The 130,359-nt window shown below is 42.1% G+C and overlaps 1 protein-coding gene across 1 annotated transcript; it reads right to left on the bottom strand.

Annotated features, from left to right (window-relative positions):
* Positions 1-26,091: 26,091 nt before the first annotated feature.
* RBBP8 (RB binding protein 8, endonuclease) lies at positions 26,092-59,922 on the bottom strand. Its single transcript, XM_086472503.1, has 18 exons — positions 59,777-59,922; positions 54,850-54,892; positions 49,773-49,868; positions 47,732-47,844; positions 45,876-45,951; positions 42,644-42,813; positions 41,059-41,160; positions 39,877-39,974; positions 39,090-39,217; positions 37,261-38,146; positions 37,050-37,176; positions 35,859-35,959; positions 34,930-35,044; positions 33,857-34,027; positions 33,170-33,239; positions 32,076-32,172; positions 27,532-27,673; positions 26,092-26,215 (listed from the first exon to the last, which is right to left on the bottom strand). Exons 1-18 carry the CDS (start codon positions 59,886-59,888, stop codon positions 26,118-26,120), a joined length of 2,745 nt encoding a protein of 914 aa, XP_086328629.1. The 5' UTR covers positions 59,889-59,922; the 3' UTR covers positions 26,092-26,117.
* Positions 59,923-130,359: the final 70,437 nt, after the last annotated feature.

The following is a 130,359-nucleotide window of genomic DNA, read 5'->3' as shown; positions in this document are numbered from 1 at the left end:
TTTAAATGAATGTGCACATCCTAAGGTGAATGCTTTTTTGCAGTTACTTACGTCCTTTTGATCTGTGCTTAGCAAAACTATAGATGATTACATGTGCCATAGCAGTCCTGTCTGCTGGAGGATATGTGGAAATGTTAAACAAATTGACTCTGCTGGTTGAAACTTTTCTTTGATGGGGAACCAGTGGTTGACTAGAGGAAATAGCAAAGTTGCAGGGAAAATCAAAAAGACATATTCTGGAAGCATACTTCTGTGACTGTTTTTTCAATCATTTCCCTCTCCGAGTTCTCTTCCAACCAAACAGCTCTACCCAAGTGCAAGCAAATGTTTTTATTTCAGAGGTCACAGGCTTATGTAAGCGGCTGGATGACAAGTGGTAATAGGAGTGGTAGAGCATGATGGCTTTTTCACCCAGTGCACCAAGAGCTGGAAGGGAGACTCATCAGTTGTGGGTGCTTGGAGACAATGTGGGATTTGGGGGGACCGTTAACACAGATGAGTGGAAGGGCTGGTTTTAAAGAGATTGAAGAGCGTGGAGGGAGTTTGGACAAAAACGAAAGCTCGGCAATTTACCAGTCTGAGAAATTAGATTGGAGAAGCGGTGCCTTTGCGTAACTGCCTTCAGAGGAAAGTTAATCCAAGTGTGGAAGCCTCATGTTGTCCTGGGTTTACTTTAACTATCGTGAGGGCAGTCCTGCTGCAATGCCACGTGCGGCTGGCAAGACGTGAAGAGCCGGTCTGAAAGGCCACAGACCTTGAGCTAAAGCTGGGCTCCTGAGCGGCTTGCCAAGTCAAGCTTAAAAATATCTTTGCAGGTGAATCGAAAACTTCACCTGGAATTTGAGTTAGAGGCAAGATTTGTATTATGCTGAGAGTTAACTCTGCAGGAATAACCGGTCCTGAGTCACCAGCGTTGAGTCACCAGGCCAGTTCCTGAGTAGCCTCAGCACAGTCTTTGCCTGCCTTAGTGGCAAAACCAAGTTTCTTATTGTCACTTATACTTGTTAGAGCTGCAGGCCGGAGGCAGCTAGGGAAAGAAAAAGCAAATGCAATTGTCTCTTGTAATTCTGACAGGCTTTTTTTTCTGACTGTCAGGATCCATCAGGTAACGCTGTTATGCAAAGCTCAGCAAAGACATAGTCTGCTTCTGTAGGTGCAGCTGCTGCACTCCTGTAGTTGACGACAGATCATTATTACCGGTGGTCATGGATGTCACTATCAGATCCCAACAGTCAGGCAGATTTCCTGTAGCCTGTGAGCACTCTTGCTGTGCAAAACTTTGGAGAAACAAGAAATACGCGATCTTTATAAAAGCTTTTTTCTTTCCTTCCCAGAGTCCCTTTTCAGAAGAGAATTGCAATTCAAAAGAGGAAAGCAGTTGTAACGTTGGAGAAAGACTCGGAATATGAATTTAATAAACCTTCTGCTTAGAAGGAGTGTCTGGCAGGGAGTTTGAACACATTTCACTGAGAGCCATAGTTAAGAATGGAAATTGGATAAAGACAGTACAAATTCTTTACAAAAGACTAATACTGGATCTGGATAGCAAGGCCTGTTTTGGTGCCAGGCCCTAACCTTCAGTCTGTTGTAAATTTAGCCTGATTCTCAGAAATGCTAAGTACTTGTGCTTCCCATTGGTGATTTTTCAGGAGCCTGAGGTTTTTACTTGTTGAGGGCCACCGTCACTAATTGAAATGTAAAAGCTTGGCACTAACATGAGTGTCATCTTGTTTGAAGAGCAGCGTTCCCTGGGTAGGTGTAGGTCCACACTTGCCTCTCTGTGAGGAACCTAACTTTCTTTGCTTGCATCGTTTCAGGGTAGGTGCCAACACTACCAAGTTAACATAAACTGAATTCATATATGGCGGTGGTGAAGTGGGAGAGATTTGTGGCTGGCTACCATCGTGCTTGGAGTGGTGCGTGTGACTGCAGGGCAAGACATGCAGAAGCAGGTGCCCTCAGCAAAGACGAAATGGTGCCTCTGCAGATCGGCTGAGGTGTGGACAGTCAGGGCGTGCACACTGCCAGTTATTCTGGATGTCAGAGGTGCAGCATGCGTGGTGTTTGTGTGTGCGTTGAAAGAGTCCTGAGCTCTTCAGTAAGCTCGTAGTGCACATACGGGCGATAGAGCGAATTGGATAGTCGTTTGTCTCTTGGAGAACTTAGGGCAGACTAGTTAAGTCAAAACTGGAATGTGTATCATTACTCCAACTTACAGTACCTTTAGGTGAGGCTGGTGGCAACGGCCATTTGTTAAGAATACTTAACATTTTCCATTGCTAGATCCAATTCGGGCCAAACATTTCTTGGAAAACTTTGGTCAAAATGGTTATGCCGGCTCCAAGGGCAAGACCAAGAAAAACACATCGCTTCGCCCACATTAGAAATTCTTGTGACCTTTCCTTTGAAATACCCCAGCATCCCCACACCAGGACAAGAATTCAGGAGGTGGGCTTCTGTCTCTGAGGTGGGGCCGCAGAAGGAGGAGGGGGTGCCCTTCCTGTCAAAATCCACCTGCCTCTGTCCAATTTTAAGCCTTTGAATCATAGCTTGCGTGAGCTAGCTAGGGCCTTAGTCCTGCCTAGCAGCCAAAACTGCCGGTGAGGATATAGATCCTTCATGGAGCAAACTTCAGCCGTACGCATTTGTTGAATGGGCCGAGCACATGCAGTCCCCAGACCTACAGGAGCGCTGGGAGGGATGTTCCCAGCCGCTCTGGGGCACGGCGGAGGCAGCTGCCGGACCACGGTGCAGAGCAGGCAAGCGGAGCGGAGGAGGGAGCAGCCGCTTTGGGTGTGGAGAGGGAAGGAGGTGCAGGAGGAGAAGATACCATCCTCGGGTCTGATGCGTACGCACGGGGAGGGGGGCTGAGGGCTTGCACAGCCAACATGAATTCCTCCTCACGTTTTTTTTTGCGTGCTTGAATTTTTAAAGTTCCTCATTCAACTTAAGCTGGCTTTGAGGATTTTTGTTGTTGTGCTGCTGCTGTTTTTTCACTCTACATGCCATTAGATCCCTTAAAGACCCACACTAAACTGGGAGCTCTGTTTTACTGGGTGCTGCTGAAGTGCTCTCCCATGCCTCAGTGAGCTTGCGGGATAACTAGACAAAACAAGGAAGGTCGCCATGTCGGAACTGCAACTGGAATGTGGCCGTTGCTGGCTCCTACTGGAGTGATTAAATGGGAACAGGGCCACATAGCTCCTCCCTCCCTTGAAAAACAAAAACTGTGGGCACTTGTACAGAAAACAACCCCTGTCTCTGTTTGTCCTTGTCTTGCTGCAGTTTTCTTCTGTGAAATCAGAATTTTTTTTTTCAGTATCATAATAAGTTACTGTAGGCATGAGGTTCAAAATGGAGTAGTCTGTATTGAAACGAGGAGCGGGCAAATGTCCTGTCTGCCTGGAAATCTCCTTAAGCAGCGGCATAAATAAAAAGCAACTTGTAACTGCAGTAGAACAGAACCACTGGTCGGTAAAGAGCTTTTTTAAGGTTTTCATTAAGTGACAGCTGTGATTTATCCTGTTCTTTACCATTATGAGACAATTTGGAATCAAGTACAGAGTCACTGGACATTAAGATTTCAGTGCGAAGCCTGGAAGAACATCCGTCTTCATCATGGCATCTGTTAATTTTTAATCGCCTCGGGATAATTTTAAAACAGGCTGCAGGCTTCTGAAACATTCATGTGAGCAAGTCCTTCAGTTTGCTGGCTGCCGAGGGTAGGAAAATCCTCCAATTCACGGGACAGTCAGACTGAGGAGCTGGGTGAGAGCGAAAACGCTGTTGACACCTTCTCAGACACGGTCTTCAATGAGTAAAAACGTTAAATAAATAGCATCTGAAGTTCCCGAAGGGACGTCCTGGTGGAATGTTTCACTTTGGAGACTCTCCTGTGAGTTCAGCTTGACTGGAAATGTTTAATATCCAAGAAAAAGAAAAAAAAAAAAAAAAAAAGAGTTCAAAGGATTTTTTTTTTCTCCTCTTGGAAATATTAAATTCAGGGAGTGTGACTCTAAGGGGAATGCAGGAGGCAAATGGAAAAATTTTTGGCGGCAGGAGCTGGAGTTTTGCATTCAGCTCAACGGCGTTTTTCGTTCTGTGTGCAACATGATATTGCGTGAGTGCCGTGCTTGCTTCACTCTGAAATTTCAGAGAAGATTTTAGACCCCTTTTAACTTGAGGAGAACCTCAGCAGGTAGTGCTCATCGCAGGCTTGTGTGGAGAGCAGGCAACCAGAGGGGAGAAATAAAACCTGTGCCGTACCCTTGTGTCCAGTCACCTTGGGCCACCTGCATGGGGCTCCGGGGTGTCTGCAGCCACTTCTCCTTGCCCCCCAGGAAGGGGCATGGGTCCTGCCTGGATCCTCCGAGCAATATGCCCAGGTAAATATTTGCCACCAGCAAATTTCGAGCATAATAAAACCTGTTCGGGTCAGCTCTGCCTCCGTCCCAGGGTGGCCAGAAAAACTGGCACAAGTGGCTGGGCTGCTGAGAAGGAAGGTGAAATCATAGAGTCATAGAATAGTTTGGATTGGAAGGGACCTTTAGAGGTAATCTAGTCCTCACACCCCTCTACAGTGAGCAGGGACATCTCTAGCTAGGTCAGGTTGCTCAGAGCCCCATCCAACCTCTCCTTGAGTGTTTCCAGGGATGGGGCTTCTACCACCTCTCTGGGCAGCCTGTGCCAGTGTTTCACCACCCTCACTGTAAAAAATGTCTTCCTTATATCTAGCCTAAATCTGCCCTCTTTTAGCTTAAAACCATTACTCCTCGCCCTAAAGTGGCGGCAGCCTTGGTGGCAGGGGGATACAGGCCAGCCTCAGTTGTGGACTGGGTGGGAGCAGGATGGCGGGCAGCTCCTCTCCCCAAAAACCTCTGAGCTGCCAAAGGCTGCGCATCTCCGATGCTGGTATGTGCCTGGCTGGGGGGGGTCTCATCGCGGGCTTCCCACCACAGCTCTCCGGAGGTCTTTCACGGCTCCCTGCAGCCCTGGGCTTCCGCCATGGTGCTCATGTGGGGCTGCCGCCTGCGCTTCCCAAGTCCTCCTGCTTGCCTTCATGTTGGGAGGGGAAGGAGTCCAGCCCCCTGCTCGAGGAACAGCAAATTCACCTGCAGAGGGATGGCCACGGGTGCCCCAGCTCTGCGCTGGGGCCTGCTGGGGCAGCTGGCTGCCCATGGCGGGGAGTCTTGCTGCCACTGGGGGGGAAACCAGCAGCTCAGCCCTATCCCGAATCACTGTAACATGCCACATGCATGTTTTATGTAATCCGATAGAAATTAAAGCTGCTAAAAATTGGTCTAAACAGCATACATTTCTCCTCTGAATGTTTTGGCAGGAAAGTTTTGTAAGCGGCAAATGGAAATGACAAATGGGATGGTGATCCCCTGGCAGGACAGATCCAAAGTCTTCTGCTGTCTCTGCTCAAATTGAATAGCACCTCCTTGTAATAATCTTCATGTTGAGATCAATCAGGCTGTTTAAATAAATGAAGCATTCGAGTACAGAAGAAAGTAAGGGAAGAGAGATGGCATTCAAATCAAAAGACTAAAATTCAAGCCTTCTTGAGCCCCAAGGAAAGGATAAATCCATTAAGCTGTGAAGAAGGAAGAGCTGGAAAGAGTCTGTCAGATCCATTCTAAAATATATTACAAAATAAAACTTACTTAGGGGCCAGAAAGCGATGTGAAAGGAATGGCAATCTAGCAGGAGGGTACAGCGCTCCTAGCATGGCATTGGGTACATATTGAGTGCATCTGCAGCTCTCTCTGTTGTGAAGTTTAACACACTGGTAATTTCTTCTTCCAAAGTAAAAATGAACGGTTTAGTTCTAATTGACTGCAGTCTTTGGAGGTGGCTGGGTTTTGTGCCAGCCTCTCAGGGAAAAAAAGAAAAAAAAAAAAAAAGGACATCATTCAAATACACACCAAAAAGAATTCACAAGATTTTGGCCCTCTCTCTACATGTGAATGTGTGTGGCTGTGTATTTATTTATTTATTTATTACTTTGCCCTGCAGGGTTGTAATTCCAACTAGATACAGTAGGAATAATACATACGCTCAAACTAGAGAAGCAGAAGTAATATGTAGCAGAATTATTCTGCTGGCTGTTTTTGGAAATGTTTTAGCCATCTCCATGATGCCAGCGTGACTGTGTTCCTATGGGAACAAGCTGCCTCAAAGCAAGAGGCTTCTATAGCAGGAGTAGGTGAATCCTGGCTAAAAACTTGGGGTTTAGCACAAAAGTAAATATTCTGTAAATATCAAGTATTCTGCACTATTCTGATTGAATGCACTCATTTTCTAAACAAATTGAAAGAGTTCTTTTCTACTCTGCCAATGAGGCAAGATGCAATCAGCCACATTCAAACCATCCTTCCCACCCTCCTTGCAACCATGGTGTTACTTCCCAGAGCTGCACCCTAATGGTGATACCGTTTTGAAAAGCACCACACTGCAGGAGTAATCCCAAAGGCTTTAATGGGACTGCTACTGGATTAAAGTACTATTCTTCGTGAGGGAGCATATTAGGATCTGGCTTTATGTTAACATTTGCCTTAAGTGTGAACTCCTCTGAAAAACAAGGTCTTGCCTTGCATATTGTAAGAGTTTTATGTTGCCTTAATGCTGACTTGCAGCAGGAGCAATGCTTACAGGAGAAAACCCAGGAACTTCAAAGCTCTCTCGAATACACCTTGAAAAGAAGGGATTCTGGGGAAGAAAAGCGTCGATCTGACCAGTCAGTCAGAGACCAGAGCAATTGCTACAGCGAGCGGAATGCTTCTTTGAATCAATATGCTGAGTGTTCATTCCCTGAACTGAAGCTGATCAAATGTATCTGTGCTTTATTTTTAACTCCAAGCTGTTAAAATTGCCAGCAAAGCAGCCATTATGCCCATATAAAGGAGTCAGAACTTAACCTGCAGTTCTTTGCTAGCGGGTAATGAATGAACAGACTGGGAGTTATGGGGGACTTGAATTTCAAGGCAAGATTGTAAGTTGAGGGAAATAGGCAGTTAAATGGGGTCAGGTGTGCTGCACATCAGGGGTACAGATGTGAACGAAACCTCAAGTGTGGTCCCATCATGTCCCATCTGGTATTACAAGACCAGAAGTACCAATTTTCTAGTGGAAAGAAATGAAACAAGGATGCCAGAGTTGTGTCTTCCAGTCCCAGTCTTATCCCTCCTGTAACCACTGCTCAAATACCTTCTCTAGCTCTGCTCTCAGTGGAGCTTCATCTGTATCTCGTCCCTGCTGGCATAGTCCTGGCTTCCCTCGCTGCTGCTCTAACATCAGCGCAACTCCCCTTGCACCTCGCTTGAGGTGCAGAGGGTGGCCAGGGTGAGACATCCACACGCTAAAGGCATAGGGACCATTTGTGTGCACCGCTTCCCCTGTCGTCCTTAGGGCAGATGATGGTGAGATGGCCCTAAGAAGAAATCCTAAAGGTGCCTAAGACACCTTTAGATTTAAGGCACTGGTAGAAACCTCCAAGAAAGGGTCTTGGTGGTGGTATGATGGGATTGACACGATGTTGAGAGACTTGAAGCACATTTCAGGAGAGAGCTGCTGCCTGCAGTGGTTTATGCAGTGCTGGTGTTATGGGCCACCTCAGCAGTTCACAAGGGGCCACGAGGTCCCACCTCCCTGTACAGTTTCACCTGAGTGATTGTTTATTTTTAGGGGTAGAAAGCATGTTTGTGACAAAAAGAGGTGAAGAGGAACAGGCTGTAGAGAAAGGTTTAAAAATTGCAGAACTTCAGTTCTTTCTAATCTCAAGAAATCTCCTGGTTTAAATTTTGTGCTGCTCTAAACAGCAATGACATGTTATCATCTCTCCCTATTTTTGTTCTCAAGAAGGTATAGGAATTTTAAACTGACTGACACCTAATCAGCATTTCAGCGGACCAAATATAGTATCTGATAGGATATCATGAGGCATACTGTGCCCTTGGAAACAACTGTTGGCAGTGTCTGTCTTTAGAACAACCCTTACAGCTCACAGGAGAACCACACAGTGAAAACACGGGTGTGTTAATCCTTTGTAGGCTCGATAAGACATGAATTTGTCTGAATAGCCATCTGCTGGTCTTGAGCCTTTAGTATTTGCTTGCCAGCCAGAACAAGATAGGTGAGGGATGTGTTGCTTTTATTGCTCTGTGTGAAGCATACCCGGACTGCAGAGAGAAGCAGGAGGATGGTGGCTCATAAACGCAGGAGGATGACAAACGCAGGTAAGGTCACAAATGCTCAAATTCAGTATGAAATTGTTTCCAAAGTGGCTATTTTTAAAGGGTATCTAGGTGAGTGTTTTTAGAGATGAGGAGCTGCGCAGGTGGAAGAGAAATAAATGGTTTGCAAGAGAAGCAGGACTGACTTGTCCCGTGAATGCAGCAGGATGCTGCTATGCCGCACACCCTTGGCGTGGGGTTTGCTGGCTTTCCACCCGGCAGGTGGACAAAGAGCCTTTCCCTTGGACATGGATGTGGTCCCTGACCTGGGCAGTGCTCCCCGCTCAGCCCTCTGCCCTCCTGCAGCATCCCCTCTGGAAGCAGCGTGACCCTGCGTGCGCAGCGGATGATCTCAGCAGGCTGTGGGAAGTCCATCAAAGCGATCTTTAACACAGTGTGACCGATTTAAAGGCTTTTTTTTTTTTTTTTTCCTTTTGCATTAGCCGCACAAGGAATAAAGCACATCTGATGCGAGCTGTGCCAATGGTTTGTCTTGTGCTGGAGCACGGGGGCTTCACCGGGACAGACTGCCAGAGGAACATAATCTCTGCCCTCACTCTTCCTGCCCAGGGCTGATGGAGCTGTTTTTCCAGTGACTTTCCAGCTAGGCTATTAAAATAAACTTCTCTCTGAAAGCGTCTGCCTTGAAGCAGCCACCCTGCCTCTGTATTTGCCTTCTTTCTCTAAATGTCTGTGCTTTATGGAGCTCTCCTCTCCCAGGCTTTCCCCTGTGCAGCTCAAATTACCCCCCTATGCAATCTCGGAGGGCGCTAGTATCTCACTTTAGTCACACAAAACTGCTATTTTAAGGACTTAGAGGTGTCCTGCCCCTGTGATAGTTACCTGAATGCCACCCATCAGCTTTATCACAACCTGAAGTCAACTGGATGTTGTGCTTGCGCGTATGTTGTCATTAAGTCACTAAGCAAGAGGTTTGGGTTTTGTCCATTTTTATTTTGTTTTCTTTGTGTTTTAATCGTCATTATTTGCAGCCAAATTCTAAAGTCCATGGTTAGGGCCTCTACGGTCAAATTTCCTTTAACTCTTGCTAGAGGGGGAAAAATTGAGTCATGACTTTATGATCTGAACATAAGCAAATAAACTGTTGCGGCAAACTCGCAGGGGGGGGCTAGAAAAATATGATGATTCAAGGCAACAACATCCTCAACCTGAGATCATCATTTTCACAAAGGCAGGGGGTAACAGCTGTCTCTTCATCAGAGGATTATATCTTCCCACTGTTACTGCCCTGACCCTAAATAAAACCTCTAAAGCCAGTGCAGCAGCATGGCCAGGGAACGCAGCAATGGCAGGAGTAAACCCCTCCCTTCTGATTTGGGAAGGTTTCAGTGGAAAGGGTTGTCTTTCTGGAGCCTTAACTAAGTTATTTTTCCCATTAGGTCCAGAACTTGGAGATTCAAATAATTGCCCTCCTACCACAGATCCCCTTCTAAAATCATAGGTGAGGGGTCCCTGTCCTGCTGAAGATGTCATTGAAAGGCATATGCAAACAGTGTTTAATTCCAAGATTTTCCTGTATTTTGGTTAAAAACCTGCTGGATTCTGAAGCTTAGGTTGTGCTAGATTTAAAAACACTTGTCCATCCAAGAGCACAACGTGAATGAACACGAGCACTAAATTCTGCTGACCATTCACTTGCAAATTTTTCCGTCGCATGTGATTCCAGGACAAATACTGATTGAATAACCTCCGTGTGTGTGAAGTGTGGCCTGACACCCAGGGCGACCTTTCTCTTCCGTGTCTAATCACCAGAGATAGCTGTAAGCTTCCTTTTGTGTCAAAACTCTTGTTTCGTAACCCAGCTCCCCTGCTCTTTGGAACCTGAGTTTCTCTGTTTGTTCAGCCAGTTGAGGTCTGCTGGGATATTTCTCTGTTTGATTTGCTTGTTAGCTTTGTCGCTGGCTGAAATGGTCCCGGGCTGGATTGTTCAGGGCTTTTTTTTTTTTTTTTCTGGAAGAGTTGGTGGAAGGTTTTGTTCTCCACAAGTCAGCCAGCATCACTGCACGAGAGGTTTGCCTCGCTGCCCGCTGCTCGTCTGCCTGGGCGGGCGGCACGGTGTGCGTGCCCACGCGTGGGCACCGAGCATCTGCCGGGTCTCCGATGGGGTTTATTCGATGGCCGCCCTTTTTTATTTATAAAAGCACCAGCTACTATTTTTAGGCGCTGATTTTTTGGGATGCAAGGCGATGACAGCTTTTCTTACAGAGGCGCTGAGCCCTCGGGGCAGATGGAGAGGAGAGGGGTTCGGGGCTGGTGTTGACCTGGGGTGGCTCAGCCGAAGCTGGGGAAATGGAGGATGCAGCAGAGTGAAGGGATTTGGATGAGACACTCTTTCTTAGGGATGCTCTTTGTTACAGGGAAAGAAGAAAAATAATATAATTGACCATATAATTGCTTTTCACAGATGCAGAGTGCAGCATATAAGGCTCCTGTAGAGCCCACAGCCTCCCACAGGAAAACTGGGGGAGTGCTGGGCCCCCGCGCACACTCGCTGTACCCAGCCGCCCTCCGTGTCCTGCGCTAGGACATACGTGTGCTAGCAGCTATGGTGGTGGGAGCTGGCGCCTGGGTGTATTTGTCTGTCGTTCGTGCCCTCACCAAAACTGCTGGTGTTCCAGGCCTCCAAATCCCAGCAAGGACGTGTGCATTCGGGGCGCACACATTGCTCCCTTCTAGCCTGAGAAACAGTATTATTTCTTCTCACATTAACTAAAAATATTTATATTGGTTTCTCCTGAGATTATGATTCCTACTTCTATATATAACTTCTATATATAAATATATATATATATGAAAATAAACACAGAAACACACACTATAGATATCTATCTCAATAAATAAATAAATAAATATGTATCCCTGCCCTCCCCTTTCCTTCTCTTCTCACAGACTGAGCAGTCCCGGTGAGAGGACAGTAACTTTCCATCACAAATGCTTTTCCTGTGACTGTTTTTTATTTTCTAAGCCTGCCACATGAAAACAGACAATATTTTAATTTTGGTAGTCTATAAATAAACAGAAATTTGACTTCCAGAATATGTTACTAGAGCAAATCAAGTTGTTCTAGGACTACTACCTTTTTAAAAAATACTGTTATGATTTAGATGCAGTTAACCCCTACTTTAATGATGAATTCTCTGTTACACAGTGGTTAATTATAGCAGCTTTAGTTGGTGTTTGCTCCATTAGGCGTTCATACCTTAAACCCATAGGCTCACATCTTTTTGGTGCATTCTCTTAAAGACATGATTAAAACCAAACCTTAGTCTTCATATATCCAAGCCTGTGTCTGAAGCACGTGCTGAACAGAGGGGATGAAGAGCTGTAGGAAGCCCTCTTCCTCCCCTGCCTGGCCTAACCCGGCCAGTAAAGGCTGGTGCGCAGACTTCAGCTGCCAGCAGAGCTTCCCTGGGGACTGCATCCTCCTCCCTCTCGACATAATGGTAGAAGATCACTTTCCCTGAGGATTTTTCATGGAGACAGTCTATGCTTTTAACAAGACCTCAGCTGGCAGAAAGCAGCAGTGCCCCAAGCGTAGCATTGGCAGTGTAGTCTGCAGGGAGAAAAGCACCTCTCTTCTCTACTGCTGAACCCCATTGTGCCTCCTGAGATCATTTTGGGACCTCCAGGTGGGTCACAAGTCAACGTGGACAACATCAACTTCTGCTGGCCTGCTCCTTGGCTTCAAGTTGCTGCTGGGTGTACAGCTCATTCCCTCTGCTTGACGAAGATGGGACCTAAAGCAAGACCTAGGAGGGACTTAACATCACCTGAGACTTGGATTTTGCCTGCCGTGAGCAAGCTTTGCTAAGGCAGCCCCACAGCACAGAGGCAATCTCATCGCAGTCTGAAAGGAAAATACGGAAATATTTCCTTTAATGCCCAGCACAGGGATACCATTGCTGACTTGGAGCTTTAGCCGCCCCGAGCTGGCACCCTTTGGCAGGGTGGCAAGACGCTCCCAACCCTCGGTGTTGGGGCATGTGAGACAGCGCTGTCGCACAGAAGTGTTTTGCTCATTAGTACTTCCACTGGGAGAGCTGCTTATTTCACGTGGGAACGAGCCTCCCCCCTCCATGGAGGGTGTGAGTAAGCTGCACGTCCAGGCGATGGTCCAGACATAACCTCTGATGCAGGAAATCTCCCAACTGCGGGAAGCTGGGGTGCTGTGCCATGGGAAGAATGGCTCTCTATACTTTACCTGTGCCTTTTTCTGTACTCTTTCTTTAAGTCACAGCCGTGGCTTAGTGGACTTCTGCTCCTGCCAGATGTGCTGCTCCTCTCATGGTGACCTTTTAGATATATAGACCAAGCCTTGAAGCTGCCTTTCAGTTTTAAACTTTCAGTAAGGGGGAAAGGGGAGCTTCATCAGGATCTGACCCTTGGAGAGGAGATCGGTCCATATACCATGCCTGAATGCTTGGGGTGCTGATGTGAGACAGATCATGCCAGACCATTTTGCATTTGGGTGACTGTATTGATCGCTCACTTTGAGCGGCACGTACCACTGTTCATTTCCCTTGTACATGCTTTGGAAATCCCTGCTCCAGAAATGTCTACCTGCTGAGTGAGCAGGCTGAATATTAGGTGGAGGCTAGAGAAACCTTTGCTCCTTTTCTTAAGGCATGCACAGTGTCTTGCGCCAGGTGCCCACCAAAGCCACTCTGTCACTCCCCTCCTCAGCTGGACAGGGGAGAGAAAATACAATGAAAGGCTTGTGGCTTGAGATAAGGACAGGGAGATCACTCAGCAATTACCATCACAGGTAAAACAGACTTAACTTGGGGAAGTTAACTTAATTTATTGCCAACCAAAATCAGAGTAGGGTAATGAGAAATTAAACCAAATCTAAAACCACCTTCCCCCCACCCATCCCTTCTTCCTGGGCTCAACTTCACTCCTGATTTCTCTCCCTCCTTCCCTGCCAGCAGCACAGGGGGACAGGGAATGGGCGTTGGGGTCAGTTCATCACACGTTGTCTCTGCTGCTCCTTCCTCCTCAGGGGGGAGGACTCCTCACACTCTTCCCCTGCTCCAGCGTGGGGTCCCTCCCACGGCAGACAGTCCCCCATGAACTTCTCCAACATGAGTCCTTCTCATGAGCCGCAGCTCTTCACAAACTGCTCCATCATGGGTCCCTTCCCCGGGGTGCAGTCCTTCAGGAACAGACTGCTCCAGCGTGGATCCCCGCGGGGTCACAAGTCCTGCCAGCAAACCTGCTCCAGCCTGGGCTCCTCTCTCCACGGGGCCACAGGTCCTGCCAGGAGCCTGCTCCAGCACGGGCTTCCCATGGGGTCACAGCCTCCTTCAGGCACATCCACCCCCTCCAGTGTGGGGTCCTCCTTGGGCTGCAGGTGGATATCTGCTGTACCGTTAACTTCCATGGGCTGCAGGGGCACAGCCTGCCTCACCGTGGTCTTCATCACAGGCTGCAGGGGAATCTCTGCTCCAGCGCCTGGAGCATCTCCTCCCCCTCCTTCTTCACTGACCTGGCTGTCTGCAGGGTTGGTTCTCTCACATATCCTCACCCCTCTCTTCAGCTGCAGTTGCCCAGGTTTTTCTCCCCCTTCTTAAATCTGTTGTCGCAGAGGCACTACCACAGTCACTGATGGGCTCGGCCTTGGGCAGCGGCGGGTCCGTCTGGTAGCTGGCTGAAAATGTCAGCGGGGGCTGAAGAGTGGTCTCTGCTGAGGCACCACCGTGTGGAGATGTGCTGCGCGCTCCTGCTGGTGCAGCTCTCTGAGGCTGAGGATGTCCCTGCTTTGTGGCAGCAAAGGCCACACCTGCTGGTGGCTGGTGGGTGTCAGTACGGTGATGCAGGCAGGGACGGACGCCTGTCTCCATCCCACAGGCTGGACTCTGGCTGAGTGAGCTTTCTGCCTATCGAAGCATCTGCAGGAGCACAGCTCGGACAGAAGCAAACAGGAGGTGACAGCGCACAGAAAAAGAGGAGGCTCGATGACGTTGGCTTGCAAACATCACCCAGTAAACCCAAGCTTGTCCCCAAGGACACCTCCAAAAGCAGCTCTCTGGAACTGACATGTTTATTGCCTTTTTTTGTTTGTTTGGTTTTTGTGCCATCACCTCTTTCATGGTAAGCGCGTGGAATCAGGAAGGATTTTTTTTTCCTTACCTTTCAACCTAGGGCTGCAGCCGAAGCCTTCAGCACAGAAGCGTGTCACAGCCCCGGCTGTGGGTGCATCTCACGTGGCAGGACTGCCTCAGATCAACACGTGGCGTCAAAAAAGTTACGTAAAAAAGCTACTTTGCAGGGGAAAGTGAGAGTGTGGACCAGCTATTCACACTCAGCAATGCTTGCAAAGTGAAACCGTCTCGCTTGGGACCAAAAGGCAGACAAATGAATAAGGCTGACCTGCTTCCACTGTGCCTTTTGTTTTCCTGGTGGGAGATCACAAGGCATCACCTGAGAAGTTTGCCGTCTCTGCTCAGCCAGGCAGTGGATCAGTTGTTCCAAGTTGTCACAGCCAGCCCAGCCAGTCATCCCGGCGTGTGCTGAGGTGACGTTTCCGCTTGATACCCCGTCTCAGGAATTTTAAAGGGTTTGAAACCTTTCTACTGCTCTGCTTTCGCGAGGTTTTTCCTGGGCTTGTTTATGGTTTTGATGCTCAGAGCAAACAGATGCTCGTTTAGAAAAAGCTCAGAATTCCCAGACTCATAGGAAATACTCTCTGCTTTATTTTGCACTGTTTAGTACCCAAAGCTAAGCACACAAACTGTCCCCATGAATAACCTGAGCCATTCGCCCATTCAGGGCACTTCTTGCTCACGCCGAGAGCGCTCTCGCAGCCTAAGCAGGAGGAAACCATCTGTGCATGAGCTGGAGAAACTTAGGTAAATATTGCTGCTTGGGGGCTGTTATTTAGAAGGTGCTGGGCTAAATGAGTTATTAGTGTGCTCAGGGCTGGTGCTAAGAGGGTGCTTCGCAGGGTGGCTTTTATCACTGACACCTCCTTATGGGGTCTCACTTACTGGAAAATTCCTCGTAACTGGATAGCAGAGGGACCTGCAGCCCCAGGTCATGTAATTGATGATCTTGTGCTTGAAGCTGTGTAATCCCTTCCAGCGAGAGAGAGAGAACGGATCCCGCAGGCACGGCCATCCTGGAAGGATGGCCCTGCACTAGTGAAAGCTGGTGGGAGAAGCTGCAGACTCTGCACTCAAAGTTTCTCTCTCTTTAATTTCTTTCTCTTGTTTTTGCATAGAGGCTGAGTTAGAGGTGTCCGTGCAGCAGTCAGAAACTACTTCCCCCTGTACAAATCCCTGAGCAGAGACTGAGTGGACCCCATGTGTCTGTCAGCCTTCTCTGTTTAAGGGAAATCCTTCATTTAGAAACCCCAATAGTCTAAACCTCATTTAACATCAGACTTTAGGTCACTTATTCATCCCAACGGCTTTCAGCAGAGCAGAGGCCTGGACATGGGAATTCTCTTCGATGATTGTGAAGCTTTACTTGTCGGGGGTTGCTGGATCCAGCAGCCCAACTGGTGAGGAAAGCCCGTAGCCAGCCTGAGCACGCATTCCCAACCGGCACACACGAGCCCCCGAGGGCCCCGGCCCCGCTCCAGTTGCGGGCGCACAGACCCCCTTGCACGTACACGCGCGCACAGGGGACCCCTCCGGGAACCAGCCGTGGGCAGGCAGTCCGCCTGCCGCCTGCCCCTGGGTGCTCGCATCTCCCTTTGCACAGCCACCCACGCACACCCGTGGGCAGACAGGTCTGGTAGGGAGCCCGGACTGCACAGTCGCCCACTGGTTGGCCTGGACCCCCTGGCCCTGCCAGTAGCCCACACCTCCAGCTGTCTCACAGGCAGGGACACACATGCATCTGGCCTGGGCTTATCTTACTCCATACCTGGCTCCCAAGCCACCTACCCAGCAACAGCAGGAACCCCCCTACCCAGAGAAATAGCTAGAAACAGAGTTTAATGAGCAGACAGGACAGACGGCAGCGAAGGCACGCAGGGCATGGCCAGACAAGCGTACTGACCAGCCGCTGTTGACACGCGCTGGCCTGTTTTATCCCGTAATTTTCCCGCACTCGTTATTCCCCAAACCACCATGACCCCTCCCTTTTGCCGCTTTTGGTTCCTTCCCACAACATCCTGGAAGTCTGTGCAATCCAAGATACTGTTTCCCTGCACCCCACGATGTCCCACCCCCCTTCAGCCTGTGAGGCGCCCGGGAGAGCCTCCCCTGGTGTGTCACCCTGACGGATGTCACCCCTGGTCCATGGGGCTGAGGGTGCCCTGGGACAGCCCCGCAAGGGGACAGGGAGGGATTCATGTCCCCAGTGAGGTTATTAGGGTCTCCCCACTTGCTGTCATGCCGCCACGTTCCTCTTGTGCAGGGGGGGGGGGGGCGGGGGGGAGCCTTTTGTCACATAAAAACACTAGGTCTGACACACGGAAAATTTTTTGCCCTCCCAGGTTATTTTGAAAGCTTCGCTTAAATAAAAGCAGAAGTTCATACAATCATTTGATTATAGGGCTGGAGCTTTAGCGATGCATGAACTGTGGGCTTGGTGGTGAGATCATGACCCTCAAAAGCATCACAAGAGTGAAAATGTGAAAGTGGAATGGTCTGGAAACACAGCCAAACGCACACACGTGAGTAGCAAAAGAGAAGAATGCTCAGAAGGGCTGTCGGTAGGCCAGGAAAATCCTGGAATTTCATGTATTGAATATTCATCAAACCTCCTTGATATAAAGTTACATGCAGGCCACTTCTGAGCAATAAACGAGTCTCTATTATACCAAAGCCTTAAAAATTTGAACGGGCAGTTCAGAAATCCTCCCTGGAAAATTCTCCCCTTCGGCATCAGCCATGGCCAAAGAACATCAGGTCTTTTAAGCTGTAGCTTTTTTTTACCTTTCAAAAGAATGAGAGATATGCAGAGCAGCAGCTATTCTGCTTGAGGTCTGCGGGGACAGCAGCCACAGACATAATCATATTATTTTATTTTTCTATGCTCTGTTCCTGATATTCTTCCACTTGCATGATTTATTGTTGCTTAGTATATAGCATAAACACATAAAAAAGATGCAGTTCCCCCTGCCTCAGTGGTAAAAAATACAGAAAAAAGAGGCAACTAAGATTTACCATACAGTAAGCCAATTTGAAGTATTTGATTCAACCGCCACTGGTTGTACAATGGCTCAAGGAAAGCCACCAGAGTAGGTTAATCCAGATTGGTGAGTTTTGAAAGTGGCTGTAGAATAGTCCAGGATCTGACAAAAGGGTCTTGGCCATCCTTATGTCAACAGGCTTCTCAAACTCTTGGGGAAACAGAATCTTTTCACACAAAATTCCCCCCACATGGGTTGCCCTCTGCCAGTGCCCCAACCTACAGCCAAGCTTTTTGCGATGGGATGTGAACGACAGCACCTTGCTTTCTAACTGCTGGAGTCCATCACATTTCAGAGCATCTTGAGTCTCTTGCCCTTTGAAACAAGATCCCCTTTTGAAAATATTTCAAGTTAGTCTGAACCAAAAGCCTGACTCCAGAATTGTGAGAGAGATGGGAAATTGCTGAGGAAAATATTTTACCACGGGGAATGCAGATGATGGCCCTTGGCAGGGAAGCATCAGTTTTGGTCCTAAAAAGGTACATACATCTAGGACATGGAAGAGTTGAGCAGATTAAAGCAGGGTGCTACCTCCAGGTAACTAATTAGAGCGGCAGAAAGAAAAAGTGTTTGGTTTTGGGAGACTCCTGTGAATCTCGTAACTCTGTTGAAGGCTGTTCCCTCTAGGAGAATGGTTCAGTGCTTACTACAGCTTGTGGGTGTCTTTGCCTGGTGTAAAAAAGAGCTACCACGGGTTATGGGGACACGGGTGAGGGCCTCTAGAGTAGGTCATGTCGAGTTTACATACCCATTTGGAATAATCATTTGTAGTCTCTTGGTAATAAATGCCTTAATTCTTACTGTTCATATTCTGATATCCTTCCCAGTGCAGTTCTAGGATAAACAGATGCTGCAGAGGTTTTCTTCTGAGAAAGCCCATGAGATCCATTTTTATATATACTGAATTGGAAATAGTTTTCATCACAAAGGGAAAATACATTTTTCAAAAAGCTGTTTCAGTGCTAGTTCACGTTTGCTTTAAGGAACATAAATGCCTTTATAAATGAACCCCTTTCTGGGAGGAGATCATACGTGCAGTAGCTTTAAACAGCTGGCACAGCCTGGAGACCACCAGTCTCCACAGCACACACCTGCCTTTTTTAAAAAGTGCTGACCACATTTAATGACTCAGGAAATCCTGGTTTCCGTAACGCTACGTTAGGACTGTTTGGCCATCTAACGTCTTGACAGAATCTTCACAAAAGCCTGCTTTGCTTATTCTCAGCATGGGGAAGAGCTGTAACAAAGTCTTGATGAGTGCGGCTGTGGAGTGGCTTACCAGTGAGCACCACTAAGCCAAGACGCCCCCGGCTCCAGGCTCTCCCTTAACTAAGGCAGAAGATGGAGCAGATGAGACATACAAGCAATTCTCTTCTCAGGAAGGCGTAATACCTTTCAAGAGTCACTAAGAAAATACTCTGTGGTAATTGTAAGAGGTTAAGGAATAAAAAGGGCTTTTTGACACCACCCCCACACCTTAAACTGTTAACTCTTTCAGTACGGGCTTGAGAAGAACGGAGTCGTATTTCCAATTCTTTCACACACTTATCTATTATAGACCAAGGGAGAAGTTGAGGGAAGTATGGCTAAAACCACGTTCTTTGTAACTTTTTGTATTTCCTTTTTCCTTGCTTAAGTGTCAAATTATTAGGACTAAACTTCAGAAGTCCCATTGGTTTGTCTGAATGATTTGCCAAGCATTTAACAACGTATTAGCAATTAATAGAGTGAATTTGGCAGGCGGGCAAACAGAGGAGTACTCAGCTGATACTCAGCACGCTAAACACTGTAGAAAAGTGTATAAAGAGCACAGCGATTTCAGAGAGGCTTGTCATGAGTTTGAGTTTCTTGCCTTCTTCTATTAATTTGACAGTAATGATATAAACTGAATTGCATTAGGACAGAGTGAAATACGTCAAAAAGCCTAATATTTCACAACCAATTCTTTTAAATGTAATTTTGTGGAAAACTTTGGCTTTTTGTTCCAAGTGGACTGCTACTACAATTTAAGATACTGTATGTTTCCATGGAATAAAATATGAAATCAGCTTTTCTGATTTGCAACTATTAGTGTCTTGGTTCTAATTATAATTATATTCATCCTTACACTTGTGTGATAGAGTACCTGTATTTTTTGCAAACTGGCTTAAGTAAAAGAGAATTTGAATTAAAATAATTGCTTCTTCTAGGACACCTATTCAACATTAAAAGGATATCAACTCATTATCTGATACACATTATCCAAGACAATGTTAGCATTTTTTGTTTCATTTTATGCTTCTTTTCAATTGCAGTTTAAATTCCCAAGCTCTCTGAAATGGTGAGTCATTAGGAATGTAATTTCAAAGACTGTATTTAATCTCTTTATCTTTTCCCACAACTGATTTACCCAAGGGCATGAGTAAAGCACATGTAACAGCTTCCCAAAGGCCCCCAAATTGTTATTTCTTTCTTATCTAGCCTTATTTTATTCTCACTTTATTTAAAACTGTTCTAAAAAGACTCATTGAGTTGGTAATTTTGACTGTAAGGGAATTGGGTGGCTTTTATCACCACATGGATTTGAGCTGATGACGGGGGTCTGAATTTTGTCTCCTCTGCTTCTTCTTTCACATGCATCTGATCCACAGCACAGACTCCTCTATTTCTACTGCCTTTGGAGTATGGGCATGTAAAGGTCTTTTCTATCACTATGGAGCTTTCTTAAAGCCTTCTCCACATGCAACTGTTGGCTAAGTATACAGGACATCAGGTAAGCTATTAAGTAAGTGAAAATGAATTCATTCAAAACAGTTATTAAAGTTGTGAGTATCAAACATAAAACATCAAAGACCTAACTGATCTCTACTCCGAAGTTTAAAGTCCTAGGTAAGAACATCAAGGATGTTCTATGAAACTACTCAGAAATAAGAAGGAAAAGAAGAAAAGAGAGATCTTCTGTATTTCCAAATTGTGGTTAAAATTATATTTATTCTGGGACAGCAGTTGAAATGTGTTGATATGTGCCATCACCACACGGAAGTGGCATCTTCAGAGAAGAAATGGGTGGGATGGAGGTAGACATCGGGCCCTTCCTACCATTATTTCTGGGGATATTTTCCTCACTTGTCTGACCATCTCACGTGTGTCACCAGATCGTATTTAAAACTTCGCTTGTGCATTGGCTACTTCCAAGTGCAGCCACTCACCCGTGTGGAAAGCGCGTACCAAATGTCACTGTTCTGATCTGGGAACATATTCTAGTTTGAGGATGCTTTCCCAATAAATACACACTTGTAGCTTAAATCAGCTTCCCCGTCTGTAATGAAAAACTTTTCTCCATGCTGACCTTAAGCTCCAACTAATTTTCGTAACAAGACGCTAAAAAGGAGCCTTGGCTGTAAATGACGCTCTGATTAGCCTTCTTCATGGCTGCAGCTGGAACGCAGGCAAAAACCACCCAAGGGCAAGCAGTCTCCAAAGTTCCTGGCAGGGTTACTTCCCGCCATTGCCAAGGGTGGGAGATAAACTACGTGGTCCTTGACTGGAGGCTCCCAGTGCCTCTCTTCACAATGAACGTGACACAGCTGCTCCTCCCAGCCACCTGGGAGTCCGTGTGGCTCTGCTGTGGTGATGCTTGCGCCTCGACCACTGTGCCCAGGATGCCAAATGTCTCGTCACACGTGTATCCTAAAAGTATTCTAAAGAGGAGAAGCAGATTTAAAAAGAGTGGGAGACAGAAGGCAATGGTAACCCAGGAAAAATCTCATATTCGTTTGACCATCAAGGGGAGAAGAGATTTATCTGTATTCACAGCACTCGTCATTTCAAACTTGATGGTCAGCATGCACTGTGTATTTTTATAGCACATCCTTGTTCTAAGACACAGCAACCCAACCTGTGCTGACCCACCACTTTGTAATCTGTAAAATAATTCACAAAAGACAACGCTGTTCATACGATCTACAGCACGTAGTTTTTCCATGTGCTGACATAGAGGAACACAAATTGCCCTCCAAGACTACATGCAAAGCGCAGGCTAAAGAAGGAAGAGGAATTCTGAGGAAAATGCTTTACATTTCAGTTTTTATCCAATGAAACTGTCCTACACGGGCACGAAGCAAGCTTGGCCCACCTTCCATTACGTCAAACTTTGGGCTTATTTCTGCCCTGTCTCGCTCCCTCCCTTGGTAGTCAGTTGTTCACACTTGAACACAGAGAACGTTCCTGGAAATTTTATACTCACTTTGTGCAGGAACAAAGCAAAGATTGAATCTGCTCAGACTGAGCAGTCTTTCTGCACTAAGACAGGCAAGAGAAAGGTATCCTCAGCTTGTTCTTCCAAGTTCTCCACTGCTGATCTATTTGAATACAGCAAAGCCCTGTCTTTGAGGATCAAGGCTGACAAGGCCAGGCTGATTTTAATGTTGACGATTTCTAAAAATAATTAAAAAAAGAGTCCACTGATACCCCAGGATGTATCAACAACTAGCACCTCACCACTCTCTTCCCATCCCTCCTCTTCTTCCTCTGCCCTACCCCCACCTACAATTTTGTTCTCTGGTATTGGGTTTTTTTTGACAGGAGTTTCCATTAATCAGCAGACAGACATTGTTTTCCTCCTGCTTCATTAGGGACAAGCCATTCATCCTTTCTGTGTGAGAAAGGCAAAGTTCAAAAGCGCAACTAATTAAAAGCAACTAATGACCAAGCTGGCGTCACAGGCAGTGCAGGAAACAGCTTGGCTGTGGACGTTTTAACCACAATCTGTCTGACTTCTGTGCTCCAAGCAGCCCAAGAAATGGTTTATAATCGACGGTTTGTTTCCCAGGCTGAGATCTGTTTGATCTGGACAGAGAGCACCCTGGATGTGCTGAAGCCATCAACTTGCCAGCTTTATGGTTTTGGGAACGACACTAGGCCACCGCCTTGAAGGCTGTACAATCGTTCGGCCCATGCCAGCCTCTGAACAGCACAAACTTGAATCTACGCTAAGAATCAGTAGGAATACAGGGCGATGCTCTGTGCTCCAGTAGTCCAGAAGAAGCTCTGCTGTAGCCCTGAGCGCTACCTTGGAGCTGAGCCAAGAAAGCTGACTTCAACCCATCCCAACGGGGGTTGTTCTTGGTGATGTCAAACGGATGAGGTTTGAGATATCGCTGTCTCTTTGGGGGTTGTTAACATGCAAACGTCAAGTCTTTAAGTTCTCCCAGTCAGTTATGGCCAATGTAGCATCATTATACCTCTACATTGCTGTTAAAAGATGCACAAATCTTAGCATGGACCACGCCACGTTTTCTCGTATTTCATAAAATGAGAAGAGGCAGCATGTGGACACAGATGAGTCCTAAAGCACTGTCACAGACAAGGAGATGGCTATGGCTGTCCTGGCAGGAGAGCCAGATGGTGGAGGTATGACCCAACAGGCACTGCTGTTCAGAGACTCCCATTTGGATCCTCACAGCTGAATACACGTGAAGAAATGTCCCCCTCTCTCTCAGCTCTCTCATTGGCTTTTGTCTAAGAAAGTATACGAATACTTGGCTCATAAACATTGGTTTTAGTCAATATCCCAACCTCCTCCGAAGACATGAACCTACTTCAGGTTATGTTTTTCATCCGAAATTCCCTTTCTTCTTCACTGTTCCAGATATAGAAAAACCCCAGCTCATCAAAGACCTCAGCCCACTGCCCTGACAGCACAGCTGACCGCAATTGCAACGTGCTGCCATGCCATAAAGAGGGCAAAGATGGCTAATTCTGAATGTAACAATATTTAAAGTTATTTTTTTAGCAGACTCTCCTTACGGGGTTTGACTGGCTCCCTTTTTCCCTTCCATTTCCTCTGGGCAAAAGAATACACATTGTTGCAAGAGTTTGCCCAAATATGGGTAAGCCATAACTAGAAATTGCAATTAGAAATTACTGTAAACAGAAATCTTTAACTGAATTTCTAAACCTTACAAATTTCAGTCTTCTCTTTTGGTACACAAAAGTTGCTCAGACTCCTGGTATTTCTTTGGGAATTTCTCTTGCTGGAAATGAAATCAGGGTCTGTTTCTAGATTTTTAAAACTCATCTTTTACTTGTCAAGATGGAAATCTGGTTCTCAATAGTGAAGTGTTTTTTCTGGTATTTGAACAGCTAGGCAAGAGATCTAAAATTTTAAAGGCAACTGATGTCTTAAAAAATTGGCCAACTAAAGAGGAAAGGGTAGTTCTTACATTGTTTTAAGCGTAAAAGCAGTTCCTTACTGTCCTCTAGTGGAGCAGTAATATCCCCACGCACACCAACCGCTCCTTTCTGCTTGTAACTAAACCTGCTGCCCCTTAGCGAGCAACCCAGTTACTGCTTCCACACGTCATGACTTCATTGGCAGCTATCACACCCCTTCTTCTGTGTCTCCTTTTCAGATTGAGTCTTACCTTCTGCTTTGTGAATTCTCCCCTTCTTTTCTACGTTCCAGTTCTACTTGCACAGTGAATAATTTGACCAACTTTCTCCTTTGCCCTCCACCCTTTCTCAAAACACGAACAGGCTGAATGAAAAGGCTGCTAGCAGAACTGCACCGTCATTTCCTCCTGCTGGGGTGATTTATGTACCTTTAAACAGGCACGGTCCAGGACTGAACTTTTCCTTTTACACCATGACAGGTTGGTTCTACTACGAGCTGTCAGACGAGTCATGCTTTGACACCTTCAAAGAGCCTAGAAGACCATCAGAATGACTTGCCTTTAAAAAGTGTCGACTTTTCACATCGTATTTATCCATAGGTCTGAAGTCTTGTTCATTGTAGTCTTATCAATTAGCCCACTGTTTCAAATACTCCATAAAACTCATCAGGCTGCAGCTCCACTGATCTCCTTGGAGTCATTTTAAAGTCCGATGGCAGAATTGTTGCTCTGCACTCCTTGACCACCAAAGCTGCTCTAGGTGCCAAGTTCCACGCTGCAGTCGGGGTTAGCAGCTGCTTCTCTCACTTTCGAATCCACAGGGGCAGGCTCCAGTCCTGGCAGCTTGCGGACACTCAGTTCATTGACCTTTCCTGGCATTTCGGTTTACAGCCGCTCCACCCACCCACCCTGCAAAGAAAGGTTCTTAGGCGCTTCCACAATGAACATCGGTGCAAACATCTCAACTTTTCTCCTCACCTTACCTTTAAATGTTCCCATTATTGTTTGATCATTTTCTCTGCCAACTTACTGTGAAGTTTGCTCTTTCTGATAGGTCTTCAAAATAGGATTTATAATGAATTCATTAAGAAACTTTTTCACACAGACTAAGTCATAGCAAATTTTACACTTGATACATTACAATGCGCCTCCACTTTTCTTTTTGTGGACATAACCTCTACTTTGTAAAGCCTCTCCCTAGTTCAAAGCAGCCTCCTACCTCACTGCCTTTGTCAAAAGTTTTTTTTTGATGGATAAATGCTCAGAACATGTAACAGTTGTCTTAAAACAATTTTCAAGATACCTGCAAGAATTCCACCTTTTTGGCAGCACTTGTTAATTTTCTTCAAAGTTTTCTGATTTTCAGGAAACTAGACTTACCTTGGCATGGAACCTTTGACTACCTGCTCCAAGAAATGAACTTTTACAGTGTGTAAACATTTATTGTCAGCATGTGTTAGTATATATGGGAATGACTAAAGATATTCATTATTATTTGGCTTTATGCCTTTGCTGTTCCTTAGGATATACCCCTGTGAAATGCTAAAGCAAATCAATCAACTAAGCAGGTAGGATGGGGACGGGGCCTAACAGACCGCCTTCTGTTTCCCTGCAAGGCCTGTGATTTCAACCTAAGAGAATTGTGTGTTAGGGTTACAGTTAAATTAATAAAAAAGTTTTCCTTTTACACATATGCCATAACGTCTCCAGCAGCAGAACCCACCACCGCTCCTGTATAACTACATCTGGAATTAAATGGCCCTACCCACCAGGTTTTAAAATATCTCTGGAGAATCCTTCATAATCTAGTGGACAGAAATGGTCACCGCCTAGGAGAACTCCATGCATAGCTGTCCAAATTTAGAAATAACGATGCTTATCTCTTTATCAATAAATGAGACATAGACATACAATCAGATCCAAATTAAGAAAAAAAAATATAATGGATATTCTAATTTAAACACTGAGGAAAACGTGGTGCTATACATCTGACACCAAAATTTAAGAAAGACACTTAGACTACATGTTTTTCATACCTCCAAACTATTATCAGGAGATATGTTTCATATTTAATGCAGCTTTATTACAAGTAGATATAACCATTATTGACAGAAGAGAAAGGCTATATAAAAAAAATCCAGTGCAAAATAAAAACACCCTACAAAAATCTGCATTTCTGTTCCCATTGACAGGCGTTTAGACCTTGCAAGAACAACTGATTTCAGTGACTTCAAAGCAGTTACTCACTGACACAAAGTTTAGACAGGATTTGCTGGAATTTTAGCTGGTGACTTCAAAGAAAAAAAAGTGTCAGACTCATTGTCCGGCAGGTGCAAAAATTAATACAAAATGTATTAACACAATATGAAACAAACATACATTAAATAGTTTTGTTTCCTGGTACATCAGATTTTCAAATGAATTTTATAAAATTTACAAATTTAATGAAAAGATTTATCTGTCATTGTGGAAAACACAGTTCTTTATTTCAAGTTTATATTAACTATAAATATCTAAGGACAGGAACGATACTCTTCAAGTTGGCGCACCTTACTTCCCCATCCTTTATGTCTTCTGCTCTTTGCCTTTTGGAGAAAACATGATGGCATAAGGCTGCCGTCTTTTTGGACGCTGACAGGGAGCAAGATCCTCTTTGATATATCCTTAAAAGAATAAGAGCAAATCTGAGGTAAGAAATACAATATAAAAATATGCATAACTTCAGTTTTATTTTTTGTCTGTCCTCAAAAAAAAAAACCCCTTGTGAACTTTTTTCCCTTTTCTGGCAACTTGACAAAAAGTTAGAGATCATAGAACCATAGAATAGTTTGGGTTGAAAGAGACCTTTAAAGGTCATTTCCTTACGGATACCAGGGACAAACTGATGCCAAAAAAAAAAAAAAAAAAAAAAAAGAGAGAGAGAACCATTTTCCTGAAGCCCAACCAAGCCCAAGGAAGCTTAACAGCCTGCAAATTCTGTGACTAGCTTAACCCTTAGCAATGGAAATATGGAAATACAGCTTCAAATTTAAGTGAACTTGACTCAGTGTATCTTGATTAAGCAGTATGATTTGCACTACGGAAGTTATGCAAGTCCCTAAAAACCAAGGCTCCCTGTTCTGGAAGATTGAGGATGTTACTGCAACATCATCACACAAGAACACATTACACATTCCCATCTCCGGCTACATGTTCCTATGCCTGACCTGAAGCTGTTACGAGCACAGATAAAAATAAGGGAAGATTAATGGTTCCCAGCTAGTAACATATGCACAAATAAAGATGGAAGTAACTCAAACAGAGTTGATATAGGGCTCCTTACCTCAGTTTCACCACTTCTGAAGAAATGTACACTAAACTCACTGTGTTTTAAGAGAATTAGTAAAAATACCAAGCTCTAGGATTTAGAAGGCTTATTTAAGAAAGAACAATCATCTGTGTGAAGAGGAGTTAAAAATCCCCAAAAAACCAACAGCTTTTGAGTGTCACTAACAAGCAGGGCATACGTATTAAAAACTACTTACTTTATCACACCCTACCTTCAACATTTCCATTATCATGGGGTATTATGGAGCTCTAAGGATACAGACAGAGGACATCAGCAGTGCTGCCTGTCTCTCCACAGTAAGTACAATCTCGCAGCCTTTGCCTCTGAAAATGTTGACCCAATTCTTGCATTGTTTCAAACACATGTAAGGTTTTAATTAAGTTCTAAGAAAATCCCAATTATTACTGCCTTCACCTAGGCTCTAAGAAAGCTTCCTTATATTCCCTTAGTAGTACAGGAGCTGCTAAAAAAAAAAAAAGTCAATATTTATTCAAAATAATGACTGCTAATAGGTAAACAGACCTCAACAAGACTGGGTGAGAAAGGCTGCTTTAAGAACTAGAGATAATGTCATGTAACCATTTCAGGGAAAAAGGAAAAAAAAAAATAATCTGCTTTAAAAGAGCTTTGTAAGTCTTTTTTTGCACAAACCTCTTTCCACACAAGTTTGGGTGGAAGGAAATCCAACCTCCCAGAAATTTTCAGGAGTATTTGGAGGAATGTAGCGAAACCTGTGTCTTGAGCAGGAAGCTAGTTTCTTTTCCCTCTCTTCTTCTGGAATGTCTGCATAATACTGAATGTTAGGGGGGGAAAAAAAAAATCCAAGTTAAATTCATACATTTAGAGCAACTGGTTTACACAATGACATTGTCAATCACTGTTAATTAACACAGTTATCTAAAAATAATGGTGAGGATAGGCAAGATCAGAGATTTGTTATCCAAACGACAAACACCGAACCATTACTGAATTTACAGATTAAAGTATAACCTTATAGTGGCAAATTTATTAGCTTTGTATCTTTTTAAACACACCACAGGTACAAGGTTTAGGCACGTGGACTACTACTTATGTCAACAGTTTTACCGACTGATTTTACAAAGCAAAGTAGCACAGGAGTTGAAACAGATGGGGATTTTTGAGTAAACTAAGTTTCAGCTCGTGTTTACACATAAAATTGAAAAGTGAAAAAATGCATTACAAAATCCATGCTGCAGAGTTCTTTCCCATGTCTAAATTTACAGCAGTAACAGCAAAGTTAAGTCAAAATGCTTCCTACTTTAGTACCCTTGAATTAGGAGTAAAAAAAGATAGTTTAATTAGCTGACTGACACTGGGACTCCGGAAACTATCTGCCAGCTGGGCATTCTCTAGAGTATATAGTAAACTGGCTAGCTACTCTTTCATCCCTGTCAGCTGTACTGGGGGCTGCAACGAGAAAAGTATATACCCTCTCCAAACTTTTTTGCTGGGTGTTCCCATGAGAAGCATCGTGGATATTTTTTTTTCCATGCAGTTTTCTACTGGTTTAGTTTGCTATTTTTAGAAGATGCTCACTAGAACCGCAATCTGGCACTTACATATCAGAGAGTGCCAAAATATTTTTCAAAGCAAATGTACTGCTCAAGTGGCAAGCCAACAGTCAGTCTGGATTGCACAAGAAACCTGACCCCCACAAAAGTGGTAAAATGATTCTACTGAAACGAGAGTGCTACAATTCAAAAATGCAAACTGAAGTTTAAAACCTCATTCGATCAGCTGGAAAGTGATCTAGACAGGGGAAATCGGGAAAGGAACAGAATACCTCTGGGAATAGAGGTTACTTCCTGCCCCATCTACTGGTAGGATTTCAGAAAACCTACTTGGAATCGTAAAGTACACTAATAAATTCCTTTTTTTCCTACTAAATGGCAGAGAAAGTATAAAATAGGTATAAAAATTCTCCTCCAAAAAATCAGGAGGTATAAATATTGATCATTGTATAGAAAAGAGTAATCACAGCTCTGAAAATAAAGTGACAAAACTTTGCATGAACTAGGAGAAGCAGACTTGTTTCCTTTTGTGATTCTGTAGCCTGTGGGAACTGCAACTCTGCCTGAAACTGAGGGACATTTTCTCTCCCCCCAAATCAATACAGACTTCTTGCCGTTCCCCAGAGCGTGACACCAGAACATATTGTGCTCTCCAAGCCCTTATTAGTACAGGTATCTAATGGGAGGTCTCCTGGTCAAGAACAGAGATTCAGGTTGTTAGCAGGCTGTACACAGAACTCCAGACTACTGATCTGGCTACTACGAAGTCCTGGTGTTCAGGACAGAACAAACTGCCAGTTCCACAGATAATATTCAGGGACGGTTATGAGCCCCTAGTAAAATGTTTTTCAAAACGTACTGTGTATAAGGCCAGGATACTCCCACACTCTTGACAGCAGAAACCCTTTCGGTCACCGATTTTGGAGACACTTAGTTTGAAAATGTTTCCCACTGTCACAGACATCGTTCCCTTAAACAGGAAAAAGCCTACGCCAAGACCAGAACTAAGTGGGCAGCAGTAGCTTGGGGACTGAGTCAGATCGACTAGTGTCACTTATGCAGGCAGATTTCAGACAACCAGCTGGAAAAACGCCTGTATCACTCAGTTAAAGATCTAGAGATTAAGGACAGAAGAGGAACGGGTAATTATCACCTAGTACACATCGATTTTCAGTGATAAAAGTTAAGAAATGACATGGTGTTAAGTCAACAAAATAAATTGCAAGAATTCTACAGTATCTGTGTAAACCAAATAGATTAATAGCTGAGTCTTATTTAGGGATAATTGGCAGTGCACCTTATGTTTGTCCTTCAAGTAGCCTGGAATTTTAGAAATTGGCCTACTAAAAGCTTGCAGTCTGCTGGAATTTTTTTTTTTTAAATTAAAATGTTTACGATTGGTGAGGAATATTTATGGATCAAACAATGAAAAGTACAGCACAGTTTTTCAGGAACAGAAAATAAAAAGACAAATAATCAAGCTAAGTATGTATTCTTCAGAAGAAAGTAGAAAGTAACATTTTTTTTTTGGCTTGTTTACAGATCTATCAGGGTTGACAAAGAATGAGAAAGTTACATGTATATCTGCTAAACAGCAAAAAGAACTCTCAGCTCTTTTCTAGACTGATCTCACTATCCACAGCATTTTCAGCCCACACAAACCATTCCAGCTAGGTTTTTCCATGTGTGAAAAGACAGGCAAAATCTCATCCTGCAGTGTCCTCACTGTGAAAGAATTGTTTACAGAAATCTACAATTTAGTCTCACAAAGAGACAAAACCCTTAAAACCTTCCTCATTAGTTTAGCACAGTTACTTACAATTTCTGTACTCTAAATGTATCTATGAAAACATCTGACTGATTCTCCTGTTTATCTAAAGCGTAGCTAGACTTAATAACCACACTAACAAACGTTATTTTTACAAGATACCACTAACTCCTGCATACAATCTTTCTCTGATTGCACTGCAAGTCATTAAAAAACAAACCAAGACCTGTGAAGTGCATAAGATGCTTCCAAAAGGTTTTAAGATAAGGACTTATAAAGCACACTGATATCAGTCTGCTATGGCATGTGCAGAAGTCGAATCTCGCATCCCCTCAGGATGACAGGTAACTCTCCCCACTCATACTGTTTGCAGCACATGGCCAGAAAAAATTTACTGATTTCTACCCACTCCCTAAATATTTCTGTAGACTTTGGAGACTTTTCAAACCTGTATGACTAATAAGTAAGCCAAGACTTTTTAAAGCATCACAAATGCTTTGTCTAATACTCCCTTCTTCCATTGGCATTCCATTCAAAGCTAGGTTTATTACGGTGCAATGACACAGCCAAGCATTCCACACATTTCAAAATACTCATCTTGAATGGCGTAGACTTAAAAAAAAACCCAAACCAACAACAAACCCAAACTTTTCTGAAGTCTAATGCAGAAACTTAATATTGTAAAATTGGAGCTGTAAATGTTTCCAAACACCATAGTTACCACTCTAACTTGCCAGAAAATAACAAGAACTGGACTTGCTGAGGAGAAGATCTGTAGCTTACAGAGAGAGGAAATTAAAACACTTAACACATGGCTCTTGGGCCAAGAAATAGACTGAAGGTTTGGGGTTTTTGTTTGGTTTGGGTTTTTCCCAACATCTTGTTTTCTTTCAAACTCTTTAAATCAAATACATTTTTGAAAATGGTATTCATAGTTAACTGTAAAACTTAATTATTTGTATTTTATGAGCTCTACCAAAGCTATTTTTCAGGAATGTGTTTTTGTTAAAAATATACTCTAATAAATTTCTTCAGCTCAGTAAATGTGAGTTGAATATAAGGTGAATAGCAGGAGAATCTGTGAAAAATGTTGGTTCTATATAGGTGTGGAAACTAAGTGAAAATATTCCAAAGACTCCATCATTATTCAGTCATTAACCCACAAATCTGGCGAGTCATAACGTATTGGACCAATGTCTAATTAACTCCAGCCTGAAAGTCTATTAATGGCCAAATGAAATATATCCTTATTACACAAGTAATTACTTCAATATTTTACCTCTATACCAAGTATCTGAAAGCAGCTTAGGAATCTGACAGGAAGAAAAATAATGCGTAACGTCAAACCTAAAATTTCCTACTTTTTAACCTGCTCATGTAAACATTTTTGCATGCGTTTTCACATAGATACACATTTGCACCTATGCTGGTGCAATTACCTGAAAATGCAGACACCCCAGAAAACAAACAAAAAACCAAACCTCAAATCAAAATTTATCTATATATACATACATACGTACAACAGGACATAGAACTTACTTATTCCAGGACCTGTAAATTTCAGCACAGCTTTTGAGCTCAAGTTTAGAAACTCACAATCATTCTTTGACTAGCTAATGTGCTTTTTATGAATAAAAATCTTACTGGAACCATGATGTGAGAAGTTTCTATCATAAAGATACAAAAAATGTTAGAATTTCTAAGTTATATGCAGTTACTAAAGTTAAAAACAAACCAACCAACCCCAAACTTGGTAAGAGAGCTTTGGCAAACACTTACTTCTCTGCTACTGTATGTACTGATGATGATGCAACCAGATTCATACTTTCAACAGCACTTTAGCATTTAGATACTAGGAGAATGGAAGACTGACCAAATTTTAAAGCACTACTTACTATTTCACATTCCTTACAAGTATGACCAGGCAATTTTCTTCTTTCTTCTTTTTTTCGAATAACCTCAATATGAGGAAAATCTAACACAGTATTCTTTCTGAAAAACAAAAATGTTTTCACACAATAGTACATTTATTTCTTCGACATGTCTAGAAACTTCCAGGTTTTAGAAAACAATGAAGGAGAGTCTCAAGAAAAGAAAAGATATCAGAAAATGCCTGCAAAAGCCAATCATACTGCATTTCATCACTGAACACGACTACTGTTGTAACTAAAACAGTTCCAGGATTTTTTTAAAGTGTAATATGATCTTTTACATAACACGTAAGATGTGGGTCTCATTATTCTGGCTTTTCCTAGTGTGAATGTAATTATTAGATCAAAATTACCCAAATAGAGATCTCCTGTAGAATATCTATTTTGTCCAAGACACAGTTGTGCTTGCACCCATTTCTCCAAGAGGAACGTATGTTGGGGTTCAAGAACAGAACAGATTCTTTTCAACTGACCTGCTCAGAAAACACTAAAAAGTTTTCCTCTACAAAGAAAACGTATGCTGAGGTAAAAAATAAGCTAACGACTATTTAACTGAAGGGTTTGGTATCATTATGAAATGAAGATGCAGACTAACAATGACGATTATACAGAAAGGCAATAGAGGAAGCACCGAGAGGTACAGTTGTTAAACAATACTCATTTATTGCCTAGAAGAAGGGGCAGAAATGCCAGAGAAAAAAGGGGGTTTATTTGCACTTATAGGCTTTTTGCTCATAAACTCATGCATGACCACAGGCCTATAAGAAAAAACAGGGATTGCAAAATACTGCACTCAATACAATTACAGAAAGCAGACGAGGCAATCCCTTCTCTTCAGCAAATGTGACAGATGAGCATCTCAATGTGTTTTGTTTTTTTTTTTTTCCCCCTACCCCAACCTTTATCTAAGGCTTTTATCTAATTTTGTAGATCTTTTACCTGTACATCTTCAGCCAATAGTATGCTACATGTAAACACGTTCTTTTTATAGAAGAACAAGTTCCCTATAGGGAGGATATAAAGAGCCTCAAAATGTCTACACAGAAAAACTAAATTACCTTTCATCACTTTTGAAATATGGTTCCACAAAAGCTTTCTGCTTGGCTTTATCTTGTTTGTCCTCTTGTTCTGTAAATACACATGCAGAACAAAAAATTACATGTCACATAAGGTTAACAGACTGCCTGGAGAAACATCTGTAAAATTACTAGCCAGCTACTAAGAAATATAAAAATGCCATGTGCACTCAGTCTGAGACAACAGATTCAAACAGATACTAAAAATAATCTAGAATTGATTGAAGCAGTGATCAAAAAGCATTACTGGAATAGAAGGAAAACAGCAGGGAGACAAGTAAAAAAAGACAAGCAGAACAGCAAAGGAAAGGTCGCTTAAAATACAAAATACTGTGAAATCTTTGACAAAACCCAAGACAGGGAGAATAGAGGAAGCAAGTAACCTGCAGCCAAAAACTGGTGTTTTCTGTAAGAGTCACTTTGCTGTACAGCTCCTATGCCAGTTTCCATTACACACCCCATATTTGTGTGGTGGCTCTATAAGTGAACTACCAAAATAGTTTTCATACTGGTTTTGTTATGTCCTTACAATGAATACATTTTCCCACGAATTTATGAAAAATGAACTGATGGTTTATTTGGCATATTCTCCTAGAGAATAGAGCCTGATGTCAAATCAATTTTTGTAGTTTAACCAGCCTATTAAAGGCAAAACAAATTATATCCCACTCTTGAGTTTCTTGCTTGCTGCTGTTATTCCCTTATCCTGCTCTTCACCCTGAAGAACTTCTTTTTCATCACATGCAGAAGGACTATCTTCTGGTAGGCAGGATTCATATTCTTCATGGGTTGTCCGATCAAACATCTCTGTTAAGGTGTCATTAATTTGTTTTTCTCCTCCTATTATAAAAAGCATAATGAGGATCCAAATCAGTCTCTCAACAATTTAAGGCTAAAAAGTGCATTTTGATTGAATGTGTATCAAAAGAACTAACAGTTACTTCCTGCTCCAGTGGTGATTAACTCAACATCAGATACACATTTCTTCTTTCTGCAGCTTCTCTGTCAATCTTTCAAATGCACCAATGCTCATTTATTTTTCATAAAGATACCTTGATCTCATTTCTAAAATTTGACCAATTGCTAAATCACTTTGACGTACCTTTAACCTTTAATACATGAAATTTTTGTTCTTGTACCTATGGAGTTACCCAAACAGAAGGAAATACTTTCTGTGAGTAGGAGATAAACTACAGAAATGTGATCAAGTTGCAACACCTTAAAAAAACAAAACCACACGGTTAAAAGTCACTGCCCTGCAGCCATGATTCACCACATACTATATAACAATTTAATAATGTGATAGAAACACTTCTGGATTTATTTGAAATATACTAGTTCTATTTATATGTCATTAAAATTGAAAATATTCTTCCCAAGAAAGCCTGATATGGTTACATAGCAAACTTTCAAAGCTGTTTGCTGTAAGAGTGATTGTTGCAGGTGAGATCAGAACTATTATATGGGTAAGTATTTAACTCTTTAAGCACTGTGAAAGCATAGCTACTGGCTCTGCCTCAGCACAAACGCTATCATTTTCTTAATCCAAGTTAAAAACCCCTCAACAACATGCACTTACTCTACAAGGAAACAGACTGATGTTTGTAACCTACAAAAATACATCAGTGCTTTTCTACTGCAAACCATTTTCTACTATCTGTTCACACAGGGAAAAAACGTGCCCTTTACTCTTTCCTCCTCCAAAAGAAAAGCAAACCAAAGCGGGTGGGGGGGAGTCTTACTTGGACTGCTTTCTTGGTTTCGCTCCTGATTTTTCATTTTTAATAGCACACTTTCACTAACATACGTATAATCCATATCAACAACTTCTCCTCCGACTCTTGACTGAGAGCCACCCTAAGTAAAAAAAAACAAAAAACACAAACCAGCAAACATGACAATTGCCCTCAGAAGCAACTGGTGTAGTCAGTGTCACTGCTGTATATCTGAAACACTTTGACAACAGTTACTGGCATCTTTTTGGACACTTTCTGTGATTTTTTTTCTGCAGTAATGTCTGCATGATAAAGACGTCCTATCTAGGTAAGAGAATAATAGGTTTTGAAATTCAGATGTGAAGCATTTATCTGGTGGATTACACTACTTAATGGGCAAGAAATGCCTTTAAAGTTTTTGTGTTAAATTCTACAAAGATAAAAAGTAACAATGAAACATACAGAAGTTAAAAAATGGTCAAATTTTAAGACAGCCTTTAAGTAAGGCAAAACAAATAGACTTCAGGAAAATTCTCAAAGATCCTAATAACCAACCTGCTTCAAACTCAAAGAAAGATAATAGTCATTATCTGCACATTTTCTATTACTCAACATAAAGAGATATCCCATTTTCACAGGAAAAATTATGTGATTTAGAACATTATTTTGTTTTGTCTTGAAAGGAACCCAAAGCTGCCCCCAAATGCATCCGTTTCATACAGAGTAGCCACCTGGGTGAGTTTATCAAATACAACCAGACAGTGGAAATGGTTTAGGGTAACTGTAGGGTACTATGCATAAACAAACATTTCCGAAGTGCAAACAAATATCAAATGAGCTGAATTTAGATTTTTGTTAGAAAGTGGTTTTGGTCTGCCCAGAATAAAGTTCATGATACTACTTTTGTAGGCTTTTTTCAGTATCGTAGAACATGCAGACTTGTTATACAGGTTTACCTTTGTATCAATCACAGTAATGTCCATTTTGTACTGTGAAAGGTCAGCTCCTGGGTCTGTGCTCCACTGGAGGTTTTCTAAAGAAGATTTATCTTTCAGATCTGGATGCACAGAATACAAGAAAAAAAAAGGACAAATAATCAGAATCAAATTCAGCCAACAGCATCCTATAGAGCGTAAATTACAAGGCAGCCTTCCTTTTATCAATTCATCTTTGGGTTTAGGGATTTTTCTCAAACAATAATCATGCCCATTTGGTGTAAATCGTATTTTGTCTGAAGAGTTAGAAATAGATCTTTAAGTTTTTTGTCATATTCAGGGAGCACACCACTCCTTTGTGTTTGTATGAGGTATGTAATACATAAAATATACTTGCAGGTAAAATCTCTGTACTGCGTAGTATCAACACCTGATAGAAGGCATCAGATTGATAAGAATACAAAAGTCAGGTCTTCGAATACAAAGAGTACAAAAGTGTCTGGTCATTGTTCCAGAGATGGCTCTTGATTCATCTGTCAAGTAGAGGTTTAGATGCCAAGCTACATGCCCACACCAACTACTGACAGATTTTTGTAAAAATTCGTAATGCAAATATTTCTAAACAAAGCAAATGTAACAGCTCAGCTAAGGAGTACAGAAACAGTGACTGTACAATTCCAGTGCAAAAAACAAGTTTTCGGACTAGGACCACTTAATAGGAAAGAAGACACAACTTGTAGGAAGAGTATTTAGCAGCATCTGTTCATTATTATTAAAGGTACAAATTTCTTTAACAGATGATCAGGAATAATGAAAAATATTAACAAAATGGCTTATCCTTTCACTTAAGTACAGTTTTCAAGCATTTGATATAGATAGTTTAAACTCAAACTTCTTGAGATTTTATCTCAGTATCTGTTATTCACATGCTGCAGTAAACAGCAATGCTAAATAAAAGAGAAAGAACAAGATTCCCAGCCTGTTGAGCTTACAGCTGAATGCCAGTGATATATTTATTATATAGTGACAGAAGAATGCCAGGCAGATACAGATTGAGAACGTGGGGGGTGATCTTGAGAAGTCCTGAATAGAATGAGACTGAGTTAGAAGCAGAACAGAGAAAGTGGGAGAAAAGACGACACAAAAAATTCTATTCAAGCACAGCACAGACTGGGGGAGTAGGGCGGCAACAGAACATTTTCATCAAGTTACCTTGCTCATTTTGCAGTGCTTTATTCTTTGATAGTCTACAAGGGTTTGGCTGAAGTACAGATGCTGGTTCAGACTCTCCATGTCCTGTTCTTGTTTTCTTTCTATTTGGTACATGGCCACTGGCAACCTAACAACATATTGCAATTTCACTATTTCCCAAAACTTAAATATAGTATTTCAAAGGAGAGGAATAAGAGTCAGGAAAGCATACCTCCACATCACCAAAAAGTTGCTGTGTCTCTGCAGAACTTGGCAGTGGTGCAATTTTGAAGGGTGGAACTTCTTCTTTCATTTGCATCTGGTTTTTCTTATCTGGGAATGTTTTTCCCAGCACTGCCTCTTGTACATAGGATTCCTCTTGTAAACCTCTGCCAAACAAACAGCTCTCATTGCTGGCATTTTGAATGGATGAACCTTCAGGAAGGGGCTTCCCTAGCTGTGAAAAAATGTCATGCAGAGTCACCTGTTTCAGTCTATTTTTACAGGTCTCCTCACTTCCTTGTTTTTTCTCTTGACAACGAGCTCCAGAGAAGCGATCAGACAGATCCAGGGGCTTATCAACTGTATGCTCCCCGTTAACATGCTGAATGTCTGATCGAGAAGGCACAGAGTTCTCTTTGTTGAAGGATGTTTTTTCACAGCTAATTGCACGCTCATCTTCAGCTTTCCTTCTCTTAGCACACCTGCCTTCTAGCTGCTTCTGGTGTATGAGAAGGAAATCGCTCTTGATCACCTCATTTTTCGCTGCGCAAGTGCTTCCAACACAGGTTACAGCCTCATTAGTGTTCTTCCTCACAACCATTTGCCTATTGATAGGGGTCTGGCTGATAACCGAGTTGATTTCTGTTCCAAGATTCAGGGGTGCAACAAAAGCAACGTCTTCAGATTTTGCTCTACTTTTATGAGATCTGGAAGTGGAAGGACTGTTGAAGAGGTTGGTTTTGAGATTAGGCTTCAATCCTGAATCTAAAATACAAGGGGCATGACTTGTACTTGAGTTGTTCTTCGTACTGCTAGAAGCTCCAAAAACAGGAGAAGCTACCTGAGAATTCCAGTCAACATGCGGAGGAGTGCTGTTCTGAGATGGATCTGAAAGACTGAATACAACGAGAGATGAGATATTTTTCTGGTGTATACACAGGGGGCTGGGCGAAGAGAAAGGAATATAAAAAAAATGGTAAGTTTCCCATCAGCAATCTGCTTTAAAGCTGTCAGAGTTGCTAGTATTAACTGGAAACAGAAGGAAAAAGAAGAGGGAAATCTTTGGTCTAGGAGTAAGCACTGTTGCACTTAGAGCAAAAGGCAAACAAAACACAGACCTTGTCCTTCATTTTAGTACGGTGTGAAATTCTGTTCCACATTCAACTGAGAACCAAGCACAGAATGAAGCCTACCTAGGAATCTTCTCTACCAAAGAGCTCCCTACCTTTCAATGCAGTGAGATGGAAGAAAGTGAGAATGGTTGCGATAGCAGCCTATCTAGGTATAGATCTTATAACCATGATAACAAATTCTCAAAGCTTCTGCAAATGGAAGAAAAATGTGCAAGCTTTTTCAGGTACTCTTTTTCTTTTTTATTTGTCATGAATAAAACATGCATTTAAGATGACAAATTGGGGCTAAAAAAATTTCAGTTTAGACCACAACATCCTGAGGCGAAAGGGAAAGGCAACAGTCAACCGGTATGATATCTAGTCAGCAGAAAACTTCTACGATCATTTTCCTACCCCAGCTCCAGGCCCCTTATCCCCAGGTTTATGGGCCTCAGAAGATACCTCATAATAACAAGGAGTCAGTGAGGGAGGGACTATGTTAATAGAAAGCCCAAATCACCAGTTTAAGAATGATGTAAGAGTCCACAGTTTTGCATTCTATCAGTTCCTTTGCTTCTAATGTTATTTACTTTAAAGCCCATATAATATGAAAATATTTATTTCCATGTCTGTACCTTTAAATCGAACTGCTGTAAGGTTTTAAATTCTACTGAAGTTCATATAAGCCTGCTTAAAACAATATTATTATAACCAAGTGAAAACACACCCTAAATTGTTGTCATCATTTCTTGATTCAGAAGCTGGATGTTTTCTTGAGTCTTCAGACTGCATGCTCTCTGGGGCCTGGCTCATAACAGTATTAGTGCAGGGAGGACTCAGTACACTCTGGGACTCCTCGCAAGGGCGAAGGAAAACAAAGAAAGGAAGTGTGACAAGCTATTAGAATTAAAAATTAGAAATATGCTAGATTTGCATATAAATACTCTGAAGACCCATTCAAATTGAACCAATCAAAACTCTGAAAAAGAATAAAAGTTACAAGAGAGATGAAATTTTAACCAGCAACTTTAAAGAAATCTTATGGAAATTAGAAATTTTCATTATTCAAATGCACACACACACACACACACACATGTCTGCATGCTATCATTTTCACTGTAGTTATCAATCAAAAATATCAAACAATCTCACCTGGTTCACTGAAGAGTCTCATCACCAAACAACCTTTTTAGTGCCTTACCCTTGACTACTGCCCAAAGGGAGTCTGGCAGACCCAAGGATTTAGTCCACTCCCTTACTCAAGCTTGAAAGTTGTACACACCACAGGAACCACGCCCCTACCCGCCTCCCCAACCCCTCGACAGGTCAGCACCGTTACAGCTCTTACTATAATGGCTACAGTAATCCTGTAACGACTAAGCAAAAGCAAACCGAAGTGAGCTTACTTGAACAGGGAATATTTTTGCAGAATTTTAATGCAAAAGAGAAAAATACTTTTGAAAACCACTGGCTCAAAAAGCTGATTATGTAAGAAATTTGGGAATACTACTTACAGATTCCTCTTGAACAGCAAGTCCAATTGTTTCTGCCACAACTGCAGCCAAGTTAAAAGGTGGCTTTGGAACAGGATAATCCCCCATCCTTGGTTTATCTTTAGGAGCAGAAAAAAGCTCACAATAAGTTACATATATATTATAGTATCTTACTCCACTGACATAGACGGTACAAACACAGAACTACAAAGATCACAAATTAAAATCGGTAATTATGGAAATAGTTTGACGTGTGTCAGATAAAATCTTATCTGGAAGTGGTAAGTGGAGAAGTGGGGCAAAAGAAAAAATTTCTGATGAGAGCAAACTACTGCATCATCTCAAAGAAATATGTTTCCCATTTGAATACAGCTCCTCAAAATTAAAATACGAAGACAACTCAGTGTAAAAGTTGCTTTTCTCAGACTATTCATGCCCTGGACTGGGAGTTTGAAAAGCATGTAGAACAGTGATAACGTATATTTATGGTAAAATGCTTGCGTTGCATATTTCCTATGTGACACTTAACACTTATTTGTCCTGTGTTTTTATTAGGAAAACAAATAGATGAGTTTCCCTTCTTTCAGGGATTTATTAAACTGGGGCAAGGTAATATGACGGGAAGGTACAAGAAGAACTACAACCACCACAACCCTGACTTGCACAAATTATTCCAAAATACTGATTCTTGCAGTCATTTATAGTTAAATACTTCACAGAAAAAAAATTGTGGACTGAGAAAGCTCTTGTCAAATAACTGTTTATGGAGAAAAAGGACTTAAGATTTAAAAACTTGGGTACCAATTCACAGTTTCAAAACAGGGAATAATTAACAGAAGCACTTAAAAACGTTACATATTCATGTCAGACAGTAAGTGCAATTCTAGAGTATTTTACATCCTGCACAGTTGGAAAATCAGACATAAGACAATTCGATAAGTTGCCCAAACTATAAGATATCTGCAGGAAGAGCTGCACTGAGCATCTTTGTACTTCTTGACTGTATGCCCGAATGCTATGCCACATACAGACAGGCATTATAAGACAGACATTTCAGCAGCAATTCTGCAATTAAACATCATATCCCTTTTCTGGCTCCTTTGTTTAAAGGGATGAACCCTCAGTTGTTGACGAACCCTCAGCTTTACAATATTTTTGCCCTATTTTGAATGGAATTAGAACCAATTTTATCAACAAACTTACTCAGTACAGGGGACAGTTGTGGATCACAGGTGTCTGCCACTAGTACCTCTTCTTCGCGGTGACTGTTCACTTGAGTGGAATACAGCAGAATTTTTCCAAACTCTGGGAGATGTAGAAACATTTTCATATGGTGAAATTAGTATCCTGTTGTGATAATTTTGTGTAGATACAGACTGTGATCTTGATCTCAAAAGAGTTTGAACATGAGTTTTGACATGTCAATAGATCCAGTAATCTAGGCACGTCTGATTATTTTAACTCTGAGGTATCACTATGACAAATTAGTCATAAATATTTCATATTAATCCTTTCTCTCACAAATAGGAGCCCAGCCAGTCAGCCATAAAACAATACTGACACATAACTACATCACTTTCTACACTGACCACATAAAAAGTATGTATTCAATCTATATTTGATCTGTAATATGGCAACAAAAACTATTAAAGAGTAAACCATCCCAGGGAATAATTTTCTGCATCAGCTAAGGTAATGAAAAGGTGAAAACCACGAGATTTGACTCATGACCAACTTTGGGCCATGTAGTCCTTTCTATCTGGGCACCCCAGCTTTTCATAGCCATTCACTGTGGCTTTGGAACAGGATAGCCTCCCATGGAAACAGGATTTACACCATTTCTTACATATTTAACTTTGGATTAATTTAGCAGCTCAATTTTTTATTCAGAAAATGGGGAGAAATAGGTATGTTTAGAAAAGAGAAACTAAGCACAGCACCAAAATTACATATGCAAAATAAAGGGCGTGAAAAACCAACCCACCCTCTTCACCCCACAGTTGTGCTATTTTTGTTCTTGGAAAGAGGCTTTTGGTCAAGATTCATATTTAGATGTATTCATAGATTACTTAAAATACTTTTTTAATTCCACAAGATAAATGAACACATTAAAAGCACCTAGATTGTTTATTGTATTTCCTGTATATCATTAAAACACAAGCACAAAGTCCGTTATTTCTCTGTAACTATATTTCTTATAGCTAAAATACATAAGAGCTATTTCTGTGACATTACAGAACAAAGTTTGGAAATTAAATGCGCACAATGCTTCTGGACTTAGACGCAAACCAAATGCAAACAGTGTATCGCTACTAGAAAAAGAAAGACCATGTAGCTGCTAAAATTAGGTATCTATCAGTTTAAGTAACTTCACTTCCATTGCAGAATAATCGCTGAATGGGGCAAAACACTTATTCACTGTCCACTAGGTGGTGGCATAGCTGTGTGCACAGCTCAAACCCCAACAGGTTTTTTTAGTTAGTTTGCAATTACAGAAGAGATATGGGTTGGAAAACTGTTATATTTGCAAGGGCATGTGGGTGAAGAAAAGCAGGAGGTTGAGATAAAATTTGAGCATCTTGCTGATTAACAGTTACTGCTAAAGACGTTTTTCCCCCGACTCATGTATTATAACACTAATGGAAAAACGCCAAACCGAAAAAACCTCAAGATTATTTTTTTTTTTAGTTTTCACCCTTTGCAATCAAATTTATATATCATCTTTTTCTTCAGTCCTTAAAAATATTTTTTAAAATTAATTAAAAAACCCCAAACCCAACACTCTTACCACTGTTGCTTTCCGCAAGTTCCAAATCTGGGGGATTATGTTCTGTGTATCGGATATGCCTGTTCTCTTTTTTTCTTCTCATGCGATTAACCACAGAAAATGAAGAAGTCAGAACTGGAGAATCTGGAATGACTCCTTCTTCCAATTCCACTGCTTGTTGCTTTCGCTCCCTGGAGACCAAATTAGGTGGTCAAACAAAACCCCAAGTCAGCAAGATGGAGAGCCTTCATTTCAGCAAGCAGGACAACCACATTGTTCGAGAAAGCAACAATTTAGAAAATACAGCCATCTCAATAACATCACAGTGTAAAAAAGTAGTACTAGAACCCAGTTTTTAGATACACCTAAATCCACATTTGCTCCATCAAGCCTAAGAATGACATACAACCCCAGCTCTTCACATTTGAAGTCAACATTTAACTACTTCACTGTGGAAGACTTTTTCCCCGTAAGAAACCAGGGACTGTAGCGCTTCTAGCTCGTCCCCTGAAGCATGTGCTACTGGAATGAATGCTGAAATGGATGGAATGAGTGTCTCTTTAGTGGAAGTCCCTGCATATCCCAAGAAGACTAATGGTCTTAAATGCAAAACAAAACTTTTCAACAATTTTAAATAGTAACGAACAGCACTATATTCAAAGCCATCCCTCCCCAGAGCATTGGATGTTACCTCTTATTTACCTCACAACGATCTTCAGAGAGGAGTGTAAAAAAGCAACGCAAACCATGTAAAACAAGTAATGTAAAACACCAGTCATGAAGTTTCTCTCACACTGTCAGCTCTAACAGCATGTTGCAGAGTCAGTATATAAAAATCAGCTAACAAATAACTATGTCTTTTCTCTACAAAAACCCTAACCAAAAAAAAGTGTTAATTTCAGTTCTTTTAACTTAAATACAGTTTGTTTAATACTTAATAAGGGCATTGCTACCTGTCCTATGGTGGTGGTAGTGAGAAATGGAAGAGATGGTAAAAAGAAAAACAAGAAAAACAAGGAAATTTAACTCTGCCTGCTTGGTCACCTTTTTTGCAGTAGCACTTTCCCTTATGACTCTCAGGAGAAAACACAGGCCAAAAGAATAACTTCCTAACTATAAAGAGAAGGATGTAAGGTCTTGATCTCAGGGAAGAAGAAATAAGGATATATTTCTGCTTGCACTGAAGCAAACCACAAGGTCTTACATAAAACAAGTTAATGGAAAACTGTAGCAAGCTGCCTGGCTTGAGACAAAAAGCATTTTTGCAGTTAGGCTTTTTACCATGACTAACTTTGAACACTTAATGACAAACACTGATGCACTGATGTCTTGATGAATCCTATTGTGTGATTTTGTAATTCCTCTTTTGTAGCACGTTTACAAAGAAAGGACCATAACTGGAAATTGTATCATCTACTAACAGTATCTCGAGAAACAAATCAAAACAAACAGCAAAACAATATATTCATCCAGTTACCTCGCAAATTTAAGTTAGCTGTTAAAAGAGTTCTCTTGAAATTTACCGGCACACATGGCCTTGTATGACAAATTAGCCTACTGTGAATAAATTTTTCTGTACCTTACTTCCATGCAAACCAAGAGTTAGTTCTTACACACCGCTACAAAAAACTATCAACTGAAGAAGCTGCCATACATACTATACATCATAAATACACAATAAATAATTTCTGGGTCATGGAAACATTTATCAGAGACCCCAAAAAAGGTTTTTTCAGAAATTTCCTTGCTGTTTCCAACCATGGATAACAGAATTCTAATCTGATAAAGGATCAAATACAATTCCTCTAAAATTTTATTAATTTATCTTTTATAGAGGACTCTTAGGGTTTTTTTTTTTCCTAAAATACTAAACCTTGGCAACAAAATACAGAAGATTGCAAAAATTAATCTCATGTCATGCATCAGAAACAATCTCTTCCCTTACACTTACACAATGATGTTATATTGATCAACGTTGTTCATTCCAAATAAAGTAACGTGACCACAGCTCAACCGAAACAACCAAATGCCATGGCTATATTACAGCCATCAGGACCATCCTTGTTAATTACTGTTTATCCACTCAACTCTGCATTTGTTTAAGTGACCACCTAACACGCAGAGCAAATAACTTAGTGTTACATTGGTCATTCCTCAGTTTCCTACAGTGGCTGGAGATTTTCACTGGAAGCTAAATCGCAAGACTGGAGATCAAACTAGTATATCTGGATTGATCTCTCTGGTGTAAATTTTTTTTACTGTCACCTCCTAACTGCTGTCAGCCTGCATAGAAGAACCACTATCGAGAAGCAATTATATATTGGGAAGCATATAGGAATTTGTTACTACTTGGTTTTAAAAAGGAGTACTCCTAGGGTCATGAAATACATCTCTGAGGAGCTGAAATGCATACAGAAAAAGAAAGGATGGTTAAGGTGCAAAGGACAGGGGACAAACCAGAAATACCAAGGAGCAGGACCACAGCCATTTTGAATTGAGCTCTAAGTTGTTTTACTCCTCTACAAAAGTTTCTTTCTGATAAAGACAGGAAAAAAAAAAGCCATGCAGAAAAAGCCTTACGTATGGAGTCCATTCGTCCTGTCCCATTGCTCACAGACAGGCAAACCTGAGGTAAGTTCCAGATGACAGACCACAGCCATGCAAGAAAGGAATACTACCTCTGCCTGGCACAGCGCACCGCACTTGCACCAGCATTATATGGCACATTCTTGCTATCATATGAGATTACAATTTGACAGGCAATTTGTAGCTCATTATTTTTATGTTTTTCTTTTGAAATTTCCTATTTTTCTTTCTTTTTAAAAACGTAAAATATTCACAAGTTTATTTTAAAAATTTATTGCAAGATCCTGGGACTTTTTGTCTAGTTAAGAAATTACTTTTCTAAACTCTTAATCTAGGAGGAAAGAACTGGTGGAATCAGAGGAATAAAAGAGTGAGACATAAGGCTTTGAACAATCATGATGTCAAACAGAATTTCTATGACAAATTTATTTCAGTAAAAAAAAAAAAAGCTGAACACAGTTAAAAGAAAGCAAACAATCTGCACAGTACAAAGATGCTAGTTTTATGTTGTTACAGTGGCAGCAGACTATCTTTTTCACAAGCTACTAAAAAAAGAGGAAACCCAAATTTTAAAGACTTAAAAGCTGATACTTATATTCCCAGATATTAATGCTGAGGAATGGGGCAGGGGGGTGTGTGGAAATATCCGAAAAACCTCTAAACTTACTCTAACTCCTTCTGTAATTGCTGGAACTGTTCAGTTATCTTTTTATTTTCATCCTGTAAGTTGTTTTTTTCATTCACTGCAATGTATAGGGGAAAAAAAAAAGGAGAGAGAAAAAAAATAGTCAATGCAACACACAGTACCATATATCACATCTAACGTTGTCAGGTTGTTTAAGGAGACAGAACCAATTCTAAAACGTCATACCATACACCCTCTCTACAGCTTACCAAAATGAGTTTAAGACAGTCATTAAAAAGGTTGTAAAATAACATGTTAAAAAATGTAAAGGTATCACAATTACTGGATCATAATACTAGCTCTACACAATCATTAATTACTTTTGTCCATGCACATACAAGTGAGACTGTTGTAAAGATGCATGAAACGCTCACTCAGCTCCACGGACAAAATTGTTTCCTTAGGTTGAAGAGAACCTATGAAGCATAAAGTAATTAGAATTTAGTTTTAACCACTGAAGCGACCAGCTAGTTGGAAAGAACGGAAAAAAAAAACAATTTCTTAAAAATCGGTTAAATATTTTGGAATTTAAGAGACTTGACAGAATTTTTTTATTTTACTTTTCTTAATTGCCAACTCGTTCTGCCTGTACTTCACACAAGCTTATTGCATCATCTTCCTCTTTTCTCCATGCTGTCTCAAACTAATGTAGTGATAGCTCTCAACTTTCCTGTTCACTTTAATTTTTATTTTATTGTTCTTCCATTTTGTTGTATGTTTTACCCCTGGATTATTCTTGACTGACCTTTTTGGCTGGTTGCAGGAAACACCTAAACCCTCATGCAGATCTCAGCCCAAACCTCCAGAAGACTGCTGTTCCGTCAGACAGTGTTCAAGAAGATTTGTACCTAGTAAGCCTCAGCTTGATTTTTAAGGCTCAGAGCTTTATATAAAGAATGGTTGTACTCTGATTGTTGTTAACCATTAATCTCAAGGATTCAGAATATTTCTATATAAACAGGCAACATTAAAAGTCCTTGAAAAATTGATGTATTTTATATAAGCACAGAATCTAATCTTTCTGTAACGTAATTAAGCATGGAAAGGCTACTTTTTGTGTCTAGCATTTGCCGTATTTTAAATTTCACTGAATGTTTGCTTGTTCTTGATCCAGCAAGACCACTAAATGATACAAAATTATTAATTAATGGTAAAGATACTGTTAACATTTTAAAATCCTGTCCTGTATTATTTAGCCCTTTATACAACCAATCTTTCCAGACTCTCTTTATGAAGAGATTTGGTGTGTCCTGCCTTCACATCACCTCGAACAGTTTCTACTTTCCTGTCCCATATGTACTACTTCCTGATTTCAAAATGAGCTGGCTACAAGCTGCCTGGTGTAAGGTGATTCTTTTGTGGCTCTTCTCTTTTGTGGGTTATGTGAAGGTTATGGGTTTACTGCAGTTACACTCTAAGACCAACTACAGGACACAAGCTGGACCTAGGGAACTTCTGTTTGAACTCGCTACTCTCTGATCACCAGCTGCTTTTGAAGTTTGGGTTTCCTTAGGAAAGCTGGCAATCAGTCATTCTATGCCTTAGCTGTAGGAATAAACAGAAGCAGCCACATTTTATCTAAAGTAGCTACTTGACACTGTAAGATTTTCCACATCAGTTCACTTTCAGTATCAGCACTTCAATCTAAGAAGGTGGGTCAAATGACTAAGTAATTGCTATGCTACATATTTTCAGACTATAGAGTTAAGTATTCCCCCACTGAACTTCTTGAGCTTACTAAATACACCATATATAAAGTACAGCAAGTTACACGAATTCGTGAAGAATTAGTTTACAAAATAGTACGTTTTGTCTTCAGACTTGTGGATAAAACTCACTAAGCTCAGTGATAAGTTTAAGATTCTGCTGCCGGATATTTTCAAACTCTTGCTGCTTCTTTCTCATGTGTTCTTCGGTTACGGCACAACGATCACATAATCCTGCTCTTAATCTGCAATAAAATGAAGAGAAAAAAAAAAATTCCTCTGTTAAGAAAATATTGCCATACATGAAGCAGATATCCACACTTAACTGGCCTTTTGAACAACAAAACCCCAGAAAATTTCTGACAACTATGCAGAACACCACTAAGCATTGCAGTTTTATATGTTGACATAGCAATACTTTGAGATTTCTGAACAATCTAATACTACATGTAGTAATGTTTGCATAAATGCCTGCAGGTATTGGATACTTCTAAAGCAACATACATTACTTCATTTAATAGAAGTGAAGCATGCTACACCTTGCCACTGAAAGGCTTTGCGAGGTGTGCTACTAAGAATACTGTCAGATATAAAATACCATTCATTATAAGAAAGGTCATTCAAGCAAATACAAATAAGCAAATCATTTCAGTAAATGGAATTACTGCTTCAGCCAAGGAGAAGCAAAGTAAAAAGGACAAATAGTAAAGTTTGCTCTGTAACAAGTACCAAGCAAACGTGAAATCCTTCATCTTTATCTAGACACCAATTAGAGTGGATTCAAAAGTCCACATGAGGCATTGCCTGCACTATCTCTAACGGTTTAAATCAGCTGTTTAAATCACATCTGCTATCAGAAAAGGACTTGCTATGATCACTCTATCTTACCTGACACATCCATTCATGCAGTGATGTGTGTGTTCACTTTACAGGTGATACCTGAGGTGTATTTATTTCTGGTACACACCAAAAAGCTAACAGTGTTACCAAAGTGAGAACCACTCTCTTTTGCCTGCTAAAGCAGAGTTCTGCCTTGCTGCTGTTAGCACATGAAGTAATAAAACAAACAAACCAGCCACCTAAGTTTCCAATTCCACAGTTCAGTACTGGAAGTAAAAGCCATCTTGATCTATGGGTGTTTCAGTATTGTGGAATTATGGAAAGAGTAAAATATTGAAATGCCTCTTCATACCAGATTATCTGACTAACTGCAATAAACACAGTATTATCATCTCCTTTAAACCACTTTAAATACTCTTCTTGTTTTCTGCAAGGCGAGTATGTCATTTGCTAAGGGATTAGAAAAGTCCATCCACTCTGCAAATGTCTCTCTACCTATGCGGTGTGAAAGTTTATTATCTGCACAGTTACAAGTTTATCCCTAATGCCTTTCACCAAGAAAAGGAGTTGAAAGCAAAATTTGAGTATCATAGCTCTAAAATTTGAGGTAACATAGGAATGTGGGAAAATCATTTATTATGTAATGATCTCCCATTCCGCCAAAACTTCCAAGAGCTCATTAGCAGCAAATTTAACGTACGTTTTCCAAAACAGGTATAACTTTTCAAGACCAAAAATGTACTGTAATTTCTTGTCTATTGGTTCTGTTTTGCTATACCAGACTAAACAGGAACAAATAAGGAAAAGGTGGAATGGGTCAAAAGGTGATCAGAATGTGTAAGCCAAAAAGAAGGCAAAAGACGGAACCTGTGCCTAAATTTAGGTGAAATACACAAAAAAAGATCTCCTCAAATCTGAAAGATTTCCTAGTGAGTTGTTTGATGAGTTTCAAAGTATATGATACAGTTTGCCCTTGGGTTTTTTACTAGTATTACATCTCGATTGGTATCAAATTTACAAAAATGGACGGAAAAGAATGTGCTTTAAAAAGGCTGTATGCCTCCCAAGCTGATTTATTTAACTTCTATTTATCTTAACTGAACTAAGCAAGCTAAGCACTTTGACAATAACAAAATTTAATTCGGTCATAAGAACCTAAATTCTACACTTTTCTTTAAAATACGCTATTTGGATTGTATTAGAAAAGGATTGGTTTACTGAAAAAAAAAAAACCCAACCAAACAAAAAAACCCAACCCAACTTGCAAAGTATCCAGAGCTACTCTGTAAGAGCAGAACGCAACAAACCCAAAAGCTGCAAGACACTATTTCACCTGTCTTCTAAAACCTTGATAGTGTCATGAAGTGCTTTTTGCTGTTCTCTGAGCTGTTGGTTCTTGGTATAAAACTCTTCAAGCCTCTCTGCATCCCTAAAATCAAACAGAGAAAAAATTAGTTCTAGCTTTAAGTTACAGCTATTAGTTTTTCAACAGAGAATTCTCTCTGGCATGTTTCTTTCATATTCTTGGGAAATGTGATTATCATCAGCACAAATATTAAGTTGAAGATAAATGAAGCAAGTGTTTTTGATGAATGGTAATTTAGAAATGTCTGAGTTAGGAGTGGAACAGCTAGTTTTAATTCATATTACAGCTGATCTTCTGTTGATAAATCTGATTTTTGCTCAGGACAAAAATTAGAGTTGATGACAGTCAAGGCATAAAAGCTTATAGTATTCAAGCAACGATTTCAGGGAGTGTAAGCTCAAGCACTCCTCTTATTCTACCGTGTGGCAGAGCTGTTGGGAAGCTAATTGGGGGCTTTCACAATCGGGTCATTTTGGTCTCGTCTCAGCAGTGAGTGCACTTTGCAGTGTGGCAAACCACATTAGGTCTGTAAAGCGCTGGCAAGTCTGTAGATCCATTAGAGGTTTAGTTCCTCAAGAAGCAATTCTCAAGAGTCTGTAGCACACAGATTCCCATAATATGAATACAGAGAACAGAACTCTCTTCCCAAAACCCTCAGAAATAGAAGATCTTGGGGAAAATACTTTTGCTAAAAGCCAGGACTATTTCATTAACAAAGAACAGAGCTAAGGAGCAGTGGGAACATTAACTTCACAGTTTTAGCTCCCTTTCACTTTTATTATCAGCTCACAACACCTCTTCAAGGTACAAACAAGGTATGAGTAACAAGCACACGATTTTCTTCTATAAGGAAATTAACTTCCAGTAAAAGCTAACTAAACAGCTGAATCCATGTAACATGACAAGGACTAACGTTTGAGAATTCCTTCCCAGCTCTTCTTTCTACCATGGAATTCTTTATATATTCCATGAAAGCAGGTGTTTGTTTTCAGTGCGTCTGAGATGGATTATTTGAGGGAGCCACGAAATTGGCTTCCAAAAAGCTGCTAAGCACACACACACACACGACAGGAAATGAAAACGTATTTACTGACTTGTCCACACAATTCTTTTACACAAACATACTTTTAAATTGGCACTATCCCTTTAAGATACATTAGTCAAACATATTTTCATGTTGCTGGTATTAAGTACAAGAAATTAACAATCGTGGGTCATAAAGTGGATGGGACAGCCAGAACTTCTGCAGTGTACAATCACAGCTCTATTTTATTAATTCTGAAATTCAAGTACAGACGTTTTATTTTTCTATACTGCCATCCAGACCAATATTGTCCTTTTCAGCTACATGTACAACATAAAAACCAGTAACATGCAAACAGCATGAGGGACCATTTAAGACGTTTTCTTTCACTTGGAGAGGACAAAGTTACCTCGGTTTGTTAACTAAGTACAGTCAGGCCATGGCAAAATTTGAAGTCTGACAAAAGCAGTCTGTATTTTTCTGATGTTTATGGAATTAAAAATAATAAATCAAATTTTAAAATCTTTTCTCAAGCTACCTTTAAGTCATTCTATGGCATTAAGTTATTTGTAAAAAAAAAAATATATATATATACTAACATACACGAAGACTCCATGCCTTCCACCTAAATCCTGTACAATGTCACATTAAGACAGTAAAATGACAGAAGGAACTAGGGTTTTTTGTTTTGTTTTAGAATTCCAGCGCACCTGATAAACATGACAGACGTTTTTGGCTATGAAGGCACTGTGCATAATGAACAGTCTCTGACCCAGCATTTACAAGTCATTAGCTCCAACGCTTAAGCGGGATACAAAATAAGGCGCTCATTGTCAGCCGATTACCAAGTCTGAAACACTAAACCTCAGGTATTCAGATGCACCATGGAGAACAAGACCTCCTATGTAAGAGCACTGTGGTAATTGTAGAAAGATTCCAGCAAACAATAATTAAACCATCTGGTATGTGTTCTGTCACATCACAGATAATATTTATCATCTAGAAAATGAACTGATCAATTTAAGATTTCAGAATGTGAAAGCAACTCATGACACGCCAGGTTAAGTTAACAATAACAGCAAGAGAGAATTTCATCCTTTCAGATTAAAAATTAAGTAACTAATTCATTATGAATTATACATAAGAAATAACAAGATGTTAAATTGTTGGGGTTTTTTTAGGAAAGGAAGTGTAGCCTCTAAGTATAAAACATAGCACCAAATATTTGCTAACTGAAAGCCACTTAATAATCGAATATAATTTCATCTACTAACATAAATATATTACTTGTGATACTGCAATATCAATCTTAATGTTCAGAAAGCATATCTTTAAAAAGTGAGCAACTCATACACTGTTTGGATTTTAACGAAAGAGCTGACAAATTCCATGAGACCTGAACTCAAAATCTTGATAAAGTTCACATGAATTCGTATTTCCCATTGACTAAAAATTCACCGACAGACCAAACAAGCAGCTGGACTCTGTTCATACTTTGCTGTTTTTAATAATTTGTGAACTCTTTTGCACAATTAAGCAGCAGCTGCAAATAGCATACGCTGTGTTCTACTAGAGTTGGAGACTGAACAAGAAGCCGTATGAAAGCTGAAACAACCACGATCCTGAGGAGCAAGTGCCTATGTGGGGGAACAGGGAGTTAACCACACAGGTACTCTGGGGATTGCAAACCCTCCTGTAGGTTGGTGAATTGCTTGGTAAACGCAGGGAATCCTGACAGTACCAGAACAAGGTGGATGCTGTTGTAGAAGTGATTAATTAATCTTTCCTTTTGTGATTCTGTCCTGAACTGTTTCTTCAGCTGCCACTGCTATCTTCTAGCAGCTTCTCTGCAGCCTTAGTCCTCAGAAAGTGGAAACACTTTCGCCTGCTCTGCAAGCATCAGAGTGACACCATGCAGACAAAAGTCAAAGCCATAGGCAACTATCTGTAGCCTTCACAGATGAGATCTGTACGAATGCAGCTGAAATATGAGAAAACACAATACCGCGCAGGCTCAAAGCGCTACTGTGGATTACCAAACGCCAGCAGGATGGGCCGTATTTAACTGAAATGAGCAAAACAAAAGCTCAGAGGAGGTTTGAGCACTACAAAAGATAAACAAAATCCAAAAAGATATCTAGTGAAGAGAGCAACACAGGCACTACACAACTGAAGGCAATTTCTCCCAAAAGCCTAGTGAAAAGAAACAAGAATGGTCTTCCTGGAAGCGAAAGCCAGTTATCATTACAGAAGAACAGTTACAATAAAAGTAGACAGCATGTTAAGTATATACTGTAGTACAATCAAATTATACTAGAAAAGTCAGTATCACTGTAAGACAGCTGCCTTCCAGTACTTACAGGGGACCTACAGGAAAGGTGGGGAGGAACCCATTACCAGCGAGTCTAGTGACAGGACGGGGGATAACGGTTTCAAACTGAAAGAGGGGAGATTTCGATTAGATATGAGGCAGAAATTCTTCCCTGTGAGGGCGGTGAGGCACTGGCACAGGTTGCCCAGAGCAGCTGTGGCTGCCCCCTCCCTGGCAGTGCTCAAGGCCAGGCTGGATGGGGCTGGGAGCATCCTGGTCTGGTGGGAGGTGTCCCTGCTCATGGCAGTGGGGGTGGAACCAGGTGATCTTTAAGGTCCCTTCCAGTCCAAACCATTCCGTGATTCTAAGATGCATTTCCATACTTGATGTTACAGGAAAAGTAAAGATGGATTCCACTAGAGGGAATTTATTCCTATGGAAAGAACATCTTTGTTTCCTTCCCAACCAGAAATATAAGCACATCAGGGAGTTTTGACAGTAACTGCCAAAAATGCTTGAGAGTTGCTTGAGGTACTATTGTACAAAAAAAGCACATGAAGACCTGATTTTTCTAGACCAGGAGAGGGTTATTTGCTGCTTATACAATTTGAAAAACGTAACTGAAAAAGAAAGAGACAACCCAAAGTCTTCATAGGAATTAATGAGGAAGAAAACTGACTAGACGATGACAGAAATGTTAACTCTGAAAAAGCACAAACTATGCTTGAGAGCACTGTGGCTTCACCTTAAAATTAAGATTGGATATCTTTGACTTCAGATGGCAATGCTGGGAATGCAAATATGAAGCATTTTTGTCGATTTTAAGAAGAGCTTAATTTCTTTAACATATCTAATACAGTAATACTGTTTTCCAAAGTGGAAAAAGATCAAGTACTTTATTTTTATTCTTCCTACACAGCACTTTATAAAGCACAACTCAATACAGGTTGCATGTAATAGTAATATAACACTAATGTAATTAGACCTGAAGTAAAAATTCAAAGAATCACATTAGCATATATCTTATCATTTAATTAAATGTGGCTTTAGTCAGCAGAAGGAAAAGAAAAGCTGACTTAATGCTGCAAATGCACACTGTCATTCTACTGTACATGTAAATCCCGTAATCCAGACTTTTTTCCCAAAATTGCTTCTAATGAACAGAACGAAAAATTAGTAGCAAATGACTGCAAAAGAAGTAACATATATCTTAAAACTATAAGAATCGAGTGAAAATTAGCAAGGTTATTACCAGAATTCTGACTGAATGACTGAAAGCTGAGTTAAGGCACAACACCTGATACTAAAGGCAAATATGTAGGGAAAAAAAGATTTCTAGAAAATGTTGGCTTGTTGTCTTGTCACTTACTTCGCTTTTACAGATTCGACCTAAATTTTAAAATGTCTCCCTAATTATCTTTAGTATTAGAAATGTCAAGATCTTGATAGGCATCCTAGAAATACTGTAGATAAGAAAATCTTACAAGCCATTTATCCAAGGAAGGTACACCTAGTGTTCGGGTTACACACCCTATAAAGAGTTACACATATCTTCAGATGACTTCAACTGAATTATTAAAGAGAGCAGACTTCTGTACACATCTGAAGGAAGAATGCGTAAAACCTCAATTGATCTTACAAGAATTACGTCTCATTAATGGTACTCAGACTCTCCTTTAATAAATTAGATCATTAGGATGAGTACTTACAAGCATCTTTCCTTTTTCAACTTAGATATTTTCAGCTGTAAGCCTGAGAAGTGGAAAGAAGAAAATACATGTTATTTATATATATGAATTCTGACTAAAAACCAAAAAAAACACCACAAAACCGAAACAAACTAACTCTCCTTTTGTCAATGACATCGCAAAAGAGAAAAAAAATGTCACTAATTTGGAGAGAAAATGGTTCATTCTGGACTTCTTGAGTATGTTCTACAGGATCTTGGAAACAAATATAGCTATTATGATCTCTAGGAAATAGCGACTTCTTAAACAAACATGCAGATTCCAACTTAAACAGGTACAAAAACACCTCTGTAATAAACCCCACACATGAATACCAAGTACTGCCAATATATTTGCTTCGACTGTGCCTACAGAGGTAGCACGAAATGCGTTCTGTGCACGCATAACACTGCGCTTGAAACGCAGCACCCAGCCACCGAAGTGAAGGATGTATCACAACCTGTGCGCGTAAAGCAACCATTGCTAACGCATGACTCGAGGCCTCAAAGCCCAAACGGACACATACTCTACTGGAGGTGTGCTACCAGGCGCTCTCAGCCAACGCTTCTTTGGAACATCTTCAGGTGAACCGAGGAACGATATTTCACCCCGGGGCCCTTCTCCCACTAAGGCCCACACACTCCTAAACCTCTGTGCTGGGCAGAAGTAAAAAGGTTTGCAAATACAACCGATGCTCTCGGGAGGAGCAGAGGGCTGACAGCCCAGGGGCTAGAGAGCAGTCCAGCCCATTTGCTTGCGAGGTTTTGTGTATGTGCAGAGGGGCAGGAAGATAAAAGTGCTTTTAGTACAGCACAGCTTAACAAGTGGGATGCAGCGCTACGGAAATTTATGCGATGCTACTCACACACAAGCTGGCCATTCCTAGTCGAAATAAATGGTCAGAAACAATCAGACTCCAATGATACAACGTTTTCTTAAACACAAGTCCAACAGAAATTTTCGTATGACATCAGAAGGTAACGTAATTTATTCCTAACGCCATATTTTCTTCAAACTATGAAAAGTTGTGAGCAACTTCAGATTGAACCTAAGGTGTCTTGTGAGCTTTCTTTCAAAAGCATTAGTCATTTAGGGTAAACTTAAGAAACCAGAACACTTTTAACAAAACTTCTGGCAATTTTTAGTTTAAACCAAAACACATACCCGATACTACATCTCGCTACAGAAAGCGCAGGTTAAGGCAGCTAATGGACTTCTTTTTTCTCTCCCTTACCACACTCAACTGCGAACAGCTCAAAGCAGAAAACTACTTGCTTGAGAAGGTTCACTCTTCAGGCCACTTACAACATAACAGTCAGGCCAGCTGGAGCCTCGGTGAACCTGTGCCACAGAGTGCTACAAGATGCCACTGAGACAATGAGATAAAAATGCAGAGACTACTTTAAAAAAAAAAGAAAATAAGTTCTTAGGAAATATAGCAAGATTTCTTTTATCTCTAAGTGTTCAACACCTGTGAGATGTTATGTTCTATCATGCAGATCAGCATAGAAAGAGGGTTTATTTTTTTTAAGTAGTTGCTATTCATCAAGTCAATTAGGCATCTGCAATTAGAACCCCTATAAAGTGTGCTTTAATGCTGCTCCACGCCCATCGGAAGGAATGAAGCTGCACAACAATGCATCTCCTGTATGAACAGGTAGTCTGTTCAGCAAGTATTTAGGATTGTAACATTGGCAACCTGAGCCACAAGTTGAAGAGGCAGCGCTCAAAAGGCCCAGTACTGTGCTACAGGTAACACTATCTCCCCTCTCACCTGAATTCAGGAGGAACCAAACTAGTTACTTAAAGGTTGCATTTTTTCTTCATTTAAATGACTGCAATGAGAAGGCAGGAAACCAGTTTGTTACATTTATCCAAGAGCATTGAATTACTACATCTCTGCCATTTGCTTTTCCAGGGAGGCTGGGAGGTTTTAAGCACGCTCGTTTAAGAGCTTTGCTTCTTCAGATTTCCTTATTTAACACTCTAGTGAGCATAAAAACTTATGTAGACCTACAGCATGTGCATTCCCAATCCAATTTTATCTTTCATACAGTATTTCTACAGAATAGACAAGCTGCAGAGTGTATAAATCTACGTTACATAATGCTCGTAAACGCTTTAGTAAATGACATGCTGGCCCCATTAAAGTGATGGGGACTTTCTTTAAACTCTCATTAGGCAGATTAATTAAATGCACGACACTATTTTACAGAACCTGCAACTTGATTAGACTATGTACCTCTAATATTCCATTCAATGGCTATGAAAATTTCTGTTCTGATGAATTTTCAGATGCATTAAATGGACTTTCTTAAAATTGGCAGTGCCTGGGAAGACTGCAGAATCTTTATCGCTCAAGTTTTCTCGGAACAGGTTCAACAAGCTTCTGTCAGCAACGACACAGACATAATCCTACCTTAAGGGTACAGAGATGGAATAGATGACCTGCTAAGATCCCTTCCGGCCCTGTTTTCTGTAATTATTTACTTTTGAGAAGCTTCCAGCCATTTCCTTTCCTACTGCAATCTATCAATGAGATTGCTTTCCTCATAATTTTCTCTGCATCTGTGACTACAGTTTTTTCCCTATTGATATCTTCTGCTTTTCAGAGGTAAGGGATAATTGAAAAAACCTCGGCTACTTCCTGTACACAAAAGTCTCCTCACATTCCTGTGCTGAAACATGTTTCTTTTTAGCATAGAGTTTAGACTTTAGCATAGTCTTTAGACTAGAATTAATCCTCAGGAACCACGCTGATAAGACCCACATGCAGCAAGGATCCATTATAATTATTTCGAGCTAGACCCAAGTATTAACACCTGCAGAAATTAGTCACTTTATAAACAGCGTTAATAAATTCCTTTCTAATTTGCGAGCACTATGCAAGTATCCCACTCATTCTACAGGTAGGAAATAAAAGTAAATACAGTTTTAATGTCCATTTTTCTGCGTTGCTGAGCACTTCTGAATTCCATGAAAAATCAACTGGCATTGACCATACCCAGCATCTTTGGAAACTGGTTGTAGGAGTCCTACCCATTGTCACACAATGAATCTGAGGGAAAATGATAGCTATTTTGTCTGAAGAGGGACAAAATCCGGAATTTTTTGCAAGTGACCCATTTAGAAGAATAAGGAGCTGGGTTTGTTTAGCTAACGTGGTGGAAAAATACACCCTTTACAGTATCGTAATAAAATCCATTTCAAACTGTAGGAGTTTGAAGTATTCTCTAGTCTATGTTCTATAGATAAAAATTATAACTTGTATAATATGCCTGACCATTTCAAGCCTGTAAGTCATAAATCCTACTTTTCATGGATTTGTAATAAATAATAAGAATTCTGCCATTACAGCGTTCAGTATATCATGCATTGTACACTGTACAAGCAAAAAGATTTTTTTCCAGCTAACTTTCCCTTAATCCACCGTCCACCATCTTTAAAATAATTTTTTGCTGACATTTAGATTGGAAACTCATGAGTCAATTTTAATTCTTATTTATAGACTTCAGAAACAAGCAAAGTCCAGGCAAGCCTGTGTTTGATGTTTCTAAAATATCTTCCAGTACCATTTTCTATAAGAGGATCCCCACCTTTTGAAAAAATTAACTATCCTTCAGGCATGTCTTTGATGTTATCATGGAAGACCTAATTTTACCTAGCACAGTGCGGGACATACTGACAAAGGGCTAGGCATGAAAAAGACTGCCTAGTGGCAAAATTATCTGGCCACACCCAGCGCGCATTCTAAAGAGTATCTTCACTTGCATAAAGAAAACCCAAACTTTAAAATCACGTGCTGCACATCCCAAGAAACTAGAGAAAGGGTCACTTAACATTATCCTCTACATTAGAGCTTTTTGTTTGTTCAGTTTTTGTTGTTCTGACATGCCATAGATTGCCAGATCCCCCTCTGTCAGTACTTCCACATTTATCCGCAGTTGACATCACACCCACTCTGAAAAGAACCATCAAGAATTTAAAAAAAAAACAAAAACAAAAACCCAGAAAAAAAATCATAAAAAATAAGTAAGATTATTGTCCCAAAACACAAAAAAATCTAAAGTTGTCTTTCATATAGTTACACATACTTTTTTTTAATGTAACAAAATACTACCACCTGGTACATTTTTCCTTTCAGTTGCCAAACTGATAGAAGTTTTTTTGTTTGGTTGTTTTGATCTAAAATTACTAACACAAAGCAAAACATTTTATGAATACTACTTGGAAAACAATTTTATAAGAAGAATATAAATATATGGTGCAATAATTCATCCTTGAGCGTTATTAATTTCCTGTACTACTGAAGAATGAACTGACACTAACAGTCAATCCATACTAAAACTGGTATCACAGGTCACAAAATAAAATGTAAGAATAAGCAACTCCATTATAAATTTTGTTGAGAAAATTTGGAATACTAGAAACTGAAGAAATACTTTTCACTTCAGTAATATTAATCCGCAGTGGTATTTTGCACAAGTTAAGGGAAATAAACAACGCAAACCATTCTAATGTATCTGAAGCAACTAAACCCGAAGGCAAAAGAAAACCCAAAAACTTCTGTTGAATAAGTTGATTCGGAAACTCTGAATCATAATACATTAAAGGTAAAGTAACATGTACATATTTCCTAAGCAAACAGAGATCCTCCCATGTAACGTTGTGTTACTTTCTCTTCACTGACACAGCAAATCATTTATACTTGTTGACAGGTTACATCTAATCCTGTTAAGCCAGGCTTAGGCGGTCAATCTGTAAGGATCATTTGTAACCATCCAGTCCAACTTCCCGCACAACGTAAGACATTAAAAATCTACTTAGTTTCATGCAGACGGAGTGCTGCTCTGGTTCAAAGTTTTCCGGTGGTAATGGCCTTCTGTGAGCCCAAACTTTAATATTTTACCTTGTACTTCTTTATCATGACACTCTTTCAGTTTGGACCACAGTTCCTTGAAGAAATCTCCTGTAGGTTCTGCAGAACTAGGGCTCCCACAGCTTCCTCCAGATGCATTCATCTTGTTTCTTCTCCTCCCAACTTCTTTGACTTGTTTGCAGAACTGGCTCACTCTCACACTTTAAGTTTTAATTTACATAGTTATGAAGCTGTTTCTGAAGACAGGTGTATGCCTGTAATAACAGATCGACAACACTTAGGTTGGCATTTATCAGAGTATAACTTGCAGCCATGGATGAAATACAAAGCTTACTGCCTGTCCTTGTTGAGTTGTACTTACATACTGACAGTCACCCTGAAAAGTGTGGAAGATGCTAAGTATTTTGCTACAAGCAATTACAAACTAACAGAATTTCCCTCCCTGCCATAAGCAGCTATCAACTTAAAATCAGATTAAGATGCTTAGGAGCCTTTATTATTTTCCTATGTAAAGCTACAGCTAAACAGAATTCCTGTTTTCCAAAAATAACCCACGCGTCCAAAGTCTGGCTGTCAGCAAAAGCGTTTGTCAAAAGTTTTAGCAGAGATGTATATGTGTATATATATCCTTTACGTAAACATGGATTCAAATGACACCCTTCTGCAAAGAAAAGCTCACATCCCCTTGAAGTCTTCATGATTCCACACTGAAATGATTCCTACTCCCTGATGAAAAGGAAATAGGAGTGTAATCTCAAAATTTATAACTCTCCAAAACATTAGTATTTGAGAACCATCAAAGTCAGACAGATTTGTCTTAAAACCAGACTGCCTACACAACTCAGAACAATCTTACCCATAATTCTTACATGTTTTGAAGGGTTTCTTAGCACATGATGCCCTTAGGTAAACTACAGGGGAAGCATGGTACTCAGATCTGGGTCTGAGCCAAGGTAAGATTCAATTCTATTGGCACTGTGTGTTCAATACTGAAATACTCACGTAATCGCTCTGTCCTTCAGTTCCTGGTGTGTGAAACTGGACATTCTACGTTTTCCCCATTTTTATGTGGTCAATTTTAAACAAACACTTTCGAACAGGGACTGTAATTACCAGGTGGACATAGCTATCTCTACTACTCTGTAATATAAATCACAGTAAGAAAAAAAAAGTCGAAGGTATTTTGTACTATCCCTAAAGTAGCAGCCTGAGCAAGCAAACCACAATGTCTATATAGACAAAAAAAGGAGCAATTGGCTCTCAAATTTTTAAGGAACAAGTTGTAGTCATAGTTCAGATGGTACAAGGTCGACAGTTTGTCAAGAAGCTGCACGTCCTATCTTGAGAGCCTTCAAGCAACTTAGAATATCTGAATACAGCTCCTGGTTTCGCTGGTCCCCTAGAATCACCACGATAAAGTGGTAAGTCCAGTGGTCGGTGACCTAGTGTACAGCCTGGAGGCCTTGGTTCCAGCCTCCTCTCTCATATCACTGAGCACAGTCTTAAGCAAGTCACTTTTCCTTCAGCCTGGCTGTCTTCAAAATGGAAAAAAAAATAATGGAATAAATGGAACAAAGTGTTATTCTCAACAACACAGAACACTTAAAACTGTATGCTTTCTACAGGATACGGATACTCAACCACCACAGTAACGGAGCTGACAGAACACTCAGCAATCATTAGGTAGCTCCATGTTTGCATTAATGTGCTCGGTCCATAGCAAATTCAGTGCCTATTTCAGTAGCTGGTTTCAAGTTAGCAGATGTTCTTATACTAAGAGAAATCCTTAACAGAAAATAAAATTACCTTTTCAAATTAGCAATGCCTACAGTTCTTCAGCAGAATTTGAATGGTAATCTGCTTGCGTCTTTATAGCCAACATGCTCCACTTTGTGTGCAGTCACATTAGGCCATTTTAAAATGCCTCTTTGTGGAACCGATTGCCTAGTGACATTAGGAATGTCTTTTAAACTCTTCTTTTTCTGTCTTCAGCAACAGATACCTCAGAAACCCTATTTTTCTCTGTGAAGTGCTAGGGCAGTGAAATCAACAAACTTGCTCTCACTGTCTTAGATTTGAATATATCAGATGAATCATTTTCAAGAAAAGGGCACCTGACCCTAGAATTTGTAAAGGCTGTCCCTGGTGTTTTTGTTTTGATTCTTTCCCCCCTCCCCCAAGGATGTCTGTGGGAAAAAAACGCACAAAACTGCTCAGTTTGTGCAAATGAACAGTACATCACCTGAATACAAACGGGGGGGGGGGGCGGGAAGAGCAACGCATTTTCACAAGCTTCACCTGCTTCAAGTTCCCAGAATGATACATTGCTTTCTACAGGTGTTCAACCTGTCTTCAAACAGAGGGCCCCCAACAAGCGTTCAAGTAGAGCCTTTGACAGGTCTGGGCAGTTGCGCAGGTGTAAAGGGTGTTCAGTGACGTTTCGCTTACCCTCTAGTCCTAAGAAAGGACTTCCCAGTCCTTAGGGAAAAAAAAAAAAACAAAAACGCCTGAGCTGGACGTACAGACACTTTCAGGCAGGGAAAGGGCTGGAAGCTGCCTGCGGGGGGAAGGAAGCACAACGCCAGCCCCTCTCCCGAACGTGGCAGGGCTGCTTTCTCAGGCGGGGCTTTGCACCTGTCCTCCCGACTAACCACCCTTTCACAGAACAACCTCAACATTTCTCCTTCCTTCTTCTTCCAACCAGCTCCCCCCAGCCCGGGAAGCCTTTGCGCAGCCCCAGGAACGACTGCCTTCCTACGCTCGCCTTCACCAGCACGGCCAGCCGGCACCGCCAAGGCGCCGAGCCCGCTTGTCTGTATTTACATTCGCTGACAGGCACACAGTGCTCTCCGTGATCCTGCAGAGCACAAACCTGCCTGAACCCCTGACCCCCGCCAAAACCCCTGAGCGCCAGCCGCTCCTACGAGCTCATCTCTCCTGTACCTCCCAGCGCTGATTTTTTTTTTTTTTTTTCCTTTCCTTTCCCTTTGCACAAACACTATAGAGAAAACTCACTCGTAAGACACGCCGGGGTGCTCTGTGATATCCTGCCATGACCAGCGCCTGAGAGCTTGCCGGGGGGAACGAGCGCCCGCGCCTCAGCCGCCCCAGGTTCCCGCCAGGCTCGTGTCACGCCCAGGAGCCGGGACGGCGAAGGAGGGGTCGGGCATGCCCCGCACGCCCCTTCTCCCGAGCGGCACCAAGGCGGGACGGAGCCTCCGAAACGGAGGGAACGCGGCGCGCTCCGCCCCGGGGGCTGCCGGCGGAAGGAGGGCCAGTGTCTGCAACGCGCCCCTCGGGGCCGGGGCGAAGCCCCGCGGAGCCCGTCCCGGGGGCGGCAGCGGCCGTTACCAGGCGGCGGCGGTGAGGCGAGCGCGCGCCGTTACCTGGTTGGCTCCCGGCGGCTCCGCGCGAAACGGCGGGAAAAGGGAAAGCCGGGACCGAGCGCCTTCGCTGCGGAGGGAGGCGGGATCGGGGGGGGGGGGTTCTCGCGAGGCTTCCGCGCGGCTCTCGCGAGAGCGGGGCTGTGAGGGCCGGCAGCGGCCGCGGGAGGAGCGGCCGCCGGGCCTGAGGGTGCCGGGGTCGCCGGGCCTGAGGGTGCCGGGGTCGCCGCCGTCTGGGGCGTCCATCGCGTCCGACAGGCGCTGTCCCAGCCCGCTCCTCCTCAGCCTGTGCCTGGCCTGCCGCTTGGGATTTCCGCCGAGGGAAGCCAAGGGGGCGAGCCAGGCATTGGAAGGTGCCACGGTTAAGCGTGGCAGCCGGCGCAGAACGCTGTGGAAAAGCAGGGGTCTGTGTGAGAGCCTACGTTAAACCTAATGCTGCCCATACAGGGGGACCCCGCCTGAAAGACGTTCTTGGTGTTTTGGATGTAAAGAGGACCTCTGGGATACACCGTTGTGGCAGAAGTGGCCTCGCCAGTGTTCCCGCTCTGCTGCCAAATCTCCCTTTTCCACAGGATTTGTAGTCCGCTGAGTGCTGGGGTTTACATACAGAAGATGTATGTGCCATGCGTCCCGCCCCGCTCCTCCTTGCTCTTAACGGATTCCGTGGGTTTGTCATGTTAGCATACAGTGGAACAGCCTGGAGCATATCTTTGTGTTTTACGTGAGTGTGGAAACCGGTAGGTTCATAAAATTCCTATGGCATAAGGCAGCTGAACTTTGAGTCGCTTTTGAGATTTTTACCAACGCAACTTTTTTGCCCAAATTGGAGATGAATGTTCTTTCAGTCATTGGGACCAACTGTGCTGTCTGCCGTGAGATAAACCCCTTCATTTTTAGTTTACCATTCTCCTTAGTAATGAAATAGAAACAAAACGCAGCTCTTCACTGTTACTATTCTGTCTCCACATGACTCCACTGGACCATTTTGGTTTGGATAGGAACACTTGCAGAGACAGCGTAGTCGCGTGGTTAGAGGGCACAATGGTGATCAGTTTGCAAGGGCCAGTGCTGCAGACACATATTTTCTAGATTACTGATAGTGGTATGAAAAAAGTTAGGTGTTCAGGTATTTAATAATTGTTAGTAGCTCTTCCATTTTACTCTTGTTACATTACTCATCACTCAGATTGCCAGGAATTACCATAAGTAGGAGCTATAGAGCATAAATAAAATTGGATTTGAAATAGTATTTCAACATTTCTGAAGTATTTTGAAATATTGTCAGATGGGATTCCAAGATGACTTGTAATTAAGCAGGTTTTAAATATGTTACTCACCTTTCTTGGTTTCCCATCAAATATGGACCTTGAATTGTGAAGTATTTTGAAAAATCTTGTGGTTAAATTTTCTGCTCATTCCTCACCATTGTTTAACCACTTATTTTTCAACTAAAATAAATGAATCCCATGTCCAGCAGCTCAGCAGCAGATTACTTACATCATAAGTTTGATCCATTATCTTATCAGTACATATATGGTAGAGCTAAAATTAGCTACATTTTATGGAAGAAACAGTCATAATAGGTTGTGACGGACCCTCCAGTCTTCTTAAATAGTGCTTGTTGGCAGCTTTTTATTCTATTTTTTTAAACTTCTATAATCTAAGTGTTTGTAATGTAGAAAAATAATAATTTCCTCAGAGTTAAATGAAACACAAGTCTTAAATATATACACAGATCTGATAAGTAGCAATAAAATAGCCCTCTTATCAGTTGTTCAGGCATTTTACCGTAAACTGGACCTTTCGTTCTATTTAGAGGAAGCACTCTGAAAAATAATTGTCATCCATTTTATTTCCCAATAAACTGTGAGCGGTTTATTCTCATATTCTCTCGTGCTGAACTTTACAGCACTGACTTCTACAGTGTTATTCTTATCTGCTCACCAATAGCTGATAATGGATTAAGACCAGCGGTTGAACTTTGTCTCCCTTCCAGATTTATTTGATTTTATGTATTCCGTAATCACATCCTTGGTCACCAGTTGCTGAATAGATCCCTGGCTCATTAAACATACTAGAAAACTACTGAAGAGTCTGATATTCCACATTCACTTACATTGGGTGTCTTAAGCTGACTGGTCCAACTGGAACTGCATCTCATTCATCTCATGAGAGTAAACGCACACACCTAGACAATAAAACTGTGGGAAAAGTGCTTTGCCATTGTTGCGCTTGAACAGATACGAAACTTTCTATGGTGTCATGGCTCGTGTCCAGGTTTCAAAATAGCCCTTCCTATGGCACAGGTAACTAGGTGACAGAATACTTCTCCATGAGCCACTCTGCAAAAAGGGAAGCTAATTTAATCTTAGCCCATTTTAGACCTGGCTGGTCTGAAATGTTTAATCTCGCTAATAGTATGTGAAGCTGTTGATTTTCAATTACGCTTTAGCAGTAATACCTGCCTTCTTGGTGACTGGACTATTTACCAGCAAATCAACTAATGAGAGCATTTCTATTATAAGAGTACTGCAGTGTTGCAGCACAGATAAAATGAAAAATAGCCTTTAATTCACACCTCCCCCTCCCCTTTTCAAGGGGTAGTGCAGAGCCTGCATCAGTGTTTCTAACCATTCAGGCAGCGGAAGGTAACCTAGCTCACTGCATATGCATACGGAATAGGGTTAAAAGAGTTTAGCAGAAAGCTTACATTTTTTGCTTCTGCTGCCTTAAATTTAGGTGTAAAGATTGGAAACCGGCTTTGAATTACACTGAGGAACTCCAATTTAAATATTTTAATTACTTTAAACACAATGGTAAAAATATCACTCTTATTCTGTGTATGTAAGTATATATATATACGCATATATGTACACATGTATATATATAAAAGTACATATAAAATAGTGAAATCCTTATTTATTCGCATGAGATTTAGTAGATTGCACATATACACGCATGGCCAGTGTGCTCACAAGCCCCTTGACTTGCAGATCTGCATTGGGGGATAAATACATTGCTTAACTCTCTAGTCATGTTCATTTAATGAACTTTACGTTGCAGTTGCCAATAAGGACATCAAAGGAGCCCAGCTCCAGATGCAGCAAATAAGAGCATGCGGCACAGTTCAGTTGCTATCTAAATGGGATTTGAACTGGGATTGTAGGAACTGGCGTGGAATGATGTCCCGCAGCTGGGAGCGCGCGCAGAGCGCACCACTGCTGTCTGGCGCAGGTAGTTGCTTTCTCTGGAAAAATAGGGAGGAGCCACTCCATCACCCCCACTAGCTGAATTTGATTCTTTTCCGAGATGCTTGCATAGCCACTTTTGAAATTGAGCCAAGATCAAATTCCCTGATGCCAGCAACATTATTCACTTTAAGAAACCCTCTTCTTTGAAGTGCTTTCACTGCTCCTCATCTGCAGTCAGAAACAGCCAGGATTTATTCAACTGAAACTCTCAGGTCTTTTAGAGAGCCTCGATGGAGAGAAAAAAAAGCAACCTGAGGGATGCTGTTGCAGGACCCCAGTGCAGTGTTCCTGGTCGTCAGACTCTAAGCAGCAGCACCTATTTGTGTTAGCTGCATGCGGAAATGTTTTGCTCCTGCTGATGTTTCTCAGGTTAACATGAATAATCTAAGTAGTTATGCATATTTGTCTCAGCCTTGGAAGGCTGCTTAAGGCTTGGAAGGCTGAAGTAAAAGTTTATAAGTCTGCGTACAAAATCGTGCCACCTATCTTTTACTGTAGTGAACAACAAGAATTCACGATGGGAAATCAAGCCAAAGAGAAACAATATATGGGAAATAATATTTTACTCACCTTTTGAGAAAAAAAAATCCCCAAACAATGGCCCCTGCCCTTCCTGCCCCCTAAAAAAAAAGCAGCTGAGGAAAACCCAAATAAAATAGAACACATAAACTGTAGAGAGAGAGGATGGCAGGCAGTATTTTGAAAAAACTGATTTATTCGGTTTGAATATTAAAAATATGCTATGTTAAAATCCTCTAGCTTTAGAAATCAAAGCTCCTTTGTAGCATTTTATAGGCCCTACAGAGAGTCCCTGTGAAAACTATACAGTTCAGCCAGCTATATCTTTTTCTTTTGAAAATTGCTTATTCCTCTGCAAGTTTTCCTTCCGTATTGACAGCAAAATCAACAGAAATGATAAAAATTAAACATTTTGTCCTGATTGATGTTATTAGCTTCTGTGAATTTACAAAACTTTCCCTATGTTCTTTTCCATTTTTCCCAAATTTTTGCACACAGATGCAATATTGCTAATGAGCAGGTCATTTCAAGCTGCTTTTTGTTGAGGCTTTAAGCTGCTCAGGAGGCCTTTTTATTGGCACTCTACAAAATAATAATAATATTCATTTTTGCATCAACCTGGAAATAGCTGGCAGTAAACACTCCATAATTGAGGCTTCCTGTGTGTGACTACCATAAAGTCTTACATAATCCTCTATAGATATTTTTGTATCTAGTGGTTTATGTCCACTGGGGACTCTGATGTATTTTTTTTACATCATGAAAGAGAACGGTAATTGTTTCACTTAAGGATAGATAAAATTAAGATTTCCAGGGAGATGGAAGTAGTTACGTGAGGGTTTTCAAAAATGTAGTCACACAGATGGCAAGAAGATTCACATTTACTTAAGTTAAAGAGTTATTTTGTCCTAACAGGCATGACAAAACCTGTCTTCATTCCTTTCTGTTCAGCTCAGCAAGTACTTCTGTGCTCCAGTAGTTAATCAGTTACCAGGTTCCACAGCTTTTGTTTTCACACTGTTTAATTTTTTGTATTTGACACAGAACCTGTGAATGGATTCAGTTGCAGATACAGGTACAACTTTCAGGTCTGCCTACTCTTTATGATTAGGACTGCTTTTTGTTACTATTGCCACCACCGTTACTCATTCAACCCAGGTAAATTCCTAATAAGTATAGAAAGAAAGCAATAAGAATGACAAGTATGTTTCCTATCTTACCATGAAGCCAATCCTGAATATGTAAATCTAGTTTTAATTGACTCAGTCCATAAAATTGAACGATTAAAAAGGTTAGTCTAGCAAGAATTAGTAACCACACATCTTACTGTAATGGCATTATGCCTTGTCACGACAGTGCTGTTTCGAGACAGGGATTATAAAAACACTGCATAAAAAAGACCGACAGGCAATACTTCAGTGACCTGCTCAAAATACTAAGTCATTGGCACTGGAGTTTCTGTCTCTCCTGTGCTTAGTTCATCGACCTGTCTCTCCAGTAAATACTCTTGCAGACAGAGCAGATGATGTTGAGCTGCACACAGAAGGGTCAAAAAGCAGCTCTCACAAATATCCTGTCAACAAGCGCCACAGAGACTGGCAGTACTCAGACACATTAAGGAGATAGCCATTATACCACTTCAAGCATAAGAGAAATTTTTGCTTAAGGTTATCTTAAATTAATTTTAAAGAAAGACTTTCAAAACTCACCCTTCTGTTTGAAAAGTTCTGTTCTTGATCGGGGTGATAAATATTTACTATTGACTTCCCCTCCAGCTATAAACCTCAAGTCTAAGTGGGATGAGGAAGCCACTGTGGACCACACTAGAGAATGCCGAGAGGAGATCTGCTGCACCTAAGATATATACAATGTGCAATGGATAACCTAATATGCCTTTCATTTAACTGGCTGGGCAGGTTTCTGCATTCTGGAGAGCATGGAATCATACCAGAATTTGTTGGCATAACAGGCCCGTCAGACCGGTTCGCGGGGCGCCCAGGAACCTGCCCAACCAGTCTGCATCAAAGGCCAGCCCAACATGCTGCAGCTCAGCTCGGCTCAGGGAGGCTTCGTACGCGGCGAATTATTCACGCCTCTGTCAACTCCCAACACACTACTCGGAGAGAATGATGTAGCCTCCAGCAAAATAATTTACTGAGGGGTGGGGGAGTGATACATCCTTGTTAAGTGTAGCAAGATCTTATTGTTATAAATTTTCTTTCATTTTATATGCAGATGCACCGGGCTAGAGGTCTTGCCCAGCATAAGTACAAAGAGAAACAGGAAAGAAAATACCTTATTTTTGTAACACTACCCATACAGACTTACTGTACCCAAATAACACCAAATGTTTAGTGTGACCGGCTAAAAAACCCTCTAAATTATGCTCTAATTCAGATTTATTTCCAGTCCTGCTCCAAGTGTCTAAGTATACCTACTGTTTGTGTAGGATTCAGCGTAGCTTTGTTACATGTGGGAGACAGGACACTGGGAGCTTTCACATGGAATATTCACCTCATGACTTCGGCGGAGCCCTAGGTCAGCGCAAGCTCATCCTGAATTACTGCACAGGATATTTCAAGGTGAAACAGGTCAGAGAACATGGAGTGTATGGGACGTGCTTCCCTAACCATGAGGAACTACTTGTGAGGCAACACCCTGCTTCTCCGAAGGATACAGCAGCTGCCCTGTTGCAACAGCACACGGGCTGCAGCAGCAGCTATGCTGCTTCTTGTTCATGGCTGAAGGGCAAAAATACTTGCACATCAGCCCTGCATACAGCATAGTTATTCAAGCTGTAGGCAGAGATGAGGATATGCCCCAATAGAAGCCTACATCTGTGTACATTTACTACTTTTTTTTTTTTTTTTTTTTCAAATACAAATATAGACCATAATTTTCAGGTCTCCTGCTGTGATTGTCCGAGATGTTAACTTAAATCAGTAGGAGCTGTAGAAGCTTAACACTTCTGGAAATGCGATCCTGGGTACATATAATCAGTCTGCTAAACTTATGCTTAGGTGGGTTCCTTTATTTTTTATTTAGGCACCTAAATTTAAACACTCAGGCTTGAAAAAATTGTCTCTGTTGAATGTTGTCAAAAGCTCTGAGTAACTGTAGAAACCTGTGTTTGTTCGTAAAATGATCCAACAGTGGTATGATTTATCATTTTTTAGGTCTTTTCTTACCCATTTTAATAATAGTTACTAGACAGCTAGTGGCCAGAACAGGAAGTTACCATCAAATTCAACCAGTGTTTTACAACATGGGGAGTTTTTTTATCTTTGACCAGAATATGTAAAAGAAGGAATGCTGATATTTGAATATATTCAGATTATTTTACTACAGGAAAGTAACCCTTCCGATAAGGCTACATCCTATGACAGCCTTGAAAGGAAAGCTTATTTCTGAAGAAGGCAACTGGATTACTAACTGGGCTGAAATGACAGATATACGGTGTTTGTGCTTGCAGTCACACCACCTTAGGGTATGATTTCATGCAACTAAGCAGGGCTGGGCTTGGTCAGTACTTGGATAAGAGATTTACAAAAAGTCCACTGCAGGAAGTGGTTTTGGTGATTCAGAAGGCTGTACTGACTAATTGGGCACCAGTGCCAAATGTGATGGAGACGTTGGGTTCTGGATATGCCACAGTCTTGGTGCCATATAAAATTGTAGTTTTTAAAGACCCCGGAGCCCTTTCCAGAAGCGCTACACCTTGAACTGTCCAATGGGAATGAACTGTGTCTGCCTACAATTTGTTCTTGTGAGTGTCGCATAATTGGATAAACTGCCTGACTGATTAACAGAGGCAAATTACCACCTGAAGCAGCTGTTAGGCTAGACAATGTGGAAAAGATTCGGCTTGCATCATAGACTTAAGGAGGGCTGGTGTGCTTTAAAGCTGGTCTACTCCTTCCAGCTCTGTCAGCTGGTCTCATAAAAGATACTGTCTGAAATTTTATGGGCTGCATCCTGAGCTCGTCGTGGCAACGTGAGGAAAGAACATTTTGACCATTTTTAAAAGGATAGAATAAATGATGGCTCTCTTGATACCTTTTCTCCAGATTAAACATGGAGCCTTATAGTGAATCTGATGGCTTGCCATTTAACTGTTTACTGGAGTCTGAAAAGTATAGGGATAAAAGGGATCTTTACTATCTTTTCCTTTGACTTGATAGCTTAAAGAAGAGTACGAACACCTTTTCTCCTCTCCAGCCTCTTGCTCCCCCAAACCAAAACCACTGTGTACACATGTTACATATTCACCAGGGGCTTCTCATGTAGGGTTGCTGGCAAGATTGAGACCTTAAATTAGGCTTTTATATTCATTTCCACGAGTTACAGAAGTTTAATTTTTCATAAGTAAAAAAGCAAAGGTATAGGACAAAGAAGTCTTTGTATGTATCAATACATTCTTGGATAAACATCACTTGACTGTTGTTCTCAGCCTTGTAACTCATGACAGTTCTAAAAATAAATATTGTAGTATCAGAATAGCTTGGAGTTCTCTGTGAGAGACATTGCTTTTCCTCCTAAAGAAGGCAGTATAATTGTCTGAACTACTGAATCCTCTCTTATTTCAAATATGATTTGCAATAAAGAGATCTTACACATGAATGCTCTTTCAAATCAAACATATTATTAAATGCTTTTCCAGTTGAGAATAAATTATAAGTTGTTTGTCATCTCCAGCTTCAGTCGAGAGAAGTCACATAATGCTTATCTGTGAACTCTTCCAATTTATACAATGATCACAGAAAATCATCTTCAGGAGAAAAGGCTCGGAGAGGTGCAATTCTGAAAAGTAAGACAATCTAAAAGGTGCAGGCTTCAACTTGTTCCTATAGTGAAGGTATGCACAAACATTCATGTCTACAAGTATTCATTACAGAGAGTTTACAACATACCTCCCCGTAGCTATCAAAAGCTGCTCAGTACTTTCACAAACAAATTCAGATAACACACATGCCCGCACACCCCTATCAGAGTTAGGTAATACCTCTCTCCTCTTGACTGGTCGTGTAGCAGTGTATGGACAGGGTGACTGTTGATTCATAAAGGGCATATCGAAAAATTGGCCAGGTGGAGAGGGAAGAGAGGTAGCAGCAAGTTAATTTCTGACACACAGGCTAGCTGGAGAAAAATGCCTCCAAATGAGCCAAAGGATGCAACCTAAAGTGTTTTTTGATGCTTTTCTGAACAAGAACAGGTTTAGAATTTGTTGCAACTAATTTGCCGATGACGACAATTTCTCATTTACCTCAGCTGAGACAGCAGGGCTGGGCATTGGCAAGATACCAAAAAAAAATTACAAGAGAACTATCACTATTCTCACTACAACAGTAAGCCTGATATAAAGCTTGGGTATTTTTTCCTGAGAGGAAGAAGCCTTCAAATGTTATTCTTCGTGGTGTCAGTCTACTTCTTTCTCCACAATTCCTAAGACTGTATTTAATAGTTGGCCCAGTTCAGGAATTCAAGAAGGGAAATCGGTTTTGTGAACTTCTGGGTGGAGAGAGCTCTCCCTATGGGTGCTCGTGCTACAGGAATGTTTTAAGGAAACGTAAGAGAAGAATTAATTCCTAGGAAATTCCAACATTCCCTTCTGCTCTTGGAGAGGAGGTGGGAAAGAAAGGAAATGCAAACAGAAAGTAGCAGAAGTACCTCAGACCATTGCACTGGAACGATTACTTTGGAATGACATTGCACAAATGGCTGGGACCTCCATTTTTGTCTAATTCAGAGAAGTCCTCCCTACAAATAGTCCTTTCCAGCACTCTCTTATATAGAGAGCGATTGGTTATTACTTATTTGAGGAAAGACTGCTACAGACTAAAGCTTCAACATCCCTTGTAATTGGATTTTCTTCTTGTCTTGTCTATATTTGACCAGGTTTGAGTTATAATTATGAAGCATTGCAGCTTATCATCTTACAGACATTTAGGAATACTTTGCCTTTTTTTGTGGAGATTAATCTTTACAGAAGAGTGAGTGTTTGCTATGAAGAGAGCTATAAAGCAGGATCCAGATGTGGCATTGCTGTAATTGTTTGGGGGTCTGAGTAATAAATGTCTTTCTGTTATTTGTCTTCTTTTTAAGATGATACTGTATTAAGCAACAGGCTTCCTACATGGAGACATGGAAACATGGGTTATCAGGGACCTCACAGTTATCTTCTCCCACGCTGAAATTAGATATTTTATTTTTCCATTTTGTTTTCTACATCTTCAGGTTTTTGTAAACATGAGAACTACTTTCCCACCTTATGGCGATTTAGCTTGTACTTACAGCCTCTTCTTCAGTCCTTTGTCAAAGACCTTGGAAAATCCAAGTAAATTATCTACTACTCATTTAACTGCTGTTTTACTAGTACAGCAGATGATAGTTTTAATAAGGAGCTACAGTTTTCTGTTGCAGGAGGCTTGCTGAAATGTCCTTAGCACATTAGGTTTCTCTTTGTGTTTCATATTGCTAAATGTAATAATAGTTTAAATCAAGCTGTTGCTGAAGAAAGACTCACTAGACTTTCCCAAGATCATTCACAAAGTCTGTGTTTAAAAAAGAATGTGTGTTTGTTGCTTTCCACTTCATTGAGTATTAACGAGAAAATGCATTTTTGGTTTGAAACTTGATATTAGTGAGAAAATACCTTTTCTTAGAAACTTAAAATGCTACTTTGTTATGAAGCATCTTCAGAATTCAGACATCGAGAGAAACCCAACCGCTCTTTCGTTCTGTCACTTCATTCAGCAGTTTTTTGTTGCAGCGTTTCCTTCCGATACCTAAAGCTTTGTTGGTTTCTCATATTTCTTGTACTTAGAAACAGCAAGAGCAGAAGAGTATTGGGAAGATGCTAGGTGGAAGTAAACGTGGGTTCCAACTTTTCAAAAGAAAAGCAGGCTTTTGCAGTTAATATTTTTCAGGTAAAAAAGTAGCTTTGCTAATGACTTTATTGCAGCCAAATTTTTAATCCTCTTATGCTGCCTTCCTTGTATGATGAAATGATGAAACAATCTTTTGAAAAAATTACCATTCCAGTATATATTTCTAGCTTGATCTGTGAAGGGAGCTACTTGCTTTTTGAAGCAAGGGGAAAGATAAACTTGAGCAGCCGTTTCCCCTATGGTGCTAGTCAGTACACAGAATACAGGACCGTGCTTTACTGTAACGGGAGGATCCCTTCCAGGCCTTGCATGATAAAGCAGCAAAACCAGAGACAGGCCCATCAACAGTTAACTGCTGTTTTTTCAAAAGCAGTCACTCTCAGAACAATCGATTAAGCTGTAGAAAACCTGGGGAAACTGGTATTTATATAGCTCTTATGTCTGATTCCTTCACAATGTTCTGTGTTTCTTATGGATATCCATAATTAAAAAGAAATGTATTCATTTCTCATATTCCTTTTATTTGCTCTTTTTATAGAGAGAAAATGGCCTCTGACTCTTTTTGGTCTTATTTGTCGTTGTTTCATATATTAAATTCAATTTTGTGGCCTCTAACAGGTATCCACTGTCCCCACTTAAATGTCTGAGCAGTTATTTATGCCTTGGCTTAATCACACTGAACTAAATTTCTGTTAAAACTAACAGGGAGATTGATTTGACCTTCCTGTTCCATCTGATCTCCTCCTTTCCCTCTCTCATTTCTTTAGCTTCTGTCATCTATGGTCAATTGTTTATGTTCAGCAACTGCAACAGTCATGTCTTCATTGCTTAACCTGTTGTCAGCTCTCTCAGGACTTTAAAAGAAAGACGTTCACACCACTGTGGCAGCATTATTGAAATGGGATGAACAGAGGGGCTTGTTTTTATGCCTCATCCACTATTTCTTCTTTGTTCTGTTTAAAATATAGACTAGCTACCTTCTGGGCAATCCCAGGAGGAGGTAGCTTCTGGCAGATGGAGGGGCAGAGCAGTGGGAGGTGGTAGAAGGTGTGGTAGTGCCTTCCCCCAGCACAGCTCTCTGCCGTGCTTCTGACCACCCTCCCATGAGACATGCAGCTGGCGCCCTGACTCTCATGAATGGCAAAGAGGCTGTCACTCCTCTTCTTCATATACCCAGAAGCCAAGTTTGCCCTTGTCTCCCAATTGTGCCAACGAAAGCGTTCGCGGATTTTCTTGGTGGAGGGCATCAATGAAATAATCTGGTTAAAAAATTCTATACTTTAGCACAAGGAACTTTTAAACCCAAAATTATTAAATTACTATAGTACAGCAGCCCACAAACCCTGTATTAGGGTAGCTGAAGTACTGGCAAACCTGGGCAGTGCATGCAAAAGTGATGGGCCCACAGAATTATTTTTTAAATAAACCCTATGTTTCATTTTAACACAAAGCCAACAGTAGTAGCGTGGCTGAGGGGGCATATGCTCAGGCCTTTTCAGTATACGAAAGGGATCAAACTTTTGGGAAACTAGGACATGCACAGTAACCACAACCTTATTTAATATGATACAAATGCTGTTCAAGCCTTAATTTTGTGATGAAACGAGACATTTTCCTCTATCCCAACTTGTTTATCATTGAAGAGGTAGGATCAACTGAAAAAAAAACCTCAAACACAGAAAAGGTAATTGTGATTTAACGTCTTTTGTGTTAGGTTTATTTTCCTCCCTCGGGAAAGCTGTATAGCTAAAACATAAACTCTTCACCTTCACAGGAAAGATTTAAACTTTGAAGTGATTCTTCATTACATGATGCTGGTCAAGTTTCTTTCTGCGTTGTGGTTACTGTGCTGTGCATAACGCCACAGTATTTGCAATGCTGTAGTGATCAAAAAAAGAAGTACAACACAGACAATGTAAGTATTGTTGTTTCCATAACTACTTGGGAGCTTCTGAAAATTCCAAGGGAAGTGGGAATTTGCCTTAAGGAAAGTGTATTTTTTCCTGGTACTTCCATAAGCTTCTGACAGAAGGCAGTTGTGTCAGGACTGATGGCTCAGGTCACCTTTATCTGAGCCTCCACCTGAGGCAAGACCAGAATCCAGCTGATAGCTCATCAGGACTCTGAGTCATGCTGTCTGAGAAAACGGATACTACAGGATTTCAGTGTAGATGGGCTTTTTAAATGATTCAGTTAAGCTAGACCGAATTCCTCTGCAGCTATTTATATTGATTTCCATTCCTAATTGGCTGAGCTAAGCCAGGAAGTCTAGTTTGAGTGTGAACTTCAGTGATGAGACAAGTTTTTGGATTTGCTCAGTGCAATCACTTTAAAATTTCACCTTCCATCTCTGTGTCTGACATAACAAGATTAGAGAGGAGTAAGCTAAGGTATGAATTTACGGCACTGTAGCTACTTTGCCCTAGTCCCTTCTGAACTAACAGTTGTAATAAGTGTATCCTACTTTCAAAGTGGACGAACTAGTGAGCTCTGACGGCATTCCCTAGTCCAGCTGGCAGTGGTTATCTTCTGTAGCCAAGACCTAAGTTAAGCTGTTGAAACTTGCTCGTATCCCATGTGTGAGATTCATTTGTATTCTTCGGGGATTAGCACAAAGTGGGCAGAAATGTCAGCAAGCCTGACCTGGGGCATCTCCTCCAAAACCAGTGCTTGTATAGATAAAGTGTGTAAATGAATCGGGTGCTGTGTAATTCGGGTATCTAAAAGGGACTTTCCTACCATCCCTTGTGCAAGTTCTCCCACTGTTTTCTTCTTTAGGAAATAAATCATATTTTAACAGATGCTTTTTTGGAAGTAGAATAGTTGAAATTTGATGTAGAGTAATAAAAATGGATGTACTTGTACAGTGTGGAGGCCTTGAGTGTTTCTATTTGCAAATCAGCAACGTGGTTTTCTTCTTATGTAAGCATCTAGAAATGCAAAATCAGAACACGCTGGTGAAGCTGATCTTTCTTTGGCCGAACATTGAGTAAAATAACTCTGATGCACCCTCTGGAATTAACAAAACCACACTTACAAGTAAAAAACCCCCCTGACAATCTATTTCTAGCCACAACTAACTGGGTAACCGTCTTTCTTCTTACCTGGCCTGAACACAGACTCTCCACCTACCTTCTTGTAACTGGGTTGACTCATGCACAGTCAGTACCTGACTGTATGCTCTGTAAAATGGTGGCAAAGAGGGACCTAAAAGACAGCAACGAATGCTGTCTCACAACCCCCTTTTGAATTCAGTAAATAAAAACATGCGAGCTAAATGAAAATCTGTGAGAACACCTTCCCTTACCCCACACAATTTAAAGTATGTATGGAATAGTGAACAAACAGTGTATATGTACCTCTGGTCATATATTTTTTCTGATGCTCATGTCATGAGCTCCTGGCTCATATTCAAGCAAATACAGGAATATAATTAGTTCTAAAAACAAATATCAGGGACTCATATTTGAGTTACGCTTTAAAAGACACCAAAAGAAAAGCATAAAGTGTTAAACTTCATCTGAGGTATTGATCTAAGCAGACTGCCTCATTATATATTAAGGTACAAAATATTTCACTAATGAAGCGCATAAAATTATTTTCCAGCCTGAAATGGATGATCTCTGTATAGGTGAGGGAAGAATTTGTCCTGTTGTGCTTTCTTCTTTCATTGATTTGTTGCTCTTTAGGTTTTGTGTTTTAGGATTCTTCAAAGAATTGTCTCTGTTCTGTGGGGGCACACAGAACCAAGGGATAAAAAAGGTTCCACTGTTTTATAAACTGGGGTGGCGAGGATCCTGCTGCCTAAATGTCTGTGCTGGAAGGGACAAGGGGTGCTTATTGTCCACGCAGACAACTGCTGCTTCCCCTATCCCCAGCCGAATACCTAGCTGCTCCTCAGTAAAAGGCCAAGGAAATAGATGGGTGGTGGCTATTTTGGGGTGAGACCAGAGCGGAGGGAGGGGTTACATCTCCTCACAGGAACAATCACTACTTCCACTTTCTTCACTGCAGCAGCAGGGGTTAAACCCTCAGCTCTTGAGTTTTGTCAGCACATGTGAGTTACTTTATCCTCTTTTTTTAGGGTGCCAAGATCCAATCTTTCCTACATGCTGAGCAGCCCTGGGACAGCCTAGTGTCAGCAATGCCGGTTTCTAAGAATTCGGCACACTTATGTACTTACTGCTCAGATGATATCTTTGTTGTTTTTCCAATCATGTCTGCCTCATATTTTAAACACAAAGCAGTACAAGGATTAATGCAAGTGGAATGTGCGTACTGGAACATGGCCTATTTGTTACAGGAAACTATTGTCACGCGTTACTGACAATCTGACATAGGCTCGATTGTCTGAATTGCAGCGTAGAACAGGAAACTTACCTTTGAGGAAATATAAACCATTTATCAATGGCTAATCTCCAGGTTGTTTTTTTTTAACACCAGTGAGAAACAGTAATTCAATGACAGAGAGAAGTTGTTTTCTTGTCATAGGTTCTCTACCTGGGTCACCAGTAATACCAGGTGGATTTTCTTCAGAAAATAACTTTTTCGTATTTGTATTAGTCAAAACCATTTACAATACTAGGCAAGAGAAACAGCACCAGACAGACATTCTGGTCTTTTAATGGCACAATGGGGTTGATTTCAACTGGAATTGGTTTAAAAACTGAAAACAGGCACTTTGTTTTCACCTCTCTCCTTTCTGGAAGTCTCTAGGTCATGTTTGGCCCATTCCTGGGCTGTGAAAGAAAGTGAAAGATCAAGCATGCCCTGTCTCCCCGTCACCATGTTGGCTTAAAAACTAGGCAGGATCTGGCCCAACCTCTGTCATTCAGGTCAAAATGCCCTTTTTAATATAAAAATAAGATTATTGGTGGGACAAAAGTTAACCAGATTGAATTGCCTTGCAAAGTTTCTTTTAAGAGACATCAGAATTACTGAGAATTCAAATATTTAGCTTCAGTAAAATCGTGGGAGTTTCTGTCTGCCGTGGGCATGACATAAAGGTTAGACTGAACCCCTGGAAGTGAGGGCTTGAGGGCACAAAAGGTGGACAGGGTGCTATGTTTTGTTTTGCTTCGGGGTTATGACAGCCCTACTGCACTGCTTCTTGGAGGCTTGGCATCCTCTCTTTTTCAGCTGGCCTGATGGAATAGTCCACCTCTTCTTCTGGATGCATATGTATGAGTTGTAGGAACTGAGGGAGCATTGACAGCGCTGAAAATCCCATGGGGGATCTCAGAGCACACTCCAAAGCACTTGGCTGATAAGTTGCAGCCTGTACGGCAGCATCGTGCGCTGCAGTTGTTGACGAGGGTTGTTGAGGCTGGGGTTGTAGAAGGCAGCGGCTGACACCAGTGGTGACATTCAGGGTGTGAATAGGAAGGAGGGCATGTGAACAGCAGGGATGGCAGCTAACACAACAACTGGAGTATGAATCAAGGTGCAGGAAGGGGGAAGGAATTTGGACAAGAACACAAACTGTTTGGATTTGAGTTCAAAAGTTTTCTTCTTGTGAAAGTAAATACCTGCTGCTACTTACTCTGAATATACTCACTCCCAGGGGTGTTTATACCGTTACCCAGCTGCCTACAAAGCAGTTCACCAGGACTAGTCAGAGGCAACCTGCATATTCATTTCTGAAGAGAATTTAATCTTGTTTGTGTGCGGGAAGTGGTTAACACCTTTGCTAAGCACATTGCAATAGTCAAAGAAACCAGACAGTTCCAACATCTGAAAAACAGTAACATGAATGTTTCCAATCGCAGTGTTTTCAGCTGTATCAATCAAGCAGCATGCGTAAGAAATCAGGAAAGCATCTTTATCCAAGCAACTTTTTCCTTTTTCTGTTCTGGTTCAGATTTTCCTCTGATTCAACTCCAGAATAATCACCATATGGCAATTGTAAGGAAGGTTGGAAGAGTTAAACCAGGGTGAATGTGGCCTTTTTGTTTGTGCTATCTGTACTTTTTGTACTTTAAAGCCTAGAGTGACACTTGATATTGTCCTTAGTCAAAGCCTTTCAAGGAGTGCTCTCTGTATCAGATTAACGATGCTCTGAGTTACGCATGCAGCAAATCAACCAAATCAATACACACACAGTAGTTCAGGTGTCTTTTTTTCAGAAGAATGAAGGACTTGCTGCGACAACACCGGAAAGATAAAAATATGTGGGCAGATGGCAGCAGGGCCTGGTTTGGACAAATGAACAGCCTGAACTAGTGTCATCTCACCTGGCATGTGACCTGAGAGAATCTGGCTCGGCAATTCTTTCCTCCCTTTTGCATGGCCCTTTGTTCATTGTCTTTCAGCAGTGACTGATGTTTGAAATCCATATGCTACTGCTGCTTACAGAGCTGTAGCACCAGAGGAAAGCAACCTGAGCTTTAGAGACACTTCAAAAGCAAACGGACATAATATCTATCTTGGGACAGCCATTTAGGCTGGTCTTTTTATAGTTTTGCCCCTGAGAATATGGCAGTAGCCTAATTTTGAGCAGCCATTACTTTACCTTTATTTTGAGGTATAACTCAGTTCAGCTGGGACCTCTGCACTTCCATCAGAGAGGCTAGTCATCTCAGTACCTAAGTACAAATTGATGTGTGAAATACTTTTCTAAAAATCCTGATGCTAGGAGATAAAAAGAGATAAAACTGCCCATTTTTGTGTAAATGTTTGGGTCAGAGCAGGAGGAAGGACTCTCTTGGTAGCCTGAGGAGTTTGCCTCTGCAAGGTCAGACTACAAGCCTTCCAGAAAAATTCCAATGAGATTGTTGTAACAAATACTAGATCGTCTTTTCTGTTTCTTTTCTTATTTTTTCTTCTTTTTTTAGGTTATCTGATTTTATCAGGCAGGAAGATCAAAAGACATACAAGCACCATGAAAGAAAGCTAGGAAAAGGTGCAAGTACAGAGAAGCTGGCAAAAGACTACCAGGTGAGTGACCTTAGGGAGGCTGAGCTGGCTTCTGGATGGGTCTGACATTCCAGGGTTAAACCCAGCAAGTTACTTCTTCTGGCCACTTAGGAAAGGCAGATACTCAACAAGTGGAATTTTATTTCTGTGCTTCTGGTCCCCCTGTAACTGGAAAACAGCTAATAGCAGGAATGCTGTTGCCTCAGGTCCCTACTGGAGGAGATGATTGCTTAAGGCAGAGCGTGTGTGAGGAAAGATGTTGGCTTCCTATTCTGTAGTACTTTCCCTGTTTTGTTACACAGCGTGACAAATAGAACAACACTTCCATAATGTTTATATGTTTTATAATACATGCAAGCGGTAGAATCAAGGCCAAGTGCCAAGATAGTTCATTAATTCCACTTTCCTGAATTACACATAAGGTTTAAATTATGTATGGTAATTACCTCCTTTAAACTGTTAAGCGTGCAGAAAGTGGTGATTGCCTGCTGCCTTTCTACCTGCACTGAGGCAGGGGCAGCGAGCCTTGCTGTGCCTTGGCTCTCAGGGTGACACAGCGGTGCCACGCGCCTTCCTGCTGCTGTCAGAGCGGCGCTGGCAGCCCTGCGGTGCTGGGCTGCACGCACGCAGCTGCCAGCGACTCACTGCCAGAGGAGTTCCCGTTCCAGGAGATGAGCCAGAAAAGGGTAAGGCACCACTGTATCATCATCATGGCTGTTACACAGATGAAGAGAAAAGACAGAGGGAGATGAAGTGGCAGGCCCAAGGTTGCCTTGAGGAGCTGGAGTCACTGTCAGGAACTGGATTCCCCATTTAACCTACGTCTCCATCCCAGACCTACCCACAGAGCTCCATGTTAAATCACACAAATCTTACAGATTCTTTTACAGTTTAATTTCCTCATGCTGTTAAACAATGCCGGTCCCTGGCCATGCTTGCTTGCTCCATGTAACTTCAAGGGCTCTGGCAACTTGAGCAAACCACAATCAAAAGGCAAAACATGCTACTCCTTGCTTGGATTTCTAGTCTTTTTTCTTTCTGCTGAAAGTGCCGGGTTGCTTTTTGATTATCTTAGTTTGATTAGCCTTCACTGGACCTGTTGTATGATAATGTACTTAAACCTAACAGTCTGAGGCTGCTGTGTGACTCTGTAGGGTGATATAGTACCTCCCATGCCAACGTTTATGCCAACGAATTACCAGATGTCCTGTGGTGGGTCCCATGGCCCTGACAGAACTCCCTAAGCCAGTGTGCAGGCTTTGCTGCATGGAGCCGATGTACTTGAGTCTGCTTTGGGCTGCACAGTTTGCTTCAGTGGTTCTTTCCTCAGCTTCCTGGCACGCTTTGAGATGCAGCTCTCTGTCAGTTTGCAGGATAAAGATGATGTATCTGTCTGACCCATATTTAATAGCTAGACCACCATGCATCCCACCAATCCATAGTGAGTACACAAAACCAGAGGACAGAATACAAGCAGGTGATGAATTTCAGCTCCTTCCCAGAAAGCCAGGCAGGGAGGAAGGGGTGTTCTCCAGATCACAGCTTTCCCTGCTGGTCTGGGGAGCCACGGCAAAGTGGGGTGGTAGGAATCTAGCTCAAAGCTTATAAAGCTGGGGTCCCTGGAGATGGATGTTGCTGTAAAAATGCCCACTCTTAGCCTACTATGAAAATAAAATAGTTAATGGTGAAAAATTAGGGTGTTTTTACAATTGCATTTTAAACCCCGGGGGAGCCTGTAATGGGCTAAATGGGCTACTTAGAGAAAAGCCCTCATGTTTTCCTCTTTTTTGTGTGCGTTTTAATTTACTGTGTGTAGCTGCCATTATCCGTAAACCAGAACTTACGACTCTGTTACAACAGGAGAAAAGAACACTTTATTGTCTGCTGTTGGCAGATCACCCAAAGTCCCCTCCCAACTTAAGAAGCGTTAAGCTTCAATAAGACACAAGACACTTCAGAAAAAAACATCGCCACAAGGCTAATGATGACAACAGCTGCCAGCAAACTTTCCATTGCAAGCAAGTAAAGACTTGAAACAAATTTTAGCTCAAGTTTTGTTTTAGTAGCATCAGTGACATGTCTGTGCCGGCAAAGGCTCAAATTGCATTCCTTAACACTAGGACTGTAGACCTATCTCCTGGAGTCATTACATTGCAACAGCCTGGTAGTCATGAGTAGAGTTGTGAAGTCTTTAACGAATCCGAGCTTTTTCTTCTTTTAAGAAGAGGCATTTACACCCTAAAAGGACAGTGAGTCAAGTCACTGGAGTCTCATGCAGATGAGAATTTCTGCATGCCAAAGAAAGTTGAGGTAGCTTTTATGTTTGGAGGAGGGCATAAGAAAGGTTGTGGGTCTCAGCAAAGCTGGAGAGTCAAGAGCTTTGTAATTCTGTTTACTTTTCTGATATTAATTTTCTTCTTAACAAGTCATTTAAAGCCCAGTCTACATCAGTGACCTTACCTACATGAATAATTGCTCTGTACAGTATGAGTAAGTGAGGGCTGACCTCTAACCTTTCCCTTCATTTTTCCAATCTATATTGCAGTGCAAATTTTACTTGTACACCCCTCCCAACTGGGTGGATCATGAAACTGCTATATATGAAGTTGCTCTATACAGAAAGCCTTGAAAATAAATAGATAAAAACAACCCCAAACCCTTGATAACAGTAAGAAGTCTGAACAATGTAACTGCAAGATGGTACAACGCGATGAGTACTGATTGATGGGAAGAGGAATTCACACTGTCTGTTGTTGATGCACTCTCCCTTCTCAGAACAAGTGTTGCCATTCTGCTCAGCATCTTCAAGAGCTGCAAAGAAATAATGAACAAAATCAGGCTGGAAAGCCCTTCTGACATCCTGACTAGCTTTTCTGTCTTATGAAAAGTATGATCTTAGAATGGGGACTGGCTTGCAGAGGTGGAATCAGCCGTTGGGTAAAAATGGAACTTATTTAACAAATCTGCTCCCTGTGCCACCATCAGGAACAATTACATGTCAGTTTTCTGACTGAAGTGCATTTTTGCTATGTGTGACCTAAGACAGAGGCAGAGATTGCATTTGCTTTAAGAAGAATCAGGAAATTCTGGGCCAGATAGGCCGCATCTCCCTTACTTGGTGGAACACAAGCCAGAAAGCTGCCTGAAACTAAATGTACTTTCTTGTCTGTGCGTCTGCAGTTCCAGCCCTAAAGTACAGGTTTAGTTCAGCAGCCTGCATATCCTGTAGTGTCTTGCCACATACACTAGCCTTTTTAAAAAGCTCCCAGGCTGACTTGTCTGCACTGTATTGACCATGTAATTTTGCTGCATGGCGATAAGAGCAGATAATTTGACATGAGTTGACATAGCCTATAGGTTGGCATGTGCTTGAATCTGGGCTAAGGAATATTGTGGCTCCGAATCTCTGCTTGTTTGAACCTCCTGCATTTTGCGTGTTAGTATTCAGATTGTTTGGACATGAAATGAATTTAAGCCTAAGCGTGTGCCTGGACCCAAGCCTGAAATGCCGTCAAGAAGTAACTGTTGTGGTGTCCATACCCATGCAGACCATAGTGCAAAGTCCCGTTACTGAAGCTGCATAGGGGTACCATGATGTAACCTTCTGGTTTTATTTGTTTGTGGTGTCACCAGTAAAATACTGGGATAATATAGTTTGGCCTTTATGTCCTATACTCAATTTGTACTACATGGGGTTAGAAAAACAGCCTTTAAAGAAAACTTAAACGAAGAATATTTGTTATTGAGTCACTAAGTGATCATAAATGCCAAGCCCCATGTTCCTATTTTTAGAGTAATTTTTCAGACTGTATATGTACATTTGCAGCTGCCCAGTAAAAAGAACAAGGGGCTTCTACAAAGGGGTTTTATATTTGTGGTTGTATCATCAGCGTGCAAAGACTAGCCCGGGCAAAAGGAGTGTTAACAATAAAGGGGCTTACACTGACTAAAATTAAAAACTGCTGATGATTGATAAAAAATAAAGAAGAATATTGGATTTGAGAATGTCTGCTGAGTATTTTGTGTCGAAAACCTGATATTAAAGCTGCGAAGAATCCTCATCTGTATTTCAGGGATGTAGTCCTGGTTACTTCTATACAAAACATTTGCCTGTCTTGGTTATTTAGGATGTATTTCTTAAATTTATTTCTTTGAGAACAGAACAAGACCAAATTCCTATGTTTTTACTTCAAGGCAAAACTCCCACATTTGGCCTAACTGAAACTGACTTGGCTTGATTTATCTTTTATTTATTTTCTATGGGACATGTTGTGGTATTAATTTAGGCAGGACAGTCCTCATTGTTTTCACTGAGGAGTCCTGCTTAAAACATGGATCCACATTACACTATCCTGGTAATGAGCTTGGAGTGAGTAATCAGATCTGAAGGAAGAGACAACCTGATTTTGGAAACTTGTTAAGTTTTGTGCGTGCTCGACTTTATAAAAAGAATGAAGAGACAAAGTTCAGTTTGAATTCTGCCCCACAAAAGCAGCAGTCCTTCCTATTCTCTGAGAGGGGAACTTCATCTGGGGGAAAAAAAAAAAAAAAAAAAAAAGAAGGAAAAAAACCCCCTGAATTGCATCCTCCCACGAGGACATTTAATTTAATAAAGCAGCCTCCTCGGGATTGCTCCACTGTTGCTCAGGCGCCTCAGGGGGAGGATTCTTCCTCATGAGGGGGAGGATCTTGGCCAGGCATGAGGGAGACGCTAAGGCTGGGTGTTAGGGAGTGGATTTGTCCCTGAGGGCAACGTTCCCATTTCCAAACAGCTGTATGGATTCCTAATGCAAGTTCTGTCTTCATTATGTGTATGAGAGGATTCGTTTTAGGTAGGTCAACCGTTTCACACTCCTTTCTGAATTCCCCTGGCGAGCCTACTTGGTCTGGCGCTTTGCAGAACTGCCCACCCTATGTCCTGGTGCATACCTGCCACCCTCCCCCGTCCTTGCCCCCAGGCATTGCGATGTAGATGATAAATGTGCAAATGAATTATTGAAAGTTATACAAGGGGAGTCAGAGTCTTGGCTTTGGTGTGCCACTGTTGGCAATCCCAGGAAGAACAAGTTAGCCCTCTTGCTTTTCAAAGTGGACAGATGGAGCCCCCTACCCTGTCTGTAGCCATGGTCTGGAGTGGTTCAGTCGGCTGCTACACCAGCACCAGTCACCCGCCAGCTCCCAGGGCCAGAGCTGCTCCTCCTTGTCACACTGCTTTGACAATTTCTTGTTTCAGCATCAGTTTAGAAGGCAGAAGCAAAAGACAAAATCTACTGTATGCTCCTAAAGAAGTGAAAGGGAACTTTCTCTGTCATCCTCGGCATAAGCAAGACTGAAATGAAGGCCCCCCCCCCCCCCTTTATGGTAGTGCAAGAGTCTTTCAAAATGTGAAACAGATGCTTTTGGGAAGCTCAATGTGTACCAGTTACACACTGCCTTCAACCCAGCAATGGATGCTGTCCAGGAAACAGCAAAGCAGAATCTAGGGTTTACATACACAAATAATACACTCTTCTCTCTAGAAGGAATATTCTATGGATATAAAATAAGACATTATTTGTTTATCAAAGCATTTCAGGCCAAACATGCTAAGAATGGAGCCAGGGTTGAGCAGATTTGCAACAAACTTGCATGGGAGAAAACCCTTGCTACGTGGTCAGCATTCTTGTGCAGCATCTTGATGGACAATTAGAGACTTTGGAGGATATTGCAAAGGACTAGTCCTTTCCTGTTTCATTTTGTTTTTTTTTGGGGGGGGTCAGGGAGCGAGTTGGAAGACTATTTGGGTGTGTGATTTTGTTCGTTTGATCTTCTTTGTGCTCTTGCCTCCCATGGCAGTCTCTCTTGTTTGTCCTAACTATTTGCTTGAGTTTTCAGGAGGAAGCACAGAGGAGGAGAAGCCAAAGAGCTATGGAGGAAAGGACACCGAAACGCTCTTATGTCCAGCAGCAGGACTGCCTTTGGCAGCACATGCGTGCCTTTCTCTAAGCCAAACTTTCTCTGAGTAAATAGAGTTGCTAAGTACACTGCATATTGAACTCCTTTCCAAAAATATAATGAGAAATGCTATTCAGTTTAGAAAATGGCATTGCGTTTTGATCCCTAGTTACTTACAATTTTTGAAAAACGTGAAAAGTGTGGTTGCTAGTGACAGGGTCACGTCACCAGACTTTTCAAGGAAAAGTCGATAAAACCACCAGATGGCGCTAAAAGCACAAAATAACCTAAAAATGCCTAAACCGCAGGGCCTCCAGTGCCATCTAGTGCCGCCACCCGCCGTCCTCCTTTTGGCAAGTAACGCCTCATTCAGGGAGGGCTCGTAGGATGGCTGGCTGCTGAAGGAGGAGGTTGTGCTGCCTGTGCAGCGTGTATCATGTGCAACATACGCAATGGTTTGAGATGGGGAGTGTGTTTGAAGGAAATACTACCGTCTTGTAATATTCTGACTCTGTTCTTGCACTCCTCCCAAAGTATCCCACCCTCATGGCCAGGGTACTCGTTTAGGTGCACTTTTGGCTCTGCTTGTGGTAATTTTGACAGTATCAACATTTGCTATAAAAAAATAATCTGTTGCAAGTAAAATGCATAAGTAAAAAGAGGTGGGCTATGAGAAAATAAATATATCTTCTTCAGTATCCTTTTCAGAGTGATGCTTTGCACACTTAGGAGCCTCCAATAGAAGTTTTGTAAACATTAACGAGTTATTATTATAGTTATTGTCATCATACTTTGTTTGCTTCCCTTTATCCCATAACAGTGAGGCAAACAGAAGGGAATGACTGCAGACAGTCATTTCCAAGGATTCATTTTGAGCAACAGATCCTCAGTTCCTTCTGCTTTGCTGCTGAGCTTGCAAATACTTACTGGCAATCTCTGTTGTTCATCACAGGGGAAAAATTTTAAAGCAAATGAACATCAAAGAGGTAGTGAGCAGAAGGACTGGCAGTTTCCACATTAGACTATTCTATTTAAAAAAAAAAAAAAAAAAGGTTGTTTTATCTCTGAATGTATGGGACTTACTCATCTCTCCACAGCTGCCTGCTTTACACAGTCCTCCAGCTTGTCTGAGCATGCATGTTTTCTGAGTGGGAAACGTCCTGTCCTGTTATGTCAGCTCCTTTTCTACTGAAAAAGAAGAGCTAGCAGCAACGTTCTTCTCTTGCAGAGCTATGGTTTTCTGAGCAATGATTTTCTACATTTAGCTGCTTCATTGCACACCAAACGCTTGCCGTTTTTAACAAAATGGAAATCTTCCTAGTAGTTGAAACAGGATAATTGCAATTAGTTAATACAACAAATGCTTTCAGGCATTGCCTATTAAGTCATTATTTTGCATGGCAACCTGTTGGTCTTGTGATGTTATTCCCTCATCCATGCCAGTTCTCTATTCCTCCCATGTATCACAGTCGTTCACCCACAAGCTATAGGCAAATATGGGCATTTCATAGTTTTGGGCGGTTTTTTCCCCTCCATCAGAGTGGTTGTGGTGTGCTTTGTCTGTAGAGGACACCTGAGCCACCTAGAGGGCTGAGGGTAAGGAGCCTTCCCTGGGGAAGGTCAGTGAAGGAGTGAGAAAGAGATTTTTCTGTCCAACATGAGTGCCCTAGGGGCTCGCTGGTTCTCCCTGATTGAAGGGACACGCAGAGACCCAGCAGGAGTCTCGTGAGCCAGCTTGAGTAGTGTCTCTCTGAGTTATCAGTGTGTAACAAAACGAGGAAGAAAACTCCTAATTAGCTCATCTTTAAAAAGCACGGGGAAAATAACAGTCTGTCTTGACACTATATTTCTTTTTTAAAACAAAAATATTCTATTTGCTATAAAATTAATATGCATTTTTTGGCTGTTGGTGTCAAAAGTAAGTGCCATAAGCAGGTCTCAGGCCCCAGTTTAGGAGAAGACAGTGACAAACACTGCATTTCTGATAGCTTCAGTGGAATGAGTTCTCAAACTTAAATGCTTTCTAGAGATTTGGGGGTTTAAGCATTTCTGTACAGTGAGGTCTCCACTGAAATATTTTGCTGAGTCGAGGCCTGGGACACATGTGGACCTGGACTTGCATGTAAGGCAAGGACACCCAGTAGACTACAAACATGACTAAGAATGTATTCCCTCGAAGACACTTGGAATGGATACTTGTGCCTGCAGTAAAGATTGTCTGATGCTTCCCAGGGAGAAAATGGGGGCAGAGTAAGTGGGAACAGATGTGGGAATGGAGAGAGAAGCCAGGGAGAACAAGAACAGCAGAGTTTTCCAAAAAGAAAATACATTTTTCTTCTGTGATTGAACTGTGCTTTCCCAACTTTCATCTTTCATTTGCTGTCTAACAAATAGCTTTGAAATGTACTCAGTGAGGATCTGTCTCATCTCCCTCCCATGGCTGGACATAGACAATAGTCTTCTACTGTGTCACCAAATGCTAAAGCAGATTAGGACAATCATAGGCTGTGCTGTGAATCTAAGTTTTTGGGACCCGATGACTACTCATGACGTTTTCCAGTACACTCTCCCTCATTTTTTTTCTTTAATGGAATTGCATGTAAAAACTCCATTATTTAGCTTGCAAGTCAAGCACTACAAAGTAAAAAAATATTAGGAATAAGTTGTCTGTGTTACATTAATTTGTGTCTTCATTCTGTGTCCATGACATTTACATGATTTTTTTCCCACAGAGTCCTTAACTGTATAGGATGGGCTGTATTCTCAGAACAAATCAAGTTTCTGTCAGTCTCATCTCTGGGAAAATGCAGAGGATGGACCCAAAGCTACAGTCTGAGCCACTGAAAGGCTTCAGTTTGCTATAGGAGTTCTGTTAAAATCCAGCTATAAGAGAAATTAGTATATGCTAGAAGCAGAAGCAGTCACATGCTTGCTGTTTTTCATCTTCCTTCTCTTTTTGAAACCTATGAAACAATGTGGTTTCGCTTATGATTTTTGAGCAAGGCAGGTGGTGAATTCCCAAGTGGATTGTGTGTTGCCTGAACCCTCTGCTGTTTGATTTGGCTGGTAATTACAATCTCGGGTAAACTGGAAAATTTGTGCTGACTGATTCCTCCTATGGCTTGGGTAGTCCAGGTGGATCAAGCAGGAGAAAAGATGTAGGGGCTTCCAGTCAGATGAGAACCATCAAAGCCTACGGAGTTTGGCTATGGTACCTGCTGGTTCTTTGCAGGCAGCACATGACAAGTAGAGCCCTTCAGGTGCTCATTTCCAACAACTGCTTTCAAAAGCTCAGGGGGAACTATGTGAAACGTTTAATTTTTATTCATGACCTTTCTGGGCCAGTGGGGACAAGTAGACTTAAGTAGGTGATATTTGGTCTTCCCTGTTAGAGATATCAGAAGACTTATCTCAGAAAGGATCAAATGCCATAATGATGTTCTTTAGAGGTTCCCGAATGGAGACCCAAGTGCTGCCTGAGATTCCTTGGAGAGATGATTTGCATGCCTAAATGCGAATTCTTCTCACACTCGGGAAGAGAGTCCTGCTTTGGGACCCTGCATTTCAAACTTCTTGTGGCAGGCTTTCCTTAACTCATTGGATTCCTTCTTCTCAAAGAAACCTGAACAGAAAAGTGTTGTCAACAGAGCTGAGCTGGTGACTGGGGCTTTTTGTTTCTGCTGGGCTACTTCTGCATTGCTGTGTAAACTAATTCTGACTTAAGGATTCATCTAAAGGACTTTCAGATATATCCCTAGGTCCCAGCCAGATGCTATGAGCCGACAGTCCAAGAAGGCATGGCTTCCCTAGGAAAAAAAATGGAGAGAGGGATGTGAAGGATAATTGGGTTTACTGGCTGAGGTATACCATAGTTGCAATATGTATGACCTCTAGTGCTTTTTCTGCGGAACATAGCCAAAATCTGGTAGACTCAGTTCATCGTGGAAACTCTTTTGGCAAAGAGATATTCTTACAGGTTTGCTAATCCTTCCCCGTTGTAACAGCTTGTCTCATCAGCTGAAATACGTCTTTAAATTCATCAGATGACTTTAATTTTTAAAGCATGCACTAAATTATTATTTGAGTAGGTGAATAAGACCCTGGTGTTGCCTTGTCTTGTCGTGGAAGGTCTTTGAGACCTCATCCACTCTCAACAGTAAATTCACATTCACCCTCGGGGTGATCTGGCCGAGAGGAGCGAGCGTAGGAGGGTTAGTGCCACTGCTGCCCTGCAATAGCAAAGTCACTGCTGGCGAGGTTTGGCTGTACAGCCTTTACCCCTGCTGTAGAGATGTTTTATTAAAGCACTTAGAAGCAGATACAGCCGTTTGTCTTTTTCATGCTCTTCTCAATAGCGGCTGTAACTACCTTTCAGGTAAAAGATGAGCAGGGAGAGATTTTTTCCCAAGACAAAAATGCCAAAGTGGGGACTGTGTACTAGAGTATAGACATAATGAAAGGCTCGAGCAGAATATATGTCCTTCTTTAGCCTTTTTGGCATTACCCTAGAGACCTTGTTCTCCACTTAAAGAGAATTCACATAAAGCGAGAGAGCGCCCTGAGGAGTGTGGGATTATCATTGATTTATTTGAGCCCTTATTTTTGTCAATGTAGGTTATCCCAGGATGTTCGGTGGATAGGAGGCTAGAAACTTGGTACAAGGATGGTTGGCTCAGCAACAGGCCACAGTGTTCACATAGGGAAAACAAAGCTTTTCATATTGTGCATAAACCGTCACACCCACTACTTCTCTACTCCTCTCAGAGCATTGGTTTCCTGCTGCCAATAAAGCACATCAGCATATCTTATCAAAAAGTATAAAAAATGTCTGCTTAACCTCGTTACCAGAATTACCTCTGCTGAGTAGCAGTTTCACAGATCTTTTACTTTCCTCTCTCGACCTGCCTGTGCTGGATTCCTTTCCCTCACTATTTGCTGCAGTTTTTCTTACAAAAAGAACACACACCTTGTCTGTACACATCTTGTATGAGGGAAAACTTGGTCTTTGGAGAGGAAGAACTTGGTCTGAGACAAAAGCAAGTGCACCCAGGATAGATACACTTTTAACCTGCTTTCATACAGAACTGTGTATTGTCATCACGCTGCCTATCTTTCAGTCCTCTACAACTTTTGAATTTGCTGACTAATTTCGGTCCTTTTGGTGGAGGAAACTTGACATTAATTTCTTCTGTGTTTAGTGAAAATTAGTAGCCGAGCAGAGTTGAGGAGCCTGACTTATTTTTCTGCTAAGGGAAAGACTTCATTATGAGCAAAACATTGTTACCGGACATCAGAAAATCCACATGGGAGGGAAAAGGAGCTGATAGATGCCTCAACCACGGGAAAAGTTTCAGAGTTTACATCTTATTAGACACAGGATAATTCAACCACAAGACACAAAGCCACAGGAAACTGGACTTCATGTTCTGTAGCTACTTGTTTTCTTAAATCAGAATGTTTAGGGTTTTCCTCTCTCTTCACTTCCAGAGAATTATTACTGTGCCACGATCCTGGGCTTTGAACTTACGGAATCTTTATTTTTCAACAGTAGCTCCCTTTCTATTAGTTTGTAATACCCTGTCAATGTAAAAGTTAATTGTGTAAAATGTGGGTAGTAAGTCTGAGCATTAAAAATGCATTTGTGATGTCTGTCTGCTGATTAACTGTAGAGTTTAACAATGTTTAAAAATACTAAGTAAAGTACTTTTCTAAGGACTGATCTAATTTTCCAAAAAATAATGTGTGTGCAATTTATTTATCGTAAATGCTATGGTTATGATCACAGGATTTCAGTATAGCTCTCAGCTTACAGTTCCTTGAGAAAAAAATTACACTTTTGAGTTAAATTATCTATACTTGTTTAAAGCCCTGAAGATTCATTTACTTTTGGGGCATTGTTATTGTTTATTGAGTTTTATTTGGTTATAATGTTGTTTGTTTAGCAAGATCTATTTTCACTGTTGGCTTCATGTGGGAGGAAAAGTGTAGTTTCGAAAGCAGAAACAAGTGAGATTAAATATTATTTGTGTGTATTTCTTCATTTCAGTGTGTGTGTTATTTTCTAAAAAAGGCAAGAAGGGAAAGGGGTAAGACTTCTTACCAAGCTACCACCTGTGGGAATTTCTTGATTTACTCTCTCTCTCTCTCTCTTCTTTTTTTTTTAAATGCCTTGTAGCCAGTAGGTTGGTGCATGGCATGCTTCCTTGTAGGGTAAATCCCATTCAGTCCAGTTCAAATGACTATCCAGTTCAGTACTGCCATTTAACACTTAAATAACAAGTTCCTAGCTGTCCCCAAAGGAAGCAATGTAGTTAAATTAAGCTGTTCCCCGCCTGAAGAGTTATTGTGAAATAATGAATATTCCATAATCAGGAAACAGCGGAGTGGAGCAGGCAAATCTTTGAAGCCTCATGAAATTTTGGAATTAGCATCTGTATCAAAATCTAATTAATGTTTCCTTTCTAAATTAATTTCCCATCTAATTAGCCAAGCTTTGATTTGGAACTGGAAATGTCATCCAAAAATATTTCCTCTTACAAAACTACTCTAAACAGTTTGTAGTCTGTCATTATATTCCCTGTTCCGTACTTTCCTACTTCAAGAATTTTCAGCCATAGTCACTGTGTTGAAATAACTTCATCTGGGCAAATTTTCAGCCTGAACTAAGTTGTAAACTGGACTTTACTTCGGGTCAACATAACTCAGATAAAATAAATGGCGCCCTGTGCTCAGTGGCAGTGCTATGTGTCCACGTGAAGGATTTAGACTGGTGGTTAAGCTCCCTGCCCACCATGCGGTCAAAGCCACAGTTCAACTCCCAGCTTTGGTGAACCATAAACCAGGGACAACCTTGTTTAACATATCACTGCATCTGATTGATATGTTAATATCATCCAAGTTCAAAGCAACACGTCCTGGCAAGATAAATGCTATTTTTTTCTTGTAATTTACCATTTCCTTCTTCCGTAAATCCAGCAGACAAAATAACAATGGAGAGGGGGAAGGGGGCTGGGTCCTACCGATCATTTTAAAAACTAAGAATGCTTTGGCAAAGTCTCTCTAACCTGTTACTGTAAACATCAGCAGTCCTGTCACTGTCTCGGCCCATATAAATACGTTCACGGCGCCCCACCTAAATCAGTGAAATATGTACATAGTTCAGACATACAAGTTAAATCCCAGGCAGCAACAATAAAGAGTAGGAACCCGAGGTCTTTTCCCAGGTTTTATCTTTTGCAGGCATCAGTGCTGAGAACGTAGTAATGCAGTTACCAAATCCTTCTCAGCCCGAATCCTGCTTCCTCTGTTTGTGTGGCACTTCCTCCAAGTGTTGTGGCGGGGGCAGCAGAGCTGGGCCAAACACAATAGTCCTGGGCCGAGATTGTTGTCACCTGTCCTTTTTTGTCTCTTGGTTTTCGACCTACTACACCTAAGCTTGAATAGGAAAGCCCATGGGCAACTGCTCCTTTAAAAAAAAAAAAAAAGATAAATTGCATTTACTTGATGTTAAAACACAAAGTCCTGCTCCTTGAACAGGCCTGTGCTCTTCTTTCTCCCTTTGAAATCAAACTTCTCCTCCAGAGTTTGTGTTGCCTGGTACACGACCAGCGTGTGCCGAGAAACCCCGTGGTCATTCATTGCTTATTGTCGGTAGCTATTTTAGAACTGTGGGAGAGAAGTGTTTAAAATTAAGTCCTCTGCGACTTCAAAGGCATTACTGGCGTGATTAAGGGTTAGCACACATTTAAAGCCTCCTCCTTGAACTGCATTGGCAGTGTGAGGGATGAGAACTGGGATGAGAAACCAGGCTGAAGCCCAGTCCTCTTGGGCTGCTTGAGGGGGCTGAAAAACAGCTCTTACTCAGCCAGAAGATATTTTGCACTGATAGATTTCCAGCTGAGAAGGCGACAGGAAAAGTTTAGTCAACACTTCATCAGAGCACCCACTTATGCTTTGTTGTAAGGAGTTACAAGTAATTCGGGGGCTCCACAGTGCCGCTCCAGTCTCTCACCATCCAGATTTCACCTGGATTTTTTGAACATAAGCAGAGAGCATTAGGTGATCGGGATGATGGATTGACAGGCCTGAATAAACTGTAAAGCGGTGTGAGGTGCAAACGTGGTACTTTGGACAATATTAAGGTCTGGACTTGAATCATACAGCGGTACATTCCCAGGTCCCACCTGCGCACAGTTCTGCAGGTACATGAAGTGGTGTCAGCCAGTCCCAGGCAGGGCTGCTCTGTTCTGCTCCAGATGAGGCTCTCCTGGCCCCAGCAGACCGGGCCCATCACGATAAGCTGTATTAGTTGGTGGGGGAGGTCACAAGGGTGCAGCACTGCTCAGCCAACGTCCCTGCTTGGGAAGGAGCGCAGGTGTCCAGCAGTATCTGCTGGCCAGGCTCCCCTGGGCACCGAGAGCCCCACCGTGCCATGGCTCTCACTCCGGCTCAGGCCAAGCCTGCACAGAGGATCTTCGTTAGAAGGAAAGTGGTGGAGGAAGCAGGTTCCCTACAGCACTTCCAGCTTCTCCTCTTGCCCTGGGCTGGCACCAGGGAAACTGGGGAAAGGCTGCCCTTTGCACTTGGTACAGGGATGCTACCGAAGCACTGCTGACAGCCGAGCTGGTGGCATCTCCTGAGCTTTTATGGGGCCTTCTTCCAGACACAGAGGTAGGTGGAGGATTCGGATCTACCAGCAGTGTCCTGGGCTGAACCCAGAGCAGGCACCCAGAGTACTGATCGATGACTCAGTCCATCAGGAGAAGGACGTTCATTGCAGGGGGATGGACTGGCAGCACTGCTGAGTGATCATCCTTATTAATGCTTAGATGATTGTTTGTGCTCCTTACAGTGGGAGGGGGCGCAGTTCCTTCTTGGAGAGAAACACTGGCAATTTATGCTGCTCAGGGAAAATGTAAATAATTACAAATTTCCATCCTACTGGCCAAGAAAGACAGCATCATTTTATACATTTGTTTTGGTGCATTGTAATTATAGTCACTATTCTGGAACATTATTGGAAAAGTTATTGTTCTTTCTAAAACGTTAAGTCAGTTTAATGACTAAAAAGTTAATAAGGGTCCTGTTGTTCTCATTATTCATTTATTATCCAATTACTTCACAAAATTGGATCTGAAAATGTGAAATGTATTTTTATGGAATAACAAACACTACAATTAAGTTTTAAAGAGTAAATTGTTTTTAAATGCCTGTGGAGGATATTAAAACTGAATTAAAATTATTAAAAATGGAATCTGAAAATGAATAACACTAGAAAGGAATGAAAACAAAAAAAAAAGGAATGAAAACAAGTTAATAAAACTGTTGATAGTACACGGGCAAGGAAACATTAACCCTTTCACCACTGCAGTTGGAAAAGTTCGTTGTCCCCACCTTCCCAAGGAGCTGATCTGGCCCCCTGAGCTGTCTAACTTGCCTCTTGCTCAGAGTTACCCTCTCAAGGACTGTATGACACTCTGCAGAATTAAACCAGCCCAGGTCTGGTTCTGATCCCGTGCGGCTGTAAAACTGAAACAACTACTGTCACCAGTGGAGCTGTGCTGGTGAAGATCTGGGTTTAGTGTATGTAATCGTTGCTTTGAAATGTCATGCACTTTACAGTTACTTGCCCTTCTTTGACACATGCAATAAATTTCTAGTTAAATGGATCCAATTCTATATACAGACAGAATTTTGTTGAATTGCCAGTCTGTAAGAAATGGAATAAAATAAACATACTGATATTTCTATGATGAAGTGGAGTCAGATCCTTTTCCTTGAAGCGACTGGGAACTGAAGATCCTGCTATGAGAAGCTTGGTGTCTTTTACATCTTATACAACAAGACTGTGTCCTGTTGGGCTCCATCAGCTACTATATCTTTTGCAGTTGAGAGCTCTGCCGCCTTGATAATCAAAGCAGAAAAAGGCAATAAGAAACCTGACATGGGAGGTGTAGTACTCAGTTTTAATAATCTGAGATCTCCCCTATGTATCAGCAAATCATTTGAGAAAACTCCGTTTTTAATATTGAAGTGTCTCTGCTAGGAAAGCTTTGTGAAGAGGTGGAGTAATTTTTTCCATCATTTGAAATTATTTCTTCACGAAACTGACCACTTAATAGGTAGTTTGCAAACAGCAAATGCTCTGTATTCAATAGTGAAACTCTGTGTGCAATCAATGTCAGTTAACTGTCTAAGTTAGGTCGGTAACACAGGTACAAAAACCACGGAAGAAAGCATGGCTTTTGAACCGTGAATTTTAGCTGACAGTCCATGCCCTTTGTTTGCCAGCACCATGTTAAAATTTAATACTTGTTTTTCATAGTGTTCAGAAAAAGAGACACGAGGAGGTAGTATTATTAGGAATGAAATACTACACACATAGCTGTGAAAATATTTGAAATGAAATTTGACTTTGGATTCATATAGGAACATTTTCCTGAGCCCATTCTCATAACAGCATTTCTAAGACTTCACAAAATAGTTCGAATTAAGGGAGTTAAACTCACTGACGAGCCTGTTCATGGCCTTACATTCTTTAAATATTTGCATTGAAGGGCAAGGTGATTTGTTTTTGCATATGATTATTTTAATGAAATCTTTTAGTATTAATGGAAATTCACACTCACAAACGGGAGTACTCAAATCTACCTGCGTATAAGTTTGCAAGTCCTTTTTATGCTAAATGCATTGCTTTTACACTTAAAATGCTTTTTAGTAACATTGTCTTTTCTCTCAAATACTACTGGCACGTGATGAACGCAGAACTGCTTCTAAGCTAAATTTTCATGTGATTTAGTCCGTGTCCGGCTAAAAGCTGTTTTGCCATACATAATATATGATAACTCTTTATTGTTTCATGCTCTGGCGGCGACTGAGTAATTGTATGCAAAAAATATGGCCCTATCTTCTGCAGAGGCCACCAGCACTGTAACATTGTCCACATAAACAAAAACTTTCCATTGGCACACTGGTATTTCATTCTCTCAACATATGGGCATATAAACTTAGACATTTCCTAATAGGACAGGAGATAGAGTCCCAAAGAATAAAGGACAAGGAACTCGAGGGAAAATCTTGGTTTGTGTCTTATTGTACCTTCTTTATTATGAGGATGCCTTGTGCACTGATTTATTAAAAACCGTTGCCAGCTAATAAATTTGCAATAACATACAATATTGTGACAGAACTAGCTATAAATAGGGTAGGTAGATTTTTTTTGTTCAGCATTCTGAGCTCAATCCAAAGTTAAAACATAATTTAGCCGTTCTCTCTACAGCTGTTTTCACATACTTCTGGTAAACTACACAAAAAATGTGCCATTCTGTGACCTTTAGCTGCTTGTCCCTGGTATTTCCTCTTGTCTCTTGGTGAAAATGGAGGCTAATGTTTTGCACTCTGTGTTCAGAAGAAAAACTTGCTTCTAGTTCCTCTTATCCCACCCTCCTCTCTCCCTGATTAAAAAAGACTTGGTGAAATAATGATCTGAATGATCCTGTATATAAGGGATCACTGAAAGATTATAAAAACACTTCAGGAAGGATGGAGAGAACAAGAGAGGAATTAGTGAAGCATTTGAAACCCCTTTACTCACCCTGGGTAAATCCAGAAATGTCACTGTGCTGCTCACCAAGGAATAATCTCAGTTTCCAGTAGTGCTAAACACAAGTTGCTCTCCTTTACTTAAGGGACTTAAACGATGCCCAGATCAGGGAGACTAGGTTACCTGCTCTCAGTGTATTATATTGAGTTTCCCATATGTCCTTGCTAAGCAGATGCCCAATATTGTCCTAGATAATTAATTCTGTGTCTTTCTTTCAAAAACGATGGCACGGAACATCCTGCAATCCCCTGGCATGACATGGGTAGAAACAGCTGAAAACTATTCAACCCTGTTTTCATCAGCGCTTTATCAGCTGTCTTTGCTGGTTGCTGCAACTCAATGAAATTGTTGTCAAAGTGCTAATAAGTATCTATACCTGTAAAAACCTCTTTCCTCAGCTCTTTGTCCATCCCACTAGAAGATCAGAAATTGGCTAGTGACACAGGTTGTCCTGACTTGCGCAGCGATAGCGGATGTGTAAAGTATACAATCTTTGTTGCCTGAAAATAGTCCAGCCTGGTGAACAAAAATAAACTTTCCGTTGCTCTGAGATCCCCAAGTGCCATCTCAAGGACACAGGGATGTTTCTCGGATTCCCGCTAGCCCTCGATAGCTCAGTTTTCCACCCGCTGATGGCATTTGATCAGGACAGACAATGTAATTCAGCTTTGTACAAACTTATTCAGACTTACCCAAAGCCTTCTCAGTTACCACAGCTCAAGTATTTTCCTTAGAAACCTTCTTTCCCTTGGTGCTTTCAAAAAACCACTGAATTTGGGCATGTTAAAACCTTTTTTCAGCTGGTGTCTGCCTTGTCCTCAGCCTAACCTCCTGTGCCAGATGATCCTGTGCAACCTACTGGACTTGCCCATTATCCTTCTCCCTTTGGTACTTTACAGCCTCCTAAATTGCTCCCCCCAAAACATAACACCACAGCACCACGACCTTCAAGGTTTTCTCTCCCAACCCATTCATAAGCCTGTACTCAGAAAGGATCTCTTTCCCATCCACGTAGCACAAAATGCAGTTGTCTGTTACTTGTTACATCCTCCCCAATGTATGTATTTTCCTCGTCTCACAGCTAACTCAAGCTCTCGGAAGGACCAAGGGCAAAATAACTGGGTCCTCAGATTGTGAGGACAGGACAACCCTAAATACCATGAAAAGAAATTGCAGTATGCACCTGGAAATTTTTGATAGTAACTTTAGATACATTGCGAACCTGACACTGTCATAAACTTTAACAACCAGCTGCAATAACTAGTACAACCCCACCGAAAACCAAAACCAAATGCAGGAAACATCCAGTTTGCTGCTGCCTTTCATGCAGAGTCACAAGCTTCTAAGTTCCGAAGGAAAGAAATGGCTGCAATGTAGTCCTTCCTGGGGTTGGTTTCTTCGCGCCAAACTCTTCTCAGAAAAAAATCCATTTCACAATAGAGTCTGATCCTCAGCACAAAATACCATTTTGGGACACTTTTCCATGTCCCCTGTCTGTAAACTTAATCCTGCCCATCTGTGAGGCTGCATCACATTTTTTTTACCTTGATAATTCATTGAGAAATCTGTATGTGGAAACAAACACCTCAAGCCCTTCCATATCACAGTCCTTCAGAGGCTCACCACCTCAGGGGTCTCCACTCTCACAACAGCAGGGAGATTTTGTGTTATCTTGCTGTGAACTGAAGGTTCAGTAGAAGTGCACGTCAGAGACAAATACACATTTGCACAAGAACTGGGATTAAGTAAGCATACTTTCTCCTCGGTTTCATCCTGGGATGATTGCACTGGTCGGTTGAAGGCCTGGGTTTGAGCTGAAACAGTAAGACAAGCGTAAGATGTTTTTGCTGGGCAGACCCTCTGACTTCTAACAAGGCTGAGATCACAGTCTCATCTCAGTGGGAACCCTAATGTGGCTGTTTGCATTGCCCCTCATTGCTCTCCTCCTTGCTGTGAAGCTTCTGGGAACTGAAGGTGTTAGTTATCTCTACCCTTACTGGTCAATGCATTGAAGATTTACATGGAAGGGACACAGGATATGTACAGAGCATGTGAACTTCTCTTGGAAATGAGGCTAAACTGCTTAATTTGGGCCACTTTCCTCATGCATCTTGTCCATCAGTCACCCTGCATGGTGTCTGATATGTCACCTATGTCAGTGAACTGAACAGAGTCCGGGCAGAAGTGTGGCGCTGGCACATCCCTGCCTGTAGCGTTCAGCAGGTTTTGGCCACGATGGCTGTGCAGACAACGTGCAGGCCTCATTCAGCACCACGGGGCAAGACGCTTCCCATCAGAGGTGGTGTGAGCAAGGTCACACTTTTCTGAAATGAGGTGCGAGTGTGGGGAGCAAAGACACTTTGACTGAAAGCCCAGGCCAGATGACAGCCTTGGGCCTACTTCACTGAAGAGCAAAGACGTAGCCTTAAGTCTTCACAGTGCTGGAGATCCAGTGAAAAACTCTTCATCACCTTCAGTGGAAGGAAAATCCACAAACCTGCAGCTAAGCTTCCTTTTGGCTTTGCATTTCTCTCGCACCTGCTAGGGGTAAAACTGTATTTGTGCCCCTCCTCAAGATCTGTGTGAAGTCAAACGTGAAGGGCAGACCTGCAAACCTCTCCCTAGACTGAGAGGCTCAGTTCCACCGTGTCCGTACTGCAAAACGCTTTCTGATGCTGTAGGCTTAATCATGGGGCAGCACAGAAGTAACCTGCTTGTTCATTTTGGAGACGACACGCTCCATGTCAGCTGCACCTTCCTTCACCCGAAATCCTTCTCCAATTTCTAGCATCACCCAAAGCTCAGCTTCTTCATTCAAGCTACCCTTTGATCTGGGGTTTCAAACCAGGAGTAAATTCATAGCAGCAGTCAATAAAGCAGCTGAGTGCTGTCAGAGGGTCCCTCCCTCTGTTGAGAGTAACTTTCGTATCACAGTTTAAATAAAATCCTTAGAGGAATTTGGTCTCCTCCAGTCTCATTGTCAGCTTTACAGGAAATAGAAGAGAGTGTTTTCTCCCACTCCCACTCTCACTCTCATACACACATTTTAGTTTCTATAGTATTACTCAGTCCCTGATGAAATCATTTTCCCATGTTGTTCTGCAGGTCTGTTTTCATCCAACAAACAAGACGGAAGAGACATAAACACACTCTATTAATCAAATGGCCAAAATTGAAGCAAAACATCACTTAGCTTCAAACAATAAACTGATTCAAGAAATCTCCAGCCCAGACTTGACCAGGACTATGCTCTTAAAGCAAGCTGAAGGCAGCATACACTCTGTATTGCTATAAAACATGCCCTGGTCAGGAAGGCACTGGCTAAGCAAGATTTACTCTGTCTTACCTTGGCATCGTCTTTCATTAACACATTGACTATAGTTCTTCTTCAGACCAAGTAGCGAACCAGGACAGAAATCGTTCCCTTCGTCTGGCGTCTGAATTGTTTTCAACTTTTGCCACTAAAACTAAAAAAAAATCCAATGCAGACCTCTTTTTAATCCAGCTAATATCTCTGAGAACTCTCAACAACAGTAATGGAGGCAAAAACTAGGTTAATTGTTTAATGTCTCTTGTACACATGAATGAAATTTGCTGTAAGGAGTGATATTTATTCTCCCCCAGATACAGATTCAGAGGACATTTCAGTAGCGAAGAAGTCACATGAGATAGTCAATAAAGACCGACCAAGGGGAATTGATACACAGAGAAGGTACTCAAGGAAGAAAACAAATCTTTTGCTTGTTTTTAGACCTCTGAAAATACTGTCAACTAAAATAACATTTGACTTGTGTCTGTAGTATCATTTTTAGTTCTCAGAAACTGAGTCAGAGTCAAAGCATTTAGTTTTAAATAAATACAAAGGAAGTTGTAGTCCCAGTGCTGTAGGATTTGGAGAAAAATAATTACTAATACCCCTGCTTTCCTACCAGAACAGTAGGTGGCTTTGAAACATGGTAGATCACTGGCCATATAGACTTAAAATGACCTTAGAGGTGCAGCTGTTGAGCAGTCAAATACCCACCTTCACCTCTGTCATCCTCTGAGAATATTGCTTTGTGTTATCAATCGTGCATACATTACCCAGGTTGTCTTTTTGAGCTTACAGAGTTTGTAAGCTATGGTGATGATACTATGGTGATGGCAAACAGTGGGAAGCACTCACGTTCACACTATCTACTGTATAACTATACAGCTGGCTGTGAATTAAAAAGGGGTGAGCTTCTGTGTTAAAGATAACGTGAAACAAGCTGCTGATAGACATTTTGCTAGGAGAGGGTTTTGGATCTCTGGGAGATGACTTGAAAACCCAGAAAAACGTTGTGAGACCTGATTATTTTCCATTTTGAATGACTAGTAGTAATTTCCATGATTTTACTATAGTTTTTTTTATAATATTCTTAAGTAGAAATGCGTTTGCCTCAACTGCTGTTTGCTGATAGTAACTGTAGCTGGAGGCGGCTCTAATAATGCAGCTTACTGAATCAAAATCTGGGCGAGGGTCTTACAGAAGTACAGACTGAAAGGGGGAGAAACTCAACATGTGAAGAATATAAAAACAGCCAGTGAACCTTCCAAAATGCACAGATATCAGTCAATATATTATATTCTTTGTCCTTGAGGTTCTAGTTCTTCGTAGTTACCAGAGCAGATGTCCATTCTCAACAGAGATAGGTCAAGTGCTATTATTTTTGGCTATATGGAGCTCAGTTAATTAATTGGCAGATTTTTATGATAATCCAGCTAGCAGTCTCTATTTCAATGACACAACCGTCCCTGATGATTAAAACACAGCTGCTTTGTACTGCAGTAGAGAAGAGTTGGAATGAATCACCTTCTCCTTCCTTAACACGGTTAATGGATTTGAATGAATAATAGTGCTTTTTTTTTTTTTTTTTCCTCTGGAATTGCTATTACCCAACTTACTACTTCTTGCTTATTCAGCATTTCCATAGTAAAAGAGGTTGGAGACATCATTAGTGCATTTTGTACAATAATCCTCCCAGGTGGGAGCCAGTTATATGATGTTTTAAGTTACTGATGCTTCTTAACTACATACATCCCTGTTTACACTAGCACTAAAATTGACCCTGTCTTCCTCAGCAGATAAGGGAAGGACAAGAAGGCTTCTTACCTTTGGGTCCTTAGGCGAGTGACCTGCTCTAAAGTGCACTGATGTCACTGGAAAACTCCCATTGGCCTCAGCAGGTTTTTGGAACCTCTTGGATGGCTGAAATATAGAGGCTGCACATCAAATTGACTTGGGGACTGATGGACTTCAGGACCATATCGTCTTTCTCTACACATACATTTCCAAGATGGACCAATATACATTTGCCTCGAGCTTTCTCTTTGGAAAGACAACTTTAGTCTAAAGTCCTGATCCTGTGAGGGGATTTACTAATGATGTCTTCGCCATCCGCAGAAGTTCCTGATTTGGAAATCATATGGAAAGATGGACCCCGAGCAAACTATTTTGTTCAATCTGTGTCCTGCCAAAGGAGACAGGATGAAGCATCTCCAGAGCCTCTGAGGACAAGACTTCTCTCTCCGAGTTTTCTTATCTTGGATGTGTTCAGTTTAGGTGAGACTTATTTAAATATTAATAAAGAATAACACCTAGCTGCAAATGCTAAGGTCAAGATTTGCAAAACTGGGCTGCAGCAAGAAGGTATTTTGCAGGGAATAGACTCCTAAAATCAGTAGGGACCTGTCTAGATGCAAGGAGCTACCTCATACCTGCTGTTGTAGGGACAAAAAGTACATTTTGAATATCTAGGCACTGTTCAATGTATCCAATGGAAAGAATACCCTCCTGTCTTCCCTTCTGCCTTAGATAGCTTGTTTTACGTTGTTAGACTGTGGACCTCCTCACCCCTTCAACAACCGTAACTTGTACTACACACAAGCGACATTTCAGGAAACATTACATTAAATCGAGCAAAGCAGCATGGTTGTGCAATTCACTTGATTGAATGCACAAGGATAGGAAGCCAAGCCAACCCCCCCTCGGTCTGAAACCCACAGAGCAGACAGAACTCCCTCTTCATGCAGTGTCTCCAGATTCCCAGGCCTGGTTGAAAGCCGCCTTCTGATTTATGAGTAATGAGCCTGCTGGTGATTTCTAAGAAGCAAGCTTCCAAACAGAAGTGCTGATGGGCACTGCACTGTATCATATAAGCTAGACAACACCTAGGCAGACTCTCAAAGGATGCTTTCATTGGGATGAGAAACTATAAGGTGATTGAGTGCTCTCCTGTCACTGTCTTCTTTTGCTTTGCACGGTACTTAACCTTCAGATGCTGTTAAATTTAGTTTTTTAAAAAGTTTTTGTTTTAAAGAACTTGTCTGCAATCACAGGGCAGAAACATATGAAGCCTAGTGGAGAAGGTGCCAGTGAGACTGATTGATGCAAAAGTCTGGTTTTGAGGAGGGAAGGAGGGAGAGCGGATTCCTTTAGTTGTGCTTAAAAGAAACAAACTTAAAAACAAGACAAGAAAGTTGAGTGGAAGCTGAGAGGTTGAATGTAAGCTCTGCCAAGATTTGAAAAGTTACAAGCTAATGCTGGTACTGCATGTTTTCTTAATGATTGAGGAGTCAATCAGTTTTCTACATGGAGCTCCCAGCACAGACACAGTGTAAGTTAACAGTGTAGTATAAAGTTAGGGAAATGATTAAAAAAAGATTTGCTATTGGTATTTCAACTGAAGAAGCAGAGAAAAAAAAGTCTTCTGGCATGTCTTTACTGAAGCATTCTTTGTCAAAAGTCTTTCTTAATTGAACTCCAGAAGATGTCTTGCCAAGTTCTGCCTATTATACTCCGATTTTTATCTCTGAGAGTAAGATTGAGATTTAGGTTGTGGCTCTGCTACCTAGCTGCATCCTACACTTGTATGCACATGAGTGCATCTCTTGGCCATCGAAAAAAACTGCCTGGACACACACTCTTAGAGCTTGCTCCTGTAAAATCTGTTAGTCTCAGTGGGCTTTCACACTTGTACCTGATTTGATGTTAAAGTAGCTCTCACAAAATCTTGCCCATCCAAAAGGAAACAAGAGACTGAAGGTTAAATAATCACCAGTCTGACTCTTAATGTGAAGTAAGTTTAGGCCAAAACCTACTTTTTGAAAGCAGTTGAAACTTTGTCCAGATCTTGAGTAAGACTTGAAGTACAGTTTATCCCTACCTTCTAGATGTAACAAACAAAAAAATATAACAGAAAACTGCAAATGGGGCTGCCTGTTATCCTGGTGAAAAAGGGAAACAAACCTAAATAAAAACTCAGGATTTTGGAAGAAAAGAACATCTGTGAAGTAGGGAGATAAAAATTACTTCCAGAAAAGACATACAGAAACTGAGATCTTGGAGGCCTTCAGAGCTGTGCCTAGCCTCCCATGACCACTCCGGGAATCTCACTGTTGCTTTAACCCAAACTGCTGTGGCCAGTCAGGAGAAAGAGATGTTGGATTCATTTCCCTCCCATTATTCTGGTGGAGCTGTAGCTCTGTTGTCTGCACACATTCTAAGTGTGAGCCGTTGCTCACTGAAGCCATGTGGGTCACCAGTGGGATACTGCTAGGTTGGCTTAATGGTGTTGCCTTCAGCTTTGGCCTTAGGAACAGAAAGACGGACAAAATTAAGACAAAGAAAATTCCTTCCCTCTTCCCATGGCCCAAGTGGCCAGATGACAGGATCTCTGAGCGCACGTGCGCCTCACAGGGTACCCCTGCTCAGAGACAACCAGGTGGCTCTGACAAAGCTGAGGTGTCTCAGTTTGGAGATACACCCCATGGAGATGCTAGTGATGGTCAGGGTTGCTCAGACGGGGCAGCAGAAGCGTGGTGCAGGCTGATGCCCTCTGCCCACGCCGCAGGGCCCAGAGCAGGTGCTGTCCTGAGCTCCGTCTGCAGCAGTTTCAGGCACCCGTGCAGGGCACTGCATTTTTTGGTGCAGAGCAGTGTGCTGTCCTAAGCCACGCTTGTCCAGCAGCACTAGAGCAGTTAACTTGAGATGTCAAAGCGGCTATATTTTAAAGAAAAATAATAAACTAATTTTTATGCCAGACTTGGGGGGCAGTTCCATTTTCATGCTGCCAACGGAGTATCAGGGTTGCCTTTTGGTATGCTTTATTCACAAGCTGGTCTGGACACAATTTTTTCCTTCAAAGTATTTTTTTTTTTAAATGAATTGTTTGTTGTTCAGATGAAATTGTTCCTCCTCCAGGCTATACATCAGTGCCTCACTATGCACTAGTTACTCCCTTAATTTACAAGCTGTGGTAGCCATTGTGTGTTACTATGTTTTTAATTTATTTATCTGGGAAAGATCCACTCAGAGTCAGTGTCTTTCCTCCCTCACTCGTAACTAAGATCCTGGGTTTTGTACAGATTACGACTGGAGTATAAAGCAGTTAAAGTGAGATGGCCACTTTTTCAAAGCACTTGTCTTCCACTAAAAATTTGCCTAGAAGTGGGACCAAAGGAGTCACATGAAACACTGTGCTGCTGAACACACTTTTGCAGTTAACACTTTTGCAGGAGCACTCTGTGTTTAACTTCATGCTGGCTGAACTAAGTTAACCATGTGATTTCTACAGTTGTTGATAGTCTCCATCTAGCAGGTTTGAATGTGTCTTACCTCCATTTATACTGATCGTATAGAAGTATTTTAATGTCATATTTAATACCACTTCTCACATCATGTTATAAAATGGGCGTAATTTCCAATGAAGACCTACTACTCTCTGTTCTAAGATGAAAACCAGGTTTCAAACAGCTTTGTGAAACCTGCTGTGTTAGTTGGTTGTGAGAACCCAAATCCTGACTCCTTCTGAACCTTCCATGGGCTCGTTAATTCTGACAGATTTTTTTCAAATGGTTGTTAGGGGTTTTCTTTCTGCCCAAGGAAAGCAGCATTTCTGTGTGGAGGGGGTGACCCATGCCAGGACTCCTCATTCTCATTCCAAGAACACAATATGCCCTTTGATGTGCACTTACTCGGCAGCGCACAAGGTAAAGCTGACCGACCTCCTGTTTCACGCATAGGTAATTTATGCACTGCCTCTGGGAGCACACAAATGACAGGACTTACATGTGTGAACTCTATTTGTGCATGAAATCAAGTGCAAATTTAGAGCAGATGGGGTTTTGACTTACAAATGATAGAATTTATGGCCAAGATTAAAACAATCAAAAAAAAAAAAAAAAAAAAAGCTTGAAGTTAGTATCCCAAATATATTCTTAGGCACCCAAGGAGCTGATTTGCAAAAGTGAGGAGCAACCTACAGGTCCCCTGAAATTAAACAGGATATACATGGGGTATATGCATACATATATACACTGGATATAACAGAACACATACGTGGTGCTTAGGAGTTCTTGAAATGCAGGCTGCTTGTTTGGATGCTAGTTATGTGCTTAACTCAGTAGTTTTCTTTAAAAAAGATGACTAAGCGGCCTCCTACTACAAGCCATTTGGTTGGATTATCTTATCAGTGAGCTGATGCTACTTATGTGAGAGGAGGGATCAACTGTGGAGAAAGGTGGGCATGGACACTTACCCAAAGAGAACAGTGGGGTTCCCTGAGGGGCAAAGCATGGAGGCAGCTGGAGGAAGGGGCTGCCACAGGCGTTGTTCTCCACCTAAAAAGGCTGCTGTACGTGACAAGTTGGCCTTCATGATTCAGGGTTGCCCATTTCCACTGTAATTTTAGTCTGTACAGAGGCACAACTCCTCTCTTCTTTTGGGGTTTGTCTCTGCCAGACTCCTCTTGGCTGAGTGCTCATTGGTGTGAGGATTGTGCTCAGTCCTCTTCCCAGCCACAGAACAATTCTGGACTGTTTATACATGTGCATATATCTATAGCTATATACATAAACCTGAACCCTCTCTACTTCCAAAATCAGAGAGGCAGACTGGTCAGCCTTAAAAGTTGTGGCTGTCCCCGTCTAGATCAGTTCTAGATTTGTCAAGCCCTTGGCCAACGTTTGGCACGTGCTGCTGGTGATGGTGGGGTGCAATCACTGACGCAGCACGGCAGTATTGCTAAGAGACATTAACCGCCCTTAACTGGTGCAGCTTCCCAGCAAAGGATCTTCAGGGCTGCCGGTTGGTCCTTTTTTTGAAATTTCCTTCAACTTATTCCGTGACTGCCTTGTAAGCTTTGGACACAAGTATTTGTTACATCAAAAGCAATACACGTACATAGGGTGTATTCCCAAAGCCAGCGTTTAGAAAGCATAAGGAGTTTTAACTTCCCCACTCTTACCCTTTATCTTCTGCTTCCTACTCTCTTCCATCTGTTCACAACTGGGCAAAGTGCTCTGCTGCTGTCTTTCTGTGCTGGGCCCTTGCATTGTTAACTGTCCTTCAGGACCTGCTCACAAGCAGTGGTGCAGCTGGCCAGGAGAGCTTTGTGAATCTAATTCATCTGAAATAGTTCATGATTTCCCTCAAGCCTGTGGAAATGCTTCTCAGGAGAGACAACTTCACGGCATGCTGGGATGTCTGTTCACTGAGGGAGCCCTGTCATGGTTATTGAATATTCTTTATTTTAAAAAATCCATCATAAGGGTGGAAAAAAGACCTACTGGAACAAGGCAGTCCCACTTGTGTTGCTGACTCAAGAACATTTGGTATATATAAACTTAAATTGGTACATAATAAAGTCTTCATAACTGAACACTGTTTAAACAATCATGTTTGGTATCCCTAAAGGCTGTTTTTTTTCCTTTGAGCTGTATTCCATCAGTCTTTTTGTTTGACTGTGGCCTCTCTCTATCAGCAACTAGGAAGATTTTATGCTATTTTGAAACTAAACCACTCATCTTAAAAACAAGCAGCCTTCATTTTGCAGGACATAATATGACTCCTTGTTGCAGTAAGCACTCACAGATGTAAGTAAAAGGTTCAGAAGATTATGGATATTGTACAAATGCTAAGGGAAAAACAGGGTAATACCTTTTCTTCTTAGTCCATCCTTTTGTAAGTCCAGCTGCCTAAGGCCGTTTGAAAATCCCGGCCTGAAGGATTCACAGCCATGAAGCTCAAGACATAACTATCTGAAGTGTGATCCTGTTATCTCTGCTATTCCTTCCCTTTGCGTGTAACACCAATTTGTTATATTTTGTATTAAATTACGGCAAGTGCTTTGGGCCAAGGCTGTGTCCCACTATGCACTGCTCTAGAATAATTTTTTGCTTTAACTAAAGCACTACTGCCCCTCGTATCACTGCTATGAGTATTTTGGAAAAGACCAGTCACCAGAGAGGATGCCTTTCTCAGAACTGGCATGTGATTTGCACCTTTCTGCTGAGTGCTTCGTAGACTCAGTGTTGTAAATGATGTAATTCCCTGCTGTGGCTTCTAAAGTTGCTTCATGTGCTCAAATGGACCCCACCGTATAGAGAGCAAATGCACGAGCAGGGAAAGCACAGCCTGCCTACCCGCTGCGTGGCCCGAGCAGGAACACACTGGTGTGGGCCAGCTCCCAGTGAGGGTGGGGAAGGGAAAGGTGGTGATGGGATCCCCTCCTCCTTTGCTGGCTAAATACAAGGATATCCTCCTTGCTGAGACATTTGGTGGAGCAGAAGCATGAGCCCTCCTGCTGTGTCTTGTCTCCTGCAGCATGGCCACTGCTCGCAGCTCCCTACATCTGTCCCTGGGTGTCAGGAGCCACACGGTCTTTGGCGCCAGTGTGATTGACACCCAGCACAGTGCTGTCAGGGCAGAAACAGAGATAAGGGTGAAAGCCCTCGTGATTGAGTTCCAGGTACTGCCCTGGGGCCACAGCACTCTCTGTGGCTTGGGTACAGCCATCTGCATAAATCCTTCAGGCTCTTCTTTTCCAAACGATGAAAAAAATTTCTACCTTGGTCCCGAGACTTGTCACTTGGCTATGACTGCTCTGGCAACCATCGGGGGGAGAGGAGTCCCATGTTACACATTGCAGTGAGGGCAGAGTAACTGGCTCTGCTGACACCTGCCTCTGTAGGCTGGTGAAGATTGGGTCTGAGGGGAAAACATTAGGCCAGACTTGCTGACCGCTGCCTGATTTCAGCTGGTGTGCTAAGATGGCTCAAGGTTATTGCAAACAGAGGGACAAAGAGCTGTAAATGCCTTCTTGACCCCTCCCTTTTCTTCCAGATAACCATCCCTGACAGCGCTCAGATTCAGAAATCATAAGCCAAAATCAGTGGTGTAAAAATATCCTGAGACTCAAATACAAGATCCATCTTTTCTTTGCCATCTGGCATGTGGACAGCTTTACAGTTTTGTGGCTGCTCTTCACAGTTGCAAAGAACAGAGTTATTTTTTGGCTTCTTCATAAAGCTGAGGTTCTCGGGTAGCCAAATCAAGTGACCCTGAGAGCTGGCGCTTTAGGGAAAGCACAAGATATTAGTGAAGATTGTGATAAAATTGTAAGACCAGGACATCTCATGGAGTCTCAGCCCAGGACAGAGTTTGATTTAAAAACTGAATAAATGACAAAGGTCTGCATCACCTAACGCATATGAAAAAGCACAACAAAATTGTGAGCCGTTTCTGTTCTTTTGTTAGTGACAGAGTCCCATAGCAATTTCCGGGACTGTAAAAACATCCTAATAAATTTCCAGTGTTTCCTCAAGTTGAATGAATCACAGAAATGCTGCTAGCCTTGAATAGGTTTAGCATTCACATCAACTGCTCAATAGGAAAGTCAGCTGAATCATGGTGCAGCTAGAAATGGGTTGTAAATCATGGTCACAGGCCATACAGTACGGAGGGCTATTTAACAACATCACCACCAAGTTTCCTTCAAGATGGAAGCAAAGACTTCATCCACAACGGAAAATGAATGGGTAAACCAAAGAGAAGACCGCACCCTCTCACTAGACTCATAGTTCAAGTGAGAGAAGTTTAGGAAAGCCTTGGTTGGACAAGAAATAACCCAAAGGATCCAGCAAGTATTTCTGTTGCCCACTGTTGAATTTAGAAGCAAAACTGTAGTGTGCAATGCCATGCACGAGAAGCACGGCTGGCAATTCACCTCGACTGCCCATCATCCAGTTCTTTGCTGGAAGCAGCTGTGCTTGAAAATGATGCCTTGTTGCCTTAAATGCTTGAAAATACTTGCCTTAACTGCTGTGATATAAGCCAGGGGGACTACAGCAAGAGGAACAAACTGGGCAGTAATTTATCTAACTGTAATCAGTAAGATTATACTGGTATCACTGGGATGTTCAGGAGTTCTAATTTGGATTGTAGTATTTGAGACCAACCTTGGAGGCTCCTCAGGAGAGTCATCCTTTTTGTATAGCTGGTAAGAAGAAGATATATGCTTTTTGGCAAGAACGTCACATCTTTTCAGTGTTTCCTTTCAGATGCTGTAATGACACAGGGTGGACCTTGGGAGAAGCGGTGGGTTGAGCCTTTTGCTGTTTCAGCTAAAATGGGACAATTGTGGGACACGAGATTCCTGAAGGCGATGGGAATCGGTGGAGGAAGTCCTTCGCCGGGTAAGAGGCAGCCCTTTCCTCCGAGGCCAAAGCAGGAGCATGAGCTACAAGGCAGGAAGCAACACCAGTGGTTGCCTGCTTTCCTGAGAGACCTGTCAGGCCCAGGTCAAGGCAGGGGGACCAGAGGAGGAAGCACAGATGGGTTGCTACGGGGAGATCCAGCAGGAAAATGCAGGAGGAGGGGATCACAGAATTGAAGAATCATAGAATGGTTTGGGTTGGAAGGGACCTTAAAAATCATATAGTCCCAACCCCCCTGCCATGGGCAGGGACACCTTCCACTAGATGAGATTGCTCCAAGCCCCATCCAGCCTGGCCTTGAGCACTGCCAGGGAGGGGGCAGCCACAGCTTCTTTGGGCAACCTGAGCCCCCCACCCTCGCAGGGAAGGATTATGAACAGGTTCCTTTGCATGTGACCCCTGGGCTCCTTAATTTCAGCCTCTTGTGTGCTTGCACAGGTAGGGACCCCAGCTGGTATAGAGGAGGGTTTTGTCCCAGAGGATGGGTGCACGAGCAGGGAGAAGAGGGTTTGGTGGGGCCAAGGCTTTCCAGCAAGAGTGATGTGAGCCTCAGCAGGAGCTCCTGCTCGACAGAAGGCTGCAAGAGCAGCAGTGAGCACCAAGCCTGCTAAAAACGTGCTAATCTGGAAGGGCTTTTGAAGAACGAGGGGGGAAAAAAGTGTCCCAGGTATTTCGTGGTGTAAATGTGTGTGTCCGTGGTGCAGCTTCATTCGCCCATCTCCTGTGCGATCCCCACTAGGTGCCAGTATAGGAGCACATCACTGCACGTACACACCGAGGAGAGAGAAAACAGGCAGTGTAGTTAAGACTTTGCATATATATACGTGTGTCTGTGTGTGGAGTGTTCTCAGTTTACACTTAATTCTGAAGATACAATGTACAATACGCATGGGATCACCAGTAGTGTCTAAAGACATACCCATGGGCAATATTGCTATTAAATGGTTAGATGCAGCAGGACACAGGGCACCAGGCTGTTGTAACCTTGGGGTGGTCCCCACTGCCCCCGGGCACTGCGAGCCCCAAACGGGTTGGCACGGACAGAGCCTTCCTGCTCCCATCCGGCTGGAAAGCAGCTGCATCGCCTGCCAGTACTTGCTGCTGGAGGAATATTTAGATGTCGAATCGTGGGCTTTATCAGAAAACGACAAACAGGTTTGGGATCTTCTTTTTTTAAATCCACCCGGCAGCAAGCATAGGTAAACTACTGAGTATAAATAATTTTATAAATTGCTTCTGCATTTTACTGTAGGTGCATTTGCAGTATAAAGCAAGATGACATTTGGGATGGAGGACGCCTGACCGAGCCTCAGAACTGAGGTCACAAAACATCCACATTTCAGGCACTTTGCCAGTCTTTCTGGAAGAAAACTGTCACTGAGTATCCCGCATACCACCTCCGTGTGTACTCAGCATTGCAGATTTAGATATAAAATTAAGTGAAGGAACAGTGAATAAAGTAATAAGGAGGACAATACTCCGTTACAGACCACCATGGGAACAAACAGGCTGACGAAACTCTGATGTCTGTCAAGTCTTAAAGCTTTCTGAAAAGAGGTTAAGTTTCTTGCCTTGGTTTCTCTGTTACCTGTGCCAAAATAAATAGAATGTGCTCAACTGAAGAAAACAAATACTTGAAAATAATGAAAAATCAATAGTACCCTTGTTATTCGGTAGCAGGTATACAGATCTAATCTGACAGACTGTATTGAAAGTGTAAACTGAATGCTCGTACACATGTATTAGTAACGTCAAGATGAAATGTTAGCTTAAATCTTATCAATTTATAGGACAGGGAGGAATTACTGAAGTATATTTTACCTGCAACCTCCCCCATTTTTGAAAGGGTGGCTCTCAATACAGTGTGTGTTTGTGAGTGTTTAAAAACGTTTGGATTTCAGGTACCCTTCTTCATTACTATGGAGGTTTTTCTATTGCCTCAACCTGTCAGCCTCTCTTGACAGGAAGAAAAACTAACAGCAAACCTATCTGCATGGAGAAATTTAAAGGAGTCTTTCATTCTTGGCCTGATACCATTATTCCCATGGGCAGAGGACAAAGAAATATACAGCTAAGGAACAATTTCACATAAAAAATGCATCCCTTTGTCCAAAAGCCCTGCGATGTGTCATGCTGTTAAGGAGCACGTACAGGAACTGCCTCTGCCCTTTTGTACAGAGCTGGCCTTTAGGCTCCGTGCAGTCTGCAGCCACCGGCCCTGCTCATCTGAGGGAACTGTGAGTTTAAAGAGATTCCCAGCTTTCGCTTTCCAAATGTGTGTATTTCTAACCCTTTTCCACTGCAAATTGAAATATCTTAGGGAAAGTAATTTTTTTCTTTAGCTAGAATAAAAAAAAAAAAGAGAAGAGTTAAATGCAGTCCTGCATGGCTCCAACATGGGCAAGGAAGGAGGTAGTGATAGAGGAATGGAGAGAAGTCTTGGCCCGGTAGGTCTGATCTGCCCTCCAGCAGCCCAGGAGGCCTTCAGCAGTGGTCAGTACAAGCTGCTTTGGGGGAAAGTACAAGATGAACACATTTTTACTGCTCTACTGTTTAAACTGAGGAAATGGCTTGCAGGACTGCAAATATTAGAGGAGGAATCTGTCCTATTATTTTTGGAGCAGCATCCTCTCTGAACTGGGTAAGTCATCAGAACAGAATGAACCCAGAGATGAGTATTTTCAGCAATGAAAGAAAAAAAATGAGTCACCAGCAGATTTGGTTTGGGGGGAGTCACAAGAAGGGACAGGACCTTATTTTTAAGAGTGTAGGTTGTGTTGTGCATTCTCTTCTGGTAGCTGGTCATGGCAGAGGCTGGGTTGTCACTTGGGAAGAGGTTGGGCGGTATGGTGTGCCAATGGAGAGAAAGCCAGAGAGACCTGAATGTGTCACTTGCATTTCCAAGATGCTCCTCTGGGGTGTTCAAAATGACCTAGAGGAGCAGACATTTTTGCTGTGGGACACAGAGCTGACAAGAGTCTGGGTGCAGCTGAGAGTGGTGTTGGTGAGGGGGCAGAGCTCTCCCAGGTCTCTCTGCTGTGTATGGAACACGGAAATGGCTGTGTCATCCCTCAGCATTGTGCAGGACAGCTCTTCTCCTGTGCCTCTTGGGGAAGGGTGGCCCAGGCCTGTTGATGTTCTGCCAGCATTGGCAAAACTTCAGAGCGCCCTGGCTTACCTGGGAAGGTGCAGATGGCAGGTATGCACATTGCAGGCACTTCGTTTGGGTGGCTAATTTAGGATGACTGTTGTCCCTGATTAAGGAGGGGTTTTCTTCTAAGGGTCCCTATCTCATCACCTTGGGGATTTAAGTCATATGGATGCTCCCTCTCTTCAGTACCCAGGGAGTGTAAGGAGTGTCATCGTCACAGTTATCTCTTCTTCCAGATCTCCACCAAAGTGGAGGTGTACTTCCCACTTTATAAACAGCACAGGAAATCTTCGGAACTTTGTGTAACCAGGCTTACCTGATTTGGAGCCCTTTGTCTTTGTTTCGGTGAAGTTTAGCAAACTACTATTCTTACTTGTAGCAATCATTTCCCAACGGAGAACTGTTTTGAGTGCCAGGGAGTCATGCTGTTTGCAAAGAAGATGACTAGGTTATTGGAGGCTGTTGGACTCTCCAGCCTCACTTAGTGGAAACAAAATATGCTGCGGGTGCAGCTTAGCTCAGGGTACCTATAACTAGCTGTTGATGCACAGAAGCACCTGAGATGTGAATATTATCATTACCATATCCATTGCTGCACTGCCTTTGCCACTTCTTCCACCTCCTTTGATGTTTCTTGCCCTCCTTGGGAACGTGCTTTGCTCTTTGTGGCTGACTTGGTTCTGCGCTCCTGTGGTGGGCTAGGCACAGGCTCTCCCTCTAATCCACTCTCGGGAAATGGCATTACCCTTTGTGTGTGTGTGTGAACAGCCTACCCTGGAATTTTCATAGAATAGAAAATGGGCTAAATCAATTAGAGCAACACAAACTGCAATTGGTTTTGCATGAATCTATTTGCAAGATAAGAATTATCTTCACTCCTCCCCCGTGAACAATAACTGACAACATTACACCCCTTCTCAAATGCTTTTTGATAGGTTAATGGGCCCATTTTGAGAGCATATAATTGCAGCAGTTTTGGTTCAAGAGCTGATGTGATGGATTACGTCCCTCTTGATGCTTGGGGCTGGGATACAATGCAGAGAGACTGCCTGGACCCTCTGGTGCCAGAGGGCTTAACACGGTATTGACAGGGCTGTGCATATTAAATCCAGATCAACCTTCTGAATGAACGCAGGCACGTCTGAACTTACACGGCTGGAAATCTCCTTCCACAGTCTTAAAGGAGTTATTTTTAGTAAAGGTTGTTGAAAAAAAGAAAGAAAAAAGCTCATACCCCTACTTACTGCTGAGATATGAGCTGAAGGAAACTCTCCTGTCAGATCTGTTTCATATATGTTACAAGAACAGCAAAGCAGAAAAGTTCAGCAGGGCATTATTTTATTTTCCTCTTTTTTTTTTTTTAAAAAAATTCTTTTAAATTTATGGGATCTGACAAACTGGTCTGGGGGGTGCCAAGTCCAAAGGAGTCTAGAGGTATTCCTCAACATCAGGTGATAGCTGCTGATTGGTTTGGTAGAAAAGGTTTCCCGATGCTCTGCAAACGAAAATGAACAGACTCCAGTGCTGTCTTGAAAAAAACCCAAATCTGCAGCCGTGTTTCTTGCTTTAGAGGTCCATGCTCTGGGTAGCTCCGCTGGGTAATGCTGTGTTCACTGACTTTCCCCTTTGGAATGAGCCAGGATCTTCCAGAGCCAGGTACGAAGCAACGCAAGGTGGGGTGGGCAATGCTTTCTCCTTCTTGCACGGCTGCCAATTTCCAAAGAAATTAACTTTTTTCCTTTCCATTAGTTGGAAACTGCGATTTTAAAATGCACTGTAAAGTTAAAAGCAATTGAAAGCACATAAATGAGAAAGTACCTAAGACAGTCTTTCATCTTGCAAGCCTGCATGGCACTGAGCGCTTTTGTCATTAAAGAGGCTTGATACTGCGTCGTACCGCTCATGGTACAAAGCTCCCCAAATCTGTCAGCAAATTTTTCATTCCTACCTGACCCCTTCCTATGTGGCCCTTCATGAACACACTGGAGAGCTTAATGCAAGTCCAGCTTATGCTAAGGTAACTGTTTTGGAGGTTTTCCAATAGGTATTGAGTAATGCTTTCCCCTTTTCATGAATCACCAAGCAGTTGGGTTTGCTTGTCTTTTTGTAGTGAAGAGATTCCCACTGGAACAAAGTACATTCTCTAATGGCACCCTTCCCCACTGAAAAAAGCCCTGATTCAGATAGCCTTAAGTATTTTGCAGACTTATGTCCATTTCAATAACTTTTTTGTCAAGACTATAGTTCACGTCTTCCTTAGGGCCCTCTCCTAGGAGTTGACAGAAACAGGTTCAAGACCTCAAGAAACCTGGTGCAGGTAGGTTTTTGGAATACGGTTCTGTCTCACACCCCAGTCCATTTCCCTTGACTACAGGCAATTTTGGGGTGGGCGACTGTCTCTTGGCACATCTTCAAGGACCTCCATGCCAGAAGCCCAAATTTCAGAACTTCGGAATTATTCATATCATTAAATTGGTGTTTTTTCGGTTATGCGTAATGTGTATCATTAATAAGTATTGAGATGGAAAATGTGCTGAGGCTTTGCAGGGTGCTAGCCCAAACCATTTTGCTATTCATGATCCATGACTTTTTTTGCATCAAATACACAGAAGTGTTTTAGCAGAAAAGAAAGGTCAGTTTCAGGAAGGGGAAAACACTGAGATCAGTTATTTCTGGGCTGCAAAAACAAAATAGTCAACAATTCCACTGAAAATTTTTTTCAGAAGCTGTGAATCAGTTTTCCAGTTGAAACATATAAAACAGTACAAGACAATCCCCCTCCTCCCAATTTCCTGTAAAGTTTGAATCCCTGTTCACCTAGTGGGACTTTCCAGCTTACAAAGTCCTGGAGAGTACGTACCAGAGGGAGCCATGCCACTTCTTGCTCTCCAGTATTTCTGTGAGTAGTCAAAAGTAGGAAATTCTGAAAATGTTTCTGAAAATTTTGTTTCAGTTCTGTACAGTCCTTTTCCATCCAGACCTTCTGATGTCAACACAGGTGTTTCACTTCTCTCTAACCTGTTCTGCTGCTGCTGGTGATCTCCAAAGTGACACTTGAAGACAGCAGATGCCAGCTGTGTGAACTAGGATAGTGCAAAGGTTTGTTCGACTATTTGCACCGACATTAAGGGATGCAAGTCCTCTTTGGAGGGCATGGGAAATGATCCTCTGCAATGGAGAGTCCTTGATCTTGCAATAGGATAGACTTACCTGCTGTTTGGTTTGAAGAAAAAAAATACTCCTTTTTACCCATAGCCAGTAATAGGGAATAATGGTTCTTACTGTGGCTTAATGGTTCAGATCTGCAAGACACATATGCCTGAGTTCGAGGTATTAAAACAACACTCTCCGTAACGTGTCCCTGGATGACTCCTCACCTTGGGTGTGACATGTGAGGCTGTTCTCATGGGTGAAGCACTATATGGTATACAACTGATTAAAAATCAACTTCTAGGTTGCCTAGCTTTCCATGTCAAGGTGGGAGCAGTTGAGAGAATTTGCTACTAATTGTGCTCTCTGTGCCATCCCTTGCACACCCCACCCCTGCCCCCCCCCCCCATCTTCCAGTAGCTCTATGTGTTATTTTATTCTGATGGCAAACTAAAGTTGTCACCTGAAAGCTTGGCTGATGGTGCACTGCTTCTCTTTTGCAGAGCAGTGAAGTTTGCTGACAGATGTTCTCTAACTTGAAAGATCTCTAATGACTGAGACCTTCCAGGCTCAGCAGCCTATTCTTATTGTCCAGTCTGAATCTTCCTGGTGACAGTTTAAGCCCATTACTTGTATTTAATAAAGTAATGTAATATTCCCTTCCTCTTTGCATCTCTCTTTTTTATGTACGTATGTATGTTGCCCTTCTTTTTTCTCCTCCACAATCTTTTTCCCCCTCAGTTCATGGAGATTTCCTTTGCTGTTCTGTGTTTTCAGGATCCCTGACCATTCTTGTTCTGCACTCTCCGGAGTTGTTCCACATTTTTCTTTAAGTGTAACATCCAAAACTCAACATACTACTCCTGACAAGCACTTCCTATGTCTTTTAGGCTACAATTTTCTTTATATATCATAGAGCAGTACCTGGACTTTGTTGTGATAGGCCTACCTCTTGTTGGGTGGCCAGGGTAATTCTTTTAAACGTAGAGCGTTTATTTCCTAGTATGGGTTTTACTAAATACCTAGGATCAAGTTTCAGTTCTGGTAACCATAAGCTGGCAGGACATGCTTGCTAGCTCTTTGATTCTGTCTCTAAAGAAAGCAGGGGTGATAAAGAGCCATTGCTCTGGAGATTTTGGTATTTGTTGAGTTAAACATTGCTGAGCAGTCTAGCATCCCCACCCTCATCATGAATGAATCTGGAAGGAATGAGTTTGAAGTCTTGCTCTGGTTGCCTATAAACCTTTATTGTATGTGGGATGTTCCTTGTGAAGAGGGGGAGGCAGTTGCCTCCTAGACGAAATAAGCAGAATTCATCAGCTTACTCACTGCCCCACCGAGCAGGGCGTGATGGGAGTAATTCAGGGTGCCTGGCACCTGCTGGAGCAGGGAGGCTGGCTGGCAACCATAAACCCACAATCAACCTTGATGACTGCCCTCAGTGCAGACTGTAAATAACAAAGGCATTTATTTTATTTTTTCTGTGGGGATGGGAATAGCCGTGAGAGTCAACGGAAGGAATTAAACCCACCACCTTGCTGCAAACAGGTGGTGGCGTGCCCTCAGCTGCCACTGCTGCCAAGCTGTCTCTGAGCTTTTTGTGACAATTGGTACACAAGGAAAGTTGGCTTGTGTCTTCTCCCCTTACCTGTCCTCGCTGCAAGAAGCAGTGGGTATATGAGCAAATCCTTACAGAAAAAAAAAAGCAGTAGAAAATTAGAGAGACTGAGGATAACCACTTGGATGCTGTTGACTGCTCTTGCTCCCCCCCTTTCCATTTTTATCTCCCTTTCACAGCTATATCAAGGGCTAAAACCATGGATGTCTTCACAACTTTATTGAAATTTTATTTTGCCTTTAACTTTGTTTTTATGACATGTTCCTGTAACTGATGCTTTGTTCCAGTTCTACCCATTAACCAGGACCCATAGTGTATTTTTTCCAGCCATAAGGGGTGTGTACCTGAGCTATGGGTAAATAATCCTCAGTCAGGTTGTTACTGACTACAAAGGATATCATAAAATGCTCACCAAAGGAGTCACCCATGCAACGTCATCATCGCAGTCGGAAATTCCTGGTCCTTACAGAAATTACTGGAGTCCCACAGCCGCAAGAGAGAGGGCAAGAGTGGCTATGACTGTGTAGCTGCAACCTAGTGCCTCATCTTGTGAGAGATTTGGTCACCCGGCCATACTGGGGTGAATCGTTTCATCTTTTCTGAACTTGGAAAGCAGGCCGAGTGGTCACTTTTGGTCTTTGCAAGGACAGTGATTAGAAATCCCAGCTGCTGTAGATGCAAGCCAAGGAGTCAAGGTCACCGACTCGTGAAGTGCTGGACCATGGAAACCCAGGGGCTGCAGGCTCGGACCTCATCGGCTCTACGGATGAGCACTGAAGGTTTCAAACTGTTTGTGCATTTTATTTTCCAGAGCTGATATACTAGAACAATTCCAACATTGAGTTTACTTCAAATCCATTCGATGGAGAAAGGAGGAGAGCCTTTACCTACTGAGACTGTTAGTTTTATATGTTTATATACAGCACGAGGTTTCTCGGTGGACAGTCCCAGAATGTGACATCACATATAACTGTCCAGGTCCCAACATGAATATCTGACAGCTAAATGGCATGTGAGATTGGGAGGACAGTGCCTGAGGGCAGAAAATTAAGCCTTTAATTAAATGGAATTGCTTTCCCTCAATTAGATTTTGAAGAGCTGTGATTTGTATCCCTCTGCTTATGTGCCTGGGTGTGACCAGCCCTGCACTGCAAACTCAGCTTTTCTGTTTAAATGCTTCTGCTCCTACAGTGTTTGGAGTTTGTACTGTAGCATGCAGTAAAAGGCATGATTCATGTTATGAATAAAAAAACCCAAACAAACAACAAGGAAATGTATATAAAATGTGACTGTTTGTAATGCTAGAATTCATGTTTACAAGTACTTTTGTGGAGAAGTGTTTATCCTCCCATAAAAGAGAGGTGCTAGATGGGTGTACAATGAATTCTCAATTATCCATGAGCAGTTTATCCAGGTTGTGGATTAACTGTGCCGCAGAGGCCCTGACGCTTTGCTGGCGCTGTGCAGGGGGTCCATCTGTACTCATGCGCTCAAGCACCGTGTTCCAGGATTGAGTCCAAAGCTTTAGCGAACTCTGTGTGGCGACACCTAACTGTGCCCTGGCTCCAGCAAGATTTATTCTTGTGGTTGCAGTGTTGCAAACATACCTTGGGTTGCACATTAGCTAATACACCCTCTTGGAGCAGAGTGCAGAAATACCTAAGAGATTGTGCAAACTGCAGGTCGTATCTGGCAAAGCCAGGGCTGAATTAGAGCTAATAAGTCTGGCTAAACTTAAGTTGACTCTATCTGGAGTCCGTCACAAAGCTGACCAGTCTTCACTTTCAATATATGCAATGTGCTAAAAGATATACAGGCGGTGTCTAAACTGTGTTCTTGGGAGTGACTCTGCGTTTCCAGCTCTGGACACCTCCCAGAGTTTGTCCCAAGCACCTATTGAGCTGAAACCTGGGAATGTAGCAGTTCCTTTCTCCTTCTTTTCTCTTCCTGTGTGCAGGAGAATGGCTCTGCTCCCCAGAGGAGGTCTGGTAACAACTCGAAATGTCAGTGTTTCTTCACCTGTGACACCACAGCAATTAAAACTGTGCTAGACACACAGTGGATGACACGGTGCATTTGAAGTGTGCCTGTCACATATGAATAGTTTTCTGGAAATTAGCTTCTTCTTGGATAGTCTGGAAATGACCATCTAGCACAACATCATCCATTCTGCCAGCACAAGCCAGCATATACCACCATGAAGTTCATGCCATTGGGGAAGTCCATGAGTGTGGGAGGATTTGACCCAGCAGTTTGCTAAAGTTAAAAACATTCATGTTTATCCAACTGCCTTAACTTAGCACTATTCCACCTTTTCTGCTTAAATTCCCCATCTTTATATGGTAATGAAGGAAGTGAATATGTCATAAAAACCTCAGAGGGGAAAAAGCCATAGATGAGTCACTGAAAATATTGATAAGATCACTGATATGGAGCTGATCCATAGCTTCCAGCCTTCCTGTTTTTCTATGCCCACTGCTCTTGCAGCTTCTCAGGCCCATCTATGCCCCTCCTCAGTGTTCGGAGGGGGACCAGAGGGATTTCTTCACCTCCCTGTAGCGAGGACATATGCCAGAGTTGCAGAGTCCCTTCCTTGCCATGCCAGGTTGTCATAAAGTCTTTAGCACCTACAACAGCCCCTGACAATCCTCAGAGCTACTTATAGCAGCAACCGAAATGTCTTATCACACCCCTGTCTCGGTGACAAATTAAAACTGCAATTTGATTATTAACATCTTTCCAAATAAAGGGCTGGATCTCACTTCCCCTGCCGCTGATTGCAAAACTGGACTTGACTTCAGTGGAAGCAGATCTGGCCTCAGGGTATATTTAGAGAAAGTAAGTAGCAGCTATTTTCCCAGTGTCTATTTTACATTTCAGGTTGAGGCATTTGCAAGCGTGGTTTCTGTGGGACTTTGTATAGCTGGGGTTGTAAGTAACAATAATAACAGGCAAAGATGTGACTTTGCCCCAGCCCCGGAAAAAGAGGCCACCCTGTCCCCAGAGTCATGCAGAAGGCACACGGTGACTCACACCCTCGTAATCCCTCTGCTGGGTTTCCACTCGCTCCGCAGGAAAGGAACTTTTTTTCACCTTCTATGCTTGGCACTGTGCACGGCTCCAGCCGTGCTGGTCCCATAGCTGTGAAGTGTGCCGGGAGTGCGACTGCACTGAAAGCCACAGGTCAGAGAGTTTAGCCCCTGAGGGAAGTTAAGCCCTGGCAGTTAGCAGGCAGCTAGGCTCCATTTTATTCTTCCTGGAACACAAACCAAATGTGCTTGGTGATGGAAGGCAGCACGTTGGGGTAGGGACTCCATCCTGCCACATCCCCTGGCATCACTTCCCCACGAAACGCATAGCCTGAGCAATGACTCCAAGGTGTGCCGTGGTTTCCATGCGCTCCCTTAGCTTCCATGTGATGGTGCAAGTTCGGTACACTGGTAAACTGACTATATGAAGTGTCACTGGGCCTTTCTTCTCTGAAGGTCTCACGCATCACCTTTATTCATTCATTAATGAATCCATTTCCTTCCTCGTAGAGGTACCATCCTCAGGTGATGCTGTCCAATGGATCGTAGCACATGCATGTGTTGGCTTCTTGTGAGATTATGGCTCTGCAGCATTCATGCAGGGGCAATCTGGAGAGTATCTGTGTGACTAGTGACAGTGAGAGGCCTGGAAAACTCCTGGATATTTTGAAAGCTTCTGTCAAGGCAGCCTGGTTGTGTCATTCCTCTGTGTCATGTTCAGAGCACCTGAGCTTAGTTATGATTGTCTGGACAACCAATAAAATGGAATTTCTTGGACACTGCTTTCTTCAAGCAAGGAGACGGTAGCGGAGCTTGCCCTTCTTTCATACCTTCCACTGCTCATCAGGTCCTCTTTTGTCTCCAAGGGATTCACAGTTAGGGATCTGCCTTTGCCGGTGATGTGATTCCTTTCAAAGCTCTGGAATCTCTGTACTAATGAACAGCTAGATTTAGGGAGCACCTGTATTTTGCTTACATCAAAGCTCCATGTTTTCTCACCAAAATGTACACGGGCTTATCAAGCAACACAGTCTCGAAGGGCCAGCCCCATGCAGGTCTTTTGCCAGGCAAACCCATGCTTCAAGATGGAGCAGCACTTTGAGGAGGTCAGCTTCTCTGACAACAGGAGACCAATCAAGATTGGAGTGAAATCTAATCAAAGAAGATGTGGCCTTTTGGAAAATATTCAGCTGTGGTTCCCTGAGATAAAAATGTTGACTGTTTTGAACATTTTGGTTTAGATTCTTAGAATTCTTACTTATGCTAAGCTCTCACCATCGCATCATTCAGAAATTATGCCTCTACTGCTGCTGGTCAGCTAGAAAACACGGCCAGCGGATATCTCTACCGTGCAGTCACAGCAGCAACTGCTGTGGCATATGTATACCTCAGATAGCTACATAGCCCTGAAACTGCAGTGCATTTTGACACATGCATGCAAGAAGCAAAAGTAGCCCTTGCGTGGCTAGCAAGCCCCTTGCCGCCTGCTTACGCTGCTCCCCCCATCCACGTCAGCAGAACTACCTCGGGCAGCCCTACTCTACCTCACTGACTGGGGGTCTGCCTGGTTCCTGTACTGGTGGTCTGTGCTACAGCTCAGCAGTGGGAACTCAGTTGTTACGGCTTCAGGATGAAAAGCTCACCCGCTAGCACAGGACACGGTCATCTTTCCTCAGCCACACCACCGATGTACAAATGCGTTGTCCTTGTCCTTCAGGCCTGTTGCTGGGTTCCCACACAGCTCCAGCTCAGTCTCTGAAACATAGCTTGCTGACTCTGTTCTTAGAGTGAGGGCGTACTTTAATCTTCTCTCCAAAAAAAGGTAACAATGCACATATTTAGGAAAACACCTATCATCTAAATCCCTAGGACTAACTAATTCAGTGTAGTGGATCATAGAGACATAATTCAAAAGTCTTTAAACACTGCTTATGTGGGAACTAACTGTGGGATCAGTTTTGTGCCGGCACCCTGAGTAGGTGTAGGCTTTTTTTCCATCCAGAAAATTTGCCTGTGCAGCCTGTCAGGACTGGGATTAGATTGCAAGTAAAAAAATTCCCAAGGTTTGTCATTAACTCTCACGGGAAGCTGATAGTGCTATGTACTTAATTTTGGGAAAAAAAAAGTCCCCCCAAAATGTCCCCAAAGTCCAGAAATTCAAAGTGACTTTGTGTGAAACCATTTCACCGTCCAGGCATTCTTGGCTGCCCATTTCATGCTCATACCACATCTTCCCCAACGCAAGAACCACCCCGCGGTCCCAGCTGCCCTACGGGAGCTGGGGGTACGGCTCGGGTGGGGGCAGCTGATGGAGGGGCTGCAGCTCTACAGCAGCGCCGGCGCTGGGAGAGCCGCCCCAGCTCTGCTGCTGAGGGCAGTGTTGGCTCGCAGCGCGTGTTATCTTCTTTCGGAGCTCCTTCTCCCAGTACATAAACAAATTTGTTTTTGTTTAAAGACTTTCCCACACGAGTGTCTGCCAAGTTCAGAGGACTGCTCTTTGAGATTGATCTTGGATTTTTTGGAACGGGAGATGAGATTATATAATAAATTCAGTTAGTCTCAGTGAGGCAGTTGGGAGATGCTGTTTCAGACTGCAACATAACAGCCAAAGGGATTAAGAAAAAGAAAAGAATCCGTAGAGTGTAAGTGGGGAAGGAATTAAATTTCAATTTAGTAAGTCTAATTTGTAAGCAGATTCACAGAGGGATCATCGATACGCCAGAGAATGAATGAAACATTCTCAAAACAGTAAACCTGAATAGATTAATTTCTCTTCGAATAACCAGCATGCCTTTTTTTAATACACAGCATGTTGTACAAGTTGTTGTGTATCTATGGTACAGTGGTTTTCACATAATAGTTACCTGGTGATTTAGAGAATTATCACTGGTCTTATTGCTGTGACAATGTTGAAATTCCTGTTGTTTGCCAGGTAGCTAGACATCCTGATACTTGTTGTCCAGTCCAGGTCTTGCTCTTCTGAATAATTAAACAAATGCAGTGGTTAGAAATAGTGCAGTCAAAGAGCTGGCCTGGCACTATGATGGCGTGGAGGCAGGCGGGCTGCGTGCTGGCGGGGCTGACCGCCCACCCTGGGTTCTCTCGGTGGTTTTGGTGGAATTGATGCAGTCGGCTGAACTAGCATTTTCTCATGGAAGTGCTGCTGGCAGTGCGGCTGAAACAGGAGGGAGAGCTGTCAGAGCAACCTCCCCAAGAGAGAGGGAACTGCTCAGGTACCCACCATCTCTAGCCCTCCTGAGTGATGTGTCTCATGGCCAGTGAGGGCAGGTATTGCTTTGCAGTGGGAGAAACTATGACAAAATGTACAGATGATACCAAACCTGCAACATTTCTTGGGTATCCTCCTGCCTCCTTCGTGCTGCTTTAGTGTTTCTCCCATAACTGGTTCTTCCTCTTATCTGTAAAGCACAGAGAATCAATGCAGCAGCAGTAGCGGTGGGCGGGGGTTTCGGTCTTAGGAAGTAGTCCTCTATAAACAAATACAGTAAAAAAAAAAAGTCATTATGCTACCATCCAAGAGGCCCACAGGAAAATAAATTCATCTTATATTTTGAGAATTTAATAAGTTGTATTTGTGTACTGAACAGGGAACTACATCGGTTTTACAGTTGCCTCATTTATGATTACAGTTAGTTATTCCTTAAAATAGCTCTTGATTCTGACTACAGAAACTGTAGAGACTCTTGGGAGATAAAAAATCTTCCAAAACCAATTTACGGACCATATAATAAGTGGTCTTTGTCAAACATGTAACTCAAAGTTTTCAGAGAGATAATTTCAAGTGTTCCTCTTTCCTACACAACCGAGCCTGTTTTCATTTAAGTAAGGTCTTTAATTCTTACTGCTGGTACAGGCAAAAAGTGTTCAGAGCATGTTTCTTTAATTATTTAACTTTTTTCCATTAGACTAGAAATTTTCCATATAAATCTAAATAAAAGCAGCTGTATTTTGAAAGATAAAAATGAAGACATGTTCATTATATGAAACTCACATTTACTACGGTTTCCCTCAGTGGGAGAAGCGGTTTGATGTGAATGTGAAGTGACACCTGCCCTTTTTATCTACAAAAAAAAAAAAAAAAATGACTTTTTTTGTTCAAGGTGGATTGAAAGGTGTTTGGTGTTTTCTGGCTCCCGGGGATCCTAATAGCAACGAGGTGACTGGAGAGGCAGAAAGCAGGGGGGAAGGACAAGGAAAGCAATCCACCTGAGAAGAAGATGCCAATATCCATGCCATCACTGTAGCAAACTTTCTCTCCTCAGACCTCCTTTCTCTCTGGGTCATGCCGGGTCTCACCTCTTCCACAGTTCAATATCCCAACTTCAGAGCATGCCAGCTACCTTCAGCTCTGATACCTCAGGACTTACTAAAGTGTAAAGAAACTTTATGTTCTCCTTTGAGCATCTGTAGTCCCATCTGTAGGCCACGAGATTTCAGCCGCTCCACCTGCCCCTCCTGACCCACCGCTGGGCTCCCACTGAAGCGATGAGCTTTGCTGCCCAGGCTTGGCACACAGCAGAGCCTGTCATACCCTGCGGATGCTGCCGCAGGACGGGTCCAAGTCCTCGTGCTCCTGCTGATCTTCATCCCCTTGTCTGCAGGCTACCCGCCACTGGCCTCAGACACACTATTCCTGGGGTAGGGACACCTCCTCACATCTGAAAAGGGAGCAAAAAACGCTCCTGGGAAACCCCAGAGGATTTACACACTTACACCCTTCATGAAGTGGGGTTGGTTAGTCAGGAGGTGGTTTTTACTTCGTGCTGAACAAACAACTGCTTCGGCACATCATCAGGAGGGACTGTGGTGCTCTGGTGCTGCCTTTCGTATGAGCCTTAAATCAGAAGTCCTGGCCCTGTTTTCTCAGGCAAAACCAGTCTGGTCCTGAGAAACCTGCTGAGCAGCAAATGCATCCAGCCGTGCTTGTCTTCCACAGCTTTGCTTGGTTATGTTAGCCATGCCTTCTTGTCTTCAGCTGCTCTGTGGTGTTGCCAAGCATTTTAAACAGGGAGGGACAAATTTGGGAGGAAGGTATCCCTGTGCTATATAGTCCACAGCTACCTCTTATGGATGTTTTCAGGGTGACTTAAATCAGTCAGCTTCTGTGAGACTCTTAGGGGAGGGCTCGTACCAGATGAATGCAATGTGAAAACTAGGATTAGTGTTAGGTAGAATGGGTGTGTGCTCTTCTATAAAAAAATGGGGAACAATTTCTGCTCTGTCACTTCATAGAGCGGAGAAAAATGCTTTCTCCTGTTACCAGGTATGATTTATACCTAAAGGCCAAGGCAGGTAGCCCTTACTTCTTTCTATAATGAGACACTTCTGCTTCCTTTAGACGCATTAGTTTATCTGGAGACTGGTAACAGATACATAGAAAATCTGAAAAGCAAGGCAGGCGATGAGCTCCTTTCCACTTCTGCCTTGTTTTGTGTGGTTAGAGAAAGTATTTTAGAGCATCTGTTTCCCAAACTGCACGCCAGTCTGCTCCAGTTGTAAAACCTTACTGTGTTATGCATCACCCCCTGGAATCAGAGCTAATGAAGCTTGACGTGATAACACAATCAAATACAGTCCAAATGAATAAAATTGTTGCTTTTCTCAGAATGGTACTCTAAGAAAATGAAACCTAAAAATTCATGACCTGGTTTTCTTCTGGACCCTATACAGCAGGAATGTTCAGAAGATGCTTTTAAAAATTGCTCCTGCTTCCTGAGCAGCACTCCTACTGCAGAGAGCCACAGACAAGATCAGACAATACTGCAGTGTCATGAAAAGGCACTTCCAGAGGAATTTACATCCTCATGCTTTTAACTGCCCCCCAAATTTATTAGTTAGAAGACCATCGATTTCTGCCATTACTTCTGGAAGTTGTGGTCTTTTGATCATGCCATCGTGTTCCTGAAATGTGTAAGGAAATGGATGCTCTGCATCCCTGCTCAGTTTGATGAGCACAACGGTCCTGACATTATCCAACTGAAATAATTCATCATTAAAAGTTATCTGTACTAAATGTCAGGACACCAGGTCTACCTCTGAGAACCCAGCAATGTATCTCAGAAGTAACATGATGGAAGTCAATGGGGTTGATCCTCCTGGTCCCCAGGGTCCACTGAATTACGTGGAGTTACTTCAGATCTGTATGGATGAAAAATGAGGGATGCATCTTTGCTTTAACTTGAGGCTATTAGTTAAGCAAAACCGGAATTACGCTTACGCTAGCAATGGTGCCACAGCTGGGTGCCTCACACAAGTATTTAGTTCTGAGAAACACAGATTTAGGTAGCAGCAAGTATTCATTGATTAAAAGATTGATTGATTGATTAATTGATTGATTGAAAAATTGATTTCAGAGCAGCCTGTGAAGAAGGACTTAGGACTACTGGTGGGTGAAAAGCTGGCCATGAGCTGGCCGCGTGCACTCGCAGCCCAGAAAGCAAATCGCATCCCGGGCTGCATCACAAGCAGCGTGGCCAGCAGGTCGAGGGAGGTGATTCTCCTCTGCTACTCCACTCTGGTGAGACCCTACCCGGAGTACTGTGTCCAGCTCTGGGGTCCTCAGCACAAGAAAGACCTGGACCTACTGGAGTGGGTCCAGAGGAGGCCATGAAAATGCTCAGGGGGCTGGAGCAGCTCCTCTGTGAGAGAGTTGAGGTTGTTCAGCCTGGAGAAAAGAAGGCTCCGGGAAGACCTTATTGTAGCCTTTCAGTGTACAAAAGGAGGTTATAAGAAAGACAAAGAAACACTTTTTACCAGGGCCTGTAGTGACAGGACAAAGGGCAACAGTTTTAAACTGAAAGACAGTAGGTTTAGATTGGATATAAGGAAGAAAATTTTTACAATGAGAGTGGTAAGACACTGGAACAGGTTGCCCAGAGAAGTTGTGGATGCCACATCATTGGATGTGTTCAAATTCAGGTTGGATGGGGCTTCGAACAACCTGTTCTAGTGAAGCATGTACCTACCCTTGGCAGAGGGGTTGGACTAGATGACATCTGAAGGTCCCTCCCAACCCAAACCATTTTGTGATTCCGTGATTCCAAGTACCCTACTTCCTCAGATCTGGCTTGCTTATTTGTTGGACATGCAGACTGTGGCCCTATGGGCCAGAGAAGTGGGTGTTAAAGGTACGGTTGCTGAAGAGCTCCCCAGATGAATCCCTGTGTCCTTGAAATATTGAGAGGAATCAAGATTGAAAAGAAAAAGTTGTTTTGTTGAAGAGTTCTAAAGTGCTCATGAATTGCCAAAAAAAGAGAGAAAATGTTGCCAATGCAATAAACGTCTTTCTAATATGTTGCGACCCGGCCAGAGCTCTTGCATCACAGTCCCTGTCAGAGCATATAAATCTGCAGTTCCTTCTAGAAACCTACCGTTGCCACAGCGTCGTCAACTGCATTTCTCCTCAGCACCAGGCTTAATATAAACAATTACTAGGGGAACCTGAAGATGGACTGGAAGGCAAGGAAGTTTTCTTCTTTGTTTGAATCAGGATTACTGCATTTTGATAGTTGGAGTCTATAAGCTTTTTGGATTAGGAATGGAATGGAAAATACGATTTTGTGTGTCAGGATGTATTCCTGGTTTGTACAGCGATACCCAGATACTTTCAGTATTGTTTCCTAGACTTTTTCATGT

The sequence above is a fragment of the Leptosomus discolor genome, chromosome 13, assembly GCF_034619465.1.
Source record: "Leptosomus discolor isolate bLepDis1 chromosome 13, bLepDis1.hap2, whole genome shotgun sequence".
Classification (NCBI taxonomy): domain Eukaryota; kingdom Metazoa; phylum Chordata; class Aves; order Leptosomiformes; family Leptosomidae; genus Leptosomus; species Leptosomus discolor.
This window is presented reverse-complemented; position numbering and strand designations above follow the sequence as displayed.

What these genes read in the sequence shown, in the direction of transcription:
- RBBP8 (XM_086472503.1), bottom strand. Translation starts at nt 59,888, where the DNA reads ATGAATGCATCTGGAGGAAGCTGTGGGAGCCCTAGTTCTGCAGAACCT. An exon ending in ACTTGCGGAAAGCAACAGTG is followed by an intron (nt 41,161 to 42,643) that starts GTAAGAGTGTTG and finishes TACATCTCCCAG; the next exon opens with AGTTTGGAAAAATTCTGCTG. An exon ending in AATGATGACAACAATTTAGG is followed by an intron (nt 38,147 to 39,089) that starts GTGTGTTTTCAC and finishes CGTTGTATTCAG; the next exon opens with TCTTTCAGATCCATCTCAGA.